The following is a 105,353-nucleotide window of genomic DNA, read 5'->3' as shown; positions in this document are numbered from 1 at the left end:
TCTGTATGTGTCATTCTTTGTAAAATGTCAGACTTTTTCAATATGTTGGTGAATTGTGATAAACTGTTTCCTTCCTCTTTTTTTTTTTTTGCTAGGCAATGGGGTTAAGTGACTTGCCTAGGGTCACACAGCTACTAAGTGTTATGTGTCTGAGGCCACATTTGAACTCAGGTCCTCCTGAATCCAGGGCCGGTGCTCCATCCACTATGCCACCTAGCTGCCCCCCTCTTTTTTTTTTTAATTCTTTGTTGTAAGGGATGGCTCACTAGAAGCTGAAAGGGGGAGGTTCACATTGGGAAATGCAGATGGTTTCAAAACAATATATAAAACTTATTTTAAAACACATTTTAAAAAACAAAAACCATCCCTTGCTGCATTCTCTGCCCTCGATAGGCTGTTCTTGTATGGGCACATAGTAAGCACTTAATAAATGTTTATTTCCTTTATCTCTTCTACCCATATCTCCCAGTTCCCATATGAAACACCTTTGACTTTTTCTCTCATGGCAATATGTGAATAGTTTCAGCCACCTCCCACTGCTTCACTAAAGTCCAATCAGGTATGGGGTGTTATATTCATGCTAATTACTCATATATGATTCACCTTAGGCCACACGGAGCCACACCTCTTGGCAAAGACCTGCTCTACACGAAGTGAAATCGTGACACTGTTAACAAGCAGAGACTTGCACTACTGGAAAGAATCTCTCAATGTCCTTTTATTCCTCTTCTTAATCAAGGACAAATGCATGGGGTGATGGGTTGTTTTTTGTTGGGGTTTTTTTTGCCAATTTTATTCCCATGTGAATGAAAAAAAGGTTAACAAAATGTTGGCAGAGCCAAACCTATGATTGATTTCATGCCAAAGAAGGTCTATCCAACCAAAAGCATAAGAAGAGCCCTGAGAGAAAGGAAGGTGAAATTTTCTATAGACTCTTCTCATTAACTCTTGCTTTACCTTAGTAAATACTGTTGGGGGATGGAATGGAGAGGAAGGGAATGAAGGAAATGAGAGTGGGAAAAAGAAGAGAATTGAAAAATGCCTAAGTTTAGAAAATTGCCTAATGGAATCAAATTGCAAAGCACTGCCTTAAATATCCTTTGCTAGCCTTAAACTCATTAATTAAAGACAGGACAAAGGATAGGCTAGACATGTATACAATGATTTGGGCAAAAGCACCCAGGAGGCTGAATGAAGGAACGCTTGAACATCACTATCTGTTTGTGAGCTGGCTTTTTCAGACAGACATCTACAGGCAAAGGAAGTCTTCAGAGTCTAGGGGCCAAGGTTTCTGGGAGGTGTGGTCCTGGACAGATAGCACCGTTGTTTTTTTCTTCCCACTCTGAGAGGAACTGAGACTATTTTGAGCTCCGAGCCCTGGTACAGAACAAGCACAAGCAGTGGGATGCATTTCCACCAGCACATCTAGAGCTTTTGGACTGGGTGCTGCAGCAGGTGCAGGAACAGTGGTTTGCAGCAGCAGCGAGCTGCTGCAATAGCGTACAACAGGAGCAAGGGAGTTGGAAGAGAGGTTTCAGTGGGAGGCTAGAGCCTGGAAGCAAAGCATTAGAGGAGGCCAGCAGTGAGTTGTCACCGGGAGCCGAGGGTTGAGGCATATTAGCCTTTGGGGCTGTTGTTTGAGCCTTGGGTACAGCAGCTACTTCCTGAAATTGGCTCAACTGCAACAATGGTTGCCAGTTCTCCATTTGGGATGAGGTGCTGCTAGGCTGTGAAATGTGGTTTGCCTTTCTCCTTTGCCCTCCTCCTTCCCTGCCCAAGTAAGAATGGAGCTAATTCTAAAGCTTACTGAGTTCCATAAAATTACTTTTCTAATTTCTGTCTAATTAGTTTAAATTCCTTTTGCCAACTAGATAAATCTAATCAAATTAACTACTGTTGATCTCTGTGTTCCTTTATTTGCAAACAGGGTAGCCACAGTACAGAGGAAATCTTGGGTATTGGTGGTATCTGGTCACCCAAAGTCTGCCTTTCTCCTGGCTGGGGGCTGAACCAAAATGAGGAAAAATATTTTGGTTATTATTTATTAATTTTTGAAATAAACTCTCTAAATGGCAGAACTAAACTGAATCAGGGTTTCTTTTTTGCCTCTCATGGTAAAATAAGTTCAAAATCATTATGTTGCTTGGCATGAGACCGAGCTGTCAGGTCACATGGCCTCACTCATTCATTCTTCACCCCTCTCCCCAAGTACGTATAGAGAAAAGATTCTGAAGGGGGGAATGTTGAGGATGGTGAGCAGGAAGTGGGAACTGCCCAGTTCGAAGAGAAAAAGCGTGACTAGACGTGGCTGAAAAGCAAGAAAGATCAAGTATTTACTGAGTGACTACTACGTGCTAAGGGCTGGGATAAGTGCTGGGGATACAGAAACAAGAAGACTACCCCTACTCTCAAAGAGCTTACATTCTAATGAGGGAAGACAACACATTACGGGAAGGTGGAGAGGTTGGAAGGAGAGGCAAGGCAGCTGGGGTGTAGTTGGTACACACAGGAGAGTGAGCCTGGAGATAAGTGGGTAACCTGGACGAGACTTCTAATGATGTGGTGGTTTGGGGTCACAATTTCTCAATCACGAATCAGTCTCAGAGTGAAGTCATTAGCAGAGGGGAAGGGCAGCTGGTATGTAGTTAGCATAAACCCTTACACATTTGAAATATACCCAAGGGTATGCTGGAGCCAGCTCATGCCTGCTAGAAAGCAAATTGTAAAATTTTCAGTGTGAGCATTTATACCTCAGAAATTGGCAAACACTACAAATCAGGGCTTGGTTTATTGTTTTGTTGATTGTCTAGATTTAAGAAAGTGATAGAGAAAATATTAATAATGCAGATTAAATTTAAAAATGTGTCCTGCATACATATTCCCTGAGAGCCAGTTGTTAAAATGTTTACCAGCACACCCCTGGGTGTACCCATATCTGAAGGTCAGGTCAGAAGAGGCAGTGAATACTTTTTCCTTTGTTATCTCAGACAAGTTGCTTCACTGGACGTCATCTGTAAAATAAGGGAGATGGACTAAATGATCTCTAAGAAGTAGTACCATATGTTACACTTAAGACCTAAAGCTTCCAGTGAAGAGTTATACAAAGAAGGCACAAGGAAACATCTGGTCTCTAAATGTCTGCTAGGATATCTCCATTTATATATACACTGCCAAAACTTCAAATTTAGCATGTCCAAAACTAAACTTACCATCTCTCCACAAAAAAATGCTCTTACTCCCGACTAGCCTATTTCTGTTGTTGCCATCCTCATCCTCCCTGAAATTCCAGTTCAAAACCTCTAGCTCCTCCCTCTCCTTCACCCCACACATCCAAATTTGGCTGTTTTGACTTTTGCAAGATCACTTTTATCCATCCTTACTCTTCGTTCCTGCTGCCATCACTCAAGGTTGGGGAACCTGTGGCCTTGAGCCCACATGTGGCTTTCTAGGTCCTTGAGTACAGCCTTTTGACTGAGTCCAAGTTTTACAGAACAAATCATTTTATAAAGGGGATTTACTCTGAAGTTCAGATTCAGTCAAAAGGTTACACTTGGGGACCTAGAGGGCTACATGTGGCCTCGAGGCCCCAGGTTCCCCACCCCTGCTCTAGTTTAAGCTGCCATCTTTTCTCACCTAGACTATTTTAAAAATTATTTATTTTCCTGTGTTCAATCTATCTACCTTTCCAGCTCATCCTTCATATAGCTAGAGTAACCTTTCTAAGACTCAATCACTTGTCTGCTCAAAAATCCCCAGGGATACTCGATTGACTACCAAAGGAAGTACAAAGTTTCAAGTCTGGTGTTCAAGGCCATTTACAATGTATGTCAAACTTAGTTACACAACCTTACTTCCACTTCATATATTCTATATTTTATACAAATTGGTTGCCTGTTCTCATTTTTCCTATATATGTGTGTGTGTACATATATATGTATGTATACACACACACATATATACATAGATACATATATATATAAATATATAAATATATATCTGTCTTTGTTCATGCTATCCTCTATGCTTACAATAGGTTCTATTAAGTCTTCTAATAGGACTTAATCCTCCCACTCAAGTATTCTGGCTTCCACATCCATCAGTCACCTGAAATGGCTTTCTCTGTGGTTATCATTAAACCATTAACTGCAAAATTCAATAGCCTATCCTCAGTTCTCATCTCTGGACTTCTTATGGTGTTTAACACTGTAAACCATTGACTATCTCTTCCTCCTGAATGGTCTCCCATCTCTTGGCTTCCAAGACATTGCTCTCTCTTGTATTTCCTCCTGTCTGTCTGATTCTTCACCGTCTACTTTGCAGACATGGCTCAAGAACTCTCCATTATAGAGAGACTGGACTGCTAGAGGTTCTCTATATGCTACATTCCACATCCTATCTCCACACCTTTGCACAGATGATTCCCCATGTCTGGAATGCACTCCTTCCTCATATCTGCCTCTTGGAATCCTTAGCTTCCTTGAAGACATAGCTTGGATGCAATCTCCTACAAGAGCCTTTCACGATCCTCTCAGCTAATGCTCTTTCCTTCTTCACACTGCTCTGTGTCACACTGTGTAAACTTTGTATTTACTTATCAGCATACATGTTGTATTCTCCCAAATAAAGTATAAGCCCTTTGTGGGCAGAGATTTTCATCATTCTTATCTTTGTATTCCCTGCATCTGGCACAGTGCTTTGCACACAGTCAAGGCCTAATAAAACTCAGGTGGATTGAATTGTTGATTGAATTCATTCTCTTCCTTTGAGGTCCAACTCAGATACCACCTCCTCCATGAAGCCTCCCTGATTTTCCTGGAGGACAAGTGATATTCTCCTCAGTTTTCTCATAGTACTTTGTCTGAACTTCACCTTTGCATTTAATATTTTATTTTTTAATCTTAAGAATTTTAATTCTTTAATTTTAAATTCATTTTAATTCTCCCTTGTGCCATAGTTGGAAGAGCTAGATGGTGCAGTGAATACAGTGCTTGGCCTGGAGTCAGGAAGACTCATCTTCCTATGTTCAAATCTGGCCTCAGACACTTCCTAGCTGTGTGACCCCAGGCAAGTCACTTAACCCAGTTTGCCTCAGTTTCCCTATCTGTAAAATGAGCTGGAGAAGGAAATGGCAAACCACTCCAGTATCTTTGCCAAGAAAACCCCAAATGGCATTATGAAAAGCTGGATGTGACTGTAAATGACTGAACAACAACGCCAAAGTGCCATAGTTATTTTGTACTTGCTTTTCCTCTCCTTAAATATAAGCTACTTGAGAACAGGTACTTTGTTCTCCCTAGTGCCTAAAACCATGCTTTTTCATGTAGTGGATGATTAATAAAGGTTTGCTGAATTGAATAATGCATCTCATAGGTTCCCAAAGTAGGTGATACCACCCCCTGGGGAGCGCTGGAATGATCCAGGGTGGGGTGGTAGTAGCCTTGGGTGCAACTGTGGGGCACTGAATAAAAATAAAGGGGCAGTGGAAGCATAAGGAAAGAAAAAAAGAAAATTTTGAAAAACCGTTTGTACATGTTTCATCTGTCGTGTAACAGAGTTAAAGTCGTAGTGATTACATTATTTTTCCAAATAAACACCCAGAATGGAAGTGGTCAACAAGCAAGTATTGGCAGACGAGCGTGTCACACATTGTCGGGAAGTCCAGCATGCATCGGCAGGAATATGTGGTGTAATGACTTGTTCACAATCCGATGCTACATGGTTACATGACACAATATTGCAACATGAAAATTTTAATGTAGGAAAAAATCACAAATTTATAGTAAGTTATTAAATTTAAGATGTGTCATTTAAAAAAATTTTTTAATGACAAATTTCAAAAAAAACATTAAAGGGTTAAAGAAAGTAGATTTTCAGGAGGGGGTGCTCAGTAATTTTTTAAAAAGGGGATGGTAGGCCAAATAAGTTTGGGAACCTCTGATGCAGCTAATTGTAGCCCTCATAGATAGGTCACCTGCATAAAAAAATCATTCAATTAATAAGGATAATTTTCATAAAGTGGTACACACCATACCCCGACAGCCAGTGATCAAGGTGTGATAATAAAATGTATTCATTATACTCTTCTTTCCAGTTATACTTTGGAAGTATATTTATGGAACAATAAAGCCATTTGTATATGCTGAAATTCACTGTACAGAAGAAAAATGTTGTCTAGAATGCATTCTATGATACTTTTCCAGTGAAATTTGGTTAAAGACAAATTTATTTAAACCATAACACCACATTCAGATCATGGGCTCATTTTACCTACAGGGGAGAAAAAGGATTAAAACCAAAACACATGATCTTTTCTACCCAGTCTAAGGGAAAAGGGTACCATCAGAAATATCATGTGTAAATCATTTACAGTCTGTCCTAATGATCTCAACAAAGTGATACTGTCCATCTAAAAATAAGACACTGCAGTCTTTTTTTTTCTAGACAGAGAAATTTGTAAAGTATAAAGATGGAGATCTTTGCTATATCTATTTACAAACCTGCATATACATTTGAAAGCATTATTAGGAAATTTGGCAATCTGCCATAGTTATGTTAACTATAGTAATATAAAAATAAGGCTAAAAATACAAATGTAAACATGTGGGTTTTTTTCAATTTTCATTCAATTGACACAGATTAAATTTTAGGCAACCATTGTATATGAATATCAATCACCAAAAGGGTTATCATCTTTTATATTTGAGCATGATCCATTCAGCTAGCAGCCTTTTTCCACATGAGATTTATAAAAATGCATAAGATTTCATAACAACCTCATTTTAATATAACATTTCCATTCTATTTCATGCATTAATCTCATTGAATAAAGAAATTTAATAACCTTAATTAATAACGCTCCAAGGCTTCCCAGGCATCTCCAAACAGGGTTAAAGGTTAAAATGTTTCCATTAGGCACCAACTATCTCACCACTCATGAAATCAGAACCAGGGGATCTGAAGCTGCGCCATGTTAAAAATGAAGATGAGAATGTTCCCTGAGGTCTGGGTTTTATAAACCCATCAGGAGAGATGTGGGGGAATGAGGAAAGGAAATCCAAAGGCAAGTTAGTTCTGCTGGACTGTCAAGCAGGTACAGACAAGGTATATTTTTACTTTAACTAAGGAGACACACACACACACACACACACACACACACACACACACACAAAATTGGGCTGCTGAAACCAGTTGTTTTTCTAAAACAGAAAGCAATGGGCCATTTTTGTTTTTTAAATGAACTTCTGAATTGTTGCATTAGCTCTTGACTTCATCCAGGTGGGCACAAGACTATTTTAGGGAAATTATTCAGCTGCTGCTTAGATGAAACCTGTCATGCTGATGTATCAAAACGCACCACTGATTTTTTATGAATCAACTTCATAAGGAAACAAAATTACTTCATAATCAAATGTTAGAAAAGAAAAAAAATAATTACTCTTATTCTTTAAGTGATATCCAGGTCATATAGTTCTTCATCATCATCATCATCACCACTAATATTTTATATAGCACCTACTATGTGCCAGGCACTGTGCTAAGAGTCTTATAATGATTATCTCTTGGTCCCCACAACAACCCTGGAAGGCAGGTGATATTGTTATCCCCATTTTACAGATGAAGCAATTGAGGCAAACAGGTTAAGTGACTTGCCCAGGGCACACATCTAGTAAGTATCTGAGACTGGATTTGAACTCAGAGCCCAGTGCTCTATTCACTGTACCACCAAACAGCTATAGACTCTACTACTTGTGATCTAGTTACCTAGTTTTATATGGAATTACATGGTAAATCAAAGTCTTAGGATGGCAGAAGAAATTAGGTTTCCAAGAAGTTTCTGCCCGTAAGAAAACTTCCTCAGTAGATCTTTCACTCTGGCCTCAGACTCAGATCAAGTCCTTCCAGGTGATGAAGCCAAGAAAACTGAGTTCAAATCTGGCCTCAAACACTTATTAGCTGTATGACTCTGGGCAAGTCACTTAACCTCTGTTTGTTTCAGTTTCCTCACCTATAAAATGGGTACAATAACAGCACCTACCTCACAGGGTTACAGTGAGGACTAAATGAGGTAATACTTATGAAGTACTCAGCATAATGTCTGGCACACAGTAGGTCCTACACAAATGCTTATTCCCCTTTCTTAAAATACAAAATAGCTCATCATAAATGACACCTATATGAAATTGACCATTCTCTATTATTTAAGTATGACAAGTAATATTGGGCATTGTCCTCTTTGTCACTGGACCGTCTCCAGTTTTTAGAGGCTGTTTATTCTGACAGCAAGAAAATTTGTAATAGAAATAAATAGAAGATTTTTTCAAAAGACATGATCATTCCCACATTCAAACAAGCCATTAAAAATGGAAAAAGGCAACTTGAGTGACGTTATTACCATTCTCTACTACAATTTAACTGATCTCAAGTAGTTGCCACAAAAAACCCAGGAGATACAAGAAACCAACTCAGCCAGCAAAAGCTTACTCTCTTTGCTAAGCAGAGAGAGACAGCAGCCAAGGACAATAACAGATTAGAGTATAAACTCATTTGTAAAAACATGATGGAGGAAGATGGTGGAAGATAACCAGCAGTGTCACAGCATAAAGCAGGGAAAAGTCATGGAGGCTTGATTTGAGACCTGTTTAAACCACACCACTCCAAAGTATTGATAGATGAAGCTAATGGCTGGGCAACAAATACAAAGAAAATTAAATACATTTGTCATTATCTATAGAATGAAATATTTGCATCATCAATGATGGTAGAATCACCACATCTGTACTCTAATGTCACTTAAGAAGATGAAATAACTTACCAGCTGCGTGACCCTGGGCAAGTCACTTAACCCCGATTGCCTCACAAAAAAGAAAGAAGGAAGGAAAGAAGGAAAGAAGGAAGATGAAAGACAGAATAGCTGCATAAGGAGATACCCAAAGCCAAAGGCCCTCATAGCATGCTTTCTCATCTTACATAATCTTTATGAAGATGATCTACACACGCACCCAGGGCATCCTTGAAGAAACAATGAAAATAAGAGGCTTTTGCTACGGATTTCCTACAGAAGCATGTAAATTGAAGCACAAGGCTTCACCTTACCTCTGCTGATCAGTATCAGGAGAGGCACTAAATAGAGAGACAGTCACCAGTGTCACAGACTCAGGGTCCAAATGGAAGAGAGATTCTTTGTAGATGGTGAACTCCTCCAGCTGTCCCTGTTGGTGGATGATCTTTTGTTCATTGCAGCAAGTTCCACAATGCTACAAAGATTCTTTTATGAAATCTATGATTACTCAAAAAAGATTGGCCTAATGGAGGGAGCTAAATGGTTCAGTGGATAGAGGGCTGGGCCTGAAGTCAGGAAGACCTTAGTTCAAATCCAGCCCCAGACATTTATCAGCTGTGTGACCCTGACCAAGTCATTTAACCTCTGTTTGCCTCAGTTCTTCAACTGTAGTAGAGATGATAATAATAACACCTACCTTGCAAGGTTGTTATAAGGCACAAATGAGATAATATTTGTTTAAACAGGAGGAGTGGGTGCTTAGCACATAAGTAGGTACTACATAAATATTTATTCCTTTCCCCTAAAAAGCCATGAAGAAAAAACTAAATCAATGAAAAATGCAGATTGCCCAGACTACCATCTCTAGTTGGAAAGACCATTAGTACATTTACTTGTAAGACACTGTAGACGGATAAGAAGTTGAGCCCAGATTGGAATAGAAAAAAAGAGAACAAGACAAATCAGTTTCATTTGAGAAATCATACAGCAATTTTAATATCTTATTAAGCTGTAGCTTGGCACAAAAAAATTAATGCAAATGTTGCATAATCACAAAACTTAGAATATCTAAAGAAACAAAATTGAAGGTGACTCAAAGGTCACCAGAGAGACAGACATACAGTGAGCTCAGCCATGCAACATTACATTTCCAATAATGACTTGTCCATCAGAAGTAGTATAAGGGAGATCATTCAAGAAATGTATACTTGGAAAACGTGGTGGGCTAGACACGTAGAACTATCAAGGGATAACTGGTATATGGCCTGGGTGCTGCAATAGTACCCACAAAACAGAAAAACCTAGAAAAAGGAGGGCAGCTAGCTGGCACAGTGGATAGAGCACCAGCCCTAGAAGTCAGGAGGACCCAAGTTCAAATGCAGCCTCAGACACTTACTAGCTGTGTGACCCTGGTGACCCACTTAACCCTGACTGCCTTCAAAACAACAACAACAACAAAAGAAAGGAAAAAAAAAAGAAAGGAAAAGGACATTGGCACATTAGCTGGATATTCTGTGGAAGATCGAGAAGAGAACATGGCCAAGAATTGTGCAGTATAGCATGAGACCGCAGATGGGTTTCCATCAGCATGCTCACATCAGTGAGGTCACAGATTCAAGTTACGAAAGTATAAGAACATGTCTACACTTCTCCAAAGCTGTCTAGGCATTCTCCTCTATCATCCAAATGAGGTTTTGCTTTGTTCGTTTGTTTTTTAATTCCTTCAAGTTATATAGGATCATGGATCTGGCTTTGGAAAGGATTTTAGAGGTCATCTAATACAACCTTCTCATTTTACAGGTAAGGAAACTGAGGCTAACTGACTTGCTCAAAGTTTTATGAGTAGTAAGGAAGTGCTAGGAATCAAACCCAGGTCCTCAAATTCTAATTTCACCACCTTTTCCACTAACATCAGTTTCCTAGATTTTTAAATTCTCAGCATTCAAAGATATCGAAAAAACCTGAACTCTGTATTTATTTTCATTCTTGCCTTCAGAAAATACTTTTTTTTTTAAATTCACATTGGGTTTGGGGCACTAAATTAGGCTATGATCTCTTATGCAAAAATTATGTAAAATTTCCATAGGAACTTTGTTAAATGTAGAAAAGGCAGCAAAGTATTTTTGTTTCTTGTTCACTTCTTGGCAGTCAATGTATAATAATAGTCCAGAAGAATAATTAATTATCAAAAATTTTCATTGAAAAAATTCATCTACTAAAGGGGATGTAGAACTTTATGTACACAAGTTACCAAAAAATGAGGTAGATTAAAAGTCTAGTTGCTCCAACTCCAAGGAACATTTTTCATATGCTACAACCTGAAAGTCTTTCTACATATGGTAAACTCTCCTTTATTCAGAATGACTCAGGAATCTATTGGTTTGGTTAATTTAGTATTCCAATTATCATTTCCAATTCAATTGAACAAATATTTATTAAATTCCTACTATACACCAGGCACTGAGATGTGTACACGTGCAGAGTCTCTGCCTTCAGGGAGATAACATTGAGGGGAAGAACTATATACTCTGATAAGTGGATATGAAATACGCAAAATAATTAGAATAGGGAAGCATTAAAAACTGATAGAATCCAAAAAAGTAACTTGTTGGAGGTGGCACTTCTGCCGAGCCTTGAAGCCTAGGCTGGAAGGAGTGAGGAGGGAGTGAATTCTAGGCATGGAGACAGCCTGTACAAAGGAGGTCGGAGGCAGAAGAATGCTGTGAATGAGGATCATCAGGGCCAACTTGGTTGGGACATATAATGTATAAAGGGAGTCATGTGAAATCAGTATGCAAATGTAGGTTAGTCAAATTTCAAATGGCTGTACATACTGAACAAAGACATTTGCATTTTATCCTAAAGGCAACAGGGAGTCACTGAAATTTTTTGGAAGGAGAATAACGCAATTAGATTTATGATTTAAGAAAATCAATTTGTCAGCTATGTGGAGGATAGATGAGAAAGGAGGGAGACCAATTAGGAGATTATTACAATAACCCAGTATGAGGTGATAAGAGACTGAACTAGGAATAATGGTATATTAAGTTTAAGAAAATATACAATGCTAAAATCACATTGAACACAATTCCATATTTTCTGGATGATTCAGAAGGCACTTGAAGATTTCGTGATGGCTTACTCATAATTAGGGTTGCCAAGCAGAGAGTGACTGGCTGGTCCAGAATTCTATCATATAAGCTAGTTGCTTCTTAGTGATATCGTGACTGTTTTGTTTGGTTTTAGTTTCAATTTTGATAACTCTAGGCATTATTACAAACATTAGTTATCACTAGCTAGCATGGTAGATATGAGAGATACCAAAAATTGAGCTGAATTTGTACTGACACATCTTGAGAATTGTAGCGAATAAGTCCCTGATGTTGCTTTCTTTATCTGTCAAAAGATCATAGCATTTTAGAGCTAGAAGACATCTTAGAAATTACCTATCTTTGTCTCTTCCAATAAAGGGAGAACAGAAAAATTCCAATTATTTCAGCTTCCTGGTTCTTTGGATTCCAGAGACAGAAGAGTTTATTTTAGTGTATAGAAATACTCTCTAGATATAGATTAATATGTACTTTAAGTTGGTACTGAAGTGCTAGAATTTTTTAAATTTAAAAGTTAGGTTCATTAAAGTGTTAGCCTGGGGCAGCTAGCTGGTAAAATGGAGAGACTAACCACTCCTGGAGTCAGGAAGACCTGAGTTCAAATCCAGCCTCAGATACATACTAGCTGTGTGACCCTGGGCAAGTCACTTAACTCTGATTGCCTCAAAAAATAAAGTGTTAGCATTTATTATTTGACATATCTTTAGATAATACAGTTAGAGCCAGGAATCTTAGCAGCTATTCAACCTCCTCATTATACAGATAGGAAAACTGAGGGCTACAGAAATAGTGACTTACCCAAGATCGCACTGGTAGTAGAGCCATGACTATGGGAAGGTGGCTGAGGCTTTGTTTCTGGGGCACCAAAAACTTATACTTCTTCATCTGGTAGAAATAACTGTGCTTAGTATCTAGTTAACAAGAATAATTGGTTACAATAGGAAGCTCCCAAATGGAGTAATGATAATAGCTAGCATTTATATAGCTTTAAGGTTTGTAAAGGCTTTAAAAATATCTAATTTGATCCTTACAACAAACCTAGAAGGTAGGTGTTATTATTCTCTTCATTTTACAGGAAAGGAAAGTGAGGCAAACAGAAGTTAACTAACTTGCCGAGCATCACAGAGCTAGTAAGTGTCTGAGGCGGGATACGAATCCAGATCTTCTTGACCCCTGTTCCCCAGTACATCCTTTTACCCTGGAAAGTTCCTCCAGGACCCAGATATGCCCTACTCCTTTGCCAGCAACAGTCCTATGGGATTATCATCCCTGTGGTTTATACTATAGTGTCTCTGTCTCCCTACCATAGGGTAATAACTCAGGGTCTCTGTCCTCTTGGGGTTTGGTATCCTGAGATCCCAGGCATCTCCCCAGGTTCTTCTTCTAATTGAATTTGTCTTAAAAAGTTGATTTATGAGTACCTTACACTCTATCTTTCTCCTCACATTTTGTATTGCTTGACCCAGAAGCCAGAATTGCTAATTATGCTTCTGAACTCAGGTCCTCAGCCTCCAATTTGCTACACTGCCTCTTTTTTCCTACCTACCCTCCTGCAGCACATCACTAGCCAGTGTAAATCACACTTCATTCATTCACTAGGGAAAAAAAAAACTAGCATAATTGTGAATTTTCCAGATAACTTTTTAAACTTTCTATTTCAACAACCAACCACCATTAAACATACACTTAAAAAATATTTACTATGTGCAAAGCAACTCAATATCCACTAAACATTTATTAAGCACCTAATATGTGCCAGGTACTGTGCTATACATGGGGATACAATTAATAAAAAGAATGACACAGCCTGCCCTTAGGGAGCTTACAATCTAACAAGAGGACACAATACACAGAAGGAAAAAGGAAAGGTGGGGTTGGGGCGGGACACACAAACAGTTACCGGGCACAGTTACATCTTGTTCCATGTAGTTGAAGCCGGGTAGAACAGCAGGTGCAGAGTGGAGCGACCTGAAGAAGAAATGGTACATCACCTTACAGCCCTCCAACCAGAGGGGAAAGGAGGCTGAGGTAGGTGGTATCAGTCAAAGCCTCCAGTTAGGAGGGAGGCCACAAGATGAGAGGTGATGAGCTTAACCTGGGAGGGCCATCTTGTTCCTCAGAGCATCCTCGCTAGGAGCAAAAGTTATAAGGTGGATTTTTTATTTAAAACTAGAATTCTCTTATTTTATAGATGAGGAAACTAGGAGGCCCAGAGAAGTTAATTACCTTCCTCACAACTACTATGTAGCAGAGTCAAGATTTAAACCTAGGTTTGGTTGTTCTCTATTGTATTATGTAAACCAGGGGTGGGGAACCTATGGCCTCAAGGCCACGTGTGGCCCTCTAGGTCCCCAAGTGTGACCCTTTGACCAAATCTAAACTCCACAGAAAGTAAAAGGATTTGTTCTATAAAACCTGGCCTCAGTAAAAAGGCCAACCCAAGGATCTAGGAGGCCACATGTGGCCTCAAGGCTGCAGGTTCCCCACCCCGATTTAAACCATTTTTAATTGGCATATTTATAAACTATATTACAAATTTCTCTATCTTCTTCAACAAAAAAAGTTGGACATAAATTCACATTTTCTTGACATGCTGGAATGATCATTAAAAAATAAATAATCATGCTGACTAAAATAAAGCAAGAGCCTTAGAGTTTCTTATGACACAAATGTCTGTTTGTCCCAATGTCCAGTAGTCCAGCCTCCTCTGCTTTTCTAGTCTCTCTCCCTCAGTGTCAGGCTGTCAGCTGTCACTTTTTGCGGCTTCTAATCTGCTGTGGTGTGAGGAGCCAAACAAGCAAGCTTATTTAAATTGTCTAAAACAAGAAAAGCTTTCCTAAGAATAAAGAACCTGAGCACATGGAGTTTGTCTCATCTACTTTAGCTGCTCAGAGGCTTTTTTAACTTTCTACTTAAACAACCACCAGCACTAAACATTCACTTAAAAAAATATTTACTATGTGCAAAGCACAATGCTAGGAGCTGAAGTGATGAGAAGAAAAAAAAACACCAGACCCTTGCCTTTGGGCGAGGTTCTAATCTACTCAGGAGGAGAGGGGGAGCAGATGTAGATGCAAATAAATGTTAATAAAAGGTAGAAAATAATGAGGGAAAAGAAGCGATCCCGGGAAACCTTGGTTAGCCTGAAAGACTGAAGACCATCGGTACTTCAGTTCAAATGACAACATACAGGAAGAGAGATTTGCAGTTACTGAGTGGTGAAGCAAAGTTTATTTTTCAAGGATGCACAGGAAAAAGGAGTCAGTCAGCAGCCCTATGAGCAAAGTGATTACAGCAGGCCCTGAACCAGCAGCTCCACTGGTCATGTTGTTCACCTTGGTCCCTAACTTCCTGATCACTGGTGTGCATAGTGGCCCCATTAATCATCAACCAGAAATCCATTGCTACAGTCAACACCACTGCTCAGTGTTGAGAGAATCCACCCTTTCTGGGTCAGAGGGTTGTTATGCCCCTTACAGCACCTGGGATTTTCCCTGGGATACACATGATAGTAGAATCTCCCCTGGAATAGAAAAATACAGCCACTTCATCTGGGGACTCATCATTCCCTTAGAAAATGTCTTAGATGCTTACTAGGTTGTTTGACCCGTCAGTTTCCTCATCTGTAAAAAGAGGATATTAACAGCATCTACCTCACAGGATTTTTGTGAAGATCAAACAAGATATAGTGCTTTGCAAAGCCTAAAGAGTTATATAAATGTTAGTTATTATAATTATCATTATCTAGAATAATACCAGGTGATTTTCTCTTCTATATGTGAGATAGATTTGGAATTCAGCTCTCTTCTAAGCTAACCTAAGAGAGCAGTGGATGTAGAAGGAGAAGACCCAAGTTAAGTCCCAGCTCTGATATTAATTACCTAAATGATTTAGGGCAAGTCAGGGCATCTCTTGGCTTTGATTTCCACATCTGTAAAGTAATAAGTTTGGACTAGATGATCTCAAAGATGCTGTCCAGCTCCAAATTCTATGGCCAACACTTGTGGTCTTAGGTAAAAATCTGTCTCGAGTGGCCAAATGGACCAAAAGTACATTTTCCAGAATTCATCATCATAGACAAGAAAGGGTCATAATAAATTCATTTCAAATATCAATAGTGAGTTGCTTTTTATACTAAATTGAATTAACAAATATTTAATTATGTATCCTTTTAAGTTACAAATATTGGTTCTTCCGAAGACAAAATTACTTTTAGTTACATCAAAGGTCCTATTCATAATGACAATTTTTCCCTGTGCTTGCTTCAAAGGCTTCATATAAAGTCTAAAGAGCTGCATTTGATATAAAAAGCCACTGATTGGCCTTCCTTGCTCTGATTCTAAGCATCCACTTAAGCCACACACTTCCAGAGTTGGTTGCCCAGAAATTGGAAATTTAAAAGTCTTCCACTGTTAGTTGCTCTAATCTCCTACAGAACAAATGAAAGTTGTCATGGTTGGCTAGTTTCCCCAATCCACTTTTATCTTCTTAAAGAAAGGCAGGGTCTCAAATCACTGTCAAAAATCCTGAGTCAAATTTCCTCACAGATTATTGATCTGCAGGTTGATCTGCTAAGACAAGACCACTCTCTTAGCATCACCAGTCCTTGACAGTACTCACAGACCAACAGGGCCCCACAATAAATAGCACCATCCTGAAGAAAATGCAGATTAGAAAACGACCCTCTTCTGAGCCAGTAACTGAAGGCCTTGATTCTGAGTAGCACCCATGAAACACACAAGAAAAAGAGGGGCAGGTTATCAGCTGTAGAGATAGACACTAATCCTGTGGTCCTGCCAAACTAAAGTCTGCGTTAATATTCTGGATGAATCTCAGGGACTTGTAGAATCTTGATGCTGAGAGATGTAACCAGCACTAGATCTCAGTCCATCTGCTGGTTCATAGAATTTCTATCCTGAAGTGAATGGACAGGTACTCCTCTAATTCAAATTCTGCTGATTAATAGAACCATCCTGCTGGCAACCCTAACTCTGAAATGCTTATTCCTTGTCATTTTCATTCACACAGGTGGTCTCCATTTTCACAATTGTTGGGTGATCTGCAGAGCTAGGACACTGATCATAAATCTGCTAAATCAGACAATACCCCAATAGCACTTCCTAGATAGTATTAGTTTCAGAAGTGCTAACAGGGTTATCTTTCTCCTTTTGTTTCTATCTTCACCATTTTCTGTCCCTTTCATTATTCTTTAAACTACACAATAAGGATTTTTACTAAGTTCCTTCACATTAGCCAGCTGATATGACTTGAAACTGAGATATTCCTTGGGTTTTAGTCTTATTAGAAGATAAAAATTTGCTTTTGCTTTTCTTCATTCTCTTAAACATTGTCAGTTCTTAATAGTGAGCTCTATCATACCGATGATAGATATTACTAAAATTGGCCAGTTATTTTTCTTTAAAGACACATATACTAATGAACTTTTTATTTGATTTGGTTCTATGTTTTAGAACCTTCTTTGAGGACAGTAGCTATAATGCTTTGAAATTCAACAGTTGGACAGGAGAGACAGCACTGTGTGTAAATACAAAGCCCAATGAACAAAGGGAATGTTTCTCCTTTTGTCAGGGGAAGTATCCTAGCGTAAAGGAATTTTCTAGGATAGAGATTCCTGAGCTGGGATATTCCATTATGAGTGGGTAATGTAGGCAATGTTTCATGCAGGGTTAGGTTAAATATCTCAGAATGAGAATTGCAGAAACCAAGATTTTAGAATGGGAAGTGTCCACAGTTTAAAAGATCTCTTAATGTGGAAAGACTAATTTTACGGATGTGTGCCCCAGGAGAATGGTAAAAGATATCCCTAGGAAGTAGTTCTGGCTAGTTTTGTTGGTGGGGATCTGGTCCTGAGAAACATTCCTACGGATGCTTATGATGAAATAGGACTACGGAAACCTCCATGTAGAAAGCTTCCTCAGTTATAAAAATAACAGCCGTTCCCCAGTTGATAAATGGTCAAAGGATATGAACAAGCAATTTTCAGAAGAAGAAATCAAAGCTGAAGCCATATGAAAAATGCTCTAAATCACTAATAATAAAATTATTATGGAAATTAAAACAACTCTGAAGTACCAACTCACACCCTTCGGATTGGCTAACATGACAGAAAAGGAAAAGAATAAATGTTGGAGGGTATGTGGGAAAACAGGGACACTAATACACTGCTGGTAAAATTGTGAGCTGGTCCAACCATCTTGGAGAACAATTTGGGATTATATTCAAAATGTTATAAAACTGTGCATACTCTTTGACCTAGCAATATCATGACTAGGTCTGTATTCCACAGGGACTAAGGGAAAGAAAAAGGACCTATATGTACAAAAATATTTATAGAAGCTTTTTTTGTGGTGGCAAAAGAAGTGGAAATTGAGGGGATGCCCATCAACTGAGGAATGGCTGAACAAGTTGTGGTATTTGATTGTAATGGAATACTACTGTGCTATAAAAAATGATAAAGGGGATGGTTTCAGCAAAACATGGGAAGACATGAACTGATACAAAGTGAAAGAAAGCAGAACTAGAAGAGCATTTTATACAATAACAGCAATTTTACAGTAACTGCGAAAGGCTTAGCTGCTCTGATCAATACAATGATAAGCAGCAATTCCAAAGGACTCATAATGAAAAATGCTATCTACCTTCAGAGAGAGAACTGATGAACTCTGAGGGTAGACTGAGCACTTTTTTTTTCACTTTCTTCATTTTTCTTGCCTTTTTTGCAACATGGCTGATATGAAAATATGTTTTATTTGACTTCATATATATATAAGTGTCATATTACTTGCCTTCTCAATGGATGGCGGAGGGGTGAAGAGAGAGAGAGAGAGAATTTGAAACTAAAAATTCAAAAAGAATTTTAAGAAAACTTCCTGAATATTTGCACCAATGATGTATTTTTTCACTGTAACTACCCCAAGGGAAGGGATCTCCACCTTAACTTTTTTTTCCCATTTTTCTTCCTTCTAACAATCCTACTTTGTGAATTTTAGGAACATTTTAGTAAGGCACATGCTTAATCTGAGTGCAAAATTACATTACTACAGTATATGGAGGTCTTGGGGGTAGAAACTGTATATTAGTAGTTAAACTACAGGCATGTAGTCTTATTAATTTGCCTCGAAAAGTTTAACTCTAATCGAGTTCACAACTAGCTGTTATTCTAGGTCTCTTGCCCCTCACGTTAGGCCAACTTCTTTAGCATAAATTCTTAAATCATACTCCTTCCTAGTCAGTTCTTTGCAAGTCAGCCAGTAAGCACTTGATCAAGCCCCTATTATGTGCCAGGCACTATGCTAAATGCTGAGGATACAAAGAAAGGCCAAAAACCGTGCTTTCTCTTGAGGAGCTCCTAATCACATACAAATAGGTACAAACAAGCTATGAACAGGATAAACAACAAACAATTAACAGAAGGAAGGCACTAGAATGAAGAGGAATTTAGAAGAAAGGCTTTCTATATTTTCTATAGAACATAGAATTTTAGCAGAGATTGGCCCAGGCAACCAGGAGGTGGAGATGAGGACAGAGAGCACTCCAGAATCCTAGCCCCACTGCTGACATTCCAAGCCAGGCTTATTTCTCTCTCAGCTATGTTGGTCACTGAGGAAACAAAGTCCCTTCTTCTTTGATATCCAGCACCATTATCACGCAGGTCCAGGTCAAAGTAGCTCACCCCAGTACATACAGGTCTGATGGCTGAGGCAGAATTTAAACCCAGTTCATCTTATTTCATATTTACTAGATCATGTTGCCTCCCTATAAATACTATCTGCTGCTATCATTATTATTATATCGTGGTCATCTTGCTCTGCATACACTCTGGCTAAATAACATCCTCCAAAGAATTTGGTTCCCAGAGTTAATCAAAATATTTGAGATGTGATATGACCAGGAGAGAGTAGAGTATGACTTTCACCTCCCTTATTCTAAATAGTATACCTTTCTTGGGGCAGCTAGGTGGCACAGTGGACAGAGCACCTGGAGTTGGGAACACCTCAGTTCAAATCTGGCCTCAGACACTTACTAGCGGTGTGACCCTAGGCAAGTCACTTAATCCTATTTGCCTCAGTTTCTTCCTCTATAAAATGAGCTGGAGAAAGAAATGGAAAACCAGTATCTTTGCTGAGAAAACCCCAAGTGGGGACACAAAGAATAGGACACAACTGTACAACAAGATACCTCTCTTAATTCAGCGTAAGATTGGGCTATCTTTTGGGAGTGCTATATCACACTACTGGACACGTCCCTTCACCTCTGTTTGCCTTAGTTTCCTTAACTATAAAATGGAGATAATATTAGCATCTATATCCCAAGGTTGTAAAGCACTTAACATACTACTTGTTAGAGAGTGGGTGCTATATCAATTCTCTCCCTTGATTCCTATGGAGTTTGCAATCTATTTTTTTTTTGAAGAGAAGATTTTTGTCAGATGAACTACTATCTAGTCACATCTTCCCATCTTGTACTTGGGAAATTGCTATTTTGAACCCATGTATAATATCCAAAAATTCTAAAAGTAGTTGTCAATAATTCAATGTAACTTGGCAGGAGGTCTCCATTGGAGTATTGTACCAAGGCATCTGTGCTTGGGCCAGTACCATTTCCAATTTTTATCAATAACTTGGATTAAGATATAGATGGAATGAATTTGCATCTGATACAAAGTTGGAAAGGATAGCTAACACAGTGGATGACAGAGACAGGGTCCAAAAAGATCTAGACAGGCTTAAAGCTGAACATAAGAAGTTGGAATTCAAAAAGGATAAATGTGAAATCATACATTTGTGTTTTTAAAAAATCAGCTTCACATGCTTAAGATGGGGGAGGTATGGTTAAACCATCCATTTATCAGAAATACATCTTGGGGTTTTAGTGGACTACAAGGTCAAAAATTAGTTAGCAGTGTGATCCGGCAGCCAAAAAGGTATTATGGTTTTAGGTTGCATTAAAAAAGATATAACTTCCCCCAGAAGTGATGTTCCCTCTGTACTCTGCCCTAATCTGACTATATCTGGATTATTCCAGATGTTCTGTACCATTACTTAAGAAGGACACTAATGAACTAGAGAGCTTTCAGAGGAGGCAATCTTGGGAAAAGGTCGAATCCCTGCTGAAAGAACTGGGCATGTTCAGCCTAGAAAAGAAAAGATAGTTTAGGGGGACTAGGACAGAGAGGTGCTGTGGCAGGATACGAGAGCAATCTTCAAGTATTAAGGGGTTGAGATGGGAAAGAGAGATTAAATGTAGAACCAGGAGCAATGGGTGAAACTCGCAAGTAGCAAAATTTAGGTTAGATTACCAAGGAAAACTTTCTGAACAATCAGAATTTCAGAGGTGGTAGGTTATTTGGACAGGAGGTCTTTGAGCAGACTGCACATTAATTTGAAGGGTATGTTGAAGTAGCTATTGAAGTAGGTATGTTGGACTTTTAGGTATAGTGTTGGACTGGACTGACACTGAGGTCCCTTCCAGCTCCAAAATGCTTTGATTATGTGACTTTGCCTTTATCCCTATTAAAATCATCATGTTAGATTCAGCTGAATATTCTAGACCAGAGGATTCTTAAGTTACTTTTTTTTTGTTTCACAGACCTCTTTGGTGGTCTGATGAAGCATGTTTTTAAATGCATAGAATAAAATGCATAGAATTCCAAAGGAAATCAATCATATTGAAATAGTTACCAGAATATTTTTTAAAAAGTTAAGAACTCTAGTTCTAGATTGTAGTGATCTTTTTGGCTCCTCAGTTCTCATCTACTATTTTAGTTATCCCTTCTAGTTAAAAATAAAAAATGAAATATTGTCTATTTCATATACTGATAAAAAGAACTTAAAACTATTGCAGTTCTTCATCTCTTATGCTTGATCTCTCTAGCTTTATCCAACATTTAAAAACTGGCAGTCTCCTCTGAGATAGATACTGGAGCTTGAATAAACCTAAATCTTTGGGTCCTTCAACACAATGAGTGGTTGGGGATAGGAGTGGAAGGGAACCAGTCCTTGGTTCTCATATTTAAGTCCCCATATTTGAGAAGAATGTAGTCAACAACAAAATCAACAAATAATTTGCTAAGTACCTATTACATGCAAAGCCCTGTGCTAGGTGGTAGAGATATAAAGGTTGGGTTTTTTTTTTTAATATGATTCCTTCACTTAATGACCTTACATTTTACTGGGTGAGATTTGGCCTACATAGGCAAGCATAATATAAGGTAGGGTGAGATGGGGACAGAGAAGAAAGATTTAGACCAAAAGGCTGTTCAACAAAAGTATAATTTATTGGTACACTCTTCATATCATAGTCATTTCTGAGAGGAAAATAAAACCTTCTACCTCCTCCAGACTGAACATTCACTGGTGGCAAAGAAAAGCAATTAAGCAAAAACACAGGCTAAAGTGACCATGTCTGACATGTGTACAAATATTCTGCCCCCACACTCTATATCATGAGTAAGAAAATAAGTAAACCTATCTGTTTTCCAGGACCTTCACTGATTTTTCAGTTGCTCAGAATTCAACTTCATTTTAATGATCTTTTCATTAATATTGTCGTAGCATTGTGCATATTTGCCTTTTGGTTTTGCTTGTTTTTAATTTTTATGGATATCTTTAATTTTACGTCACCTTTATTTCTAAATACATCTCTTTTCCCTCTCCTATTCAGTAACCTACCCCTTATAGCAATGAGTAAAAAGAAGGGGAAAAAGCAATTCAGCAAAACTAAACCACACATCAACTACATCTGACAGTATATGCAATGTTCCATACCCAGGAACTCCCCCAACCCCTGCCATTTCTACAAAGAAGAAATTTCTTATCTTACTTTCGGAACAAGTTTGGTTATTTTAATTGCACAGGATTAAGATGTTTTAATTTTTTTTTTCATTTACATTGCTGCAGTAATTGCGTATGTTGTTCTCCTGGTTCTGTTTACTTCACTGTGTCAATTCATACAAATCTTCTCATGTTTCTCTGAATTCTTCATATTGGCCATCTCTTACCACACAATAACATTCCGTTACATCCAAAAACCATAGCTTTTTTGGCTATTCCCCAATTGATGAGAATCTTTAATATTTTGAAGAGGGAGAAAACAGTTTTAGTTGGCATATCAAAGGCTTGAAGGAAGAAAATATTTCTGAAAGGCAGAGAAAAGGAGAGAATGTAATCCATACATGGAGGACAGTCTATGGACATGCATCACACATAAAGGTGAGAGAATGCATACTGAATTTGGGGAATAGCTATTAGTACAAAGGCTGCAAATAGAGTGTGTGAAAGAGAGTAATATGAAATAAGTCTAAAAAGATAGGGTAGAGATAAATTGTGGAGGGCCTTGATGTCAGTCTAAGTAAGCATTTTGTATTGCACCCTAAAAGGAATAGGGAGCCCTTAAACTCTTTTGAGCAAGAAAATGGCATATTCAAACTTTTGGAAGATTATTCTGGCAATTGTGCAAGGAGCAAGGAGTACTTAACCTGGGATCCACAGGCAATCTTCTCCCACCCACCCTTTGCCGTGGGTCCATAGAAAGATTTCAGGGTGTCCATTACTTTGGGATGGGGAAAACACATCTTATTGTTGCTAACTTCTCATTAAAATTTAGCTTCTCCTACAATTATGAATGTAGGCAACAAACATTATTCTGAAAAGGGGTTCCACAAGTTTAGTCTGCCCAAAAGCTCCATAACACAAAAAAGGTTAGGAACCCCTGGATTAGATGAAGGGAGAGAATGAAAATAGGACAATCAGTTAGGAAGTTACTACAATAGTTCAGGTAAGGGATAAACCATAGTAGTAGCAATGTGAATAGAGCCACCTGTGAGAGATGTTATGAGATATCTGAACCAATTAGGTGTGAAGGAAAGTCAAGATGGTTAATGTTTTGAACCTTGATGACTGGGGTAAGAGTTACAAAGAAGAAATAAAGAAGCTAGGGACAGGGACGGGTTTAGGGGGAAGATGACGAGTTCAGTTTTGAAAATATCCTGTTAGAGAATGGCTGGATTTCAGGAGGGAGATCAAGTTTGGATGTATAGTTTGAAGTACAAGGAGGAAAGAGATCAAAGAAAGAAGGAAAAGGACCTATACATACAAAAATATTTATAGCAGCTCTTTTTGTGGTGGCAAAGAATTGGAAATGGAGGGGATGCCCATAAATTGAAAAACGTTTGAATAAGTTGTAGCATATGATTGTGATGGAGTACTATTGTGCTATAAGAAATGACCAGGAGGGTGGTTTCAGAAAAACATGGCAAGACCTATGTGAACTGATGTAAAGTGAAATGAGAAGTAGTAAAAGCAAGGTTGTAATGATGATTAACTGTGAAAGACTTGGTACTCTGATCAATACAATGATCCAAAACCATTCCAAAGGACTCATGTTGAAAAAATGCCATCCACATCCAGAGAGAGAAATGATGAACTCTGAGTGCAAACTGAAATATAACTTTCTCACTTTACTTTTCTTGCTTTTTTTTTTTGAAGTGTGGTTAATATGGAAATACATTTTGCATGATTTCATACGTATAATTGATACCATATTGCTTGCCTTCTCAGTGTTTAGGGAAGAGGGGTGAGAGGAAGGGAAAGAAATGGGAATTCAAAATTTAAGAAGAAAAGAATGTTAAAATGAATAAATAATTTTTTTAAAAAATAAAGTTTTTCCATCTTTTAAAAAAAAGTAAGAAAAGATATGTTAAAATCTCAACTCTATCACTTGCTTTGTGATAGATAAGTCACTTACTCTCTCTAGGCCTCAGTTTCCTCATCTGTAAAAAAAAGGCTTCCCTAGTCCACTTTCAGCTCCAGAGCTCTGATTTTATGATCTATGATTCTCTGATTAAATATAAACATTGCTAATATAAGCATATCACCAATGACAAATTACATTCAAAAAGCAGCTTAGAAAAAAAAAATGTGCAACTGGAAAAGAAGGTGGGCTGATCACACCACATAAGAGTAAAGGAAAACAGACAGGCAGCTCAGAATATTGAGTGGATCCTCTATAAAGGATTTATGTGAAAACACAAGAGATTCCTGGCTGAGAAGGTATGGCTAGAATATTATCTGCATATTTGCAGGGTGTACTTATATGGATTAAATCATAGATCCAGTAAAATATATAAGAAAGATATTTTAGATATGGAAATAGAAATATAGACCACTACTAAAGTACTACTCTGGTGCCTCATTTTGGTAAGAAAACGGCCTTAGGTTCTCAAACCCTGGCAGGTCCTACATCAAATCATAAGACTTGGAATACACATCTAACAACAGATTTATAAGTTTGTTGTCCAAGGACCAACCAAAGGACAGAGATGCTCTTTACCAAGTTGGCCACAGGGTAGTGAATTTTATGATCACAGCAACTAAAAGACCAATTACTAATTAGCAATGGTGGCAGGAAGTAACCAAACAAATGAGATCACTGATACTTGGAATATTAAAGTACATATTATATTATAGATACATGATATTTTCCTATCAAATGATATATTTCTGTCCACCTGAGTGAAATGTGGAACTTTGACAAATTTTGAAAGCTCATACATATTTTATATGACATAGCTATGTGAAGACATGGTCCTGTAAAAGCTAGAAATAACTTCTGCTGCTGAGTTCCAAAGTCCCTTCCCCAGAAGGCTTCTTTTCTCTCTCCCATTGTCATTTCTCTCAATATAACCCTGAGGAATCCTGGAAGGTCCTTTTGGATCTTTGGGTCAAGTCAAGTATGAAATACTAATTGGACCCAATGGACAGCAATCTTTTCGGCTCTGCAAGCAAGGCTGAGAGCAAATGGATCTGGGAAGAATCATAAGTCTGGAAGACAGAATGTGGTAGCAATGCAACAGGAGATGGGGGTGGGATTTTGAAAATTAGGTGAGAGAATATGGAAAGAGCTGATTCTAGAGATTTAAATATCAAAACTATCACACTTCATCCTCCATTCTTCCTCCTTTAGCCCCAACACTCAAGTAATCCCAAGCTGTGGCAAAGGTAAACTGCCTAGGTAAAAGTTGGAAGCTTTCCTGTTCAACTAGAGGTCGGGGTAGGGGAGCTGTCCATTACTTCTGGCTTGTCTTCAATTTGTCAACCAAATGTTTTGTTTAGTGGACAGATAGCAGAGGTTGTTAATTCTCATTATGAGCAACTTAAAAAGGTGGACAGATATTAGAGGCTGTTAGTTCTCATTAACAGGGATGTAAAAGGGTGAATATATTGAACATATCCTTTTTCTCTTTTGTTAGGAACCTTATTTCTTGCTTCTTTATTACCCTCTTAAAATGTACTAGCTGCCACTAACAAAGATTAATCAACTTTAACATTTGTTCATTCAATGAAGGACTTATTAGATTGCTAAAAGGAAGACAACACAACCAGAAACTACAAATGCACTGTTCAATCAACATTAGCCCCTTTATTGCACTTAACATGTAATATTAATTTTCACTATAACATATAGTAAGATATAGAGGCAGCACAGCATAGGGAATAGAACGCTGGGCTTGTAGATAAGAAAACCTATGTTGAAATTGTGCTTCTGACATTTATTTGCTAAGTGACCCTAGGAAAGTCACTTAACCCCTGCAACTCTCAAACAACAAACCTAGCTCTTCTCCATTAATAGATAAGGTAAATTATTACAAAATTAGTACACAACACTGCTACTGATATTCACATTATATGGATATGGAGCATATGGCTCAGGGGAAAATCTTTTTTTATTTAGCTTTGAATAATTTTTCTGAAATATGTATTCATTCATTTCCTTAAAATTACTGCTCTTTGATTTGTAGTAAGGAATAAGACAATAATGACAAAATTTTCTGAAAATATTTTTCATGAATCAGTATTAGTTCTTCTTTATTTCATAGGATTATGGAATCTTAAAAGGCAGAATAAAGCAAAATTAACATTTCTTTGGTTTGGAAAAGGGCTTTCTTTCTCTCAATTTCTAGCTCAGTGTATATTTCACTGGCCTTCTCCTACCATGACATTCAAAAACAGGAAACTGAATTTGAAACTCTACTTGCTTTGGTCAGAGGAAAGACTGATAGATTTGGAGTTAAGACTTGGGCTGACATCCCTGTTCTGTCATTTATAATTCCCTGGGTTTTTTTTAGATACTTAGATAGTTTCCCCATCTGCAAATGAGTGAGATTAAGAAGAGACGACCTCTAAATTCCCTTCCACCTTTGACTCTATGATTTGTGATTTATAGCCAGCCATCGGTATGTGTGCTACAAAGAAGGCCCATCATAATAAATAACTGTCACACCAAGCCTTAAAACTACCCAGGTATCTGGTTCTCATCAATCATTTCATAACTTAGTATCTTCCATAACTGACAAGGTGTCAGGACAAATCATACAAATATTCTTATGGAGGGACACCACAGAGTAGTGGAAAGTTAGTTACTGGGCTGAGAGTTCAGTGTTCTTTTTCTAGCAGTGCCAGCTCTACTACTGTGTGACCTTAGGCAAGCCACTTAATAGACAAACAAGACCCAGTCCTCTTATTTGTAAAATGAGACAGTTGTACTAGGTGATGTCTGATGTAGCAATCCTCAAATTTTTCAGTCAGTACACTATTAAAAATTACTGAGAACTACCCAAAGAGCTTTTGTTTATGTGGACTATATCAACCAATATTTACCATTAGATTGAAAGCTCCATGAGGGCAGGAACTGTCTTTTACCTTTGTTTGTATCCTCAGCACCTAGCACAGTGCCTGGCACATAGTAGACATCTGATGTTAATTGATTGTTTATTGATTGATGTTAGATATTAAAATATCTTAGTATTATTATAAAAACAGTTTTGGCATCTTGGACACCTGAAAGGGTCTCAAAGAACCCCAAGAATCCCCAGACCACACTTTGAGAACCACTATTCTAATGTATCTTCTAGCTCTAGCCTTCTGTTACTCTTTTTAGTACAAAGAGAAATTTCTCTAATTATTTATCATTTTTTTATACTACCCACCCAACAAGATAGGGAAACCAAAAAGCTTGATAAAATAATACTCTAAGCTTCTATATTTCCTTTCATTATGTTATGAAAATACTCTAAAATGTTCATTAGTTAATTAAACCTCACAGATAGGAAAATTGTGACACAAAGATTTTATTGTGACTTGCCCAAGAAAAACACAAGTGAGTTTAGTAATTAAAATACAGCTTAAGAATTCTGATTACTAGCTTCCCATTCTCCATATCAACCTGTGCAATAAAATTTCTAAATTAGCTGTTTAAATCAGTGGTTCTCAAACTTTTTACAGAAAAGTGTTAGAACCCCCCCATAATGTTAGAACTCTTCAGTTTAAACAAAACTTTAGCAGAACTTTTGTAGTGAAATTCTCTAAAACTATTATTTCTAATACCTATTAGCAAATATTAAGTTCATTAAAAAAAAAAAACTTGGGGTGCTCCGGGATTCCTTACAGCACAATTTGAGAGATGATGGGTTAGATAAGCACATAGATTTAACAGCAATAATAATCACTCACATTTTTGTACTGCTTTGCCATTTATAAACACAATAACTCTCTAAGGTAGAGTAAGCATTATTCTCTTCATCTTATGGATGAGGAGACTGATACTCAGAGAGAGTAACTAACTTGCCTGTGGTCATACAGCTAGTCAGTGGCAGAGCCATGACAAACTAACAACATTTAATGGAGGATCAACAATAGTACCAAAAATTTATCATGATTTCTTTTCTGTTTGAACATTATTTTTAAAATGTTAAAAGTTGCTTTACTAACTTGCTCTTGACATTTTGGAAAGATATTTAAAATGTCAGACTAGACATTTGGGGCTAAAAGTCTTTTGAGTGAAAGCCCAAGCCTTCAATTTGTGTGCCGTTTACAGGTTTAAAATAGGAACATGGTCTGTGTTGACTATTTGTGGCCTTGTGGAGAACATTATTTGTAGAGAACATTAGGAAGAAATAATTGCATTTGGACAAAGGTTGTAATGATATGAGATAAATCTGCAAGATGATGAGACATTGGCCACGGAACTTAACATCTCACATGTCTACAATGCAGTACCATTTATAGTGCACTTTTACATACATAGCTCATTGGCTCTTTCTAACCATCCTGTCACATAGGCAGGGTAGCTATTATTAGGCAGTTTGAAGGATGAGAAAAGTGAGGTTTGGAGAACTGGAATGGTTTGCCCAGGGTCACTTAGCTATTAAGCAGCACAGCTGGGACCCAGACCCAAGTCTTATGACTCCAAGGCCTTATGGTACAGTGGAAACAATGATGGATTTAGAAGTCTGAAATGGACAGGTGGGATTCAAATACTGCCTGTGACAGAAGCACTGTGACTATCAGCAAATCCTTTGGCCTCTCTAAACCTTAATTTCCTCTTCGGTAAAGTGGAGATGTTAATAATCTGTAGCACTTCCCTCACAGGGCTGTTGTGAGGATTAGATGAAATAAGGTATGTAAAGTACTTCGTCCACCTGAAAGCATTTCAGAAATGTCAGTTACTGTTCGCAATATACTAGCAGGTTTGGTATTTTCAAATCCTCTGGGACTCTTCCCAATGCTTCCCATTGCTATTTTTCTTCAGGATTTAGGTGCAGCTTTGGCAACACTAGTACATTAAGGAGGGTATAGGTACAGAAGAGAAGCATGCCACCCTCTCTTTCACTTTTTACCCCTACTCCAAGGTCTCTAAAAATTGGAGTAGACTCAGTTGACAAAGAGTTACGTTAAGGTTAACAAGCATTTATTAAGCTCCTGCTGTGTAAGCTCAAATGAGATAATATTTGTAAAGGGTTCAGCACTGTACCTAGCACATAGTAGGAACTTAATAGGTGTTTCCTCCCTTCCCTGCTATTGCCTGATACAATGCTAAGCTCTGAGGATACAAAAAAAAAAAAGGCAAAAAAACCCAATTCTTGATCTCAAGGAATGTGTAATGGAGGAAGGTAATATGCAAACAACTAGGTACAAACAAGATATATAGAGATATATGTGTGTGTGTGTGTATATATATATATGTGTATATATGTGTATATATATGTATATATATACAGATACACACACAAATATTTATATAAACGTATTATATATATATATATATATACACACACACACACATATAGTTGTTGTTCAGTGGAGTCTGGCTCTTCATGACCCCATTTGGGGTTTTCTCAGCACAGCTGCTGGAATGGTTTGCCATTTACTTCTGCAGCTCATTTTACAGATGAGGAAACTGGGCCAAACAGGGTTAAGTGACTTGCCCAGAGTCACACAACTAGTCTCTGAGGCCAAGTCTATACATACACACATATACACATATATTTATATATACATATACTTATAAATACTTGCTGACTGATATTTTGGAAGTGAATAAATGTCAAACCTGGCAGTTGGCTTCTGGATACCCCTTGACAAACTTTGATTTTGGCACCAAAATAAGTCTGCACCAAATCTAAGTAGATAGCTTGCCTTTCATATATCCTGAAGATAATCAACAGAGGGGAGGAGGCACAAGCCTTAAGGGGGATCAGGAAAGGTAAACTGCGCACTTAGATTTGATGTAGACTTAATCTGCTGCCAAAATCAAAGTTTGCCAAGGAGTGTCCAGAATCCAGCTGTCAGGTTTGCCATTTATTCAGTCCCAAAGTATCAGTCAACAAGTATTTATTAAGTACTCCCTAGGTGCCAGGGCCCAGCTAAACCCAGGAAATACCATGTAAAACAAAGTTCCTGCCTTCAAAAAGCTCACATTCCAATGGGGTGGATAACCTGCAAACAATTACATTATGTACAAACAAAATATCTAAGAAAGCTCTTCTGAAGAATGGTAACATCTGGACATGTTAATTAAGTAACTGTACAAACTTGACGCTAACAGTGATATCTTAGGTTACTTTACAGTAGTACTCGTGACACTCATGCTTTTCCTTCTCTGCCCTTAAAGTGGGGTGCAAAAGGGGTCGAGAAGTAATAAAAATGTGGGGTATGGGCTCCTGGCTGCATGGTTGTGCTCTGGAAAATTTTACACCTGTTATTGACTGCATGTCTTGAGCAGAGAAATTAAGAGTTTAAGATTGAGGCGATGTGAAAGAGAGGGGAGAGGGATTTGTGGGGTGGGACAAGATAGCCCCGGGTAACGTAGGGAGAGTAAAAGGCAGGCGCCCCTGGAGAGGTCTGTACTTCCCTCAGAAATTGTTCGTGGGGGAGCTAGGAGATGGGGGACGTAAAAGCCGGCGAAGAACTCCCGGGTGACGGAGTCCTCAACCTCCCCAGAAAAAAAAATACAACGAAAAACACAGAAACGAAAACGAAAACCCCCAAAACAAGACGGGCCTTGTCTCATTCAACAACACTCTAAAACACCCTTTCTTCGCTAGTGTGTCTATGGCCAGGCAAACGGGAGGGGACTGCCCTAACCCTGGCAAGCATGCGCAGTAGCATAAAGTGGCGCGGGTTGTGTGAGGTGAACCTTCTCCCCAGGTTCCCCCCTTCTTCCGCTTGAGAACTACAACTCCCGAGAGGCGTCTGGGCTGCGGCGCGGCTCCTTTTCTCCTCCTCCCCAGCCCTTAACCCTTCCCCCGCTTCCTATTCTCCTCCCTCCTTCCCCCGCGTGTCTCCTCCCCTCTCTTTCGCTGTGTGTCACTGACCCAGAGGCAGGGTGAGGCGGAGGGGGGACCGTGGGGGGCGCCGCCGCCGCTGCGCTGCTCGGGTTCGCGGTGCGTGCGTTCTCTTCCCCCGCCGGGATCGCCCCCACGCCAGGGGGCTCCGGAGCCTCCCCGTTTCTTTTTCTCTCCCTCACGTCTCTCTCTCTCTCTCTCTCTCTCTCTCTGCCGCCGGTCTCCGTCGCTCCAGTTCCGGGGCCAACTTCTCGTCGGTCGGCGCTCGCCGGGCTCGAGAGAAGCCCGCGGCGGCTTAAAGGACTCCGGAGCTTCCGTCGAGTCTCTCGCTTCATCGCACCCCCCACCCCCATCGCCCGCAAGCTCCTCTTTCTCCGTGTCGGTGGAGGGGCTGTGAGGGATCCCAGTCATCACAGAAGATCGCCCGGTGAGTATCGCGACTGTCGGGAGGCTGCGCGCGCGCTCCTTTTCGGAGGGGGGGGCCGACGGACGCTGTAATTTTTTTGGGGGGTGTTGAGGAAAGGTTTTGTTTGGAGGAGGAGGAGGTGAGAGAGAGGTAGACTCCAACTTCCCCCCGAGTCTGGCTGCGTTTTCCTGGGTTTACTCCCCCCCCCCAGGCCGAAGGAGCCCCGAATAAAGCACAGTTTCCTTCTCCTCTCCATCCTGAGCCCTGGGAAGAAAGAGGAAGTGCCTTTGTCCTGGAGCTGCCTGCCCCAGAGCCTTCTCTCCCCGCGGACCCCGGCCGGGAAGGGGAGGGGGCGAGCATCCGCCAACTCTAGGCTTCTCTCCCCCCCATCCCCTTCCCCTTCCCCGCCCCCTCACCTTAGCTCCCCTGGCTTGGGGCCTTGTGTTTTCCTGCCGAAGAAGCCGGCCCGAGTGGGGAAAGAGGGGGAAACAAAAAGGAGAGACGGGATTGGGGGGGGGGGGGGCGACGCAGATTTTTCTTTTGTGGTTATTCAATAAGTTCTTTTTTTTCCCTCCCTTCTCCTTACATAACGCCGACTCCCAACTTAGTAATTTGTTTTTATTATTGTTATGATTATTGTCATTATCTCAGCGTGTCTCTTGGGCCTCCTTTCATCTCTGGATCTCAGAACACTTTACAAATACTAATTAATTAAGCCTTCTGGCATCCCTGCGGGGGAAGACTATAGACCCGTTTTGTAGGTGGGTATACTGAGGTTCTGGAGAAGCCCTGTAATTGATGAGTTGCGTGAAACTTGTGTGGTGTCTGAGAAGTCTCAGAGCACGTAATGGGAAATAATTCATTTCTCAAGGAGGTCCCTGGGATAAAGGTAAATATACTTACTTTACCTGTAGGTCAACTGAAGTCTATTAGTCTTGGTAATTGTTGGGTAGTTAGTTAAAACAGTACTACCGCTTATAGACACTTGGCTCTTAACACCTGAGAGCGTTTCTTCATTAATACTCTTTCTTGGCTAAGACCTAGAGAAGTATTGTGAACCATATACTTGTTTTTGGTGAGCAGCCTAATTTTTTTTTTACGATTTCTGTAGAAAACTTGAGTTAGATCTTTAAATAATTTTAATACCTCCTCAAACTCAAATGCACTTTTTAGCCATTTAACAATAATATGTTTGTAAATATTATAGAAGGCCTGTTTAAGCAAGGCACTGTGCTTCTTGTTGGATACTTAAAAGGTCACCTACCTTGTATTGTTCAAAGTCTGTTGACTTTTTCCTACTCTGCAAAGTGTTATCATTTGGTTTTATAGCAATTGAACGTTTGTTTCAAAAAGCGGCCAGAAAGCATTGTTCGAACTTTAAAAATTTCAGACTTTTAAGGATGCTGTCTTACTGTTCTGTTCCAGTTTATAATGCTCCTTTTTATTTCTTTCAGATAAGACATCTTGTTTTCTTAGGACTAGATGTATATCTCCAAAACATTATGTTCTTTTGTACAAATACAGTTTTTCTTGTGTTGTTGTTTTTTTAATAAGTTTATATTTATCTGCACAGCTTGATCTTGTCCGGTGTCTTAAGCTAGCCTGTGAATGCTTGTGACTGTTTTTAATAGCCTATTCATGAGTTCATTTTTATTTTGGTAGTTGAGCAACTTGAAAGTTACCAGAAATGTCTTTAAATTTGATGCATTATCTCTGTGGCTTGTTTCCTGTTTCTGTGAATAATTATCACCATCACAATAACAGGTGTAAAGTACTTTATAGTAAATTAAGGAAATTAATTGGTATTTGCATAGTTGTCTCCTATGGTAGGGTGTTGCTATGAATTGTGTTCCAGCCTGTTGCCCCTCAGACCAAACTTATGCATTGACTGATTGTGTCTAAAAGTAAAAGAGAGTCATTAGGACCTGTGCAAAGAGAGGATTATCAGAATAACAAACTGCATCCCTTTCCCTGCTCTAGTTAGATCTTGGATTAAAAATAAACAAAATAGGACTTTGGGTGTGAGAAGAAAGTAGCATTTGTGAAATCTTGTGCTGGAGTAAAAATAATGTGTCTTCCAAGAAATTTACCCCCTCTTTAAAGAGTAAAGTGTGCCACTCATATATTTAAGAGCAATGGAATTAATGTAAAATGGCATTTTGACTTGAAGAATAAGATAGAAATGTATTGTCCCAATAGAGACATATTTATTTTGGGTCCCTCCCCTTCCTTAACATCATCAGTTAAGTAGTCATACTGTTGGTTGACGTTTACATAGCTCTGTGGCAGATTAGCAAATGAGATTTATCATGGACCCTTTGTACTTTAAAGAAGGTACTTGAACATTCTCTTTACTCGGTCACTGGAGTCCAAAAGTCAGGAGACTTCTGTCCTTTAGCCTCTGGATTCATACCTACACTGACAAAAGGGGTCTGAAGGAATGAAAGGAAAATACATGTGGAAGAATTGGGTCAGACACTGTTAAATACTAACAGAGCTGTTTTGTGAGTATATTTCAACTTCCATTCAGCTTGTTGGAAATGTGTGTGCTGTCATTTGAAGACTATTTTAAATTGTGATTGTTGGATAGTTTAAGTGATGGGAAGATGTATTTTATGAACAATCATTGTTTTCAAGCGGACGTTAAGTTTTGATAGATGGTAAAATAGATAAAGCCTGAAGGTTAGGTTCTAAACCTGTTCATACAGATAACTACTGAAGCATAGCAGATACATGTGTGTGTTCCTTGTCATAATAATGTGATGTGGTTTTTTTAAAAAGAGAGTTCTGGACTTAGCCTTAAAGTCAGAAGACTTGAAGTCAAATCCTGCCTGAGAAGTTTTTTTATAAGCTTTGTGAAACTAAATGTCACTTAACCTCATCAAAAAACAATTGTAAAATGGGAATACCTCACAGAGTTGTTGGGGAGAAAGCACCTTGTAAACTTTCAAGCATTTCTAAATGAGAGCTGTCATTAAGAATTATTTTTGTTTACCTTTTATTATAAAATTTTCAAAAAATCATTTTGGGATATGAAAGCAGGTAATAGGATTTCGTTGAAGGTTTCTTTTGAGAAATTATTCCCAAAGTGGCAGTTAATTAATATTTCTTGGGGAAAGCAATAACAAAAAAAAGTTTTGAGGCCAATGTGAGGAAAGGAGAAAGGGAAAACGATATTGTTGCTGGTAGAAAATCATGATTTTTAAGTTCTCAAAATAATAAAAATTTCCTTAAATTATTTGTTTTAAGCAAAATGACTTTTTTTAAACCTCTAAATTATTTATTACTGAATAATGTTGATAGCATTCTGAATTAAGACCCACAGAATAATTTCTATGGGACACTTTGGTATAAGCCACATTTGTTGAGATTACATGCTTTTGTTTAGCATTTTTTACTTTGCTGCTGTAGAGCTAGCAAAAAAAATTATCGGGTCCTCTATTATTGTATCACACATCAAAATTAAATAGAAATAATACTTCTTTTTTTTGGCTAGGTAGTGGGGTTAAGTGACTTGCCCAGGGTCACACAACTAGTAAGTTATGTGTCTGAGGTCAAATTTGAACCCAGGTCCTCCTGAATTCGGGGCAGGTGCTCTATCCACTGCACCACCTAGCTGCCCCGAAATAATACTTTCTAGGGTTGGGACTTCCGGTGTTTTGTTTTTTCCAAGTTTGAACTCTGGAGCAAAATATTCCCTAAACTAATTTTATATTAGGCCTTTAGAAGAAATAAGGGTCATTGATGTGGATATGATTTCAGGACCTGCCACTACCTTTTTGTTATTTTGGGCAGAACACATCACTTCTCTGATATTACACATGATCTTATACAATATTTATGTCTGACTGCTATTTACCTGGCACAGTAGTATAGTAAGTAAAAGCACTCGGATATTTGTTGTTTGAATAAATTTGCAAGCAAGGTACTGTTAAATGGTGCTATTAGGTTTAATAAAACTTTTGAGTCTGAAAGACTTCATTCACATTCAACCTTAGTTTCCTTACCTGTAAAAATAGGATAGTGATACATTTATACCTACCTACCTCACAGGACTTTGATGCCCAGATGAGATAATGTATGTGAAGCATTATATGAATGTCACCTGTTAGCATTTCTTCAAGGAATGTGAGCATTTACAAGGTTTCTCTACAGTGAAATTATTATTGTTAGTTTCAAGTTATCTATAACCTTTGAACATTTAAGTGATTCAAACCTTTCATTTAACATACTTACCTACAGGAATAAACTAAGAAGTATGCAATATAGGGTAACACTAATAGAAATTAATTTTAAATTCCAAGAATTGAAAGAATCTGATTATTTTTCCAAATGCCATGATGCTTTGCTTGCTGTCATCAGTATTGGGACAAGCTTAATAAAAGAGCCATGTCTACATAATATTAACTCCTGTAATAGTCCTTCATCACAAATCATTTTAGAAGGAAAACTGATGTTGATGACTGTAATGGGGGGGGGGAGACACGACAGGACTGTGGTATTCATCAGAGTCATCCAGCTAAGGGAAATATTTGGAATATGATTTTTTAAAAAAAAAATTTAGAATTGAACACATGTAGTCTCAGAAAGATAATTGCCTTCCCTTTTCAATGAATTTGTAGCCAATATTTCTTTTGTAATCTTCCTCTTAAGAGAAGTTGCTAATTCTAAAAAATTTCAGTTCCCCAATTTCCCATTGCCCACTACAACTTCTTGTTGTACACTTGTTTATGGCTTTCCTCCCTGAACTAGGCTATAGAGTGCTTAGCTCTTACTAACAATATATATAGTTGGTATAATGTTTTGGTTAGATCACAGCTAAATTTCAGTGACTAAAGAAGGCAAGTTTTTGTTAGCAGAAGGAATGCTACTTATAAAGATTTTTTTTTTAGAACAAACAAAATGTACAAATGAACGTTGCCCTTGAGAGACTATAAACTGCTCCCAAAAATGTTTGTTACTAAAAATGTGTTTAGGGATTCTCTTTTAAAATTGCTTTTAGAGCCAGCTTGGAAACCACAGGAAAAAATCTGGTCATATTGCTCCTTAGTGTTTTTGACTAAAGCTGGTAACAGTAGCAAAATCACCTATTTCATCAGACATGATTCTGGAAAAACCCTTAGCTGTTTTCAAAAATCAAATTTGGTATCAAAGAATGAAGACCTCCACAGACTTAAAAGTCCTTAGCAGAAGAGAAGTTCCAAAACCATTTCAAGGAGAGGCAGCATTGTTGGAATAATGATGTATCCTTCCAAAATGATTGTCTTGAAGATTACAACATTCTTTTGGTAAAATCACAATGATATGATTCTTGAAAATTATATTATTCTGTAGCTACAATCTATAAAAATTCAAGTATGCAAGCAAAGGTCCTCCAGATAGATTTGTTATGTCATGAGTTTAGAGCCTGAAGAAATGGAGCTTTCACAAATTTATATAACTCTTTTCTTCTAAGTAAGTATTTTATAGTATTATTCATTGCAAAATTCTTTTGTTAATGTAGATATTTTCATTTTACAGATGGGAAAACTAAAGCTCTATGACTTAGGTATCATAGTGATAAAGATAAATGTTGGTTTCAGATCTTTATACTATATCTATACCTCATTTCCAGATTTTTTTAGTTAATTTGAGAAAATGTTTATTTCTTGAAAAGAAAAATTGTTTATTAGTATTATATCAGTTGGACCTATTCCAGAAGTTTTTAAAGTAATATGCCAGCATGTACATGCTCTGCCGCTTTTTATGTTTTTGTATTTTGCAAGGAAACTGATTCACTCACAGAATTTCCAACTTTTATTAATCAAGTCTCCATGTGTTTTTTAAAATATCTTTTTCTACCCTAAAAAAATTGAACTTATCATTTATACCGTGTTGCTTTGCCATTTTTCAAAGAAAGAAAGGATGCTTTATATTTTTACACATCCTTTACATGTGTGTATATAAATATACATACATGACTAAAAAGTAATTTACCAAATAATAATTCCTGATTTAAAGGAAGTTAATGAGATTTAGAATAGTTTGTGAAAACAGCACTAATGTCCTACAACAGTACTTCATTTTGGTAGGGAAATGACCCTGTATTTTAAAAGACAAAGACAGGGGAATGGAAGTGCTTGTAGATCCTGCCCAGCTGAAAACCTTTCAGGTACCGAGCTAATAACGGTGGACTTTGTATTTGTTGTAGGAAGACCAGCGCAGTTGAGTTTGTAGAAGCACATTACCAAACATCGGCCACCAATTAGTAATTTTATTTTATTTTATTATTTTGTTAATAGCAACTTTATAATAAAATCTAAACAGGATAGAATAAAGAATCCAATTATAATGAGAAATCAGCAAAATCTTTCTAATTTAGGTCAACATTTAATACAGCTTCTACCTTAATCTTTTTCAATAATAGTAAGATTTTGCTTATAGCTGTTAGATGCAATGCTTAGAGTTCAGTTTACATGCTGCTTCAGTCTTACCTATTAGCTGTGGAGCCTTGGGCAAGTCAATTAACCTCCTTCAATGAAGATAATAGTATTTACCTCTAAGGATTGTTGTGAGAATTAAATGAGATAATATATGTAAAATGCTTAGCAAACTTTAAGCACTGTATGAATGCTAGCTGTTATTTAGTTTATGAGCTATAGACTGAATTACTTAATGTCCGTTGAACACTAGCCTGGTTAGCGTGGAACACAGGACTTGTGTTCAATTCCTGGCTTTCCTGTTAAACAATCAAGATTACTTGTATGCTTTATTCATCTATAAAATAAAATAAAGAGTAGTACTTGTTCACAGTACTACAGGATTTTGAAGTCCTGTAGACAGTGATGGTGACAATAGTATATATGGTGGCTCATTTTTAGAAAAGACTTAGTGTCCCATAAGATAGCCGGCTTACAGACAGATCTCTTGTTAATAACTTGGATTTCCTGAACTTATGGACCAGATACTATCTTTATTACATATACTGAGGAAGGGAGTTTGGGGAAAAAAAGTAATAAAGACACTATATACTTTATGTGTATTTAAATATATTGATCATCATAAAGCCCATTTGGATACCCTTAGTTTTTAGCTGATTAAAAGTCTAGCTCGATTGTTTAGAGCTCTCTGGGATTTAATGTCAGATTCCAGGTGATTCTCTATGATCTGTCCTTTAAACTCAATGTATAATTTCATACCCTCTCTTCCTCTAGGTCACTTCTTGTAGCTTTTGTTCTCTTCTGTTGTCACCTTAACCATTACTTCCCACTGTGTTCCAGCTGCCACCTCTTTTGTGTTTAATGGATCTAGAGGCAGAGACTTTCACTTTATGCTACACCTTGATTCAGTAGAATGATAACAGAGATTTAGAGTTCTTCTCTCTTGTTTGGGAGATTTTAAAATCATTAATCTTCAGTTTTAATAGTTGGCTATAACACCAGAATACCTCCCCTTCCTTTTTCTCTTACCTTTCCTTCTTACTTCTTGCTGTTCCTTTTATCTTTTCTTAGTCTTTATGGTTCAGAAAATTTCACAAAAATTGTGCCGTCTATCAGCTGGGTAACTGGCAGACATGTATTTGGAATATATAATCCTTTTTTTTTTTTAATTTAATGATCTGAGAAATAGTCTATATATAGAAGATAGCTGATGATGCTCTAATCTTGCTTTTCTGTGGAACTATACCTAAATAAACTATCTAAGGCAAAAGTACATTTGAATTAGTTACCTGGCTGAATTTCAAAGCTGGCTGTCAGTTTTTGCTCTTTCTGTTTGTCACCTTTCTTGCATAATGTTAGACAGTTGGTATCATCTTAAATGGTAATCTGACCATGGAACAAGCTGCATGTGTATGAACTGTTAAGTATCTGTTTGATGTTTAGGGAGGAGAGGACAAAAATATCTGTATTGTAGTGAAGTTTAACAGATGTTCCTAACCTTACCTACTATGGGAGTGAATTATGAAATGATTAACATTGATTCTTTGCCAGCCAGTGGGTGCTCAGTCTAGTACCTCTTATGCCAATTGATTTCAAACTTCATTGTCTCTCAAAAAGATCACCTTGATTATGTTCATTAACACTGCATTGGGTGAAGAGAAACAATTGGAGGTGCTTTGTTTGTTCTTCAAAACCTAAGTGCTATATTTCTGGCTTTTGGCAGACAATATTTCTAAGTACTTTGTGTTCCTCTGGGTTTATGCCAGATTAAATGTACTGCGTGTACTGGAAACACCAAAAGCAGACTTTAATTTTAGACTACAGCTAACAATATCGATTTTTCTTTGAATTGTTTCTTCCTACTGATCCTTTTAATTTACTATCAAAAGAATACTGGCCTCTGTGTTAACAAAACTAGCTCACCAGAGCTTTGTGTGAGAAAACCTGTTGAATTTGTGGTTTTTGTAATGTAATACCTTAGCTCCAAGTTAGAACTATAGTCTTAGAGGTTGGACTATCACCCTTGTCTGAAACGCTTTTTACTTAACATTATTCTCATTTTCATTAAAAAGAGAGTGAATCAGTTACCAACCTGATGCTTATCTCCTTTATCACCTGACCAAAAGCAGCCTTGATGAATTTTGAGACCAGCTCACCTGATTAACAGACCAGTTCTGTGACCTTAATGATCTCAGAAGTCTTTTGGCTTATAATTAGTTTTATCTGTTTTAGAAATAGTGTATCTGAATTAATTTGTATCTATTTTGGTTTTTTGAGTACTGATTTTAAAGCATTTACCAAGAATTTGTCACTAAAGAATTTATAAAATTATTTGCACGAAAAGCATTTGCTAGGTTTCAGAAGTGAGTAGGCTGTTAGTGATTCAGTTTGCCCCCTCTGATTTCCCACCCACTTCTTAAATTGAAATCACCTCCTTCTTAACATCTAGTAGCCCTGAGTCAGCCTCCACAGCTTGGCGAAACTTCTAAAGAAGGATTGTCAAATGGAAAACCTTACATTGAAGTGAAATTGACAGAAAACAAGCTGAATCATAGATGATTGATCATAGTGATACAGATTAGAGGTTATGGACTCACTAGTATCTTTGAAAATTCTTGCAGGGATTGTTTTACCATAGGGCTTATAAATGCTGAGAAGTTTCCTTTTAGACCACTTTTTATAGTTTCTGTCTTTAAGTGAAGTTTACAGTTCTTTATTGAGTAAGCTTATCAGTTACGATTACATATAGAAAATTCTTCCTCTCTGGCGTACTCAGTTTCTCGTGTATTTGAGCCCAGTTTTGGAAGTCCTGTTCAGGAAAGGAAACATTTATTAGATGCCTACTATGTGCCAGTTACTGTGTTAAGTGCTTTACAAATATCAAGTCATTTGATCCTCACAACAGCCTGAGGAGGTAGGTGTTATTATCTCCATTTTATAGCTGAGGAAAACTGAGGCAGAGGTTAAGTGATTTGCCCAAGTGTCTAAGACAGAATTTGCACTTAGGTCTTCCTGACTCCAAGTCCAGTTATCTGTTCACTATGCCTTAGTAGCTTTGGAATTAGCCTTGGAATTAATCTTTTTTTATCTTGGAATAAGATACTCAGATAACCAAGATTTATATTTCATGTGATAGCATCACTGATAAATAGTAGAGGAAGTTCATATGAACCTTTAATTCATAATTGAATGCAAACCTACAGCAGTGGGGTCATTAATGACTCCATATGATGCTACTTCTGATAGGAGCAAGGTAGTTGAAATATAATAATAAATAATCCTAGATCTAACCCTAGATTAATATTCACTTCCCTGGGGACAGTTTTTTTTTTAGCAAGGCGTGTGATTGGAGGGAATATCAGTATCAATAATGTAACATTATACGGTTTTACAGAGTGCTTTAAATGTTTTCATTTGATCCTCATAATAGCATTTTGAAGTAGGTAGGTACTTCGAAAGTAGTTCTTATTTCAATATGAAGTAGTTATTGTCACTACCTCCCCCCCTTTTTTTTTTTTAACAGATGAGGAAACTCGAAACTCAGAGAGGTATAATGATTTGCCTGTGGTCATTGAATAGGAGGTATCAAGCAGGGTTTGAATCTAGACTCCAGTGTTCTTTCTACGCCATTACCAAAAAAAAAATTCTTATGTGTGAAAGGCTTATAAGCTTGCTTGTTGGAATAGGTTTTGGCCATCCAAAATAATGAATCTGTTACATTAGAAAAACAGTGTGATTATCTGCACAATAATACTTGATTGTAGTAGTCTTTAGGTCTTGGAGTCAGAAAAGACCTAGATTCATATCTTTGCTCATTGGGCTGTGTGATTGTAGGCAAGTCTTTTAACTTTTCTGAGCCTCAGTTTCTTCATCTGTACAATGGAGGCAATCAGCTCTACCTATGGGGCAAGCAGACTAGCTAAAGTAGCAAGGCATCTTGAGAGAGAGAGAGATGGGCAGCATGTACCAAGCAAGTCATACCAGCATCGCCATCTCAGCTACCACCTCTCCTCAGACACTGATGGAAATAACCCAGGCTCCCTAGCCATCATTGAGAGAACCAACCCCTCTGAGAAAGAGTCCTTCCCCTCTTCCTCCACTGACACCAGTGATGATCAGCCAGGAGTGGCAGCATTACTTCAGACCACCAGTCCTGTTTTTGGCCCACCACTGACTCCTCCCCTCCTCCTGTAGCTGTCAGCCTGGGAAGCAGGCCCTCTGGAAATGCAGACTGGCAGGAACTTCTACGGGTACTGCACTTCCTCTTTGTCAGAAGTCATGGCTACTGAAGACTTGGAAAGTAAAGTCTTTACCACCAAAGTCCTTGCATCAATGTCAGAAACAGGATTTTATCAGTGGAAATGACATTACAGAATACGCAGTCATCATCTGTTTTGCTGCTATACGTTAACCAGGGGACCTTTCCATATGACTTGAAGCTGAAATCCCTCATATGTGTTGTCTTCCTTATAACATGAGCTTCTTGACAGCAGAGACTTTGGTTTTTTTTCTGTATTCCCAATACTTAGTATAGTGCTTCATTCTTAATAAGGGCTTTTTTGTTCACTTAATAACTTATGCTACCTATCTCATCAAGTTGCTGTGAAGGAAGTGTGTTGCAAATCTTAAAGTGATGTATAAATATGAAATATTAACTAATAGTAATTGTCCCCGCTGGGTTTCATCCTTTTAAATTTTAGTACAAGCTTTTAAAAGCCTCAAATAATCTAAGACAAAAATCTGAGTTTAGTGAAGCACAAAATAAGAGTTAAAGAAATCTGTTTCTAAAAGTCCCCAGATACTATTCTGTTTCCCATGCTAGCAACTAGCAACTAGTCTGTAGTTAATCAGTATCCATAGTGTACTCAGGATAAGTTTTTCTTGTCTAGGATTCTTTTTCTTTCTGATGGGATAAAGTTAGTGACCAGAGAGGGTGTGTCTCAGATTAGTGCCACCAAACAGGCAGTATGGAGAAAGCAGAAAAAGTTGTAAGACCCATAACATAGTGTGCCTTTCATGTGTAGTGGCCCTGTTTCTTCTTTATTAATCTATACAGTGGCATGGCTATACAGTTTTAATGGAATAAAATCCAAAGGGATATGAGTATTCTCTGTTGATTGTGAAAAATCCTTTTTCATGGCTATTAATTGAAGTATCTTATTTTGAATTTGGTAGAGTAGTAACCACTCACAAATCTAGATAAAATTGTAAAATGCAGCAAAAATGGTGAGTTCCATGACTGCCAAGTCTTTGTGGTAGGTGGTTTTATTTGGGGAGGTTGTGGGGTTTTTTGACAAATTAAATAATGAAGTACACTAGATTCTTTGATATAACATGTTTTCTATAGCAGGGATGACTTCCTTAGATTTCATGGAAGGGGAAGGAAAAGTTATTGGAAGCATAGTATCAGAGTGATCTTCTCTGTAGTATTTTCTAACATAACATATCCTAAGGTATATACTAGACAGAGAGCATTATAATGAAGCTACAGAGTTTATCAGTAACATTTTTCTGGAACATATTTACCATGATTTCCTTTGTTATACTGTTTCACTTTGTTACTTCCTACAAAGGCAAGCGTAGTGCTTTGCATACAGTAATCTCAAATATGCATTTAAAATATTATGTGATAATTATTTCTTGATTATGTATTATAGGCCTTTCATATTTGAGAGATAATCTAGCCACACACAATGCACCCCACCCCACTTTTTGGGTGAGGAAACTGAGGCGTAGAGAAATATAATGACTTTCCTAGTCACAATTGATAATTATGCAATTTTTGAATTACGTCCAGCAAAACAAGGCAGTTCTATAAAAACTTAAAATATATTTCCCAAGGGAAGAGAACATAGTACAAAGCTGTATATTAGCCAGTTATAAATTGAAGAGTCTCATCTCATAATATTCCACAGGAATAAAGCAAACATTTGACTACAGAGAAGAAATAAGATTATTTGTGAAATAAACTTTTAAATGTTGTAGCACTTAAATTTTAGCTGAAGCTGTTAAGAGTGTCACTAGGTATGTAGTAAACAGCAATTCATTTTGCCTGTCTTAAGGCTCAGTTTCTTTCTGTGAAATAGGATTAATAATTCTCTTTTTTCTGTAGTGTTGCAAGAAAAGTAGTATGTGAAAGTGAGATGTTTTATCTATTCAGGCTTCTTATATTTGAATTACAACACACATGGTATTGAAGATAATATAATTTTCAGACATCAGCTCCCAACCGGCATTTATGTAGTACTTTACACACACCATTTGGTCCTCATCTTATTTGATATTCTCAATGACCCTATGAAATAAATAATTACATGAGGGTTTATTATCCCAAGCAACACATTGTAAAGGTGATGATACCAGGGTTCAAAGAGGCTGTAAACACTTGCCCACAGTCACTTAGTTATTAACAAGTATGATTTAGACCTGCCCTTGTATTCTAAGTAAAGTTATAGAAAGAAGAATTGAAAGCTTTTTTTCCCTCAGAACAACAGAAATGGCTTCAAGATCTTAATAGAGGGTAAAAAATTTTATTGATAATTGTATAAGCTCAATTCTCTTGAGTCTTGGATTAAAAGAAAAGCATTTAGTATGAAGTTCACACAGTCCAACTTCCAATACATCGGGTATGTCGATGATCCTGGTTTCTCAAGTGCTAGATCACAGCACTGTAGATTTAGAGCTGGAAAAGACCTGTCATATCATAAATGAGGAAACTGAGGCTTAGAGAGGTTAAATATTTGTCCAAGGCAGCACAGGTAGCAGAGTGGTAGGAATTGAAGTATATGGAATATAAACTTTAATAGATTCTACCAAGCTGGAAAAGCTTCCAGTAATACCCCATCTAGCAACAAACAGATTCTTGAGGACCAGTGTGCCTGTCTAAGTACATAAAGACTGTCACCAGTAAGCTGGGGGCATTTAGTGATGAATTCTTTAACTATAGTAATCTATGAAGCAAAGAAAAAATATAAAATGACCTTAGGTCCTAGGCAGCCCACTTTCATATTTACATGTATAACAGTGGAATAGTAGAAAAGGAACTAATGAGACTTACACCAAACTGTTTGTAAACATTAACTGGGCTTCTGGTACTCTAAATGTGAAATCCTTGTAGAGCGACCAATGAGTAGACATAATCAAAATTGTCACTGTAAAAGTAAACTGAAGACAAAAAGAAGTTGCTAGTTTTGCAGGCTTTTCATGGAGAGGTGAATGAATAAACTAGTAGAAATAGCTTTCTTATTTGTCAAAAGGCAGCAAGAAACATACCTTCATGGTACATTTAGGCATCTTATATTGCAGTGCTTGTGATAAGCACTGCATCTGCAAAAATGACACCCTAATGGTAATTGCAGCTTATGTACTAACATCTGTCATACAGGATGAAAAGGTATGGAGAACTTAATAAAACCTTCCAGATTGCATCAACATTTACTTTAATGTTGGGTGACTTATAGCAAGGTGGGCCATAGGGAAGGAAAGTGAAAATATTTTGGAAAGCCTGGTTCATGAGTCTGAAAGAAGTCAAAGGCTTCCATTAAAGAAAAGTATTCATCATATATAGGTATGCCTCTCCATTTACCCCCTCAACTTTAAGTCTTTAAAGATTATGGTATTCTATGACTCGGAATAATACAGTCTTTTTCATATATATATGTATATGTATATGTATGTATGTGTATATATATGACCAACCAAGTCAAATAATTCTAATTCTGAAGGCATTTAAGGATAAAACTCAAAGAACAATGAACAGATTAAAAAAAAATGAAAAGATATGTTGTATTTTCTATAACTAACTTCTCCATCTATGGTAATAGAACTATTGCATTTGAACTCTAATATTATGGGCAGGCCGTAAGGATTCATTGAGTGCTTACTATGTGCCAGGCAATGTGCCAAGCTCTGGGGATACAAATACAGGCCAAAAAAAGATGATTCCTGTCCTTTAGTCTAAGAGCTTACGATCTAATATCATAAGGAAAGACAACACACAAAGGAGAGCTGGAAGTGGGGTGCAGCTTGTAAGGGATGAAGGTCCTGGGCTCAGCCTCAGTGTCAAAGTCCACAAAATCAGAAGCTCAGCCAGAATAGGAAAGAAAGTTGGATGGCCAGCCATATTCCCTAGTGTGCTGCATGAGGAGGTAGAAATGGCACTGAGGAAAACCTAAGCAAAGACTAGACCAAGTATATACAGAGCCAGCTCAGTTTTGAGGGTATTGATAAGGCAATTCTCATGAAATTTACTTTAGGAGGGGGATACCAAAGACTTGGGGGGGGGAATCTTCAATCTTATTGGGTGAGGAGGGGTGATAACCCCAGAGAAAAACGGGAAATGGTCTCAAGCTCAAGAAAGAACTCATGGAAGAGCTCAAAAAGGAGCTTAAAAATCATATAAGAGAGGTACAAGGAAAAATTGGGAAAAGAGAGTGATGCAAGAGAATTATGAAAAAAGAATCAGTAGCCTGGAAGAAGAAAACAACTACTTAAAAAGTAGAATTGGCCAAATGGAAAAGGAGATACAAAAATCCACTGAAGAAAACAACTCCTTAAAAAGTGAGATTACCCAACGGGGGGGGGGGGGAATGAAAAAAAAAGTGCAATTGGAGGGGCAGCTAAGTGGTGCAGTGAATAGAGCACCAGCCCTGGATTCAGGAAGACCTGATTTCAAATCCGGCCTCAGACACATAACACTTACTAGCTGTGTGACCCTGGGCAAGTCACTTAACCCCAATTGCCTCCCTAAAAAAAAATTTAAAAAAAAAACCTGCTTAAAAAAAAAATGTTATTAGCCAGATGGAAAAGGAAGTACAAAAGCTAGTTGAGGAAAACAACTCGTTAAAAGTTAGAATTGGGAAGCTAAAGACTATGAGACATCAAGAATCAATCAAATAAATTGAAAAGAAGAAAAAAAATAGAAGAAAATGTGAAATACCTCATGGGAAAAACAACAATCTGGAAAATAGATCCAGGAGAGACAATGTCAGAATCATTGGACTACCTGAAAGCCATAACCATCGCCCAGCCTCCCATCTTTCCCTCCATTGTAATAAGTTTTTTGCACCTCTTCATATGAAATAATTTACCCCATTCCACCTCTCCCTTCCTTCTGCACCCAGTATACTCTGGAAGAAGGAGGATCTGGACAGCATCTTTCAAAAAATTATCAAGGAAAAACTGCCCTGATATCCTGGAATTAGAAGGCAAAATGGCTTTGAAAGAATCCACTGATCACCTCAGGAAAGAGATCCTAAAATAAAAACTCCAAGGAACATTACAGTCAAATTACAGAACTATCAGGTCAAGGAAAAAATAGTGCCGGTGGCCAGAAAGAAACAATTCAAATATCAGGGAGCCACAATCAGAATTACACAGAACTTAGCAGCTGTAAAATTAAAGGATCAGAGGTCATGGAACATGGTATTCTGGAAGACAAAGGAGCTAGGACTCACCTACCTGGCAAAATTAAGCATAATACTTCAGGGGGGAAAATGGTCATTCGTTGAAATAGGATTTCAAGCTTTCATAAGGAAAAGGCCAAAATTGAACAAAAAATTTAATCTCTAATATGAAGATCCAGGGGAAGCCTAAACAGGTAAAAAGGGGAAAGAAAACACAAGGGGTTCAGTGGAGCTGAACAGTTTATATTCCTTCATGGGAAGATGATACTAAAAAAAAAAATTGTACCACTAACAAATAGTGCAGCTTAGAAGGAATATACATAGACAGGTTTCGGGTATAAGATGAATTGGAGGGAATGATATAAAAAAAATAAGGGATGAGAAAGAGGAGTATCCTGGGTGCAGAAGGAAGGGAGAGGTAGAATGGGGCAAATTATTTCACGTTAAGAGGTGTGAAAAACCTGTTACAATGGAGAGAAAGATGGGAGGGTGGGAAATGGGCACCACTTGAACCTTACTCTCATCAGTATTGGCTCAAAGAAGGAATAGTATACACAATCAATTGAATATAAAAATCTATCTTACCCAGCAGGAAAGTAGGAGAGGAAGAGATTAAATAAAAGGGGGAGGGGGAACTGACAGAGGAGATGGCAGATCAAGGGTAGACAGAAGCAAAACACTGAGGAAGAAAAGGGTGAAAGGAGAAGACAAATGGGAGGAAAAATAGGATGGAGGGAAATACGAAGTTAGTAATAATAATTGTGAATATGAATGAGATGAACTGTCCCATAAAACAGAAGTAGGTAGCAGAGTGGATCAAAAAACACAATCCTTGGGGGGCAGGTAGGTGACTCAAAGGATAGAGCACCGGTCCTGAAGTTAGGGGGAACCTGAGTTCAAATCCAACCTCAGACCAAACACTTGACACTTACTACCTGTGTGACCCTAGGCAAGTCATTTAACCCCAATTGCCTTTAAAAAAAAAACACCCAGAATCCTACAATATGTTGTTTACAGGAAGCACACTTGAAGCAGAGAGATGGACACAGAGTAAAAGTAAGAGGCTGGAACAGAATCTATTATGCTTCAGCAAAAGTCAAAAAAAGCAGGAGTAGCAATCCTAATGTCAGACAAAACTAAAGCAAAAATAGACCTAATTAAAAGAGATAAGGAAGGAAACTACATCTTGCTAAAAAGATACCCTAGACAATGAAGTAATATCCATACTGCACAAAGAATATATATGCACCAAGTGGTATAGCATCCAGATTCTTAAAGGGGAAGTTAAGTGAATTACAGGTTCATGACCAAACAAGATAGAGAGCATTAAACAACATGAAATAGATGATTTTGATTGTATTAAATGAAAAGGCTTTTGCACTAACAAAACCAATGCAACCAAGATTAGAAGGAAAGCAGAAAACTGGGAAACAATCTTTACAAGTATCTCTGATAAAGGCCTCATTTCTCACATATGTAGAGAACTGAGTCAAATTTATAAGAATACAAGCCATTCCCCAATTAATAAATGGTCAAAGGATATGAACAGGCAGGTGAAGAAATCAAAATTGTCTATAGGCATATAAAAAGTGATCTAAATTGCTTTTGATTAGAGAAATGCAAATTAAAAAAACTCTGAGGTACCACCTCATACCTATCAGATTGACTAATATGACAAAAAAGGAAAATGATAAATGTTGGAGAAGATGGGGGGAAATTGGGACACTAATGCACTGTTGGTGGAATTGTGAGCTTACCCAACCATTTTGGAACCATGCCCAAAGGGCATCCAAACTCTGCATGTCACTACTAGGTCTGTATCCCAAAGAGAGCATAAAAAAGGGAAAAGGACCTACATGTGCAAACATATTTATAGTAGCCGTTTTCATGGTAGCAAAATATTGCAAATTGAGGGGATGTCCATCAGTTGGGGAATGGCTGAACAAGCTGCAGTATATGAACATAATGGAATACTATTGTGCAATAAGAAATGATGAACAGGCAGCTTTCAGAAAAACCTGGAAAGACTTGTACAAACTGATGCAAAGTAAAATGAGCAGAACCAGGAAAACATTGTACACCACTGTAGGCAACATTGTATACCAGTATCAACAACATTGTTTGATGAATCAGCTATGACTGACTCAGCTCTTCTTAGCAATAAAGTGATCCAAGGCAAGTACAAAGGAAAGGAAAATGCTATCCACATCCAAATAAAGAATTGATGGACTCTGAATGGAGATCGAAGCATACTTTTCACTTTATTCTTTTTTGTGGTTTTTTTTCTCTTTTGAGCTGTTTTTTTTTCACAACTGTAACTAATATGGAAATATGTTTTATATGATAACATGTATGACCTATATGAAATTGCCTGCCATTTTTGGAAGAGAAAAGGAAGGGAGAAAAATTTGGAACTAAAAATCTTGTAAAAAAATGCTAAAAATTGTCTTGATGTGAGATTGGGGGAGGGATACTTTTTTTTTTTAATGAAAGAGCTAAACTTAGTGATCTCTAAGGGCGGGCCCTCCCTTCTTTAAATCTGTCAGTGATCCTCTATTGAAACCAACACAACCACCTTTTTTCCCTCCATTTGCAACAGTACTTGAGAATTCTAATGATAAATAAAGATTTTGTTTTCTGAATTTGGGCTTTGTACTTATTTCCCTGTACTTTCAGTACTTCAGCAGTTTCAGTTGCCTCTGCTTATGCTAGTTTCAGCAATTCCAGTTCAAATTGGTTATAAAGAGATACTATTGCACTTAGAAAATTAGAAACAATAAGAAATTAAGGCAATTTTAAATTTCATTGTTGAACATTATAGATATTATCTATAACCATTTTTAGTTATTTACACTTTTTAAAGTTGAAGCATTTTTGGAAATTAGCTTAATATGTTATAGTTACCAAAATGAATGACATAACAGATGTAATGGCACTTTAAAATTCCAAAAGATTGTTTAACTTTGAATTTCCATGCTTCCTTCACATTCAGATGCAGCCTAGCTAGCAGCATGAGAACACAATCTGTTTCGTGAACTTAGGTCAGTTAACAGTGAAGATGAAAGTTTGCACCCATGTTATTTTGATTCTAGTGGATTCAAATTTTATGCCATTTGCACAGTGTTTTATTAAATATTTGCTTTATTGCAGTCACTGTCCATTGGATCAGATTCATGGCTTTGTCAGTTGGGGAACTTCTGCTGACAAAGCCACTTAGCATTATCATGAAGGATGTTCTCAAGATCCAAGTGGAACAGGGAAGCCCTCTTGATGGTGAAGTCCTTTGAGAGCTCCCATTCAGAAATAATGTACCACTTGAAACAGGCCCCATGTATATTGCCTTTTAGTGAGAATATAGGATCATAGATCTAAAGCCAGATGGGACCTCAGATTCAGCCTTTGTGCCTCATTTTACAGATTAGGATACTGAAGCTTGTGGAGGATAAATAACTTGCCCAAGATTACGCAGGTAATCAGATCCAAGTGAGATAGATAAAAGCATTTGTTGAGCACTTTCAATGTGCCAACCACTGTGTACTAAGTGCTAGGGGTATAAAAATAAGGGAACAAGACAGTCCCTTCTAGCTTACATTCACATAGGGGAGGACAAAACATAACAGGGAGCTAAAGGGGGGTGCCTAGCAGGGGATAAGACAGCTGATGTGGAGGTTGTACAGACAGAAAGGGAAGCTGGTGGTGAATTGTGTGGCTGGGGCTTCTTAGGATATGGTGATCCCAGGCAAGGATTCACCAGTCAATGAGCAGGCCTCAGGGCTGTCTTTACTTAAAAGCAATCTGTTAAACAGTTTTTATAAGAAAAATTAAGTGGATGAAAAATGCCAGTTGTTCAGGTGGTGATATCACACCTTCCTTCCCACCACCCCAAAAATAGCCTTAGGTCTTTAAAAAGACTATATCTTGGCATAGTAGAAAGAAATCATACTGGTTTCCTCTTGGTTAATATTTAATACCAGCAGAATCGTAAAAGCCTAGAACCAAAGGGATGGATAAATTTATGTTTGATAGAGTTGTCATTTGTCACCTCATTGGTCATTTCAGCTTTATTTGCCTTTTCAAAAAAAAGGCATAGTTAGTGGTTAAAGAAAGCTTTATGGAAAATAAGTAAATTTTGAAAAAGAAATTTAAATTGTCCTCTAACGTGGAACACATGTTTCTTTTTCTTCAGTTCTTAACACTATATATTACATGTATAATGTTATTTCTGCCATTTGCTGTCTTATAATTGTTTATTTGATGTTTGTTTTAATAGGAAAGGACTCTTGCAACAAAGTGGCAGGCCTTGGCGTTTAAGCCTTTACCAATAGTATATGTTAGCATATAATTACTCACCACAGGCCCCTCATGCAGAAATAGTCTATTAAGAAAAAGGTTTGTTGGTTTTGTGGTATAATCTGGTCTTTACCGCATGTGAGAATGAAACTACACATTATATTATGAAAATAAGACAATTTGATTTATTGCTTGAAGAAGATTCTTAATGTTTTTCACTTTGAAGCAGTAGCAGAGATTTATCAGAATTAGGTAATAATAATACCTGTACATACTGAGATTCTGATTCGAAACTGGCAGATCTAAAAACCTTAATTTTAAAAATTAAAATTGCTTTTTCTGTTCTTTATTGTTCAGTCTTTTTCAGTTGTGCCTGACCCTTTGTTACCCCATTTGGGGTTTTCTTGGCAAAGAGACTGGAATGGTTTGCCGTTTCCTTCTCCAGCTCATTTTGCAGATGAGGAAATTGAGTTAAGTGACTTGCCCAGGTCACACAGCTAGTAAGTATCTGAGGCCAGATTTGAACTCAGGAAGGTAAGTCTTCCTCATTCCAGGCCCACGACTCTATCCTTTGAGCCTCTTAGCTGCCCCATTTTTCTATAGCATTTTAAAATTTATCAAGCCCTCTCCTCAAAATAATTTTAAGGAGTAGATGGTACAGATACAATCTCAATTTTAAAGATAAGAAAACTGAAGTTCAGAGTTGTAAATTGAATTGCCCAGGGTCATGTGTCAGCTGAGATTTGAATCTGAGTCTGACTTTGAGACCAGTGTTCGTTGCTCTACCCTATATTACTTTCCACCAAAAATGGTAGAACTTTTTGGATTAGATTGTAGTACTTTAGATCTTACATTGTTTAGTAACTTTTTTATGGCATGGATAACATAGTAAAATTTCATTATAATACAGGAGTAAGTTAAACCACATGTCAAATTGTGTCCCCCTTGTCCCAAATTACAGTATTATAAAACTAGCCTTGGAAAAGTATAAGAAGATTAATATCAGCATTCTGTGTGTATATATTAGGACTGCCCCATATCAACAACTTTGTGAATTAGACATAAGTATAAATCAAGACTACTTTTAAATTTTTATTTTTAACTGGCAATGGACAGAAAAATGACTTGTCATGCCAGATCATCAGTTGAAAATAAGCTCCTGATATAATTTGGTTTCAAATGTGTCCCCCTTGGATAATTTTTATAAAAGTTCTAAATATAAATGAAGCAAATACTCTTCATAACCATAGATAATAATGAGAATTGAATATATCTATATTTCATTGTGAATGTGCTGAGGAAAATGGATTAGACAAGACTTGTTTTATAGGAAAAATTGCTAAAATTTTAAAGTTTTAATAAATTATATTGCTGAATTCATTGTATTTTGAGAATATTGTATTCATTGAACGTAAGAGGTAGATGAAAATGCCTAAACTTGTATGTCTTTAGGAAAAATTGTTCCAACAGAGCCAATATAAATTAACATCACAGTTTTTTGCTGTCTAAAACTTTCCCTCTGTTTAACATTTTGTACTAAATATCTTGCTTTTTTCTACCTACCCTCACATTAGTAGAGACAAGCGAGAGAATGGCAAAGAGCAATACAGTGAATTTGAGAACTTGGCTTATTGCAAAACAGAATAAACCTTTCTTATAAGAGTTTTACTATGTCTTTCAGAACAGGATTTTTTGCACAGTCATTTAATGTGAACATCCTTATTAATTGTAAGGTCTGTGACCTTGTGCTTGCCAAGAGATTTGATGAAAAGATCAACTTATTAATTAGAATCCTATTTGTAGTTGTTACATATTCAGTCAAGATCCTCTGCTTCAATTTTCTTATAATAAATGAATGTAGTAACTGAGGAGGTTACTAGGAAATGTAATGTATAAAAATTAAATATGCTTATAGAAATTCAAGTACAGTTATTCAGCATTTAATAAATGGCTAGTATTGTATAAAACACTTTGCAAGAGTTCTTATTCTCATGGAGTTTACAGTCCAATAGGGGATGTGACAACAACTGTAATATATCAATATCTGAAAGAGGCACAAAGTGCTCTGTGTAGCTGAATGATGGAGAAAGATCATAATTGCCTCCTGGGTTGATCAGGGAAGTCTTCGTGGAGGTGGCATTTGAAATGAGATTTAGTAGATGTCCAGTGGGGAAAAGAAGGGCAGTAGGAAAGGTGATGAACTCCAGGCATCGGGAACTCATGCTATGAGCAAAGGCATGGAGATGAGAAAAGCATGGGATACTACGCCAGAGATAACAAATAGTCCAGGAATGTTATTTAGGACTATGAATAGCAGGCTAAGGGAGTTGAAGTTTATTTGATAGGCAACAGGAATAATTGGAGACTACAGCAGAGGAGTGACAAGATCAGAACTTTGAAAAAGAAAATCTAATGTAATAGCATATAAAGGAGGAAGCACTGAAATGGTGGGTGAGAGAGAGTGGTTGTGCGTGGGGGGGGGGATGGATGGATGGATGTGGTGGTTGTCCTTCGTTCTCAAAGAGGACCAAATGACATCACTACGATACAGTCAAGTTACAGTGTGTCTGACTGTGGCTGATCAGACAAGTGAGAGCTTGGAATAATACCACAGGTCAAGCACAAATAGTCCATGTGAACATTTAGGGTGGGTTTACTAAATTTGCACATCTCATATTTTTTTGGTGAGGCAGTTGCAGTTAAGTGACTTGCCCAGAATCACACAGCTAGTAGGTGTTGTAAGTCTGAGATCCTATTAGAACTCAGGTCCTCCAGACTCTCCAGGGCTGGTGTACTGCACCACCTAACTGTCCCTCATCTCACATTTCTTTTGAGCAACTTTAATTCTGCAATGCTCATGGAGTACAGCACCTTCTCTGAGGGCATGCCATGCTGGATGGTCCTGTGCCAGTGTCTCCCATGCCACACAATCAGTTCCATAGTTCTTGAGAGTGTCCTTGTATTGCTTTTTCTAACCACCATGTGAGTGCTTGCCCTGTGTGGGTTCTCTATAAAATAGTCTTTTTGGCAAGTATACATTTGGCATTTGAATAACATGACCAGTCCATCAAAGTTGTGCTCTCTTCAGTAGAGTTTGAATGCTTGGCAGTTTAGTTCAAGAAAGGACTTCAGTGCCTGGTATCTTATCCTACCAGGGGATCTTCAGAATCTTCCTGAGACAATTCAAATGGAAGCAGTTCTGTTTTGTGGCGTGGTACTGGTATGCTGTCCAGGTTTCACAGGCATAGAACAATGAGGTCAGCATTTTGGGGGAGGGGTACGTGTGCATTGGACGACTGGTTAAGAAGTTTTTACAGTAGTCCCTGTTAGGAGACAATAAATGCCTGAATTAGACTAGTGGCAGTGGGAATAGAGATCATGAGACAGATTTGAAAGAGATTGCTGAGGTGTGGATTTAGCCAATGATCAGATTGTGAGAAGTGAAGGAAAGAGAAGAGCCAAAGGTAACTGAGGTCTTAAACGTGAGGCCACTGACAGAAATAGGGAAGTCAGAAGAAGGAAGGGGTTGGGAGTGGAAAGGAGATGAGTTTGATTTTAGAAAGTCTGGTGAAGCCTCTAGAACCTTTCTCAGAATGTTTTCAAATACATAAAATAAAATTCATAGAATTACAAAGGAAATCAATTATACTGAAATACAGTTATCAAAATATTTTTTAAAAACTAAGTTCATGACCCCCCAGGTTAGCAATTTCTGGCATAGTTGAAGCTTGGCTGTGAAGGCCAGGCTGAGAACAGCCTTGGGGAGTCATTAACTTTTAAGGGGTCAAGGAGACTGAAAAGGAGCTTTTAGAAAGGTTGGGAGAGAATCAGAAGGAGGAGCCAAGAAAGAAGAGAATATCCAGGAGGTAGGAGAGGTGGTCAGTAATGATGTACTAACAATAAAGGATGATGACAGTTTGATGATCAGGAAGTCTCACTGATAACTTTATGAGAGCAGTTTTAGAGTGATAGAGTGGGTTCAAGGAAACAAGCATTTATTGAGCATCTATTAGGTGCCAAACTTTCAGTTGAGTCTCATAACAACCCTGGGAGATAGGTGCTGTGATACAGCTGAGGAAACTGAGGCAAACCGAAGAGGTCACATAAAGTATCTGAGGTGGGATTTGAACTCGGGACTGCTTCTCCACCAGCTGCCATTATAAGTGATTCAGAAGAGAGTAATAGTAAAGAAATGTATTAATTATTTACATCAAGTATCTATAGTTTATTTTTTATAAAGTTTGGTAGAGAAAGAGATGATACAATGGCTAGAACAAAAGGTTCTGTTTTGGGAATTGGGGAATGCTGAGTATATTTATAGGCAAATGGGAAAGAGCCAGGAGAGGGGAGAGATGAAGTTGACAATAATAACTGATGTGTATATAGCACTTAAAAGTTTGCAGTGTGTTTTACAATATGTGTGTGTATAGAATATCAGAGAAAGGATGATTACTGTAGACATCTTAAACTCAATATGTCTAAAACAGAACTCATTATCTTTCCCTCTAAAGCCTCTTCTCCTCCTAACTACCTTAGGAGGTATCCTTTGTTATTAGAGGGCATCTCTGTCCTCCCAGTCCCTCAGGCTCGAAACCTAGGAATCGTCCTGGCCTACTCGGTATCTTTCACCTCTCCTTATCCAAGCTGTAGTCGAAGCCTGTTGATTTCATATTTGCAACCTCTCTCAGTATGCCCCCTTCTCTCCTCTGACACTGCTACCACTCTAGTTGAGACCCTGATCGCTTCATGCTGGACTCATTCCCTTAGCCTGATGGTGGGTATACCTGTCTCAGGTCTTTCCCCATTTCAGTCTATTCTCCATTCAGCCTCTAAATGATTTTCCTAAAGCTCAGGCCTGATCATGTCCCCCAGCAAATATTCACTAAATTATAGTGCCTTCTTAAGGCCTCCAGGATCAAGTACAAAATACTCAAAGTTTGATATTCAAAGTCCTTTAGAACCCAGCCCCCTTTTACCTTTCCAGTTTTTTTTATACCTCATCCCTCCCACCATGTACTTTCTGATCCAGTAACACTGGCCTTCCGGTTGTTTCTCTTTTGGTTCAGGCATTTTTGAAACACTCTCTTCTACTCAAACTAATGACTTCTTTGGCTTCCTTTAAGTCTGTCTCTCTCTCTCTCTGTCTCTGTCTCTCTCTGTCTCTCTCTCTGTCTCTGTCTCTCTCTGTCTCTCTCTGTCTCTCTCTCTCTCTCTCTCTCTCTCTCTCTCTCTCTCTCTCTCTCTCTCTCTCTCTCTCTCTCTCTTTCTTTAGTGAGGCAATTGGGGTTAAGTGACCTGCCCAGAGTCACACAGCTAGTGCAAGCTATATGTCTGAGGTCAGATTTGAACTCGAGTCCTCCTGACTCCAGGGCCGCCACCTACCTGCCTTTCTCTTATTTCTTTTTTATCTCCCCCGTTGATTGTAAGTTTCTTGAGGGCAGGGACTGTCTTGCCTCCTTTTGTATCCCCAGTGCTTGGCACAGTTGCTGGCACATAGTTGATGTTTAATAGATATGGATAGGTGGATGGATGGCTAAAGGCCCTGGAAGCAAATGGAGATGGTAGAGTTTAGAGGGGTTAGGTTGGGTTGAGCCTGACTCGGGTCAGCTCCATGGTAGTTTATCTTCAGTGTTGGAACAGAATGAGACACCCAAGTCACTCATCAATTAACCATAGGAGATTTACTTAGTCATAGAAGGATATACAACAAGAATATACACTGAGAATACCTCAAGTTGATTCAGCTGAGCTTCCTTGCCTAAGTAGCTCCTAGTTGTTATTTTGTACTTTGGAGACCAGGAAGTGATGTCAACAGTCCGAGCCTTTAGTCCTCATAGCCAGTCAAGTCTTAAGGATGGTTTTAGTACCTTTTAAGGGAAGTCTAGCTTAATTTGCATAAGAGTTTGGTGGAGGCATAGGGACACCCCTTATTGAGACAGGAGAGAGTAAGATTAATTAGACGATGGTGCAAAGTTCTGAGAAGTTGAAGAAGTTCATATGGAATCATCTAGGGAGAGACCAGATCATCTGCCAGGAAAGAGTAGAGCAACTTGAGGACTTGGAGATTTTGCTAAGTCGCATTCATCACTCAGAAATTTTATAGTAATGATTTTTGGTGTTGATATTTCTGTGTATAGTTTGTATTTTTTTAAAGACCAGTAAATTTGGCATGTTAGTTTCACAACTGTACTGTTTGTGACTCCTGAACTTCTTTTCTCTTGTGTGCATTTTAAAAAATGCTACTGTGACCCGCTTTTCTCTACCCCTTCTGAAATCCCTCTACGTTTATTTTTTAAAAAATCTTCCCTTGTAAATGATGATGATGGTGATGATGATGATGATAGCATCTAGTGTTTATGTATCACTTTAAGGTTTACAAAAAGCTTTATAATTATCTGCAGTTCTGGGAGGTAGGTGCTATTATTAGCCCCATTGCAGATGAAGCAGCTAGGGAGAATAGGTTAAATGATTTGCCCTAAGGTAACATAGCTAGCAGTAAGTGTCTCTGACTAGATTCAAATTTAAGTCTTCTTGACTCCAGGTTCCTTACTGTATCCACTGCACCCACTTGCATCTGCTTCAAGTAAGACAAATCAATAATTTGGCTATGCCTGAAAATGTGCCTGATCTTCAAGTCCTCTATCTCTGTCAGTTGGTGGATAGCATGCATCATTATCAGTCCTCTGGAGAAGTGTTTGGCCATTGCGCTGATCTCAGTTCTTAGGTCTTTCAAAATTGTTTTTCTTGGGGGCAGCTAGGTGGCGCAGTGAGATAGAGCACCAGCCCTGAGGACCTGAGTTCAAATCCAGCCTCAGACACATAATACTTGCTAGCTGTGTGACCCTGAGCAAGTCACTTAACCCCATTGCCTAGCCAAAAAAAACCCAAAACAACAAAATTGTTTTTCTTGCTGCAAAAAATTTTCCCTTCCCAGTTAACTATTTCTTTTCTAATTTTAACTGTACCAATTTTGTTTGTGCAGAAGCCTTTCAGTGTTAAATAATCAGAATTGCCCATTTGATGTTCTCTGTCCCCTTCATTTGTCATGAGCTCTTTCCCTGTAAGTATTTGTGAATGGTATCTCCTAGTGCAGGCCTGCACAACATTTGGCCTGTGTGTGCTACTCGCAGCCCGCCAAAGGATTTCAGTTGGCCTGAGAAAGAAATAGAAAATGTGAAAGAGGCCTGCGCAACATACAGCCCATGGGCCATATTTTGGGCAGCCTGTCCTAGTGCATACCAAGAGAGCAGTGAGCAGACCTCTTCCTTCATCACACTACCTGAGAAGCACCAAAATGAAATAGGGTGGAAAATTAAGTAAAAAATGAAAAGATAACTTGACCATAAAAAGCTACTTTGGTGACAGGGAAGACCAAGACAAAGAAGTCAAAACAGCTACAAACGAAGCCTCCAAGAGAAAAAAAAAAACCCTGAATTGGACCCACGCCCAACAAGAATCCTGGAAAAGCCTAAAAATAATTTTTCAAAATCAAATAAGAGTGGTAGAAGAAAAATAAGGAAAGAAGTGAAAGTAGAGGAAGAAAATTATGAAAAGACAATTAATAGCTTGGTAAAAGAGACACAAAAAATACTAAAGAAAGTAACATCTTAAAAAGCAGAATTGGTTTAATGAAAAAAGAGATGCAAATATTCACTGAAAACAACTCCTTAAAAAGCTGAATTGGCCAAACAGGAAAAGAGCTACAAAAGTTCACTGAAGAAACTAAGTCCTTAAAAATTAGAATTGGGCAAGTAGAAGCTAATGACTCCATGAGACAATAAACAATAAAATAATGACTCCAAGAAACAATAAAACAAAGTCAGAAGAATGGGGGGAAAAACAGAAGAAAACATGAACTGTCTCATAGGAAACACAACTGACCTGGAAGATAAATCAAGGAGAGATTTTTCCTTGTAATTAGAAGCATTATACTTTATTGAATTCTAGAAATACTAACTCCATTGTCCTTCCCTGCTGACCACTGACAATAAGATGGGAAAAAAAATTGAAACAAAAAGTAGATTCTCATCAGTGACAAGGCCCACTCTATCCATGTGGGCCAGTGAGCTACTTTTGGTGGGGGGGGGCGGGCGGAGTGTTGGACCCTTACAATGCAGTGAGTGGTTATTTGCACTTGTTCTATAAATCAGTAATAGGTTTTATTCTGGAGTACTGGGATGTGTCTACACTAATTGTGCCCTGGGCTTCAGAAAGCAATGGCTGACAAACCATACTTCCCAGCCTGCACCACTGCTCAGGCAGAGGAGTCAGGGGCTGGGCTACATCTAACCAATAATGTCACTGATTTCACATATTGGGATGGGAAAGGAATCCTTCTTGCCCATTTCCAGGGGTAATTGCTTTGTCCAAGTCTTTGGGCTGGACTCAGGGTTTTCAGACTGAATTTGTAGGACATCTTTGGAAAAATAGTAGGCTTCTGTGCTGTCAGGGTATGAAATGTGAACATGCCAGCAGCCTGCACTATAGGAAGCAGAACAGGACACATGCAGCCCAAGTCAGGTAGTGAAAATTAGGAACCTCTACCAAACCAAGCCTAAAACATAGACAAGATGCATTTCTAGGTTATTGACTCAGAGCCATTAAGGACATTGAAAAGCTTAGGAAGGAAAACTTGTGCTTCTAAGAGGACTAAATTTGGTATAGGAAAAAAATACATTTCCCCACTAATATGCAATACTGTGTAATGCACTGAAAAATATGAATCTGGAGTAATAGCGCAATGTGTTAACATATAACATCTTCAGACTGTCTGCCCCTTTAATCCCCCACTGCTTTTTAGTTATTTAGAGAGAAACCAGTGTAATACATCACTAATAGAAAGGACAAGGAAGCAGTGTCATAACCAGTAACAGGAGGGAGCCACCACCATGTAGTTGGTTCTGAATTAACTCTCAGTTCTTTCAAACAGACTCCATTGGAATTTTGAACCATCTGCAAAGAGTGTAGATACATAAAACTAAAACAAGGCTCACTGTGATAAGACTTTTTTTTTTTAAGTCTTCAGAAACTTCCTAGATGTACCTTTAGTGGAGTTCCCTCCACCAAGAACTCAAACAGGGAACCATCTCTCCTCCTGCTGAGTCCTGATAGAGCTTGTTTACTGGATATTTCATAGTTTTCTTGATTCCTTTTTTTCTAACTCCTCCTCCTTTTCATCCTCAACCTTATCGTGGCAGTGTGTAATTTACTAAGGGGCCAACAGGAAAAGGTTGGGAGGTTTGATCTCACTGATAGAGCATGTCAGTGGGTCCTATTTATAGTCTATCTTTACAATCCACAGATGTACAGTTCTGGGTAGCAAGGGAGGATTCCATCTCATTGATGTCCACGTGGATGTGCTCCACTGTTGATTCAATGAGGTGTCATGACATGAGCAGCTCTGAAGAGGTAAATGAATAGATAATACAGGAGTTTGATAAAGAGGCAGCGTAGAGGTCTGCATCATGCATCACTTGACTAGCCTTGAGCCACTGCAGAAAAGATTTCCCATCATCCTTTAGCACATGTCCATGTCATGAGTTACTTTCTTGATTTGTTTCAGAATGGAGCTGATGTCTGGGTGCTCATTACTGCTGCTGTCCAAGTGCTTATAAAGTTCTATCAAAAAATATATCCAAATTCTGCAGCTCCTCAAAAAGTGAGCTTTTCTAGATGTGCAGCTCCTGTGCCAATTCGGGAATCACAATAAAAAGGCTGCCACCCTTGTTGTTTCTCTGATTTCAAAATATCCCCCAAAATGTGGTCTCCAGTATAAAGAATATCTATGCCCATGGACCCGAAGGGGTCACAGATTATATCAGATGAACCTCCTGAATAGACATTTCCATGCTAGAGGGAGCTTGTGTAGGTACCAGTCTTTAGTTTTCCACTTTTAGTGTCTACTTGCTTCAGGACTGTGGCTTCTCCAAAGAACAGTGGTTTTTGTGCATCCACAAAGATTAAATCAAAACAGAACCACCTTGGTCGATGTGAGCTTTCTGGCTTAGGGCCATGCAGGAAATCAAACAGTTAAGTCATAATTTTATCAGTATATTTATAGTCACTGTTGGTAGTGAGAAATACTTTTCCAGGGCAGCTAGGTGGCACAGTGGATAGAGCACCAGCCCTGGAGTCAGGAGGACCTAAGTTCAAATCCAGCCTCCAACACATAACACTCACTAGTTGTGTGACTCCGGGCAGGTCACTTAATCCCAATTGCCCTCACCAAAAAAAAGAGAGAAATACTTTTCCTACTTAACTTCATTTGGCTTAGAAACAAAGGTAGCTTTCAACCATCTTTTCTTGAGAGACCCCTTATGATGAGAGCAATCAATGACGTCTTTCACATCCTGAAACGTATTTCAGAAGCATATAAAGAGATCTCCATCTTTGAATTCTGTCTCACAGCTGGCACATGTAGCACAATTAGTTTAAAAAAATAATCTAAGGGGCAAGTAGGTGGTGCAGTGGATAGAGCACCAGCCCTGAAGTCAGGAGGACCTGAGTTCAAATCCAGAATCAGACCAAACACTTGACACTTACTAGCTGTGAGACCCTGGGCAAGTCACTTAACCCCAACTGCCAAAAAAAAAAAAGTGATAATAATCTGTTAGGCAGGCCAACAGGTAGGTCTCTGGGAGGTTAATGTAAAATCACTCATCTCACTGGATAAGTTTATTTGGGTACTGTTCCTGAGTTTCAGGTCCCTTTATGAAGTTAAATCCATGTGCACATACTAGGAGGTTTCCATAAGCACCAGCTTTCAGCAAGTTCCCATATAATGTGTCAAAGAATAGGTCCTGCGGTAGGGAATGCAGAATCATAGACAAAACTGAGCAGCTCCTGGGAGTACCCAATGGAAACTAATCTTTCGGTAGTCATGTCAAAACCAAGAGAATGTACACCAGGGATTTATACACAGCAAGTGTGTAATCCATATCAAAGCCAAAATACTTTATCTTTTCCATGTCTAAACTCTGGTTCACGAACATCTGGTTATGGATTGGTCTCTGATACTTTTTTCAGTGCATTCCTGTCCATGTTAGCTTGCATCTCTGCTCTGTTCTGTACCTGATCACTCTAGGAGATTGTAATTTTTTTTTTTAACATATGCAACCTTCTGCAGAAAACCCAACACAACTGCAACAGTGCTGCCCCTCCAGGCCACCCCCACCCCTCTTTCTGCTTCCTGCTCATTCTCTGGACCCCTCCCCACCCACCATGGACACCATGTTCCTCGACTCGAGGCTGGGCTAAGGAGCAGCACAAGAGGTTCAATGCCTGGGCTCTGGCATAGAATTCTTCTAAGGAACGATAATTTGAGAATTATTGTATTACCTGAAAGCCATGATCAAGGAGAAAGAGCCTGGACATCACATTTCAAGAAATTATCAAGGAAAACTGCCCTGATTTCCTAAAACCAGAGGGTAAAAGAGAACCAATAACCTCTCAAAGAGATTTCAAAATGAAGACTTCCAGGAATATAACGTTATAGCCAAATTCCAGAGCCCCCAGGGCAAAGAGAAAATGCTTCAAGAAACATGAAAAACAGTTTGAATATTATGGAGCCATAGTCAGGATTACACAAGATTTAGCAGCTACCACATTAAAGGAGCAGAGGGCTTGAAATATGATATTCCAGAAGGCAAAAGAGCTGAGATTACAACCAAAAATAACCTACCCAGCAACTAAATGTAGTCCTTCAAATGAAAAAATGAATATTTAATGAAATAGAGGACTTCAATGCATTCCTAATGGAAATACCAGAGCTAAATAGAAAATCTGACTTTCAAATACAAGAGAAGCATAAAAAGGTAAACATGAAAGAGAAATGATAAGGGATTCATGAAATTAAGCTATTTACCTTTCTATTTGGGAAGATGATACATGTGTCTTTTAAGAACCTTATCATTATTAAGGCTGTTAGATGAATTCTGCATAGAGAGCATGGGAGTGAGTTGATTGTTTTGGGATGATATTTTTAAAAATAGATAGGTGAAAAGGAGGGATGCCTTAGGAGAAGGGGGGAAGGAATGGAGAGGAAGAATAGGGACAAATTGTCTTACATAAAAGAGGCATGCAAGGAAGAGCTTTTACTGTGGAAGGGGAAATTGTGGGTGGGGCAGGCAATGCTTGAACCTCACTCACATTTAAATTGATTCAAAGAGGGGAAGTCTTATCAGCATACTCAATTGGTAATAAAAATCTCTTACTCAATAAGGAAGTAAAAGGGGAAAGTGATAAGAGAAGCTGGGGAGGGACAGAAGCAAAACTGACTTTGGGGGAAGGACAGGATGAAAAGATTTTAAAACATTCACAGAATAAATCCCCTTAATCAAAAGGATTTGTTTTATAAAACTTGGACTCAGTCAAAAGACCAAAAGGAAAGGACTTAAGCCACATATGTGGCCATATGGCTGCAGGTTCCCCACCCCGATATAGATAAATGCAGTTAGTAGTCATTCCTGTGAATGGAATGAACATGGAACAGAAGCTGGTTGTAGAATGGATTAGAAAGCAGAACCCAACATGTTGTTTACAAGAAACATGCTTGAAACAGAGAGACATGGAATTAAAATAAGAGGCTAGAGCAAAATCTTTTATGTTTCAAGAGAAATAAAAAAGGCAAGTGTACCAAACATGATTTCAGACAAAGCAGAAGTAAAAAAAAAAAAAGACAAGAAAAAGGGATAGGCAGGGAAACTACATCTTGCTAAAAGAAACTATAGACAGTGAAGTAGTATCAGCACTAAAGATATGTGCACCAAATGGTATAGCATATAAATTTTTAAAGGAATAGTGGAAATAGACAGTAAAACTATACTAATGGAGGACCTCAACTTTCCCTTCTCAGAGCTAGATAAATCTAGCTGTAAAGAAAAAAAGTCAAGGAGATGAGTAGAACCTTAGAAAAGTTAGATATGAAAGCTCTCTGGAGAAAACTGAATAAATAGGAAAAAAGTATACCTTTTTCTCGGCTGCAAGAATTGACCATTTATTATTAGGACATAAAAACCTCACAATCACATGCAGAAAAATTAAATGCTCTCTTTTCAGACCATAATGTAACAAAAATTACATTTAATAAAGGTCCATAAAAGTGTAGATTAAATGCTAATTGGAAATTAGATAATCTAATCCTAAAGAATGAGTAGGTCAAAGAACAAATCATAGAAACATTAATTTCATTAAAAAGAATAACAGCAGTGAGATAGCATTCCAGAATTTATGGGATATAGCCAGAACAGTATCTAGATATCTCTAAATGGATACATCAAAAGAGAGAAAGAACAGATCAATGAATTGGGCCTGCAACTTTAAAAAAAAAATTAAAACTCTCCAATTAAACACCAAAATGAAAATCCTAAAAATGGAAGAAGAGATTAACAAAATTAAAAGAAAAAAATGGTTAATTTGATATTTTTTAAAGAAAACTAAATTACTAGTATAAAAAATGAAAAGGGGAAAATGCACTACCAGTGAAGATGAAATTAAAGATTTATTTTGCTCAGTTCTATGCCAGTAAAACTTGGTGGTCTAAATGAAATGAACGAATATTTAGAAAGTGTAAACTGCCCAGATTAACAGAAAAGGAAAATAGAATAATTAAACCTGTCTTAAGAAAAAGAAGTTGAACAAGTGAATGATATCTCCCTCATTGCTTCTCTAATTTATGATGTGACATTTTATATCTAGGTTATTTGATTCCTTTTGAATGAGTTACCCTTCCATAACCATATTCAGCCATCAGATAGGTCCCATTTTGCCAAGTCTCAGCAATGCTTCTTGGGTCAAATTTGCCTCTCTGTATTAGGATCTATAGTTCGTTATGTTGCCCATGCTTTATACTTTATACATTTATGTATCAATACTCAAAGAACTGGGTTTTATTGCTAGCTCCTTTCTTAGATTGTATCACAAGAATTTCCGTCCGTTTCTGTTGCTATTTTTCCTACATTATAGATATTTTTGATGGTGGTGCTACATCCCTGCCAAGAACTCATCCTTATTTTAGTTGTCCAGAAATCCAAATGAAACACCATTTAAGAGCTGTTTACTTCCCAAATCTGCCTCTTTTGAATTATTTTCTCTTGATCTGCACCAGCTCTGCCCTTAAAGGCTTTGACTCTTAGGCAGTATTCTGATGCCTGGCAGTCATGGTCGCTTGATAAATCTGAAGTTCTGTGACGGCCCCTTGGGGTCTGCGTCGTTGGTTATTCTTTGGCCAGCCAATTATATACTTCTCAGAACTCTCATCTTTAGTGAGAACTTCATATCTCAACAGTTCATTCAGTGAATACTTATTAAGTACCTACTATGAACCAGGCACTATGCTAATCTCTGAGGATCCAAATATGGGGGGGGGGGAAGTGTCCTTGTCCTCAAGGAGTTTTCATTCTAATGGGGGAAGAAAGCATACAAAAAGAAGCTGAAAGGGGAGGAGCCACAGCAGACATCAGAGGGGCACAGGCATCTGTGGCATTCAAACCAAACAGAACTGCAGATGGAAAATAGTGAGCTAGAAAGTTCAGATCTTGTCCTCCTTTATAAAGGAAAGCATTGGGAAAAGTTTAATGCTCCACACTCCAAAAGAGAAGGGAAGCTGAAGGAGTTGGGAAGTAGTAAGTGTCTAAAATTGAGGTAACAGGATCATGAGATTTCAGGTGATCAGTTTATCCTGGGAGGGGCATTATGTTCAGTGAAGTTCAAACCAAGCAAAATTACAGATGGAAAGTGGACAAAAAATGAATCATCTTTTATTAAGCACGTACTACATGCCAGACACTGTTCTAAACCATAGGAATGCAAACGCATTCAAAAAGAAAGACTGTTGTTGAGTTATTTCATTCGTCACTCTATCCATTGAGCCACCTAGCTGCCCCATAGCATTGATTACATCATGTTTTAATAAGTTGATTTTTTAAAAAAATTTACTCCTGCAAAGTTTTCCTGAGAGTTGTGTTTTTATAGATGTAGTTAATGATGTAGTTAAGTGTTCTTCTTCACAATGGCTTTAGACACAGGTGCTCAGTAAATATTTGATGAATCAGTAAATGATTAGTACCTACAGAAGAATAAAGCTGGAGATGGATAGGTATGTGGGCTATCTGCAAATTGACTAAAAAGTACCAATCAAACAATTTGGCAATAATAAAATCATAGAGCCTTTTAGCTGAAATCTTTGGTAGAGATATCAACAAATAAGTTGTGGTTGTTAGTAGTAACAGACAAGGAAATTAACCAAGATTATATCTCTTTTATCTTGTAGTGCAACATTGACCCTATTAAGTAACATAAGAAACATGGAGAGTATGACAGGGCATTAATTTTTATCTAGTCAGCCAAACAATAAGTCTTCTAGCTACTTTGCCACATAAGTTGAGTAATTATTTAAAAGACCAAGTATTTGAATCCTGTATTAAGTACTTATTTATTGTAGAAAGGCTTCTGTTGGTTTGATGATACTGTATGCATAGACTTAAGCCCTGGGCTTTTCTGCATTCTAGTCTGCCTTCATCAACTGCCTAGTTCATTCCCCCACACTTAGTGTTCCAGACATTTCCCTCCCACCTCTCATCCCCAACTGTACACTTCAATACCCATACTCCTAGCTGAGGACTTAGCCTCCCAGTTCACTGAGTCAAGATTAAGACTATCTGATATGGACTCTTTAGCTCCATTTCTCAAAACCTTGCAGTAGTATCAGCCACTTCCTGTAGCATTGAACACTTCCTAAGAACCCTTTCCACCCTTGGCTCTAGAGATAGGACACTCACCTGGTTTTCCTCCTATTGTAGACGTTTACTTCTCTTGTCTCCTTCACTGTTTTTTGTTCATTTCTCTCTCCCTTACTGTGAATACTTTGCAATAGCCTTGTAACTCATTTCTTCTTCCCCTCTTTCTCCGTGTGTGTGTGTGTGTGTGTGTGTGTGTGTGTGTGTAACTTTTCATTTGCATTCCCTGAACTATTTTGTCTATGTAGATGACTCTAATTTAACAAACTTCAGTATTACAAGTTGACCCTTAGCTGCTTAGATGATACACTATGTGTACATAATGGAAGAAAAAAAGCTAAGGGAATATTTGTTGCTTTCTTTTGCCAATCACAAACCTCTTAGGCAAGACGAAGTGTGCAGAAGAGTAGAGAATAGAGATTCAGGCCATTTGCCATAGTGGATGTGTCTGGGCTTATCCAATCTTGCCACCACCATGAATGGTGACTAAGATAAGATTTTTTAGAATTAATCAGGACCCTTTTTGGAAAAGGAAAGAATGGAATTACAGCCTAGTTTTTTCCTCCATAAATGCTGATTTGGGCTTCTACTCCAAAGACAGAATAATGGTAACACACTCAGGATGCATGAGACCTTTCTTCACTCAAATTTTCCAATTATATTCCATTAAGAAAAATAAAGCTGCTTAGGAGTTTGGCATAAATATAAATTGAAAATGTGTAATAGAACTTTAATTTTGTACTAATTTAGTATCAGCTGTGTTGTTTAGTTGTTGGTAAGCCCCTGAGACTAAAGGATTTGTGTATACTTTTCACTAAAATGCTGGTATACCAAGAAGTGGAAACCAAATTCAGAAAGCCAGTATAGTGTGCTATTGAACTCAAAAAGTCGGTAACAACTGCATTCTTTTTTTCTGTGAGTCCTAGATCTTTTGTCTGGCTTCTTGAGCAGTTTACCCACAAACCATACATAATATCAAATGGTGAGACAAGTTCACTAATAACAAAGTCCTAGAACTTAATTGTGCCGTCATTGTTGAAAGTATGTTTACTGGGCTTGAAGCATAATTCCATTAGGGTAGATGTTTACAGAAGTTAGATAAAAGCAGTGTACTTTAGCACTATGCTACACAGCAACCTGAAGTGGATCTACTGCCCACAGAATGAATACAAAGTAGTTAACTGAAGTACAACTTTTAAGTAAAGTGATATTGCTGCTTCCCATCATTTAATAGCTGAAGCAGTCTAATCAGTTGTATATAAGCAGTCGTATGTGGCTCGTTTTGAGCTAAAACATTAGGCAAAGAGTGAAAGATGTGGGTTTAGTCTCTATATTCAAAACAGACCAAGGGTTAAATATTCACATGTTTATAGTATTAGAATGAATGTTAGACATAACTGTCTTTTGGGCCATGATAGAGAGTGTGTGTGTGTGTGTGTGTGTGTGTTGATCAAAACAACCTCCATACTCTAAAAAGTCACCAGTGACCTCCTAATTTACCAGACTGTATTCAAGTCTTTTTGGCAATACTGTCCCATCCCTTGTTGATAGTATCTCCCATCTTGCTTTCCATAATACCACATTTAGTCATGGTTCTCCTACTTTTGCTATTCTGTCTTTCCTGACTCCTCTTCCTGACCTCTTAAGGTACGTATTTACTAAAGTTTTAATTTATTTCTCAATCCTCTGACTTCTCTCCTGAGTGCTAGACCCACATTTTCATGTATATAGAGTACATCATCACCTGGATTTCCCCTGCCCTCAAACTCATCTTGTCAGAATTTATCATCTTTTCTCCCACACAGATCCCTTGGTCAGTCTTCCCACTTAATGTTAATGGTTTCACTTGTTAATCACTCATGCTTGAAACTTTGGCATTATCTTTGATTTGATCTTCCCCACCTCCAATATCTAACTAGTTACTAAATCAGGTCAATTCTCCTAGAATATCACTTGAATCCATCTTGTACTATTTTATTTGCCACTACCCTTATTGTAGTAGGCCTTTATTACCACATCCCTGTTGCTGCAACAACCTCCTAACTGACCTTCCCATCCCCTTTTAGTCTATCCTATGGCTGGATAATTCAGATTTGATTCTTGTTTTTCGACCCAGCACTTCATTTTTTCCCTATTGCCTATTTAATAAAAACTGGGCTTATGTTTACCTGACATATATTTTATACTCCTAACTGGACTCTGTGTTCTCTAGAGATTTTTCCTCATCTGTTCTTTTGCTCTCCCATGTCTACTTTTTGAGATCCAACAACTCTTCAGAGCCTAACTCGAATGCTGCCTTCTCCATAGGTTGTTTTTCATTGTTCTGATCTCTCCCATAACACTTGGTACCCTTTGTTCTTGACCAGTCAACAGCTTAACATCTAAGAAGTGTTGAACATAGGACAAAAAAAATGAAACCATTCTAACCCTTATGGAGCTTGTGTTCTATTGAGGGAGAAGGTATAGGTACGTGTGAGCATACACAGAATAAATTTAAAGTAACTCTGCACTGTATTGGTACATCTCACAAGAGTCTCTTTGTCCATTATGTACTTGAACAAGAATCCCTTACACAACACAACCTATGCATATTTGTCTAGCTTTTTCTTGAAGGTCTCTAGCCCAACTGCCTATTGAGAGAGTAGATAACCTGGATTGTTAGGAAGGTTTTCCTTACCATCAAACCTTGTATGTCTCTCTGTAACTTCTACCCATTGCTCCATGTTATTTTGTATTTATAGAAGAGGGAATTGAAGCCCAGAGAAATGAAATAAATTGCTCAAGGCCACCGAGGGAGTAACAGCTGAGATTTGAACACTTTCCTCTAACTCCAGAGCCAAGATTTGCTCACGTTATGTTAATAATGTGGTTAATAGGCTTCATAAGTGTGGTATCTTTCTTACCAGATTGAACTGTTAGTTTGCTAAATTTTATTATTTTGCAAGAAATTAAGTCACTTGTCACCAAGTGACAGTTTGGCAATTTAGCTGTGCTTTTGAAAATACAGAGCAGAATGACAGAGCTAACAATTTGTACAGTTACTGCTCAGTTGGGCTTTTGAAAAGTAGAATGTTCTCTTTTAAGACATTGTATTCCATAACTCAAAGTCAGGCTTTTGTTAAAAAAATAGTCATTTATTTCTCCTTTCACTTCCATTTCTTTAGGTTTTGGCCATATACCTCCTCAGGCACAAAGTAATAAGCAAGATGTGGATTCTGATTTCAGTGCATAGAATGTAGAACAATGTAGTGTTTGCCTAGTTTGTATTACACAGTCCCACCCCCACACATTATGAACTGCTTAAGTAAAAGAACACTGAGCAAAGTCAGTGTTGTGAATCTCAAGTGTGGTTAGACACTGCTTAAGCTACCTGGATTGGAACCTTTAGAATAGGCTGTTTTTGTCTAGCATGCGGTGGTAGAGAGCTAATAAAGGTAGGTGTTCGGGGGCTTATCTTTAAGTATCACCTTACTGCTGCCTTAGTAGGTGTCTGATCTCAGATGAAAATGTGGAAACTATGTAAGGAATGTTAATTAGATAATTTGTATGAAATATTTCTGTTTTTAAAAAAATATCAAATTAGAAGTATACATAAACTGCTCTTTTTCATTTAGAGAGAGAAATAAATTGTATCCTCCAAGGCTTTCATATTTTCATACACTGTTCATCTCAATTCTCGTAGCAACCTGAAGGAAATCAAAGGAACAAAAAGTAACTATTAGGTGAAAAATGTATAATGCTTAATAAATTGATTGCAAGTTACTGAAAACCATTTTCCCCCTAGTCTGAGTTGTATGGTACTTCATTTTTTACACAATTTAGGACTTGATATTGTCCATTATCATCTTTTGAATCATCAGATGAAAAGATTGTGTTACTGTTCTGAAGTTTATTCTTTTGTAGCTGTCTAATGATGGTGTTTTAGAAGCATTGGCAGGTTTTAGTGAGTCATTGACCATTTATTCCAAATCTAGATCTTCAGCCATAAATATTGGCTCAGGGTCCGTTCTTTTACGCGTTATCTCTGCCAGTGTAACATTAGAATTCACAATCAAAACAGACTCGCAAATCAGGAAAAAAAACTGAAAAGCATTTTTTTTAATGAGGTAAGTAATTTATGTGTATGGAGTTGGTAAGACTTGTATGTCTTTCTTGCCTAAATGATTTTTTCCTCTCTTATGATGGGAGCAGGATGGGGAAAGGGACTGAGGTTTAATTATAAATCTTGTGATTAGCATTCTTTTTTGAAGAGTTCTTTCTGCCTGAAAAGTGGAAATACTCATCCTCTTTTCTCTTTATTTTCCCAGAATCTTCATTCAAGATGTAGAACTGAAGTGGTTTTCTTTTTCTCCTTAAGAATTGATACAGGAAAAGCTTAGCATGTTTTTTAGAAAGAACACAATAATCTATTGAGTGAGATTCCTCTCAGAACAGTTCCTTCTTGTGTATTTATGGAGGAGAGACAACACTAACTCTATCTTTTTAGCTATATTCTCCCTGAAATTGTAATGCTGTGGAATTTAGTCATAGCAACCAAATGAGTAAAATTGTAAATCTTTGGAGAATGAAAAAGCTTACTAGTCAAGATTTTGCTTATTTGGAGGCATTTTTAGTGTTTCTGTCCATGTGCATCTTTATTTGTATGGGGAAAGAGGGAAAACTAGCAGGTATACAGTATACCTTTACACTAATAAAAAGGATTAGAGTAGATCACTTTTAAATATCTGCTGTACTGAAAAACAAACATTCTTAGCTTTCCACACATAATGTCTCAGAATTGCTGTTACTGCAATTTGTGGGAAGATATTACAGTTTTTTGGTGGTCCTGGGTTTTTTGTTTGTTTGGGGTTTTTTTGGGGGGGTGAGACAATTGGGGTTAAGTGACTTGCCCAGGGTCACACAGCTAGTAAGTGTTTTATGTCTGAGGTCAGATTTGAACTCAGGTCCTCCTGACTTTAGGGCCAGTGCTGTATCTATTGTACCACGTAGGTGCCCCTATATTACAGTTTTATCAACTGTTTCTTCTACCTCCTACCAAAAAATTTTAATGGAAATTCTCATAAAATGGAATTTGATTCCAGTAATAATGTAGCATGGTGTTAAGTCTATCTTTTAAAATATTTCTTCTCTGTTACTAGCCCTGTTGTGTTTTTTTTTCTATCTTGGCTCTCTTACCAGAAACTATATCTAAAGTTTTCCTTCAAGGCTTAGCTATGTCCATTTATATCTAGAACTCAGTTTAAATATTTATTTCCCTCTGCCTTACACCTTTCAAAATCAAGTGTATTACTTATCTGGAAAGCTGCAAAATTTGTTTTAGTTATATATCTTTATATCTGGTCTTTGAAATATTCCTTGAAATTTGAAAAATGCCCAGTCTAACTGGGTGGTCTGGTTTTAGGGTAGGATCCCTTCAGTAATGGAAAGCAGTGGCATAAAACTTAAGGGAAACAGATATCACTCATATAATAGTGAAACCACTCACTGCTTCCCAATCAGCAATTTCTGTTATAACTCGTAATATAACTGTTCTTTTGGTTGTTTCACATATACAAATTCAGTGATAAAATATTTGAATGACATCCATTTTGGGAGTGGTGCATTTGAAAATGATGGAGGATTTGAAGTCAGAAGATCTGGTTTTGAATCCCAGCTCTGCCACTTACTACCTGTGTGCCTTGAAAAAGTCATTTAATCTCTTTGGGCCTCAATTTCTTCACCTGTAAAATGAGGGAATTAAAACAGATGACTTCTAAGGTCCCTTATGGTTCTAAATTCTAAATCTGTGATCCTAAGATCTATGTATACTAATTCCAGCTGTTACTAATGAAGAAGGTTTATTGTGTTGGAATCAGAGACTTAAAAGAAATCAACTGAATTTGACCTTGAAATTACAGTTACAATGATTGATTCTTTGATATATTTGAGTGCCTGTAATATGTCAGGTGTAGTACAAAAACTTTATATTATGTATTATTGGTGTGGCAGACAGTAGATAGAGTACCAAGCCTGGGTAAGGAAGACTCCTTTTCCTGAGTTCAAATCTGAACTCAGACACATGCTACCTGTGTGACCCTGGGCAAGTTACTTAACTCTGTTTTGCCTCAGTTTCCTTATCTGTAGAATGAGCTGAAGAAGGAAACCGCAAACCACTCCGATGTCTTTGCCAAGAAAACCCCAAATGGGATCATGAAGTCGGACATGAATGAAAAACTGCTAAACAACAAACAACAAATTATTGTTGTTGTTCCCTTCCCCTACTTCCTCATTGTGCTAAGTGCTGGAGATACATGTGGAAAAATTAAGACAGAGCCTGCCCTTTAAGGAGCTCATGTTCAAAAAGGGGGAGACAACACAAACAGGAAGGTTTAGCTTCAAGTTCAATGGAAAGAACTTTACTAACTTTGTTGATAAGTATAGTTATCATTTTAATTTTATGAAAGGTGATGAGTATTGGGAACGTGATTAAAAAGGAACCTAATTAAATAGCTTCCTTGTCCATCAGACCAGCAAGTATTTATTGAGAGCCTCCCTTATACTAATGTGCATGCTAGTTGTAGTAGAGATTAAATTAAAACTTTATTATTGATTGCTTTTATACTTAGTGGAAGTTTGGGGACCTGAGTTAGCCCCCTCATCAGTTACTTGGGCAAACCATTTAAATTTTTCTGGGTCTCAATTTCCTCCTATATAAAGTGAGGCTGTTGACCTAGATGATCCTATAACCATCATTGAGGGGAGCAACCTTTATGGAGAAGGGGCTTGCCATCCCTGCTACCACCAGCACCAATTGCCACTGATGGGCAGGAGACCTAAGACCCCTGGGAAAAGCACTGCTCCTCAGACTACCACCATGTCATTAAGGGGAGTAACCTTTGTGGAGAAGCAGTTCCCATCTCCACCACTACCAATACCATCTGCTAGCCAGCGACCACTGATGAGGCAGGCAAGCCAGCAAAGCTGAAAATGGCAAGGCTCGCTGAGGGAGAAACAGGAGAAAGTCTACTAGGAATGTCAACCCACCTTGACAAGCACCTCCCTTACAGAGATGTCTAGTATTCTGAGCCCAAGAGCCTAGGAATGGCAGTCCATCTACACCCCTATTCACCCCTCCACCCTACTGACCATCAGTTCTGCCTCCATCTTGGCCCTTGTAGCCATAATGAAGGGGAGCAAGCAACCCTTGCAGAAAAGGAATCCACCATCTCTATTGATACTAACATGAACCACTGACCAACTGCCATTAACTGCTCTCGAGCAGTGGGAATAGCAACAGCCCCCCACCCCCTCAACCACTGATCCTGCTTCCAGCTAGCTCCTGCCACCATGGTCCAGGGAAACAACTCCTGTGACCTGGTGCCTCCCTCTGTAGGTGCTCTGGCCCCTGTCTCCTCAGCAACCATAGACACCAAAGACAGGAAAATTAAGTTCTTGCCACCAAAGTCCTTGTTGTTTGCAAATGGTTCGGCATCAGAAATCAATATGGTTTTATTAAAGAAACTGCATTTTCATCTGTTTTGCCACTGTGACTTAACAGTGGTCTCCGACCCCTTTTTGAACTTGAGCTCCTTGTGGTCAGTTTCTGTCTTAATTTTTCTGTACTATCTCTAGCATTTAGAACAATAAGGAAGGGAATAAACCTATATATAGTGCCCACTAGGTGCCAGGCACTGTGCTAAGCAGACATCTCATTTGACCCTCATAACAATCCTGAGAGGTAGGTGCTGTGATTATATATCCCCATTTTAAAGATGAGGAAACTGTGCTGTTACTTGCCTAAAGTCACACAGCTAGTAAATGTCTGAGGTTTTTGCACATAGTAAGTACTTGATAAATGCTTGTTGACTTAAGAGCTTGCTGTCCATTTGGAAGTCAGAACTAATAGAAATGAGGTAATATAAATTGGACAGCTAGGTGGTGCAGTGGATGGAGAGCCAGGCCTAGCTTGGCCAGGAAGACTCATCTTCCTGAGTTCAAATCTGGCCTCAGGCACTTACTAGCTGTGTGACCTTAGACCAGTCACTTAGCCCTGTTGGCCTCTCTTTCCTCATATGTAAAATGAGCCGGAGAAGGAAATGGCAAACCGCTTCAGTATCTTTGCCAAGAAATGGGGTCGTGAAGAGTCGGACACAACTGAAAAATGACCAAACAATAATATAAGCCAGTATTTGATGGCATGAAGGAGTCAGTGTGATGCAATGGAAAGAATTCTGAATTTGGAGAGGACATAGTTCAACTCCTGGCTCTTCCAGATTCTACCTTGGGCAATTCACTCCACACTCTGGGCCTCAGTTTCCTCATCTATAAAATGAGAGCTGGTCTAGATGTCTTCTGAGGTCTCTTCCAGCTCTAAATCTATGATCCTGTTCACTAAAATTTTCCTTGGCTTCTTTCCTTGTTCTAGAGTTTCTTTCAGTAAATTTTCCTTTCTGTTCTCTTTAGTGTTATGGATAGCAAGCTTTATATGGATAAGTAGATAGAGCTGGAGTAATTTCAAATATAGCTGAAGATAAGACTTCTATAATAGTGCTATATGCGTATGTTATAGATTAGAATTGGGAAATATATGCATGCACCATTATTTTCTCAAAATTTTCAATAGATGCTATAAAAAAAAATTTTAAGCCATGTCAAGTGTACTGCTTGTCAGATTCTATTCACTTTTTTAAATCATTTTTCTGGTATGAATGTTAAAATATAGGAAAGGTAGGAGAAGATATCTTTAGGCTCAGTTTTTATTCCTTGGAAATTATTGTCAAGATGTGTTATGGAGTGTATTTTGAGTGATTTGTGATATTGATGTCGCTATAACTAATTTTGGGAGGTGGGAGAGTATTTTAGATATACTGAGGCAAAATCCATGAGAGATACCTGCTATTAGGAAAGGTAAACAGTGAAAAGATTAGCAATTTTAGAATCAGATTTGTTTTGAAACATTATTGTAGAGGTAGCTATAAATTTACCCAGCCTTTGTTAAAGTAGCTAGTGTTTCCTTCTTGTTCATACCTAATTGTAATTTAGAAGATGAATTAACTTTCATATTTTATTTACTTCTTAAAACATTATATAATGAGAGATTTTGTTTCTTTTTTTTTCCTTTGGTTGATGATGATGTCCTTAAAGTTGAGCATGATGAGGTTCGAGTTGAGGTTTCTTTGCAAGTATAAAATAATCCCTTCATGGAAAGAATACATGGATATGACACTATGTGAGTTCATTCCTCCTCTAAAGACCTGATCACCAGATGTTCCTAGCTCAAACATTTGGCCCAATATATTCCCATCAGTCCTTCCTACCCAAACTTTATCTCCTATATGTTTTCAAAAAGGAGATTTTGCTCATGTCAGCACTGCTATCCAGCACTCAGTTAACTCTCTGCCATCACAGAACTCATTGGGTCCCTGGAATGCTCCTTGCCACACATTTACAAAGCTAGCTCTCATTTTACTCTCCATCACTATTATCATCTGTGAAACCAGTGGTTTAACCTGTCTATAACCTAGGTGGGTGAGGGGACCACTTCTGATAAGGAGAAAAAAGATAAGTTTCTTAAGAATAGAGACTTCCATTTTTGTCTGAATATCTCTAGCACCTTTCACATCATAAATATTTAATAGATGCCTGTTGAATGAATAAATGAAGAAGTGCTGCTAACATCATTTCCCCTGCCTCAATCCTTCATTAGGATTGCCAGCTATATCCTGTCCAGTACATCAAGCCTCCTTTTTCATATGACCTAGCCAAAGTTCCTGGCTCTATAACTGGTTCCTTTCAGCAGTTGTGATGAAGAGAAAGATTGCAGTAGCTTCTCTAGCCAAGAACTATCAGATTTAGTTTCCTCCTTTCCCAAATTAACTTCCAAACCATCATTACCATCACACTCCCGTCCCTAGTACCACCATCAGGTCACTGAATCTAAGTTGGAAGATACCTCAGAGACTCCCTAGTCTCAACTTATACTTGTACAGGAATCTCTTCCACATAACCAAATACAGGTCTGTTTTGAAGAGCTCCGATGAGATAGTCCATTCAACTTTTAGATAGCTGTCATTGTTGGAGCTTTGGTTTGTTTTGTTTTTCCCCTTCCATTATACCTACATTTTCATCTTTGCAACTTCTACCAATTGTTCCTAATTCTAAGAAAATTAAGTCTAATAATTCATCTACAAGACAGCCTTTAGAATACTTGAAAACCACTATCATGTGCAAAGAGATCAAAGAAGGATTAAAAGGACTGATATGTATACAAATATCCATAACAGCTCTTTCTGTAGTGGAAATGAACTGGAAACTAAGTGGGATATCTGTTGGGAAATGGCTGGACCAAATTATGCTATGTGAATGTAATTGAATACCATTGAAATGATCAAGGGGGCAGTTACAAAGAAACTTTAGAAGACTTGTAAGAACTGATGCAGAGTGAAATGAGTAGAACCAAGAGACAATTTATATAATAACAACATTGTTTAGACAAACAGCCTTAAAATGCTTGAGAAGTCTGACGATGCAATGACTGATCACAATTCCTAGGGCTCCTGATGAAACATATTATCCACCTCTTAACAGAAATGTTAGACGTGATGCAGGGATAAGACATATTTTTGGACATGACTAGTGTAGGAATTTGTATTGCTAAACTATGCATATTTGTTACAAGAGTTTTCTTTTTGTTTTGTTCTAGTTTTTTCCTGGGAAGGAGGAGTGTGGAAGGGAGGGAGAAAATAATATGCTTTAATTGAAAAAAGAAAAAAAATCTATTATGTCCCATTCCTCCTTCACCCCACCCACATAAGTCTTTCCTCCAGACTAAATACTCCATTTCTTTTAGCCAGTCTTCATATGGCATCCTGAGTCCCTTTGCCTTCCTTATTGCCCTTTCCAGTTTATTATTAATAACTTTCCTAAAATGTGGCACCTAGAACTGAACAAAATACTTCCAATTTTCCAGATGTGGCTTGACCAGGGAATAATACAGCATAACTATCACCTCCTTAGTCCTGAACATTGTCTAATATAGTCTAAGAACATAATAGCGTTTTTGGTTTCATTATTAACTTGAGATTTTAATCCACCAAAATCCACAGATCTTTTTCAGACAATCTGCTACTTAGATATTCCTCCTCATCAGTTACTTGGAAAATCGTTGTTTTTATCCTAAATACATTACGTTTATCCCTTTTCAGTTTCCTGTTTCTAGATTTGACCCAATGCTCTAGCCTGCTCTTTTTGGAATCCTGTCCTCCTTATTAACAATTATATGTCAAATGTAAATCTGTTCAGTATACCATGCCTTCATCACAATCACTTGATAAAAATGTTGGATAGCACTGGGTTAAACACTGATCCCTATGGCCTTTCACTAAAGACCTTTTTCCAAGTAAATATTGAACCATTTGATGTCTATTCTTTGCCTGTGGCTATTTAATAAATCATAAAGTCCGCTTAATTGTTAATAGCATGAGAGAAGTCAGATGCTTTGCTAAAACTAGGTCTCCTGTATCTTTAGCATTTCTCTAATCTACATTGTTACTTCCCCTGTCCTATAGTTAATAGGTGCTAGCCTCCTCCTCAGTTCCTATGATTCAGTCTGTCTGCCAAAACAATTTTTTTTTACCTTTTCCTCTACTCTTTATTCAACTTGTCCCTTCTCCTCCGTAATCAGCATATTTCCTTTGTAATCTTGGATATTTTATGTACTTAAAAACATTATTTGGAGAAGGGGTCCATAGATTTCACCTGACTGCCGAGAGGGTACTTGATGCAAAAAGGTTAAGAACCTTTCATATAGGAAGATCAACTTCAGTAACCTCAGGGTTCCCTTCTAATGCTTATTCCTTGAAATTCTTTCACTCTTGTAGTTTGTTCTGCTGCAGAAAACTATTGTTCTTTATTTTTTGATTATGTATAAATATATAAAAATTATCATTGCTTGGAAACTAAATTAGAAAAAGAGGGCTTTATTTTTCCTTAGGGTTACTTGATTTTGATTTACAGGATTGATTGCAGAATCTTTTTTTTCAGTTTGTTTTTTATATAGTATAGTAGGAACAGTGTCTGGCACATAGGCTAGGGATAGTTATATAGCTCCTAAAAGGAGCACATAAAGTGCTTTGCAGATTTTAAAGTGGTACCTGAATGTCAATAATATCATTATCATCCCTTCCCTTTCATCACAATCTATCTGTGCCTTTTCATCTTGTCAGCATACAGAGGATCTTCCGCTTTCCCCAACGTAGTAGATGAGAGCGACTAGGCCTTTTCACATTTCAAGGGTGTACCAATGGAGTACTCGGACTATCTATGTTTGTTCCTTGCTCATACCACATAATGGGCCTGCTTCCTTTTCTTTTCCATATCTCTCACTGCAAATTTCTTCCACAGAAGCCCTATTTCAGACCTTTTGTTTGGGTAATTCCTAAAGATCATCTCTTTTTTCCCTTTGTATTTAAGATAGAATTCTCTTTTTATGGAGAGTGGAGTGGCAAGTATTCAGGGAATACTTAATAAGTGCCAGCAACTCTGGTTTTCCCTAAATTTCTGATCAACTAAATTTACCACCAGCTCTTCGTGACCCCGTTCAGTGTTTTCCTGATGTAGATGCTGGAATTGGAGTGGTTTTCCATTTCCTTCTCCAGTTCATTTTACAGATGAGGAAGCATAAGTAAACAGGGTGAAGTGACTTGCCCAGGGTCACATAGCTAGTAAGTATCTCAGGCCAGATTTGAATTCAGAAAGATGAGTCTTCCTGACTCCAAACCCAACACTCTACTTAGTTCCTAGTACATAGTACATACTTAGCTTCTCTATATGCTCAGTGTCATAAGACTTTGTTTTAGGTGAGGTGATTAAATCCATTGAGTACATCCTTCCCCACCCCTCCAAGTATGTATGTAGAGGCAGCTAGATGAGTCAGTGGATCAAGTGTTGGGCCTGGAGTCAGGAAGACCTGAGTTCAAATTCAGCCTCAGATACTGACTAGCTGTGTGACTCTGGGCAAGTCACTTAACCTCTCTTTGCCTTAATCCATTGGAGAAGGAAATGCAAACCACTCTAGTATCTTTGCAGAGAAACCCCATGGACTTAGTGTGCCACGGACCACAGGGACATGAAGAGTTAGACACAACTGAACAACAATGATGTATGTGTGTATACTGTCAACATTCAAGCAGCAAGGAAAAGAAACTATGATGTTTATTAAGTAAAGTTCTTTTTTTTTAATTGTACACTTCATCAGATAGCCATTTCAACTTCAATTCAGTGAGCCTAAGACCACTTATTAACTTAAGACAGATATTACTTTGACATCATGTCAATAATAATGGGGTTGGTGGGGCCTTGTCCCTTGAAATAAAATATATGGTCCCAGACTTAAAACACTTTTATTTACTCATTATCACTCAGCTTGATCAACTTAGTTAAAACAAATTGTTAACCTTGATAATAGAAGCATGAACTCTAATAAAACAAAATTTCTAATTGTTTTCCCTTGTTAATCTTAAACTGACTACTATATTAGTCACATAATTTTTTTTCTTTTGTTCCTGTTATTTTCATTCTGAAAATGGACCTTGGGGGAGTAGAAACTATATGAGCAATCTGGATTATACTTACCACCTTTAGTATCCTTCATTAATCTTGAAAGTTCCCATTCCCATTTACATGACTTACCCAGAGTCATTCCATTAGAAAGGTATTGAAATTGAGTTATAAAATTTCTCCCTACAATTATTCTTTGATACTAAGGGAGAAAGACTACTTTGACAAATATATTACAGGAAATAGGTGGAGAATCATAAGTTTTAAAGTTAGAAGAACTTCTAAAATCATATAATTCTGCCTTCTCTAGTTCATTTTCTGCTGTAGGCGTCTGCTTCCTTAGTGATTAAAAGATATTAACAATATATTGAATTTCCTTTCAAAATTACTGTGGTAGCATTTACTTTTGGGCTAAGAGGAGGACTCAGTATTTTCTTAAGTTCCCACTTACCATAAATGTATTTCCCACATATAAGTGTGGTGTTATATTCCTGAGCTATGGGTCAAATGCTCGATATCTTTTAAAGGTTTCTGTTAGTCAGATTCTATAATATATTCTCATATAAGGATGCCCATCAGTTGGGGAATGGCTAAGCAAGTTGTGGTATATGAATGTAATGGAATACTATTGTGCTATAAGAAATGATGAACAGGCTGACTTCAGAAAAAACTGGAAAGACTTATATGGTCTGATGCTGAGTGAAGTGAGCAGAACCAAGAGGACTTTGTACACAACAACAAACATGTTATGTGATGACTAATATTGTTAAACTGAACCCTTCTCAGCATTACAAGGATCTAAGACCTCTCCAGAGGCCTCAGGATGGAAAATGCTGTCCACTTCCAAAGAAAGAACTATGGAAGTCGAATCACTCTCACTTATTTTTACCTTCTGTTGAGTTTTGTTTCATCTTTCTGATGGTTCCTCCTATTGGTTTGAATTTTTACTTACAACTTCACTAATGTGAAAATGTGTTTAATAGGAATGTAAATGTAAAGCCCATATCAGGATTGTGCGCTGTCTTGGGGAGGGTTGGGGGGAGGAGGGGGGGGAAATTTTCAACTCAAAAGCACATGGAAGTGATTGTTGATAAATCAAAATAAATTAATAAAATTTAAAAAATATATAGATATTCTCATACAAATGTTGACATTTCTGTTTTTTAAATTTACCATTGGTGGTTGGCGTTTGCAGATTGTGGGAGTGCTGCAGTATACTTTCTATCCAAGTATAATACTTTATTAACTACAATATGTATGTATGTGTGTGAGATATATATGTATGTATATATGTATGTACATATACTAACCCCTTTTTTTAAACCAGTTAGCAAGCGTTTATTAAGTGCTAATTACATGCCACGTACTATGCTTAAAAGTAGGGAACACAAAAGCAAAAACAGTTCTTGTTCTCAAGGAATTGAATTCCAGTGCGGGAGGCAATGCTTCTATTACAGTATTATCTTAAGACAGAAACTATGTGAACATTAAGATGAGTTGAAAAAAATGTTAGAGAATTCTACTGTAAAAGTAGCTTTGAAACTAGAGGCTTTAATTCTTAGCATCAATTACTATTCTAAATTAAGAAGTTTATGGTACAGTTAACATGTGGTTTGAATAAATAATTTTTCTCCGCTGTGCTTTTACATTCATGTTAGGGGTAGGCCTGACTCCAGTAATTACCCTATTCAGATTCAACTTCGGGATAAAATGAGACACTCCTAAATCATTGAGCAATTAGTGGAGCCTTGCTTACCTCCCACTCCCAAACCTGTCTTTTCCCAGTTCATAGTGGAGGGGGAGGGAGTGGACACTGGTGGAGATAATGGTCCTATCACAACGTGTTGGAGTTTCCCATTTCCTCTTAATCAGTATGAACAATTAAAGTGAATCCCTTGTTTAATATATTGTTTGAAGAGAGATAGTATTTCTTTTTGGGCTGTGATATCAACCCAAAAGTTCTTAGAGAAAGCAAATACTTTGAGGTATTCAAGCTTGTTTCAATATCTCACCAAAGAACTTCCACATATACTTTGGTCTCTTATTACCCAACTATTTCCTTTAAAAGGAAAACCTCAGTCTAGCAAGTATAGTTTTTGATTGCATTAGCAAATAGCATTTCTTGAGTATGTTAAGCTTGGATATACATATGTATCTAAAATAACTCTCAAGTTGGTATTCTGAGTGTGTATGTCAGGTTTAAGAAAAAGTGAAATGTTTCTCTGATGTAACCATTATACTGCTAAGTTTTTCTGTACTATTAAAAATCTTTCATCCTTCAGATAAGTGGGTAGTTTTTCTAGTAATCTTTCTTATGAAAACACATCTTGCTTCTTGGTAGATAAAAACAGTGCTGCCTTTTATAAAGCATTTTCCTCATGGTAAGGGTTGTGTCATGAAATTGAAGTGATAAGTTTGACACTAGAGAAAGGGTAGATGTATGGAACATCAGGTCTTAGTTCAGCCACAGCTGAAATGGATAATCTGAGCACGTATGTTGTAGTGGGTTTGGGATTATATGAGTTGAGAATCAGTCATTTGTTTTTCCTTTCTCCCATATTTTATGTTTTACTTTTTAAAACATTGAAATAGTTTTGTCAAATGTGTAACAGCCAGTGATACAAAAGGAACCTCTGAGCAACCAGACTAGTTTTTGGTTATGTCATTTACATAATAGACATACTTTATTATTTTTATTAGATATATCTATCTAGATATGAAGCGGCAAAGACACATTAAGTGCCTACTGTGTGCCAATCATAGTGCTAGGTTCTAGAGATAGAGACAAAATTGAAACAGTGCCTGTCCTTAAGAATTTACATTCTGAAGAGAAGATAACATGCATGTATAAATAGATATATAAAAAACACAGGCTAACCATGGCAAGTACAAAGGCATGGGGATAAGAATGGGAGTTTCAGGTATAAGGAACAGCAGGACCAGTGTGGCTGGCCTGTAGGGGGTCATGGAGAAGAGTAACATGTAACAAGGCTAAAAGGGCAATATGGGGATAGGTTGTGAAGAGCTTTAAATGCTATACAGAGGAGTTTCTTGAGTGTATGTTTGGGTGGGGGTGGGGAATAGAAGGGAATGACATAATCAGACTTTTACCTTAGGAAAATAAGTGACTGCTGTGTGGAGGCTATATTGGAATGGGGAGAGATTTGAGGCAGGGAACCATTTACGAGGCTATTGCAGTAGTTGAGGCAAGAGGGTGATGAGAAGGGGACAGTTGCAAGAAATGTTACTGTGATAGAAATGAAAAAATTTGGCAGCTGATTAGATATGTGGGATGAGTGGTAGTGCAACCTTAGTGTCACCTTCAATTCCTTAAACCTGGGTGACTAGAAGGATAGTAGTGCCCTCAAAAGAAATACAGGAAGTGTCCACGTTCAGCATGGGGGGGGTGATACCTATAGGACATCAAATTTAAAATGTCCATTAGGCAGTTTATAATGTGGGACTGGAGCTCAGGAGAGCAACTAGAGCTGGATACATAGGAGAGTTTTGAGAGAAAAGCAAAAAGAACCCAACAGAGAACTTTGGAGTAGATAGATATCTAATTGTCTATAGATACACATGTTTAGTGAGATTCATTTTTCATGCCACTAATGAAAAAATTGTCCTTTTTTTGTTTTAGGAAATAATGCAAAAGGTGTCCCCAGGCTCCTGATCAGTGAACGAGTAATTAAGACAGAAAACCAAGCTCATGTTTTCTCCTGATCAAGAAAATCATCCATCTAAGTCACCAGTAAAATATGGTGAACTCATTGTCTTAGGGTAAGGCTTCATAAACACAAAATAGCTATCCAGCAAAAATAGGAACTGTGGAGTTGGTGAAGCTATAAAATAGTATTATTGGGTCAGGCTGCTACAAAAATGAAAACATTTATTTATATATCATTCTATTCTAAGGCTTTCAAAATGCTGTACATACATCGGCCTCATATTGTCAATAAAAATGGCATGTTTGACAAATGGTGGAAATAAGACACTTAACCAGGGCCACATAACAGTTCATTAGAAGCTTTTCCCTGATGTTTTCTTTCACACTCCTCACAAGATAATAGGTTGGCCACACTGGGCTTGGCGGAAGATCCATACCCTTTTCCCTTGTTGTAAATACCCTTTGAGGTGGCTGTGTTTTTTTAAGAACTGCCTGTGTTCAAGTTGAAATTAGTTCTATAACTCTGTTGTGGATAAGAAGGAGCTTTTAATGCTTAAAAACACATACTTTCCTTTTTGTTAAGTCTGATAAAAATATATCAGTGGCATCTCATCTATATACCTCACAGACATACTCCTTGGCTTTAGGAGCTGGAAGAAATTCATTTATTTGTCCCATCTTCTATAACCAGATGAACCAGTGACCAGGGTTAGCCACTGGTACCTAGCTCAACTCCCACAGGAAACCACTTCACACATCCAAGTATCTACAGTAGTGGTAAGGTTGGTGCAGCTATTACATGTATAAAAATGTTCAGTGCCACAGAGAAGAGAGTAGTAGTAATTGAGAAGGCAGTGTGGTATGTTGGAAAGATGACAATGCTGGGAGTCAAGAGGTATATGCTAATCCTAGCTCTGTCACTTTGGGCAAGTCATTTAACCTGTAGGCTAGGGATTCTTAATCTGGGGTTCATGAACTTTAAGAATATTTTGAGTAAAAGCAGTGACTTGCTTGAGCTCTCCCGCAGACATCTCCAAATACCTGTAAAAAATGGCTCTAAACAAATTCTAGAGCAGCAGAACCCACAAAAAGACAGAGTGAAACAAATTTCCAGCCCAAGACCAACCTAGATGGTTGATTAGAAAGGTCTATCGTGCCAGGCTGGGTGAGAAACAGTTCAGTGTGGGTCCCACAGGCAAAACAGGCCTCAGTGAACCTAGAACAGGTCTCAGAGGACTGAATCACAGGCAGGTGTGGCAGTTTCCAGACTTCTCAACCTACAAACACCAAAGACAACTTGGAAGGTCAGTAGGGAAAATCTGTGACCATGGTGAGAAAGAGGCTTGGTCCCAGCCCCAGTCCCGGGGCAGCAGCTGCTTCCAGAGCTCTTGGCCCACAGATGGAGAAGGAATCAAATGGCTGATCAGAGGGGGATTGCAGGGATCTCTTTGCTGGTGCTGAGGCAGGATTCTCTTGCTTTGCCTGTGCTTGGATCTGGGTCACAGTTCTGGGTGGTGATCCTGGGGCGAGGAGGAGTGCTGGCATGGTGGAGCTTGTGCCTTGGTGCAGAGAGAATCCTCACAATTCCAAGGCAGAAAACAGTGCTTGTGGTCACTCATAGACCAGAGCACAGGCCAGGAAAGGAGTAAATACCTCTGCCCTTGATCATACCACATTGGAAGAACTGAAAACTTACAGGTCCCCTAGGAGTATCTCTGAAAACAGCTACACAAAACCCCTGAAGCTTGGGACAATACATTCTCCACACTGGAAGCAGACCTCTCTACCTTAACAAGGAGTTTAAAACTCAAGTAATTGGCTGGGATCATGGGCAAACTGTGCAAAAAAAGTCAGACCATAGAATCTTTATTTGGTAACAAAGAAGATCAAAACATACAACCAGAAGAAGACAACAAAGTCAAAGCTCCTACATCCAAAGCCTCCAAAAAAACCATGAATCAGTCCCAGGCCATGGAAGAGCTCAAAAGGATTTTGAGAAGCAAGTAAGAGAAGTAGAGGAAAAACTGGGAAGAGAAATGAGTGATGCAAGAAAACCATGAAAAACGTCAACAGCTTGCTAAAGGAGACTCAAAAAAATACTGAAGAAAATAATGCCTTAAAAAATAGCCTAACCCAAATGGCAAAAGAGGTCCAAAAAGCCAGTGAGGAGAAGAATGCCTTAAAAAGCAGAATTGACCAAATGGAAAAGGAAGTCCAAAAGCTCACTGAAGGAAATACTTCCTTAAAAATTACAGTGGAGCAATAGGAAGGTAGTGACTTTATGAGAAATCAAGACATTGTAAAACAAAACCAAAAGAATGAAAAAATAGAAGAGAATGTGAAACATCTCATTGGAAAAACGACTGACCTGGAAAATAGATCCAGGAGAGGTAATTTAAAAATTATCGGACCATCTGAAAGCCATGATCAAAAAAAGAAGCCTAGACATCATCTTTCAAGAAATTATCAAGGAAAACTTCCCTGATATTCTAGAACCAGAGGTAAAATAGAAATGGAAAGAATCCACTGATCACCTCCTGAAAGAGATCCCCAAAGGAAAACTCCTAGGAATATTGTAGCCAAATTCCAGAGTTCCCAGGTCAAGGAGAAAATATTGCAAGCAGCCAGAAAGAAACAGTTCAAGTATTGTGGAAACACAATCAGGATAACACAGGATTTAGCAGCTTCTATATTAAGGGACAGGAGAGCTTGGAATGTGATATTCCAGAGGGCAAAGGAGATAGGAGTACAGCCAAGAATCACCTACTCAGCAAAACTGAGTATAATAAATCAGGGTAAAAAATGGATATTCAGCAAAATAGAGGACTTTCAAACATTTTTGATGAAAAGACCAGAGCTGAATAGAAAATTTGACTTTCAAATACAAGACTCAAGAGAAGCATGAAGAGGTAAACAGGAAAGAGAAATCATAAGGGACTTACAAAAGTTGAACTGTTTACATTCCTACGTGGAAAGATGATATGTGTAACTCATGAGACCTTTGTCAGTATTAGGGTAGTTGGAGGGAAAAAAATTATATGTATAGATAGATTGACAGATAGAGGACACAGGGCGAGTTGAAGATAAATGGGTGATATCTGGAGAATAAATTTAAGGAGTGAGAGAGGATTATACTGGGAGAAGGAGAAAGGGAGAGGTAGAATGGGGTAAATTATCTCACATGAAACAGACAAAAAAAGGCTTTTACAGTGGAGAGGAAGTGGGGGAAGGTGAGAGGGAATGAGTGAATCTTATTCTCATTGGATTTGGCTTAAGGAGGGAATACCATACACACTCAGTTGGGTATGGAAAGCTATCTTATCTTACCCTACAGGAAAATAGGGTGGAAGGGGGAAAGAGAGCGGGGCAGTGATAGAGGGGAGAGGATAATCAGAAGGAAACACTGAGGAGGGACAGGGTCAAAAGAGAGAATAAAGTAAATAGGGGGGCAGGATAGGATGAAGGGAATTATAGTTAGCTTTTTACAGCGTGACTACTGTGGAAGTGTTTTGCATGACTACACATGTATAACCTGTATTGAGTTGCTTGCCTTCTCAATGAGGATGGGTGGGGAGGAAGGAAGAGAGAAAATTTGGAACCCAACGTTTTAAAAACAAATGTTTAAAAAAAATTATTTCCCAGTTTCATGTGAAAACAAGTTATACAGGCAGTGGAGTATAGAAATCTGTCTGCCCTACAGAAAATAGAAGAGGAAGAGGATAAGAAAAGGGGGGGGAGAATAGAAGGGAGGGCAGATTAGGGGAAAGGGTATTCAGAATGCACACTGTCTTGAGTTTGGGGGAGGAACGAAATGGGGAGAAAATTTGGAACTCAGTCTTGTGGAAGTGAATGTTGAAAACTAAAAATAAATAAATAAATTAGTGGACAAATGAAGAGAATATTTTGACAATTATATTTCAGTATTATTGCTTTGCTTTGCAATCCTATGTATTTTATTTTATGCATTTTAAACCATTCTAAGAAAAGGTCCAGAGGCTTCACCAGAAGACTGTCCAAGAGAAAAAAAAATAACCCTTGCTGTAGATTTTAACTTTCTGTAAAAGGGAGAATTAGATAAGACAATCTTTAGGCTTCTTCTTACATCTAAAACTATTCTGACTACTATCAGAAATATAGCTTTTAGAATATCTTTTGAATTTATTATAGTAGTGTATTGTTTCAGCTCTAAACCATATAGATTTCAGACAATGGGATGAACAAATAGTTCTTCACTTCTGAGAAAAACTGTATTAAGTCTTAACTCCCTTGGCAAGAGAGTTGAGAGCCATTTGAATAACAGTTTGAAACTCAGTCCATGTGTTTTTCCATATCACATTGATTTCCACCTAGCATTTTGTTGTCTTTTCCTCCTTATTTCTCTTAATCCCGAGCCACAGCAATTGATTCTGTACATGATGCTCCTGTCTTTAAAATGAAAGTGATGCTTCCCCCTAACAATCTAGACATAACAAAATAAAGCTGGAAAGGCTTGTTAATTTTATGTTGTTACTACTTAGGAAAATACTTTGAGCTTCAGGTGTACAATATAGGGGCAGGCAAAACATAGATCCTTAAGGGGGAGGAATGAGTCAGAACTGAAGAGAGGTTAGTTAGGGGACTGAGGGGAACTGTGGTGGGACTGATGGTACCACACTGGTTTAGAGTAGCGAATTTGTTGTATTAGTTAATGGATTAAATTCCCCAGTGTGAGAGATGCAAAGATTTTCTGTAATAGATGTTAAGACATATGTGATGTGTTTATGTTTTTAAATTATCAATATAATCTCTGAAATCCAGTATTCCAAGCTTTAAAAAGTATATTTTCCATGCCAGCCAGCAATCTTTTCTTGTCTAAACTTGGATTAGACAAGAATTCAAGGAGCAATGTTCAGTTCTTTAGTTTAAGATAACTACATTTTTGGTTTTGTAGTCTTTGGCCTCTACTGCAGACCCATATCAAGCTTTTAGAAACAGATGAAAAGAGTAGCCAAGTGTTGGTCTGATGCAGCTCAGGATGGAACATAGATCTAACCTGGAGAGGAAGGAGATAATTCTGAAGTTCTTGCTTGTTTGTCCTTTTGTTAATATTAGCCTGATCTCTTACAACCATAGGTTCTGGAGACGGGATATGAATCAGTAGAGAAAAATGTCCATAGAGGTATCTTCTAGTTGGCATGCATCTCAGTTGAATAGGTAGTCTGTTTACATATTTCTGCGAACACAATGTGTGTATGCATTTGAGAGTTAATTTTCTTCAAGTAACACATCTAAAAATTTCTTATTTCAAAAGTTCAGCTATTTAAAGCTTTTGCTGAACAACTAAAGCAGATTCTATTTTGAACAATATGTACTGTAATTTAAAAGGTTGTATTAGCACATGCAAACTGCCACCATTTTTTTAAAAAGTGAGTCATAAGTAGATAGCAGCTCTACCATTAATCAACCCTTGATTATCTTTGATAGTGAAGGAGGAAAGAGATGCCATTAATTCAGAAAAATAGATAATGCAAAAGTCATTTCTCTGTAGCTGTGAAACAAGACAAGGTTAGTTACAGATTCTTCCCTCCTCTTCCCACTGCATCCCCATTCCCTACCAGTCCCCCTTCTGTCAGCAGCTGGTAGATGAATCACCTGTAGATGAGAGAAGATTCTGAATGTACCTAACAGTTTTGGAGGTAATTGAGAATTTACTTTGTAAGGAAAAAATGTTTAAAGGTTATAATCGTAAGTAGTCACTTAATTTTTTTTTTGTCCTTCAGGTATAATGGGTCACTCCCAAATGGTGATAGAGGAAGGAGAAAAAGTAGGTTTGCTTTGTTTAAAAGACCTAAGGCAAATGGGGTGAAGCCTAGCACTGTGCATATTGCCTGCACTCCTCAAGCTGCAAAGGTAATTAATTAGACTTCTGTATGAAAAGGAAAAGTGAACTTTGGGTGGGGAAGTAAGTGTGCTTGAGTTGATTATCCTATTTTAATTCTTCCTCATGGCATGTATGACTCCAGGTTCTCAAAGGCTATATCAGCAAAAGCCCCAGTAAGCGCTTGTGCATGCGTGCGTGCGTGCGTGCGTGCGTGTGTGTGTGTGTGTGTGTGTGTGTGTGTGTGTGACACACACCACAGTGTCTCAGGAAGTCCAGAGTACTAAAGTATGGAGATGTTACTCTCTGACAGATTGAATGACGGATCCTTTGAAGTATGAGATGAATATATTCTATAATGTTATTTTCACATTTCTACTTCATACTTCCTTTCTCAGGAGCTTAAGTGGTTATCTGTATCTTAATCTAGGAATGGCTAAAGGAATATTGATATTAATCTATGTAAAGCTATAAGAAATAGCTTAGATACGATTTCTGCATTTTCAAGAAGCTTATGACCCAAATTCATAATTAATACAGATCTAATTCATACCAAAAATCAAACTGTAGTCATTACATCATTTTTTTTTAACATTTGAACCCTCCTTTGAAAACAAAACAAACCTGCCTTCTCCCTCATTAACAACATCCCAATCAGTAACCATTTCTGATACTGTATACATTCTGCCCCACTTACAGTCTCCTGCCTCTCTGTTTTTCGCAGCGTTTGGGTGGGCATATAGGATTTCAGCACTGGTAGCAAAATCTTTAAAAAGCTGGAAGATTTTAGATCTCTCCTAAGAGGCTTTTCAGAGGAAGGAAAAATTAAGAAGGGGAAGAGTTATTTAGGTTCTCTCTTCTCCTGTGATCTTCCCATCATAATACAGTGACTCCGGAAAAAAAGCATTTCAGTTAAAGGATAGGCAACACTAATTTTTCTTATTTTGCTAATTAACCCATTGCTATCAGGAAGTACCCCAGGTCTTGGGTTACCCTGCAGGGTGCAATTGTTGTATAAATTGAACCCTTTAAGAAATAAGTATGTATTTTAACTTTGAAAAAAAGGAGAAAAAAATCAGAGATTTGATTGTAACTAGGATACAAGTATGTCATTTTAGATTACCATTCCCAGTGTGCAGCTCCTATATTGGTGTTGATGGTGCACCACAGATGGTGTAACTTTAATTCAGTTGGTTCCCAAAGCAAGACTCCTTGCATCTTCTCTAAACTGAGATTTTTTTCTGCCCAAGAAGCAGTTCTGTCATTGTCTTTGCATCAGGATCTATCTGTTAAAGTAGAGGTCCTAGAACACAACTAGCTCTTTTGCTGTCCTCAGTATTATCCTACCTTTCCAATAGGAAAGTAATGATCAAAGCATGTGATGGAAGAATTGTATAAGTGAAAAGGTTTAGTGAGTAGATTTGGGGACCTTCTAGATTTTGAAGAGAATAAATTGACAAGGTATGTATACGTACATGCATGAAAATCTCTCCCTTTAAACTTGGGACTTTTGTCATCTCAAACGCACTGGTTACCTCTCAGTTCTCATGACCTCCTTTGTTCAGCCTTAGCTATACCCAGGGATGGCCTTGCCATCGAGTTAATCGTTACCGTGTTTCTCTTCCGTGATGAAGAACTCTGAAATTCCTCTGTCTGACCATAACCTGTCCTTCCATATCTCCTTCTGTTTCACTCCTTCTACACCTGTTCTTCATCTCCATGAATTTCAGGCCCTTCTTCTCTGAATAGTTTCCTAAACTTCTCCCCTTCCTTGGGCTTCATTTTTTTCCCCCAATCTTGATCTTAGAATTAAGCAGTTCAGCTATACATTGCCCCTTTATGCTTAAATTTATTTTCTTGTCCTATTACCAAACATGGTTTTTGTCTATTTGTTTGTTTGTTTGTTTTGCAAAACATCATCCCTGAATTATTACCACCATCTACCTTCTCTCCTATTCACATGCTACTGAATCATGTTAGAGGAGGTCATGTGTCTCTGCTTACTGGCCCTTCTGTATGTTATATGCTCTCAACTCTCCTTGTTGCTATGAGGCAATCCTTTTACTTTTCCCCAATTTGCTATATGGGTAGCTAGGTGGTACAACGAATAGAAAGGTGGGCCCTGAATCAGGAAGACCTGAGTTTAAACCTAAATTCAGAAACATACTAGCTGTGTGACCCTGGGCAAGTCACTTCACCCTGTTTGCCTTGGTGTCCTCATCTGTAAAATGAGCAGGAGAAGGAAATAGTAAACCATTCCGGTATCTTTGCCAAGAAAATCCCTAATGCAGTCATGAAGAGTTGGACATAACTGAAACGACTGAACAACAGCTATGAAAATCACTGTCAAACTCAACCATAGCATTTGTTCCAAACCTTTTCATCTTCTTGTCTCCCACATCACCCCATTCCCCCTCATCAACGACATTGTCTCATACTTTACTGAGAAAATAGAGACCATCTACCATGAGCCTCCTCTTTCCCTTCCCCTTCTCTGCATCACCAAATCGTTTGACATTGTCCCTAATCCCTTCTTCTTTGTCATTCAGTGATGAAGAAGTGGCCCTTCTCCTTACCTCTTCTCTTCTTATGCCTTTGACCCTGTCCTAGCTTGTCTTTTTTGGTGTTTTGCCTTCACAGTCGTCTTTTTTTTTTCTCCTAATTTTCCATCTCTTATCTACTGGCTCCTTCCTGTTGCTTATAAATATAGCCAAATCTCCCTCCCCAAAAAAAAACAAAACAAACAAACAACACTCTCACTTGACCCTTATCATAGAAATAGCTAAATTGATTGCCACTATTTCCTCTCATCTCGCTTATTGCTCATTTCCCTACAATCTGGCTTCCAGCCTTGTAATGCAACTGAAACTTGTTTCTCCGAAACTACCAATTCTTAATTGCCAAAACCATTTTTGCTTAGCCTTCTTCAGTTCATTTGATCTCACTTCAGCCTTTGAAACTGGACACTTCACCCCACCCTCTTCCCTTCTTCTTGTATCTAGAAGGAAATGTTTTCTCCCCTGGGTTGTTAAGATATGGCTCTCTCCTGGTTCTTCTCCTACCTGTCTGACTATTCCTTTCAGTCTCTTTTGCTGGATCATCTTTTAAGAAGGCATGTCCCTTAACCCTATACCCATGGGTGATCCCCAAGCCTCTGCCCTAAATCTTTTTTCTCTTTTAACACCTTCTCTTGATCTCATTTCATCAGAGCCCGTAGGTTCAGTTATCTGTACATGTGACTCAGATCCCTGTACATTCCTAGTCTGTCTCCTGTGTTTTAATCCCATGTTACCAGCTACCAACTGGACATTTCCATCTGGATGTCCCATAGGGATCTCAAACTCAGTTGTCCAAAATAGAGCTCATTATTTCTATATGTACCCATCCTTAAACTATCCTATCTTCTTAACTTCTCTGTTTCTATTGAGGTCACTACCATCCTTCTAGTCACTGAATTTTGTAGTTTCAGTCTGCAACTTCTTTACTCTCCACCTCAAATAACCAATCAGTTACCACAACTTGTTGATTCTATGATTCTACCTCCATTACAAATATTATATTTGTATTTGTCCTCTTCTCTCCACTCACATGACTAATACCCTTATTTGGCCACTCATCACCTCCTCTTAATTAGGGTCTTAGCCTTCAGTCTCTTTCCTTTCCAGTCTATTTTTCACACAGCTGCCATATTAATAGTCCTAAAGCATAGGACTGTGTTATTCTTCTGTTCAAGAAACTACATTGGCTCTCTGTTGCCTAGAAGACACTAGCTCTTCTGTTTAGCATTAAAAACCCGTCACAATTGAACTCCACCCTGGCTTTCCAGTCTTATTGAATAATCATAATTCCCCCTCATGCATATCTAAACCAGTCTGCATGCCAATCTTTGTACATAAAATTTTTTTCTTGCCATTGGCACCAACTCTTCCCTATGCTTGAAATGCTCTTGTTTCTTACTTACACCTTTTGGAATCCCTGAGCTCCTTCAAGACTCTGGAAATACCTATTCCTACACAAGAATTCTCCCTGTCGTCCCCCTCCCCTCCCCCAGGTGGTAAGGCTCCTCCCTTCCCTACCATGTTGTATTTACTTTGCATTTTTATTTAGTCTGTGTTCATGTTGTTGTCCCTCTCCGCCTATGCCTGGCATGCAATAGCTTCTTATAATACAAATACTTGTTGAATGAAGAAAGTTGCTGTAGAGGGCCTTATTACTCAGGCATATAGGGATTTGGGACTAGCATCCAAAAACCTTAGCATTTATGCGAGTAACACCTTGCCAGAGATCTAATTTGAGCAGATTTTCATCACCATCCTAAAAGCAGAGTTAGCTGAGAAATATTTTGAATTTTTGTTTGTTTTAATAAGTATTTTGTCATCAAGTTAGACTTTAAAATGTAGTCCACATTTGATTTAAAATTCTGTCCTCATTTTTTTTTCCAACTAAGCCATCACTTTGAGACCAAGTAAAAATGTGCATTGTTGAAGCTTTAATCAAGATATATATTTGTTTATTAGCTTCTTTGCCATGGAAAAGTTAGAGGTATAGTCACATCAGCATCATGTTCATTTCCTTTTGTGATGCTTAATCATTCTATGTGCCTTTTTATGTCTAGCCAGCATATGGGTAACACTTGGCGTCGCTAATGTGTGTCTCTCATAGCGACATCTGTGAGGCTAAAAGCATGGTTAAGGGAACCTGTTAAATCTGCATTTCTACAGATTTATTCTTTTATTCTAACTTTATTCTTTTGTTTCAAAAAGATTTTTATTCAGTTCATATATATCTAATGACTTTTGAGTGTCTTCCTTTTTAAAACATTTTTAAGAATTGTTTTCAGTCTGTATGTGGTATTTTGGTTTAGATTACTTAATTTTAATATTGTGTGATAGGTAGACCCAAAGATATATGGTGTTTTAAGTCTTATTAAGAATTAGAAGTCAAACATTTACTGCTTTGATACATTGTTTCTAAAATGTTATTGCAAAGACTTAGCAAATATTGCATTACTAATATCTAAGCCATCTCATTTTATGTTTAAAATCTATATTGTCTGGTTACAAAGGCCTTAAGGGATGGGTAGGAAAATGCTGGGGTACTGTGTGTGTGTGTGAATGGAGGATGCTATGTTTGTGGTGCTGGTTTTGTATTTAAAGAGTTAATCTCATCCCACAGATTAGCCCAGGTAGTTTTTTGAATTTTTTTTCTTCATCAAATCAAGGGAATTGAATTAAATCACACAATTGATATAATCCCATTATTGGCCACTATTAGTCCTAAACTTCAAGGGAAAAACAAAAATTTAACCAAATTTATTTTATATAACAATTATGTATTTCTTGTTTTGATATATAAATACTCTGTTATGATTGTCTTCCATGCTTAGTTGCGCTATTTACTTTTTCTTTCACAGGCAATAAGCAATAAGGACCAACATAGCATATCGTATACCTTGTCTCGAGCTCAGACAGTGGTGGTTGAATATACTCATGACAGCAACACTGATATGTTCCAGGTATCTCCAAATCTGCCATTTTTTTTCTTTAGGAAAATGACTACGTTGCTCTATTAGTTAAACACTCCTTTTAAAAACTAAAATTTTGAAAATATTTTAAAAGTATTCTGTACTCATTTATACAGCATATTCTACACATACTCTCCCAATGAAAACAAGGCCATTCTTGATCATACATGTGTAGATTATTTGTGTTGCACATAATCCATATGTGGTTAGCATAGACAAGGACTGATGGTTGATGGCAGCTCAGAAGGCTGTTCTCAAGAGGAGAGCTGTGACTCAGGTCCTACGCAGGGATTATCTAGAGGTGATTGACTGCAAGGTGAGTTAACTACAGTCAGTTCTGCCTTCTTAATCTCTACCAGGGCAGTGTTACTGGTTATATACACTGCGAGGGGATGGATAGCTTTCAGCTCAAACAGTTTCAAATAAACTTCATCAGATCTCCATCCTTAAGTTTGGATTTGGAAAGTCTTTTTTTTTTTTAACAACCAAACTTAAATAGAATTTTAAGTTCTTGATTATGTCCCATTAACGGGGGTTCTGGGGTTAAATAGGAAAAAAAAATCTTAGGTACCAAAAATTTTCTTTAAAGTTTTTCAAAATACACTTTTAATCAATTATGGGGCCTTAAAGTAGCCTCTGTGCAGGTAATGTTTGAATCTGATATACCTTTTTAACATACCTTCTTGCTTTCACTAAAAAATAGCAGTCTCAATGAAAATTTGGGTTAGAGATCTTTATTAGATCCCACAACAAAATTGTACTGAGTTCTAACATTGTTGTTTTTCACTGAAAACTAATTAAACTGCCATTCAGTATACTTTTTAAATTCAGTTTTTCAGAGGATTAGAAAGTTCTTCCTAACATTAATACTTTGTTGTGACTTTGCTGGTAGAAAAGCCAGACATTTCCACATTGCATCAAAGTAGTTATTGAAAAAACATTATATTCTACTCTGTGAGAGCACAAACATGTTAGTCTGTGCCTTGAAGAATTGGCTTTCTCTTAATATTTCTGAGACCTAGCTGTCTGTTTGGACCAGTAAGTTTTCCAGTCAGCTAAATATAGCTTCCATTTGTAATTGCCATACCTGGCAAAAGAAATGTATGTATTTTATTCTCATTGTTTCCTCGCCAAAAGCAGTCAGTTAGGCCTTGTATCTTCTACTATTTCTTTTCACAGTCAGCAGAAACAAATTTCAAATATAATTTAAAACTAGTAGTTCCTAACACACACTTTTGGAATTTGATAACATTTTATAGACCCACTTTCTTTTTAACGTGTAACCTCATTAATACTATTGGTTTACCTTTTTCAACTCCAGGCTGTGATGAAGGGGTGGCTCTTCTTGCCAAGGTGAACACAGCTATAGTCACCCTTTATCCCATCCCCTTATGCCTTCTCTAGAAAATTGCCACCACAATCATTCTCTTTGCTCCCTCCCTGCCTCTGCCTCTTTGCCCCACTGTGCCTGTCTCACTCATTCATACACACACACACACACTCTCTCTCTCTCTCTCTTTCTCTTTCTTTTGTCTCTCTCTCTCTCTCTCTCTTCAGCTTTTCCTTATCCTCTGCTTTTTGTTTTGTTTTTTGTTGATTACAAAATACCAGGCTTTTCCCTATCCTTTATCCTTCACTAGTCCTACCATTGTCTCAGGCTTTCGTCCCATATTTTTCATCCTTTTTTTGCAGATAAACTCCCAAGAAAAAGCTGTTTACACTCATTATCTCCACTTTCTCTTCTCCCACTCAATTCTCAGCCCTTCTCAAGATAGCTTCCATACCTCATCACTCAACTGAACCTGCTCTCTCCAGAGTTGCCAGTGATCTCTTAATTGCCAAACCCAGGGACTTTTTATCAGTCCTCATCCTTCTTGACCTCTGCAGCATTTGGCGGGGTTCACCATTCTTTCTTTTCTGGGTTTTTGTGAAACTGTCTTGGTTCTCCTCCTACCTCTCTGATCCTTCTGTGTTTCCTTATTAGAGCGTCGTTGATATTGTTCCCCCCCCCCCATCTCTAGGTGTTTCCTAAAACTCGGTCCTACACTATCACATCTTCTCTCTGCATTCCCTCTTTTGGTAATCTCATTAGTTCCTATGGGATTCAGTTATCTCTGTGCAAATGAATCCCAAATATATATCCAGCTCCAGTAAGCCCATCACTAAGTATTGAACATTTGAAGCTGGATTTCCCATTGCTATCTCAAATTCATTCTAACAGAAACAGAATTTATTCTCGTTCCCAAACCTACCCCTCTGCCCAGCTTTTTTATTTTTCCCAAGGTTATTAATATCATCCTTGGGTTTGCGACCTTGAAGTTATCCTTGGCGTTTGCACTCTCTCATCTTGCACATGCAATGATTTGCCAAATCTTATCATTTCTACCTTTATAACATATCTCACATCTGTCCCCCTCTTTTTACTCACATCCCTCGTTAAGGCTTCTGCTATCTCTCATTGGACTTTTGAAATTGTTTCCTAATGAATATCGCTCCCTGAAGTTTTTGGCCCCTCAGGCAATTTTCCATACAGCTCTGCCCAAGTAATTTTTCTAAAATGTTGGTCTAACCATGGTTAGCTGCCTCCTGCGCTCACTTCATTAAATTCTAGTGGCTCCCTATTACCTCTGTGCTGAAATACGAACTTCTCTGACTTTTAAAGCCCTTCCCAACTTGGCCCCATTCTCTCTATCAAGCCTTAAATAGTTATCCTCTTTCCTGCATTCTATGGTCCAGCCATACTAGCCTTGCGTTCCTCACATGTGACACTTCATCTCTAAACTTTGCACAGGCTTTCCGTCCTTTGTGCCTAAAATATATTCCTTCCCCGCTTCTACCTAGAATTCTTAATTTTTTGCAAAACTCTGCTCAAATGCTGACTTCTACATGAAGTCTTTTCTGATTTCTATGCTTCTCAATTCCAACTGCCCCAAAAATCACTTTGTATTTATTTTGTATGTATATAATTGTATCTCCTTCTATGTGTACATGCTGTCTTCACTGATCGAATGTAAACTCCTTGAAGATAGAAATTATTCGTTGCTCCTTTTGTATCTTCATCACCAGCCTTATTGCCTGGAATATAATAGATTATTGGCACAAAGGATCTTTTAAATTTGGGAAACATCAGTGTAATTTGTAAAAGCCTGATGCTATTTGTTTGGGTACACAAGAAGCTAGAAATAATAAAGAAAGGTATCCTATCTAATAACTCCTATAAACCAGACAGTTGAGGCTTAGTGCTGTCCAAAAAGATACAGTGAAAACCTTCATACCTTTTGTGAAAATAACTACTCCGCAAAGGGTGCACTTTTGTTTACAAGTATATTTGTGCTAATGTAGCACTAATGAGATTCATTGAGACAGAGAATGTCTTTTTCAGTTCCTTGTTTTGGTTAGAAAATAATTTTCTTCCCAGTATCTTAACTTTTCAACTTTTTTTAAACTGTCGCATGATATAAACTAATGAACTAGACTAACATACAAACATATGAGATATTAATTGGAAAATTGTTTCAGGGTATCCTTTGATGGAGGCAGCCCTCAAAATGAAATTAATTTAAGTTGAAAGTGACATTTGCTACAGTGTAGGAATAAAGTGTTAAGAAGGTTTTTATCTATATATAATTCAGCTATTCAGGCAACCTCAAATGTATCAAGCACAGAAGAGAACTTTTGGAATAGTGAATGGAAAAAACACTGGCCTAGGAGCCAGAAGAACCAAGTATATTCTGGTTGTCTTACTAGCTAGGTGACCTTGTTGAAGTCACTTAACATTTGTAAGCCTCAGTTTCATCATCTTTAAAGGAGAGGTGAGATGGGGAGAAGAGAAAGTTAATACCTGACCTGCTTAGTCCACACAGTTATCATAAGGGTAAAATGAGAGAATGTGTATATAAAAGCACTTTGTAAACTGTAAAATAACATGAAAGTATAGTGGTGGTATCATGTGTGTACACACACACACACACACACACACACACACACACTCTGAATAGCCAAACTATTTACTTCTCTACCCATAGCATATATTAAAAGCAGAAAATGCCCTAGTTCAAAAAAACATAGCTTTTGAGGGCCATTGAGTGGAGTGTAGGGGCTCATTCCTAAACATCCCTCAAGAGCCTCTGAGAACATAAGAGTACAGATATTGCTGTTCTTAATGGCTGCATTCAGCAATGATTCTAAGTCACTAAAAAGTTCCATTTATATTCAGTATATTTTAAGAAGGCAGGGGAATGTGTAGAATGTGTATTAGGAAGAATTCTATTCAAAACATTTAAAATAAGCTTTGATGTTTAAAGGGACTGACCTTCGTCTGGCCAGAAGGATTCCAAATAAATGCAGTTTTTCTATAGTGATTCAAAGTCAGAAGTCTATACTAAACTCATGCTCCAAATTGATTACTGTATCAGAAATATTCTTCCAAAATGGTTGGTTTCTAAGGACATAACAATCCCACATCTGAGAGTGGTAACTTTGAGCCTTAGAAACTTAAGGAGTTTGTTGCTCTAAAACCCTTTTGTTTTCCATTATGTTAAGTAAGTTTTCTTCAGGAATTTTATAATCTTCTTATTTCTTCCCCAGATTGGACGATCTACTGAAAGCCCCATTGATTTTGTAGTAACTGATACAGTTCCTGGAAGTCAAAGCAATTCTGATACACAATCCGTGCAAAGTACTATCTCAAGATTTGCATGTCGAATCATATGTGAACGGAATCCTCCCTTCACAGCCAGGATATATGCTGCAGGATTTGACTCATCAAAGAACATCTTTCTTGGGGTACAAAATCTTTGTTTCTGAATCAGGCTTTACACTTACACCAGCTTGTAATTCATAATTACAGATAAATGGATGTTCTTTCATTGTTGCTCTTCTCCTAGGAAAAGGCTGCCAAGTGGAAGACTGCAGACGGGCAAATGGATGGTTTGACCACAAATGGAGTTCTTGTTATGCATCCACGCAATGGTTTCACTGAAGACTCTAAACCAGGGGTGTGGAGAGAGATCTCAGTTTGTGGAAATGTATTCAGCTTGCGTGAAACCAGATCAGCTCAGCAAAGAGGAAAAATGGTAAGTTTGGAGAAAACTTTTTTAATTCAATTTTCTGCAATTAAGAAGGCACCAACTATCAGTAGTGACTTAAAATAAATGGAGTCTTATACTTACAGAAGAACTGCTTCTCACCTAACACAAGATCACCAAGTCTGTATGCACAAGGTTTATATGTCATATATAAAAATACTAAATATGATACTAGATGCTAACTCACCATTTTACATTCTTGTCATTTCCTTCTTGTGTCTCTCATATTTATTATGTCATTCTGAAATCCAGTTTCCTAAATTGAAAGCTACAAAGAATGAGATCTGGGTGGTGTTTGATTCTGTCTTGCCCAGCTGCATTTGGTCTGAGATTTTCCCAGCTTTTGCCTGTGGTTTTTTTATCTGGCTAAAAATATTGTTACCATTTCAATTATCTACCATTACCTTGCAATTTAAAGAGCACATGTCATTATCTCAAGGTACAGCATCTTCATTTCTAAACATCTCTTTTGTTATGACTGTGCCCCAAGGATTTTGATGAGTTCTTAAGCAGCAGTAATGGGATATTTAGTGTTCTTTATAAGCAACATCCAAAATGAAAATGGTTATGTGTAAAGCCAAATTAACACTGCTCCTTCTTTCCCTTCCTTACACCCTCTCCTTGCCCCAGGTGGAAATTGAAACCAACCAGTTACAGGATGGCTCCTTGATTGACCTGTGTGGTGCCACCTTGCTGTGGCGGACAGCAGAAGGCCTTTCACACACCCCAACAGTAAAACATCTAGAAGCCTTGAGACAGGAGATCAATGCTGCACGGCCTCAGTGCCCTGTTGGGTTCAACACACTTGCTTTTCCTAGTATGAAAAGAAAAGATGTTGTTGATGAAAAGCAGCCCTGGGTGTATCTGAACTGTGGCCATGTTCATGGATATCACAACTGGGGAAACAAAGAAGAGAGAGATGGGAAGGACCGTGAATGCCCCATGTGTAGGTCGGTTGGCCCCTACGTCCCCCTTTGGCTCGGCTGCGAAGCTGGATTTTACGTGGATGCTGGCCCTCCAACTCATGCCTTCAGCCCTTGTGGGCACGTGTGTTCAGAGAAAACAACTGCCTACTGGTCCCAGATCCCACTTCCTCACGGCACTCACACTTTCCATGCAGCCTGCCCCTTTTGTGCACACCAGCTGGCCGGCGAGCAGGGCTACATCAGACTCATATTCCAAGGACCTCTAGACTAATAAACATGCATTAGGGTGGCACTAAATTTATAAGCTAAGTGATGCAGGTTTTTCCTACCAATTGTCTACAAATTTCTCTGCTTTGATCATTTACATTAAGATGAAGACTTTTTTAAAAAAAAATTTTTTTTGTATTTGTAACAAAAATTCCTGAACAAAGTCTGGAAAAGTCAAGCAAAGGAATCTGGTGCATTTCCAGACTTCCATATTCTGTGTCTGAGTATATATTTTGAAGAAAGAATTACAGTCAAATTCAATGCCTTCATTTCTGTGTTTTTTGAATCACTCCTCGGTGTCTAAGAGATGTTTTGTATTACTGAGGTACTGTTGGTTCAAACTATGTTAGTTTACAGTTTGGATGCAAACATTGTAAAATACAACAACATGTACATTAACTTTCTTTTTCTATTTATCTTCTTTATAGAAAATATCTGAGAGTGTATTTGCTAGAGTAGCACAGTAGTGTAACATCCCTGGCGTGGATGCTTTGAGTCACTAGCTGAAGGCAGGGATTTGCAAGGTTAGGAAAAACATTTTGAAACAATCGTTTCTTTTTTTAATCAAAAATAATAAATTTGGTAGATTTAGTAGAATGCTTTGTAAAACTGAATTCATGCAAATTACATTGTGTAAGATTTGTTTTTAACCGCATTAAAGATAATCAGGAAGGATTTTCTTAAAATGTTTCTCTAGTGTATAGTACTACAATAAAAGAACTTATCACTAAGAAACATTTTATATGCTCCTTTGAATATGCAATTTAATCTAGATTATATATTTTTCTCCCATGATAACTAATCTGTTTTTAGTATAAGCAACATTCGGGAGGTTTACTTTATTTTTTTTTAGACGCAAACTGTGGTTCATCTGTTCACTGGAAAAATTTTTCATAATTAGAAACTGCATAAATTAGCAAGGAGGGAGAGTAACTTGACTTTGTAGAAAAAGAGATGCTTAAATTGGATGTGTTCTACATTTGGCCTTATCTACAGATTTGGGAATATAAAGATACAGATGCAGAAGTACAGTGGTTTGAATGGCAAAAACATGTTTGCCTTTGAACCCAGAAGACCAGTACCTAACCTATGGACCTGGTCTCAACACAGTTGATTTACATTAGAACTTTCAGTGAAAATCAGGTTCAAGTCCCTATATTCCTACAAAGCACTGGTCACTTCAGCAAACACATACTCTAGCAGGTGATAGTGAACAGCAGTAATAACAGGAAAACTTAAAGAGATTGTACACAAAGTCTGCTTATGAGACAAAATAGCCTTTCAAACTTTGCTTTCAGAAGTATGAAAAATTCCCTCCTTTTTTCATGCACTGAATACATGAAAGTTATAAGTAGGTATGCTACATCAAAAAAGGGTCTTGTGACACATTTGTAAATCAGTATACCCTGGGATGAGGTTGAAGTTTTTCTATTTAAGATGTTTTTCCTTTGGTTTGAGGGGAAAAAAAAGATAACGTAATAAAAATTGACAACAGCAAATTCCTGTATTTTGTAGCATAGCTTTGATTTTCTCAGTAAAAAGAACAAAAAAGAATCTTGCTAGAAGCCATGAACTGTTTTACTTCAGCTGTCAGATTTTCCTTGTTTTTTAAAAAACAAAAAAACAATTGTTTGGATTCACTCAGGAAATGCATGTCAGGAAACCTGTATTATAAGTATAAGTAACTGCTGTTACACCCTTTTCATAGAAATATAATTGTTTTTGAAATGTTCTAGATCGTTCACATGCATTGTGACTGATTCAGCAAAGAAATCAACCCCTATATTGTATTTGTTTTAATCATTTCTGTTTGGGCTATACCGTAGCTAATTTTTTTTTTGCGCAATTTAATTTATTCAAACTGTAAGTAAACACTTTTCAAAATAGAAATGTGAAGCTTTCTTCTTTTGGTTGAAGGTTTTTGTTGTGGAAAAAGGTGGGAATGGGAGATTAGGGGGAGAGAATTGGCTATCTCACAGACTAGAATTCATTTCAAGTAGGTGGAAAGTTTACATTTAATGTATCAGTCCTTTCTCTTTCCGAAGCATTTCTTTACTTAGCATCGCTCACTCATTAAACGTTTATTAAGCACCTACTAGGTGCCAGGCGCTGTACTAAGTGCTGGAAATACAAAAAGATGCAAAAGATGATCTCTGCCTTAAAGGAGCTTACAATCTAGTGAGGGAGACATTAGATAGCAGATAGATTTAATCATCTTCAACATAAAGATTGCAATGAAATCCACGTGAGCTGATGAGATCACCCAGTGAAGTGGTATCAAAGGCAAAGAGAAGAGGGCCCAGGACAGAATCTTGATGGACACTGACAGAGGGTGTGATCTGGAGGAAGACCCAGAAAGGAGAGAGAGAGAGAAGGAAGGGCAGATAGGTAGGAGGAAAACCAGAAGAGAGTAGTGTCCTGAAAGTCTTGAGAGGAAAGTATCAAGGAAGAGGGAGTGATCAACAGTGCCAAAGGCTACAGAGAAGTCAAGTAGAATGAGGAGTGAGAAAAGACTATTGCAAGGAACTTTAGATGTCATCTAATTTGACCCCTATTTTTTGTTCAGTTGTTTCAGTTTAGTCTGACCTTTCATGACCCCGTTTGGGGTTTTCTTAGCAAAGATACTGGAGTGGTTTTCCATTTACTTCTCAAGCTCATTTTACAGATGGAAAAACAGGCCAACAGTGACTTGCTCAGGGTTACAT

General features: G+C 37.9%; 1 protein-coding gene and 1 pseudogene across 4 annotated transcripts; one reads left to right on the top strand and one right to left on the bottom strand.

Annotated features, from left to right (window-relative positions):
- The first annotated feature begins 31,869 nt into the window (after window positions 1-31,869).
- Window positions 31,870-104,538, top strand: PELI1 (pellino E3 ubiquitin protein ligase 1). 4 transcript variants are annotated; one of them, XM_078149543.1, is made up of 8 exons: window positions 31,871-31,958; window positions 52,408-52,550; window positions 84,961-85,100; window positions 90,747-90,876; window positions 96,258-96,359; window positions 100,956-101,153; window positions 101,255-101,443; window positions 102,086-104,538. In XM_078149543.1, the coding sequence occupies exons 3-8, from the start codon at window positions 85,030-85,032 to the stop codon at window positions 102,650-102,652; spliced, it is 1,257 nt and encodes a 418-aa protein (XP_078005669.1). In that variant the 5' UTR covers window positions 31,871-31,958; window positions 52,408-52,550; window positions 84,961-85,029; the 3' UTR covers window positions 102,653-104,538. The 4 variants fall into 4 exon arrangements, with proteins under 4 accessions (XP_020841114.1, XP_078005669.1, XP_078005668.1 ...); XM_078149542.1 differs by having other exon boundaries at window positions 52,408-52,584; XM_078149544.1 differs by lacking the exon at window positions 31,871-31,958 and adding an exon at window positions 34,319-34,441 and having other exon boundaries at window positions 52,408-52,584.
- Window positions 60,841-63,118, bottom strand: LOC110207550 (cytosolic purine 5'-nucleotidase-like; annotated as a pseudogene).
- Window positions 104,539-105,353: the final 815 nt, after the last annotated feature.

The sequence above is a fragment of the Phascolarctos cinereus genome, unplaced genomic scaffold, assembly GCF_003287225.1.
Source record: "Phascolarctos cinereus isolate Bilbo 61053 unplaced genomic scaffold, phaCin_HiC Scaffold_2;HRSCAF=192, whole genome shotgun sequence".
NCBI classification, from domain to species: Eukaryota; Metazoa; Chordata; class Mammalia; order Diprotodontia; family Phascolarctidae; genus Phascolarctos; species Phascolarctos cinereus.
This window is presented reverse-complemented; position numbering and strand designations above follow the sequence as displayed.

Excerpts from the sequence above, each read along its gene's own strand:
- PELI1 (XM_020985455.2), top strand. The coding sequence starts at position 85,030 with ATGTTTTCTCCTGATCAAGAAAATCATCCATCTAAGTCACCAGTAAAA. Across the intron at positions 101,154-101,254 it reads CAAAGAACATCTTTCTTGGG|GAAAAGGCTGCCAAGTGGAA; the intron begins GTACAAAATCTT and ends CTCTTCTCCTAG. Across the intron at positions 101,444-102,085 it reads CTCAGCAAAGAGGAAAAATG|GTGGAAATTGAAACCAACCA; the intron begins GTAAGTTTGGAG and ends TCCTTGCCCCAG.